The 144,179-nt window shown below is 38.2% G+C and overlaps 3 protein-coding genes across 5 annotated transcripts; 2 read left to right on the top strand and 1 right to left on the bottom strand.

Moving 5' to 3' along the window:
- Nucleotides 1-17,821: 17,821 nt before the first annotated feature.
- On the top strand, nt 17,822-24,997 carry LOC107765533 (uncharacterized). Of its 2 annotated transcripts, XM_016584196.2 has the most exons (9): nt 17,822-18,236; nt 18,892-19,096; nt 20,039-20,129; nt 20,234-20,379; nt 22,548-22,791; nt 22,880-22,984; nt 23,144-23,326; nt 23,476-23,680; nt 24,330-24,997. In XM_016584196.2, exons 1-9 carry the CDS (start codon nt 18,011-18,013, stop codon nt 24,812-24,814), a joined length of 1,890 nt encoding a protein of 629 aa, XP_016439682.1. In that variant the 5' UTR covers nt 17,822-18,010; the 3' UTR covers nt 24,815-24,997. The 2 variants fall into 2 exon arrangements, with proteins under 2 accessions (XP_016439682.1, XP_016439684.1); XM_016584198.2 differs by lacking the exons at nt 20,039-20,129; nt 20,234-20,379 and having other exon boundaries at nt 17,858-18,236.
- Nucleotides 24,998-26,803: 1,806 nt separating this feature from the next.
- Nucleotides 26,804-32,078, top strand: LOC107765532 (uncharacterized). Of its 2 annotated transcripts, none has more exons than XM_016584193.2 (10): nt 26,804-26,928; nt 27,048-27,281; nt 27,857-28,061; nt 28,147-28,237; nt 28,319-28,464; nt 29,929-30,172; nt 30,272-30,376; nt 30,470-30,652; nt 30,742-30,946; nt 31,295-32,078. In XM_016584193.2, the coding sequence occupies exons 2-10, from the start codon at nt 27,068-27,070 to the stop codon at nt 31,780-31,782; spliced, it is 1,881 nt and encodes a 626-aa protein (XP_016439679.1). In that variant the 5' UTR covers nt 26,804-26,928; nt 27,048-27,067; the 3' UTR covers nt 31,783-32,078. The 2 variants fall into 2 exon arrangements, with proteins under 2 accessions (XP_016439679.1, XP_016439680.1); XM_016584194.2 differs by having other exon boundaries at nt 26,826-26,928; nt 27,045-27,281.
- Nucleotides 32,079-33,387: 1,309 nt separating this feature from the next.
- LOC107765531 (structural maintenance of chromosomes protein 3) lies at nt 33,388-52,705 on the bottom strand. Its single transcript, XM_075245146.1, has 31 exons — nt 52,549-52,705; nt 52,350-52,385; nt 52,179-52,222; nt 51,971-52,046; nt 51,850-51,888; nt 51,682-51,749; nt 51,518-51,589; nt 49,300-49,379; nt 49,135-49,213; nt 48,953-49,070; nt 48,712-48,887; nt 47,588-47,833; nt 47,363-47,484; nt 46,761-46,905; nt 42,977-43,149; nt 42,771-42,870; nt 41,662-41,798; nt 41,330-41,531; nt 40,882-40,969; nt 40,647-40,797; nt 39,068-39,218; nt 38,797-38,988; nt 38,537-38,720; nt 38,389-38,459; nt 38,168-38,319; nt 36,253-36,421; nt 36,004-36,150; nt 34,701-34,793; nt 34,193-34,367; nt 33,926-34,115; nt 33,388-33,675 (listed from the first exon to the last, which is right to left on the bottom strand). The coding sequence occupies exons 3-30, from the start codon at nt 52,191-52,193 to the stop codon at nt 33,931-33,933; spliced, it is 3,606 nt and encodes a 1,201-aa protein (XP_075101247.1). The 5' UTR covers nt 52,194-52,222; nt 52,350-52,385; nt 52,549-52,705; the 3' UTR covers nt 33,388-33,675; nt 33,926-33,930.
- Nucleotides 52,706-144,179: the final 91,474 nt, after the last annotated feature.

The raw sequence follows: 144,179 nt of genomic DNA on the forward strand, positions 1-144,179 counted from the left end.
CTGTGCCCATTGAGATTCCAGGCCTTCAGGAGACTTTGGCCCAGATATTGATAGTTTGCACTGGCCTTGCTCAGGTGGTTTAGGCTCAGGCCGCACCTTCCACTTCACAGGTTGGGGGAGGTACTCATACCCCTGTTTCCCGTACTCCAGATCAAGTAGTACAGGGACTTCAGATACCGAGGGCACTACCAGCCCAGCCAGTTGCAGCCGCTCAAGCCCCGGTAGTCCATGTTATGGCAGATGATGAGCAAAGAAGATTTGAGAGATTTGGGAGGCTTAGACCTCCATCATTTAGCGGTGCTGAATCAAAGGATGCCCAGGGTTTTCTGGATAAGTGCCAGCGGATGCTTCGGACAACGGGTATTCTGGAGACCAGTGGGGTCTCTTTCACTACTTTTCAGTTTTCTGGGGCTGCCTTCAGATGGTGGGAGGCTTATGAGAGGTGCAGGACGGTGTGTGCAGTACCACTTACATGGCAGTAGTTCTCCGTTCTCTTTTTTAGAGAAGTTTGTGCTGCAGTTTCGTAGAGAGTAGCTGCGCAGACAGTTTGAGCAGTTACGTTAGGATGTCATGTCCGTGACGTAGTACGAGATGAGATTTTCTGAGTTGGCTCATCACGCAGTTTGGTTGGTTCCCACTGATAGGGAGAGGATTAGGAGGTTCATTGATGGCCTCACATATCAGCTGTGGTTGCTTATGACTAGGGAGAGGGTATCTGGTGCCACTTTTGATGAGGTGGTTGACATTGCTCGACAGATAGAGATGGTCCGTAACCATGAGCGTGGTGACAGAGAGGCTAAGAGGCCTCGAGGTTAGGGCGATTTTGGTGGGGTACCTTCTGGAGGGCAGTTCTACCACAACAGGGGATGTCCGGTTCACCATGGTGCATCATCCATCCATGGTTCATACATTTCTCCTCATAGTCAGTCATCTCTCAGTGCACTTCCAGCCCCGAGTACGCCCCGTGCACCATCAATTCAGGGATCATATGTACCAGGTCCTTTTGGTAGTTATTCTGGTTCCCGATGTCCACCTCAGAACTCGCCATTATTCTTCGGGGTGGTTTCAGACCATTTCTAGGCCATTCTTAATTGTTGGTTTTTGGCCACAGAGGTATGCATCGCGATCGTGGACAAATTGTTGTAATCGCGCAGAGCAATTTTTCTGTTTGGGCACTGTGAATCACGATTGTGGAAGCCTTTTCACGATCGCATAAAGGAAACTCCCGCTGCACTGACCCAAATTTAGAAGCTTATATCTCACAATTTATAAGGAATTTGGAAATGATCCAAAATAAAAGTTGTAGCCTTTGTGTCTAGTTTTCAGAAAGGTAAACCATTTGTCATCTGGAGTTGTGTACAAAAAGTTATGGTGCATACACTATAGGTTGTCTGGGAAGATTTTGGAAATCTCTATTGCACATGGCTGACTTTGGGAGCTTATATCTCGCAATCCATAAGGAACTGGAAGGTGAGTAACAAAAGAAAGTTATATCCTTTGGTGTCTAGTTTTCAAAAACTTAACCCATTTTCAATTTGGAGTTTTGTACAAAAGGTTATGCTCATTATACTAGAGGCTGTCTGGAAGAGCTGGACACTTGTTCTTCGCGATCGCGAAGCATTTTCAGTGATCGCGAAAGGCAAATTTTGGGCTGGAAAGTTTTGTGCTTTGCGAAGCATTTTCCGCGATCGCGAAGAGTAAATGACTGGAATGTACCTACGGAGCTCGTCACTACTTTCAGTGGAGAGGTTAGTCTTGTTAATTATTGAGTTAGTTGTACTCATACTACACTCTGCACCTCGTGTGCAGATCCAGGTGCTCCCGGATACGGCGGCTGCTAGATTTCGAAGTTAATTCTGTTGGGAACTATCAAGGTAGCTGCTTGATGTCCTTAGACTCGATTCCTTTTCCTGTTTAATTATTGTATTGTTCTATATTTTCAGACATTGATTTTTATCCATCAAACTTTGTATTCATATTAGATGCTCATGTACTTAGTGACACCGGGTTTTGAGAGTGTTATATTCGAAATTATGAGTTTCTTCCGTTGAATTTAATTATTTTGTTCTAAAACTTAAAATATATGGTGGTTTATTTAGATTGTTGGCTTGCCTAGTATTGAGATAGGCGTCATCACGACAAGTGAGATTTTGACTCTGAGGAGAACTGTATGAACCATGGTTGGATGATGCACAATGGTAAACTGGACGTCCTCTGTTGTGGTAGAAATACCCTCCAGAAGGTACCCAACCAAAACTGCCCGAACCTCGAGGCCTCTTAGCCTCCTTGTCACCACACTCCTGGCTACGGACTACCTCAATCTGTCGAGCAAGGTCAACCATCTCGTCAAAACTGGCACCAGATACCCTCTCCCTAGTCATAAGCAATTGTAGATGATATGTGAGGCCATCAATGAACCTCCTAATCCTCTCCCTATCAGTGGGAACCAACCAAACTGCGTGACGAGCCAACTCAGAAAATCTCATCTCGTACTGCGTCACAAACATACCATCCTGACGTAACTGCTCAAACTATCTACGCAGCTCCTCTCTGTGAGACTGCCGCACGAACTTCTCCAAAAATAGAATAGAGAACTCCTGCCATGTAAGTGGTACTGCACCGACGGCCTGCGCCTCTCATAAGCTTCCCACCATCTGAAGGCAGCCCTAGAAAACTGAAAAGTAGTGAACGAGACCCCACTGGTCTCTAGAATACCTGTTGTCCGAAGCATCTGCTGGCACTTATCCAGATAACCCTGAGCATCCTTTGATTCAGCACCACTAAATGATGGAGGTCGAAGCCTCCCAAATCTCTCAAGTCTTCTTTGTTCATCATATGCCATAACAGGGACTACCAGGGCTTGAGCGGCTGCAACTGGCTGGGCTGGTAGTACCCCCGGTATCTGAAGTCTATGTACTACCTGATTTGGAGTACGGGCAATAAGGGTATGAGTACCTCCCCCGGCCTGAGAAGTGGCAGGTGCGGCCTGAGCCGAAACAACCTGAGCAGGACCAGTGCAAACTGTCAATATCTAGGCCAAAGTTTCCTGAAGGCTTGGAATCTCAATGGGCACATCTGGTGTCTGAGTTGGTGCAACTGGTGCTACTACAGGTGCTGGTCCCACTATGGTACGAGCTAAACCTCGGCCTCTACCTCGGCCTCGGCCTCTACCATGGCGCCCGGCCTATCGCGGCCCTAACTGGTGGCACTAGTGGCTGACCGTCTGATCCGGTAGTACGTGTTCTCACCATTTGTGAGAGAATAGAATAACAAAATTTTAGTTTTTGGAATCTACAAATTCGCACGACAGAATACAAGAAAGTGAAATTTTCCTAAGGGTTCGGCAACCTCTTGAAGATAAGTACAGACGTCTCTGTACCGATCCGCAAGACTCTAATAAACTTGCTCATGACTCATGAGACCTATGTCACCTAGATCTCTGATACTAACTTGTCACGACCCAAAGTCTCACATGTCGTGATGGCGCCTATCTCAATACTAGGCAAGCCAACAATCTAAATAAACTACCATATCTTTTTAAGTTTGAGAAAAAAATAATTAAATTCAGCGGAAGAAACTCACAATTTCGAATATAACACTCCCAAAACCCGGTGTCACTGAGTACATGAGTATCTAATATGAATACAAAGTTTGACGGATAAAAATCATTGTCTGAAAATATAGAACAATACAATAATTAAACAGGAAAAGGAATCGAGTCTAAGGACATCAAGCAGCTACCTTGATAGTTCCCAATAGAATTAACTTTGAAATCTAGCAGCCGTCGTATCCGGGAGTACCTGGATCTGCACACGAGGTGCAGAGTGTAGTATGAGTACAACTAACTCAATAATTAACAAGACTAACCTCTCGACTGAAAGTAGTGACGAGCTCCGCAGGTACATTCCTGTCATTTACTCTTCGCGATCGCGGAAAATGCTTCGCAAAGCACAAAACTTTCCAGCCCAAAATTTGCCTTTCGCGATCGCGAGTAACAAGTGCCCAGCTCTTCAAGACAGCCTCTAGTATAATGGTCATAACGTTTTGTACAAAACTCCAAATTACAAATGGTTTAACTTTATTAAACCTAGACACCAAGGGCTATTTTTCATTTGTTTCTCACCTCCCAATTCCTTATAGATTGCGAGATATAAGCTCCCAAAGTCATCCCTGTGCAACAGAGATTTCCAAACTCTTCCTAGACAACCTATAATGTATCCACCATAACGTTTTGTACTCAACTATAAATTACAAATGGTTTGCCTTTCTGAAAACTAGACATAAAGGGTACAACCTTTATTTTGGATCATCTCCAAATTCCTTATAGATTGCAATATATAAGAATCCAAAGTCGGGTCAGTGCAGCAGGATTTTCCTCTATGTGATCGCGAAAAGGCTTCCGCGATCGCGATTCATAGTGCCCAAACAACAAAATTGCTCTTCACGATGACGGCCATTTGTCCGTTATCGCGATGCATACCTCTGTGGCCAAAAGTCAGCAACTAAGAATGGCCTAGAAATGGTCCAAAATTACCCTTCACCCGAGCTCCTCGGGACCTCAACCAAATATACCAACAAGTCCTAAAATATCATACGAATTTAGTCGAAGCCTCAAATCACATCAAACAATGCTAAAACCACGAATCATGCCCCAATTCGAGTTTAATGAACTTTGAAATTTCAAGTTTCCAAAAACGGCACCGGAACCTATCAAATCAAGTCTGATTGACCTCAAATTTTGCACACAAGTCATAAATGACATAACAGACCTATTAAAATTTTCAGAATCGGATTTCGATCCCGATATCAAAAAGTCACCCCCCTCCCCCGGTCAAACTTCTCAAAAATTCAACTTTCATCATTTCAAGCCTAATTCCTTTACCGACCTCCAAATAATTTTCCAGACACGCTCCTAAGTCCAAAATCACCATACAGAGCTATTGGAATCATCAAAATTTAAATCTGAGGTCGTTTACACATAAGTCCACATCCGGTCAACTTTTCTAACTTAAAATTTTCAATTATGAAACTAAGTGTTTCATTTCACTCCGAATTCCCTCCGGACCCGAACCAACTAACCCGGTAAGTCTTAAAATGACTGTAAAGCCTAAATTGAGCAGTAAATGGGGGAACGGAGCTGTAATACTCAAAACAGTCGGTCAGGTCGTTACATTTATACAATTCCCCCATGAGGTATGCTCCCGCGACCTTCCGCACCAGGTAGCAAAGTTTGCACCTCCATACCACCAACCGTACTAATTCGGTAAAGCAATCAAAAATCTGCAAATCAATACACAAAGCCTCTTTACACAGAACGTCGTTCTCAGGTGACACTAAAGAAAATGTTAGCTTACTCTGAACATCTGAATTCTCATCTGCATCATCCGAGCTCATGACATTCCTGTCAACACCGAACCACAACCTTGATCCTCCACTTTCAATTCCCATGTCGCTCACTGTACATATCATATCGTTACGCGAGAGTACAAGAATTCATCATAACCCCTGAACTACTAGTAGAATAAGCACTTCATTGGCTAGGAACCTTTCACTTAACTCATTTCAGAAGAACCATTGCAACATGCAACTGTATCCCCAATAGCAGAAAATACAAACCTCAAGTCGTGGTCTAAACCGTCATAACTTTTCCGGGATCCATTTACATATAACCAGGCCATTATAATCAAATACCTCCAAATCAATTAAATTACAGTGCCTGTCAAGCCTGCACGTATAACCACGAATCACCCACATAGCTTACATACCGAAGGAACTCATCATTACCGAAATCACGATGATTCAAACCATTACTAACTGACCCAACTTCTTCCAATTTTACTCTTGACTTGCCTTAGAAATAATAATAGCTCCATTCAAAAACATAACGAACTCGATCAACACTCATCCCGAGTGACCCGAATCACAAGACCACATCGTCTTAATACCCACTGCAAAAACTTGATCCTTAACCACACAACGGACCCAAAATTCTTAGACATCGCCCTTACATCCTTGAACCCATTAGAACCACTACTAAAAGTCACCCACTCTATCCTATTCTCGAGCATGACCAAACTCCAACGCTCTGCTAGCACATAAACACCCTCTCAAAGAAGCAACCAGCTGAATTCTCTTCCTTGTACATCACTTCCACAAGAAACATAAACTCTAAGTCTTCTCAAAACTGCACATGAATCGATAAGGCGAAGTATAGCACACATTCATCAAGTTCTTCGCTCGAATTACCCCTGATGTTTTATTTTTCTTAGTCATAATAACCCACCAATGCACCGATAACCAGAAATCGCACAAGCAGACAACCACGTGCTCCAATCGTAGACAGTGGGCTCCCCCACTTAGCTTTAAGCTACAATTACATAAACCTAGAACCCACAAAGATTCCTGCTTCTCAATCAACATGATCTCGCACCTTTAAGCCGCCAAATTTCTCAAAATCTTATGTTAACCTTTTTATAAAATATTTAGAATTATCAGCCATAATCGCACACTCAATCTCCTATTAGGTAATAAGTAGAGCTCTTCGTAGAAACTTCATCAACATCACGCAACCGCTAACCTACTCACAAGAGATAACCTACCTGTGGAATTCCATGTCGACATCTTCCAACGACGCTGCACTAGGTACAACCACCAAGAATTCAGTAAAACCTCCTGAGCCCATACTCGTCCACCAGTAGTACAAGTCTATTCATTCCCCATTGCTATCGACTAAAAGTCCGACAATATGCTCCAAACTCTAAGTCATGTTGCATCCAAAAATGATAATCAAGTTTTCACACCTCTCTTCATTTCAAGAAAACTTCTCTTTGCCATGTTCAATCTTTCTCAGTGCGGGAGTCTCTATCTCAAATAAAAATCCACCCACCACGATTCCCAGATCGTTCTAAACTTTTCTCAAGGCACGTGGGTATCCTACCATAGAATCCATATGCTAATCTGCCACTCTCACTTCGGTTAAACCATCTCCTTTAAGCAACTTCTCGACCTCTGCTTTTCATAATTGACCTGCTAGTAATTCAACTACCGCGAGACACCTCCCGTCATGTCCTTCATCATACTTCACTGCCCAATTGTTGCCTCAAATCAAATCCATACTTGTAGCACCTGAACTAATAAATCGCTACCAACTCTAACCCTCCTAAAAGATCATCTTTATCGAACCATCAACATTAAAATACCAATTCGATTCCGAAACTGCTATAATCCGCTATCTCTGACAACCGCTTCTTAGGCACCACTTCACAATACCCTGCCCCAAAGGAAAATCGAGAAGACCATAACACCGGCGAACCTTAATGCGTTCAAACACGAATGACGACACCACGTCGCAGATGAGAATTCCACCATGCTAAAAAATATCAAGTCTCGCTACTCCAATAACCAAAGCCTGAACATCCATAGACCGATTGTCTTTCCCCCTGCTAGAATTAAATGTCGAACCCCTAAACCATGCACTGAGAAATCCTCCTTTCGAGTCATTCACTGCCTCGACACATAGACAAGTACCATACCATTACACCAACACTGCGCGATAACAATGCATGAACATCATAGCAATCTGTGTGTAGCCTCAAAACCATAGGCAATACTGATACAGGGCATGAAACGACAGAACCCCCTTCCATAAGATGACAATAATAACTCGCTCGAGTACATAGGGAAAAACATCCTGCACCACATCTACAGTACTACTACAACTCTTCAATGCCCAATTGATAACAAGCGCTCCACGCCACATAAGATTGAGTAGGAAGGAAATAAAGGCATAATCCTCAAAGGAATCAAATCGCATGATGAGGAATCAAGAAGGGAAGTGCTCCTACAACCCTGTAGCCTCTCGAAGATACTCTGTGCCGATCCGCAAGACTCTACTAGACTTGCTCATGACTCGTGAGACCCAAGTGAACCTAGTGCTCTGATACCAAGCTTTCATGACCCAATTTCTACTATAGGTCATGATGGGGCCTAACGTCACCGTCAGGCAAGCCAACGGTGATTGATCAATTTGATTACTCATTTTATTACTTTCGAAATCATGAATTTTAATAAGGAAGGAAATTTATACTTTTAAATCCACGGGAAAGTACAAAATTTGTAGTTTATAAGAGAAATGAAAGGCGATGAAAATATACAGAACCATAAGCATCAACTAGTATATCCCAAACCCGATGTCACAAGTGCATGAGCATTTACTAAGGAGTACATTAATAATACAACATCTGTCTAGAATGTAAGTGAGACAGGATAAAATAAATAGTACGATGGAGACTCTGTGGACTGCGATGCATAGCCTGGAATGCAGCTCACATAAAGTCTCCTCAACAGCTGCGCCTACGCGCCAACATGATCACCAAATGAACCTGTCAGATCCTGCACATTTAGTGCAGAAGTGCAGCATTAGTATGTAAATAAATGCGTACCCAGTAAGCATCTAGCCTAACCCCGGAGAAGTAGTCATGAGGGATCAACATCGACACTTACTAGTGGTCCAATAAATCAACATGGTAAATCATAAACAGATAAGAAACACAACAATAGTAGTGAGGTAAAACTGTAACTAACACAATTTTCCAAAATTTCTTTCTAACGATATCAATTTATCAATCTCGTATTCTATCTCAACAGCTCAGAAATATCAAGTGACAATATCAAACGGATAAAGAAGTACCATATAAGATGCAATGCATCAGTGGAAGGAAGAACCTCATAAATATTTAGATTGTTAGCGATATAATGCACGATTATGCTGAGGTCATACGGCCAGATTCAGAAAGAAGATGATATTGCCGAGGCGATCGGCCCGATCCCATCATAACATGTACACTATCGTGGGTCGAGCGGCATGAACCATAGATGCATATATTATATTGTTGAGGCGAATGGCCTGCTCCCATGAGAGTGTGGTACATAATCATGCCGAGGCGTTCGGTCCACTCCATAAGAAAGGAAAGGAATTATCGAATTACGAGACACGAGCTTACGATATAGTATATGAACACAAGGTGAGTATAACTCTTATCGTTTCTCAAATTACTTGCCAATAACTCAAGGTAATAAGGCTCGGCCTAACATATATGCATGTATTTCTAAATCAACTACAATTATATTTTGAATTAATTAATCCAGCAGAATGAATTCAAATATTTCAAGTATTACATGGTAAAGTCCTAAGAGTCTACCCGGACATAAACAAATTTTAGCTACGTATGTACTCTCGTTACCTCGTGCGTACGTAGCACCCATAACTATTAGCACATAATAATTACATCACATAGGTTTTCAACGTGCCTCGATTCCAAAAATTTCCGAAGATAAACTTTACCCATAACACCACGAACTCAAATATATAATTTATTCCCAATTCCATATCTAATTTTGTGGTCAAAATCCAAAAATACCAATTTCTAGGTTTTCTACCAAAATCTTGAATTTCTACAAATTTTCATGTTTAAATCCATATAGAATCCATGAAATTAACTTACAACAAGTGGGAAATTACTTACCTTGACATAGATGATGAAAATCTTCCCTCCAAGAGCGCCAAAAATCGCCCAACCAAATAAAAATATGAGAGAAATAGGCTAAGTCTCGGATTAAAAATACCCCACTGCCCAGCGACTTTTGCACCTGCGGACGCATTTGCGCGCTTGCGAGCCCGCTGCTGCCAGAAAAATCTCGCTCCTGCGAAAGTCCACTGTCAGCAGCCCATCGCACCTACAGAAATTCCTCAGCTCCTGTGCGATCAGAGGTGCAACACTGCCTCGTGCATCTACGCATTTGCCCGCACCTGCAGCACTGGCCTCGCTTCTGCGCACACGCTGCTCGCCTCCGCTTCTGCGAATACATGCCTAGGCTGCCCAAGCCACTTCTGCGAGCTTCACCTCGCTTCTGCGAGGTCTCTTCTGTGACTAAACTTCCGCAGAAGCGATCGCACCAGTAATAGAAATTCCAGCAACTCCAACAAGGCTCAAATAGATCTGAATCACATCCGAAACTCACCTAAGGCCCCCGGGACCCTGTCCAATCATACCAACCATTCCCAAAATATGATGCAAACTTGCTCAAGGCCTCAAATCACACCAAACAACATCCAAACTACTAATCAACGATAAAAATCCTTCTTTAAACTTTCAAACTTCCAAACTTCGACGAATGCGTCCGAATCATAACAAAATATTCTGGAATAACGCCAAACTTTACGTACAAGTCACAAATCACGATACGAATCTATTCTAAGGCTCAAAACCCCAAACATACATCGATAACACCAAAGCCAACCAAACTTAGGAAATTCTTAAACCTTCAAAATGCCAACCTTCCATAATAATTGCCAAAATACTTCCGGACCACCCGATACTCAACTCGAACATACGTCCAAGTTCGAAATCATCATACGAACCTATTGGAACCTTCAAATCTTGATTCCGAGGTCGTTTAATCAAAAGTCAAATCCTGGTCAACTATTCCAACTTAAAGCTTCCGAATTTAGAATGTTTTTTTCAAATCAATTCTGGACTTCCCGAAATTAAGTTCCGACTACACATACAAGTTATAATACATGAAGTGAAACTAATCAAGGCCTCAAACTGCCGAAAGACACGCTAGAGCTCAAAACGACCGGTCGGGTCATTACAGTTAAGACGAGTAATATATAAATCTAGGATAATTTTGGTAAGTAAGTTTCAAATATTGTATAAGAACCAAAAAAATCGCTTTAAGGAGGTAGCTTTTACAGTTAAATGTAATTTGAAAAGTTGTTAAAATAATAGTAGTTCGTAGCTCTCCAGCAACATATAAAGTGAGAGAGAGGGAATGGATAAGGAAGGACCATATCTATTAGAGTGCATATTATTAGAGTAAATTTCATGGACGGTCATTCAACTTTGTGTTCATTATACAGAAGTCACTTTTCTTCTTTTTGTTACGTAAAAATCATTCAACTTTGTGTTCATTACCCAAAAGTTACTTTTCTTTCTTTTGTTACACAAAAATTATTTTGCTTTGCTCTATTTATAATAAAAGTCACCTTGACCAGATTTTATAATACTTTTACTTGAAAAGTCTATTATGTCCTTGACATTAATCCTCTCATTTATGTAATACCTTATATATTATATACTATATAATATATTTTTACCTAGGTATTTTATTTATAATTAAAATAAATTTAAATTATTTTGTTTATTATTTTTATAATCAACCAACACGAATTTGTTTAATCATATTCAAACATGAACATATTTTAAATATAAAAATGATAAAAAATAGTATTTATTTTTAAAATTTATTTAAAATAATAAAAATAGATTTGTTTAACAAATGATAATTTTTTATAGTCAATAAAAATTTTAAAAAAAAGTTTCAAAGATATTTGTGTTTAATATTAAGTTTTTAAAGCTTTATCCATTAATATTATTTTTTTGAAAGTATTAATCTGATGTGTCATTTTGCTAAATGTGGGTATTTTATTTATTAAATTAACGGGTATAGATTGGCTGATAAATCAATGAGATTTGATTTTTTAATTTTCATCAAAAATATTTCATTAAGCATGATTAAGAAAGTGGACCTGAGATTTGTTCACGGTAACGTTACTAACAAATTTAAAAATACTACTTATATATCTTGAAAATTAATATTAAGAAAACTTAAGTGTACGAATATATTATAAATAAAATAATATTAAGTTATTTTAAATATAAGTAAAATACCTAGGTAAAAGTAGAGATATAGCATATAATATAGAAGGTATTACATAAATGAGAGGATTTATAATGTGAAGGGCATAATAGACTTTTCAGATGAAAGGTTTATATAATTTGGTCAAAGTGATTATTGTGATAACTAGAGCATAATAAAATAATTTTTGTGTAACAAAAGAAAGAAAATATCATATTGGTAATTAACACAAAATTGAATAACTTTACGTAACGAAAAAAAAAGTGACTTTTGGACAACAAACACGAATTTGATCGAACAACCTCAAGTAAGCACCATAAAGAAGGACAATTTCTATACATTGATGTGATGACTCGCCATGTCATCATGCCACATAGGCGCCATTTGGCATATATTAATGCCATGTGTACGCTTACATAGGAGGAATGCTTGCATTTGTGAGAAGATTCTAGAGAAGTATGGACAAATCCTTTGGAAGATCCTAGATGCTTAAGGATTTGCTAGGAAAGTCCTTGGAATCTTCTAGGCTTGTAGAGAATTCTAGAGAAAGCCCTTATCTTGTAAATATTAAGGACTTGTGTAACAATTAATATTTACACACTAGCCCCTAGGAGACTAGTATATAAAGGGGGCCATTCATTTGTAATTCATCAAGCAAACAATTCAAGTTCTCTCTAATACAAAGCTTCCTTTAACAATTCTCTTGTGTTCTTTCTACCATTCTCTTAGCGATCTTGAGTGTAGTAAGGTTGACTTGGCATAGCAAGAACGTGAGCAAATTGTCAAGTGCTGCACGTGTACTTAGTTAACGACTAAGGACGTGACACTACCCTATAATATTTTTGACTATGAAAGAATACACAAGCACATTGAAGAGCAAAGGAAACGAAGCCAACGTCATCTAGGATGCTGCTGGTATGAGCGATCGTAACAAAAAGAGAAATACCACCAACAAGAGCCAGGAGGTGCCACCCGAGGTTGTGTCAAACGAAGGGCTTACATCCCAAGAACCATTTTCCACTGAGGGGAGCGAGGATGAAGTGGAGGTCCTGCCCGAGGACATCTCGCTCGGTAAAGAGTGGGTGAGGAAGATGAACGCGGGGATGGACGCCATGAAGATCTTTGGCCAACGCTTGGGGAAGGTGGAAGGCACCCTTAGCGTTCTTGAGGGGAACACTATTGAAGATATTGAGAGTATCCGAAATGACTTGGAGGGACGTACACAAACCGAGATGGAGCTAAGGCAAACCATCACTGCCTTAAAGTGCAGACTCATGGAGGCTTTGAGTACTATCGATGCTATGAAGACAAAGATAGAGTCACTCAAAGAGCATGTTAGTGCTGGCGTGACCGAGGCAGCCAGCAATGTTGTGGTGATGAGGGAGGCCAAGATCGAGGCTCCCAAACCCCCGATGTTCAAAGGTGTTCCTGATGCACAAGAAGTGGAAAACTTCCTTTGGCACTTAGAGAACTACTTCAAGCAAGGCAAAGTGAAGGACGACAAGGCCATGATCAACACTGCAGTGTTGTACCTCTCAGAGACTGCCATGCTATGGTGGATAAGGAAGATGGCTGACGTGGATAAAGGTATATGTACTATTCACAATTGGGATCAGTTCAAAGATGAGTTCAAGCGACAGTTCTTTCCAAACAATGTCGTGTACGAGGCAAAGCGTAAGCTTAGAGAGTTGAAGCAAACATGGAGCATACGTGTCTATGTTAAGGAGTTCACTGCCCTTATGCTTCAAATCCCTAACCTGACCAATGATGACTTGTTGTTCCACTTCATGGACGGGTTGCAAAATTGGGCCAAGCAGGAGTTACAACGCCGACAAGTCGCAAATATAGACCAAGCCATAGTGGAGGCCGAATCATTGATGGATTTTAGGCATGACAAGCACGACAAAGGGAAAGTCAAAGAATCAAAGTTTAAAAATGTCAAAGGTGGGGGGGACCGTGGCAAAGGCAAGCAGATACAACAACAATACGACAAGACTCAAGATTCCAAAATGTTGAGTGGCCGTCAGGGCTATGCCTAGAAGAAGGCACAGGCCGAGAAGAAGGGATGTTACATATGCGGAGGGTCGCACAGCTTCAAGAATTGTCCCGACCTAAAGAGCCTTAGCGCCATGGTCCATGAACGGAAGGAGCAGCCGCAAGGAGAGAGTTCGGGAACCGCACATTTAGGTATGATCGGATTATGCAGTGCTGTCACAAAGCAATCTATCCAACCTACCGAGAATGGCAATCAGTACGTGGATCTCACCATTAACAACAAGCCTGCTCGTGCAATGGTAGATACTAGAGCAAATCATAATTTCGTCACTGAGGCTGCCGCAAAGAGACTAGAATTGAAGATTGCTCCAACCAACTCTCGCGTTAAGATTGTAAATGCCGAAGTACAGAATACTCGTGGGGTAGCTAATGGAGTTGGTGTCAAATTGGGAACTTGGAAAGGTATGACAAACTTTACCGTAACCGCTATGGATATCTTTGACATCATATTGGGACAAGAGTTCTTTAGACATTGTCATACTTTGATCGACCCCTACCTCCAACATCTCTTAGTTATGGAGTGAGAAGGAGCTTGCTTGGTACCTATAGTGACTATGACACACGGACAGATCCAAGCACAACTCTCAGTTATGCAAGTTGTCAAGGGGATCAAGAAGGGGGATCCGACGTTCATGGCAATCATCACAAGTCTGGAGGAAGACAAGAGTTTTCAAGAAACACTGCCGCCTTGTATAGAGAAGTTGCTTGAGAAAAACAAAGACGTCATGCCCGAGGAGTTGCCTAAGAATTTTCTGCATAGGCGAGAGGTGGATCACAAGATTGAGTTGGAGCCAGGGGCTAAGCCACCCGCATTTGCCCCATATCATATGGCACCGCCCGAGCTAGAGAAGCTTAGGAAACAATTGAAAGAGCTGCTAGATGCTTGTCACATTCGCCCATCAAAGGCACCTTTTGGCGCACCAGTATTGTTCCAAAAGAAGAAGGATGGATCACTACGCTTGTGCATAGACTACTGAGCACTTAATAAGGTCACAGTGAAGAATAAGTACTTGATCCCGCTCATTGCTGACTTGTTCGATAGACTTGGGCAAGCCAAGTATTTTACCAAGGTGGATCTTCGCAAGGGCTACTACCAGGTTCGCATTGCAGAAGGGGATGAGCCAAAGACAGCATATGTGATGAGATATGGAGCCTTTGAGTGGTTGGTGATGCCCTTCGGCTTAACCAATGCCCTGGCCATATTTTGTACCCGTATGAACAAGATTTTTCATCCCTACCTTGATCAGTCCGTGGTAGTCTACCTAGATGACATAGTCATCTACAGCAAAACCTTGGAGGAGCGCATAGCGCACTTAAGGAAGGTTTTCCAAGTCTTGCGGGAGAACGAGCTATACATCAAGACGGATAAATGCGAGTTTGCACAATCAAAGATGCACTTCTTAGGCCATGTTATTAGCAATGGCGAGCTGCACATGGACGAGGCTAAGGTACGTGTTGTCCAGGAGTGGGAGGCACCTATAAAGGTAACTGAATTGAGATCCTTCCTTGGCCTTGTTAACTACTATCGTCGGTTCATCAGTGGTTACTCAGCAAAGGCCGCACCATTGACTGAGTTGCTAAAGAAGAACAAGCCATGGGTTTGGACGGAGCATTGTCAAAGGACGTTTGAAGACCTCAAGGCAGCTGTAATAGAGGAGCCAGTTTTGGCATTACCTAACTTTGCAAAGACATTTGAGGTGCATACAGATGCCTCAGATTTTGCCATTGGGGGTGTCTTGATGCAAGATAAGCATCCCATAGCATTTTAGAGCCGCAAGTTAAATGAGATGGAGCGGTGTTACACAGTTCAAGAGAAGGATATGACTGCTATTGTGCATTGCCTTCGTACATGGCGACATTATTTGCTTGGGTTGAGGTTCGTGGTCAAGACCGACAATGTAGCTACTAGCTACTTTTAGACGCAGAAGAAGCTCACCCCAAAACAGGCTCAGTTGCAGGATTTCTTGGCCGAATTTGATTATGTGCTGCAGTATAAGCCGGGCAAAAGTAACATTGTAGCCGATGTCTTGAGCCGGAAATCCGAGCTTGCTGCAATCACTTCAACAAGATGGGACATTCGTGAGGCTATAAAAGAAGGCATGCAACATGATCCAGCAGCCAAACAACTTATCGAGTTAGCCAACCAGGGCAATACGAGACATTTTTGGGTCGAAGACGGCCTACTACTTACCACAGGTCGGCGGGTCTACGTGCCTAAGTGTGGAGACATTAGACGGAGGATCATAAGGGAGAGTCATGACACAATGTGGGCTGGTCATCCAGGCCAACGTCGCACTAGAGCCTTGGTTGAGTCAGTCTACTATTGGCCACGCATGCGAGATGACATAGAGTGTTATATGCAGACTTGTCTTGTCTGTCAACAGGACAAGGTTGAGCAACAAAAACCCGGAGGACTTTTGGAGCCACTACCAGTTGCAGAGCGTCCATGGGAGAGCGTGACTATGGACTTTATCACTTGCCTACCGAAGTCTGACGGTTATGGTACTATTATGGTGGTCGTGGATAGATTTTTCAAATATGCCACCTTCATGCCCGCCACACCAGGTTGCACTGCCAAGGAAGCCGCCAAGCTATTCTTTAAGAATGTGGTGAAGTATTGGGGCTTACCAAGGCATATTATCAGTGATCGAGACCCCCGTTTTACTGGAAACTTTTGGAGAGAATTATTCGACATACTTGGCACAGAACTGCACTTTTCCACTAGTTTCCACCCACAAACAGATGAACAAACGGAACGGGTCAATGCCTTACTAGAATTCTACTTGAGGCATTATGTAAGCGTGCATCATAAAGATTGGTCAAGGCTCCTAGACATCGCCCAATTCTCTTATAAATTGCAGCGGAGTGAGTCCACGGGGCGGACACCATTTGAGCAAGCCATAAACTCCACATTCATTACTAGCCGCGTTCGAGGGAAAGAGTTTGGGGGCTTATCATATGGCCAAAGGATGGGAGGAGCAGCTTGACACTGCTAAGTCCTACTTGGATAAGGCATCTAAGAAGATGAAGAAGTTTGCAGATCGTAAACAGCGTCCCACGAAGTATAGAGTAGGGGACATGGTCATGGTTAAGTTTAATCCAAGACAGTTTAAGGCACTACGGGGCATGCATCAGAATCTGATTCGCAAGTATGAAGGGCCATTTAAGATAGTCGCCAAGGTAGGCAAGATCTCAACAAGCTTGACATGCCATCGTATCTTAAGATCTACCCAGTCTTTCATGCCAGCATGCTTAAGCCATATCATGAAGATAAGGATGATCCGAGTAGGGGCCAATCAAGTCGAGCGCCTATTACTATCACCTCATCGCATGATAGGGAGATTGAGGCTATCATGGATTACCAGGCCAGGCGAAAACAAGGGCAAAAAGCCACCGCTATGTTCTTCGTCCATTGGAAGGGGCAATCACTGGAGGAGGCCACATGGGAACGATATGAAGATTTATGGCAATTCAAAGATAAGATCCGAGAGTTTATGCAGCAACATTGCGCCGCGGTCGTCGCAACATTAGGTGGGGGAGAGTGTGATGACTCGCCATGTGATGCCACATAGGCGCCATTTGGCATATATTAATGTCATGTGGAATCTTACATAGGAGGAATGCTTGCATTTGTAAGAAGATTTTAGAGAAGTATGGACATTTCCTTTGGAAGATCCTAGATGCTTAAGGATTTGATAGGAAAGTCCTTGGAATCTTCTAGGCTTGTAGAGAATTCTAGAGAAAGCCCTTATCTTGTAAATATTAAGGACTTGTGTAACAATTAATATTTACACACTAGCCCCTAGGAGACTAGTATATAAAGGGGGTCATTCATTTGTAATTTATCAAGCAAACAATTCAAGTTCTCTCTAATACAAAGCTTCCTTTAACAATTCTCTTGTGTTCTTTCTACCATTCTGTTAACGATCTTGAGTATAGTAAGGCTGACTTAGCAGAACAAAAACGTGAGCAAATTATCAAGTGTAGCACATGTACTTAGTTAACGACTAAGGACGTGACATTAAGGACCGTATACATTAGGAAAGACCATTTTGTTCATTTTCCCTCTCCAACAACATATAAATTAAGAGAGAGGGAATAGATTTTTGTTTTTTCTTTTTAACTTGATGTTCTACTGAATAGAGCTGAGATAGCAGTAGCACTGAGTTCCTATCCTTAATTTTTGTTCAAGCTATTCATTTGAGTTCTTCACTTTTATATGTACTCCTAGTGGAGAGCACTCTAGCCATTAACAATGGGGAAATTTGCAATAACAACAATTATGATGGGTTTTCTGCTGTTGTTCTTGTGTGCTGGTGTTACTGAAGCAGTGTACATGAAGTACAAAGACCCAAAACAGCCATTGAATGTTAGAATAAGGGATTTGATGAACAGAATGAGTCTTGAAGAAAAAATTGGTCAGATGACCCAGATTGAGAGACATTTAGCTGCACCTAATATTATGAAGAAATACTTCATTGGTAAGCGTTTCACAAAAATCTTGAGATTTTACATTACCATTATGGAGATGTATCGTTTATTATAATTTTAAAAAATTATACATTTGAAGATTTTTTTAAATATATAAATGTGTATATATATAAAATTGCCAGTAAAAATCTCGAGATTTCTAGTAGTAATTCTTTTTTTTTTTTGTTTTTTGTATAATATTGCACCAAGATGAGTTTAAATTGAGCAACATGGTTAGTGAGTATTCACATAGCCAACCCCGCTTGCTTGGGATTGAGACATAGTACTAATAGTACTTGTTATAATTCATATATATATTGCTTGGGATTGAGAGAGAGAGAGTCTGATGGCACCGGTGGCGGAGCTAGGGTTCAATTGAATCCCCTTTTGTATAGAGTAAAAACAAAATTATTCACATATATATGAACTTTTGAATCCCGTTGACATAAGGCAGGTAGTTCAGAGATTGTTTTAGGTTGCAGGTTTGAAATTTTTGATCCCCTTGTTAAAATTTCTGGCTCCGCCACTTTGCTGCATAAGAGTACTAGGTGCAGTGCAACTCTGCATTCACAAACTTAACATTTTGGATTCGCCTTTGTCGTGGTGGTTGAATGAAAGCCTGCCCTTTTCTGGTTTAGTGAAGTGTGAATGATTTGATTGTGGCAGGGAGTGTACTGAGTCTTGGAGGAAGTGAACCAGCTCCAAAGGCTACTGCTGCGGACTGGGTAAAGATGGTTAATGAAATTCAGAAGGGTTCCCTTTCAACACGCCTCGGTATTCCCATGATCTATGGAATTGATGCAGTCCATGGGCACAACAATGTCTATAAAGCCACAATTTTTCCACACAATGTTGGCCTTGGAGTCATAAGGTAAAGGAAATGGTAGTAACAATTATTTGCTTGCAACTTATTGAGCGGCATTCTTCTTGTAAATGTTTATACTGAATGTGAAATTAGAAGAAATATACATGGTAAGTGTTTGTGATATATAGTCTATGCTTCAACTTTTGGACTTGATAGGCGTGAAAATTTGATTTTTCCTCATTACGGTTCTAAGCTATGGAATCACATTGCATAAACTTGGGAGGTGGGGCTGACTTGTTAATTTAGAAGATCTCCAAAAGTGTCTGTAATCAGGAGTCGTTTCTAGAGATTGAGTATTTGACCCCTAGTGGTGATTAGAATACTCTTGAAGAAAATTGAAATTACATCTTGTGTTGGAAGTTTGTGTCTTTGAACCTTTGATCAATTGTGCTTAACTAAATTGGGTTGATGCTGAGACTTACTCCCCTATTTCTCTTTACCAGTGGTGAGAAGAAGCATGGCTTCAAAATTCTAGCTGGAAATTTATTGTGTCGTATATTTTATTTGCAGGGAATTTGGAAATATCATAGTCAAATAATGGAAATGTGAAGAGATATTTTGTTGACCTGTTCCTTACATATAGAAGAGATTTAACCCCCTTTTTTCAGCAAAAGAAGAGATTTAACCAATTAGTTGGTTATTTTTTTTTTTTTTTGATAACCGTGGTGTCCGGGCCAACTTGCGCGCACTAATTCCACGGGATACCTGCCACCTCCCACCAGCAACAGGTACCAGGTAACTCTATCCACCAAGGCTTGGATAGATGGGAAGAAATCACCTAGTATTTGCCTCCGCTGGGATTTAAACTTGAGACCTCATGGTTCTCACCCACTTCATTGACCACTAGGCCACACCCTTGGGTGCAATTAGTTGGTTATTTTACAACTTGCTCTTGAAGCTTTTTCATCTCATTCACTGATACATGGAATAATCTCAACTTTGCAATAGAGACCCACAGCTTGTGAAGCGGATTGGGGTTGCGACTGCTCTTGAAGTCAGAGCTACAGGAATCACTTATACTTTTGCACCTTGCATCGCAGTGAGTACCATAACATCATATGTAGCCTGTACGGTATTGTCTTTATTTAATAACTTTCATCACAAGTCTGGGTGTTTATCTTTGCTTGATACCTGTTATCATAGGTGTGTAGAGATCCAAGATGGGGCCGGTGCTTCGAAAGCTACAGCGAAGATCATAGAATTGTTCAAGCAATGACTGAGATCATTCCTGGTTTACAAGGAGATATTCCAGCTAACTCCCGTAAGGGTGTTCCTTTTGTTGCAGGAAAGTACGAATCTCTAGTCTTTGATAGTCTTTTTCCTTTTTGACCCTTGTAAAGATATGGCACTTGGACCTAACTCAACCCCAAAAGCTAGCTCATGAGGGGAGGATTGCCCAAGTGCATATAAGGAGACCATCAGTCCCCAACCAATGTGGGACTCTTACCCACTCTAACACCCCCTCGCACGCCCAGACCATCAACTGAAGCGTGGACGATATAACATAGGGGACAAACGGGAATGGACCTGGCTCTGATACCATGTAAAATATAGAGTAAATGGAGGAATCTTCTTTTTTATTATTGCAAGAAGTAATAAGTATATATACAAGTACATAGAACCCTAACTATAGAAAGAATAAAAAAGGAGATCTTATAAATTTGCTATGAATCCCTATAATTCTGCTAGCTATGTACATTACATAAAAGTATGTCTACATTCATTTTGTAGTATGTCTACATTCATTCTGTAACATTCCTCTCAAGCTGGAGCATAGATATTGATCATGTCCAGCTTGTTATGAAGGTAATCAACTCGAATTCCATTCAACGCCTTTGTGAATAAATCAGCTGGTTGCGCTCTTGCCTTCACATAGCCAGTGAATATCAAGTTCTCCTGAATCTATAACAGTCAACCTCAATATGCTTAGTTCTTTCATGATATACGGGATTTGATGCAATATGGAGGGCAGCTTGATTGTCACACCAGAGTTTTGCTGGTATTGGATGCTCCAACCAAATTTCAGTCAAAAGATGATGTATCCACATAATCTCACACGTAGACTGAGACATAGCTCTGTACTTAGATTCAGCAGTGGATCGAGATACAACACTTTGCCTCTTACTTCTCCACAATAGTTCCCTCCAATAAAGACAAAATAGCCTGCAGTAGATCTTCTGTCAATTTTGGATCCAACCCAATGAACCAGAGAAGAAGTAAGAATCAAACAGAATAGAGTTCCAACTGATATAATTGAAAAGTTCCACCAAGAATTTGCTCAACTAGAACACTCAAAGTATCAAAATAATGGAAGAGGAACCAATAAAATTCCACTAAGAAGATACCCCAACAAATATCCAAAAGATCAAGTAACAGAATCACCTCCAACCCAATCACCAAAATGATCTTCAGTTGAATAAAGCTCAACAAGCCAAAGATTCACAGAGGAGAATTTTACCAAGAATATGGAGTCCTTAGATAGTAGTCTGATACCAAATCAGCAAATGGAAAGTCAAAAAAAAGATGATTTTGACCAAAGAGAACAAAATTGACAAAACCTGGAATGCTTTGAAATCTACCCAGCCGAAATCTGATGAACAAGAAACCACAAAATTCTGATCGAAAATATCGAGCCAACATCAGAAATGAAACCCCGAACTGATCCCCTCGTACCAAACCTGGTCTATGACTTCCGGCGAACTTTCTAAAGCAACACCGGCGAATCAAATGTATCTGCTCTGAATCATCAAAAGGATCACCATCATCTTTCATAAGATGCACATCAGGAACCATTGGAGTACTGCAGGATAAGGATATATTAAGGATAAAATGAGAAAAGATCGCTTAACATGGTCATGTCTTGCGTCGACCTCCAGATATCCCCGTCCGTAGATGTGAAACCATCATGAGTGAAGGTTTTAAAAGGAGACGATGTAGTCCTTAAATCACATGGAAGGAAATTATCTCGAAAGATCTAAAATCTCTTGAAATTAATGCAGACATACCGAAAGGTAGCGCACAATGGAAGAAAAAGATTTATATTGGCGACACCAGTCAGTTGGAAATTTATTTTAGTCATGCTAATTCATTTACTTTAGGCCTATGCTTTTTAGGAGTCTTTTAGCTATGCTTTTTAGGAGTCTTTTAGCCCTATTATGGATTCTTTGCCAATAGGAAATACAGGGAACTTTTAGTGCATTTCATTTTTGTATTTTATACTTTGTATAATGTTGGCTTGTGATGAATTTAAACGGAGAAATGATTGGTGAGAATTCATATAACTGACCCAACTTGTTTGGGACTGTGGCGTAATTGTATATACAAGTGTTCAAGTTTCAAGCAGAATAGCAGTAAGCTGTGCATAATACCATTGAAGATGTCTAGTATAAATTGCTTTGGAATAGTTGAGAAAAGTTCTTTTTAGTGACTTGTGCTCATTTTTGCAAATGTGCTTTAGGACTAAAGTAGCAGCCTGTGCTAAGCACTTTGTGGGCGATGGTGGCACTGTCAAGGGCATTGATGAAAATAACACTGTCATCAGTGCAAATGAGCTACTTAGCATCCACATGCCAGCCTATGTTGATTCCATTATAAAGGGTGTGTCAACAGTAATGATATCTTACTCAAGCTGGAATGGTATGAAGATGCATGCTAATCGTGATCTGATCACTGGTTTTCTCAAGGGAAAGCTCAAGTTCAGAGTAAAAAAGCAGCCCTCTTCTAAGTTATTGGTCTAACTATAGTGAGGAGATTGCTGATCGTCATATCTTATGCTGGTCTTTATTTCAGGGTTTTGTCATTTCAGATTGGAACGGTATTGACAAGATTACTGATCCACCCCATGCGAATTACTCTTACTCTATTCAGGCTGGAGTTCTCGCTGGAATTGACATGGTCAGTCTAAAGGATTAATACCAAAGTTCTGTTATAGAATATGTAATTACTCGTTATTTCCCTCTAAATTGTCACCTGACACCTTTAGCTCACCATTAGTCAACTCAAGTTGTAATCACTTTTCACTTTTCTAATGTATTTAGTAATTGATTGTCGCAGATTATGGGTCCAGAGAACGTGACTGAATTTCTTGATGATCTGGCTTTCCAAGTCAGGAACAATATCATTCCCATGAGCAGGATAGACGATGCAGTTAAGAGGATATTAAGGGTTAAATTTGTCATGGGTCTCTTTGAGAACCCATTGGCTGATCTCAGCTTAGCGAACCAATTAGGAAGCCAGGTAATTTATCATGACAGCCTTCCCCAAGAGGATGTGAGACAACCTCTGTCAAAATGACAAGTTTCCTTTCTGGAATGTGAATTTTCTTCACCTGGATCTATCTACCTTGACTTAGTTCCTTTTTTTATCAACTTAAATTCTCTGTGTAGGAACACAGAGAATTAGCAAGAGAAGCAGTGAGGAAATCACTTGTACTATTGAAGAATGGGAAAGTTATTAGCCAACCACTAATTCCCCTTCCAAAAAAAGTGGCGAAGATACTTGTGGCTGGTAGTCATGCTGACAATTTGGGTTACCAGTGCGGAGGCTGGACTAGGAGTTGGCAGGGAATTGGAGGCAACGATCTTACCACAGGTATCTCTATGTTATCTTGCAATTAGAAGTCTTCTCAGTTCTTTAAAAAAATTCTTTCATCTGGCACTTCTATTCAGTACAAATAAAACTCAAACGTTTACTCTGAGCTATTAGTAGTGCACATTATATTTGTTTCGACGTCTTAGAATTCTGTTAAAGAACAACTTTGCCTCTAATTTAGATGGCTGGTTGATTAGAGCAGAGATCCAGAAAGAATCTTAGCGCTAGTTGTTGTAGTGGAGTTAGTTAAAAATACGTTTGTTATTAGTTAAAAATGGTGAGTGCAATAGTTCGTCTAAGGGTGACGTCAAGAGTAATATAACATAGTCTTATCTTTTACTTTATTCTTAGACATGTAAAGCTTTTTCTTCAGCGAAGTTTAATGTGACTCGGGATGGAGTAAAATGGGAAGGTGAATTGAATAGGTTTGCCTGGCCACCTCTACAAACTTTAGACCAAATATTTCTACTTTTCAGACGAATTGCAAGTAATGCACTGTTTGAAGAATGATCTAAACCCTTTTTCCTCTCATGTTAATAAAGTTACTCATAAAGATTAATGTCATTTCATTGTCAAAATCTGTGAATGGGAATTATTAGTTCTTGTGGCATCAGACTGAACAAGCTCTCATATATTTGGACACAAACAGGAACTACAATTTTAACTGCTGTGAAAAACACAGTCCATCCATCTACACAAGTGGTCTACCGGGACAATCCAGATGTAAACTTTGTAACGTCCAACCACTTCTCCTATGCCATTGTTGTCGTAGGTGAAACACCCTACGCAGAGACGTTTGGCGATGGTGCAAATCTTACAATACCTGAACCTGGTCTCAGTACCATCACTAATGTCTGCAGAGTCGTGAAATGTGTCGTAGTTGTCATCTCCGGGCGTCCAGTCGTGGTTGAGCCTTATCTTGCAAATATAGACGCCCTCGTGGCTGCATGGCTTCCGGGAAGTGAAGGACAAGGTGTTGCTGATATTCTGTTTGGTGACTATGGATTCACAGGCAAACTTGCCCGCACTTGGTTCAAGTCGGTTGACCAGCTTCCCATGAATGTTGGTGATCCACATTACGATCCTTTGTTTCCTTTCGGATTTGGTCTCACAACTGAGCCTGTCAAGAGCTAAATCTCCTCTGTCGGTCTCCCACTTGCTGTTCAATCGTAATCTAGAGCTTTATTTATGCCTTGTATCGAACAATTTTAGTTTTCCCTTAAAGAATAGAATAAGGGAAACAGAGAAAAACAAAGACTATCTTGTACAATAACAAAAGGTGAAAAAATATTATGAATGAGAGAAGAGTATATCTTACACTGTTAGTGTAAACAATAATGTTTAGGAGGAAAAGGAAGTAAGAGTCAAGGAAAAGCACCATTGTATTCAATGTGGTGAAATGGAGGAAGGACTCCCGCCAGTTCATATTATCTGTTTGTTAAGATTTTTGTACATACTTTAGGAAAGACATCTAATAGCTTTAAACATAAAAATATTTGTCTAAATTGTCATTTATCTCTCCTTAAACATCTCATTTAATTAAAACAGCAAGGATCGATTTAGAAGAAAAAAGTAATAAATGACTTGTTTATTTAAAATGACAAATACTTTAAAACAAATTCAATTTATTAAAATGACAAATATTTGGAATCGGAAGTAACATAAAATAGGTTCAACTCTCTTCTAATTTGGTGTTGGTGCAATCTCAGAATCCACTCTAACTAGTTTTCATTGTATTTTTTTTTTAAACATAATGTCTATTTAAATTTCAAATTAGATACTAATACAATAGATTTTTAGTTTCATTTGCAAATAAGTAAAGTGTGGCATTCAATAGTTTGACAGTACTATGTAATACCACTTACTATTAATCATTTGGTCTTATTGACTTTTCAAGTCCCAAACTGTATAATCTAACACCTCCACTAATGAATCTTCTCTGATTTGGCAATTCTTATCTGTTCTACTTAAGACAAAAATGAGGAATAAAATTAGATAATTTACCAAAATTCATTTCAAATTCTAAAAAGAGTAAGATGGCAATTACTATGTTTCTCTTAAAAAAATCAATCAGTATATGTTAGTAACCCAAGGTGAAATCACTGAAATCCATATGCTTGATACCACAACTTTATCTGTCTTCCACGTCTTTTTTTTAGTTATTTTGTTTATAAAATCTGAAGTGGAGCCTTAGAGCAACGGTAAAGTTATTTTCGTGTAACCTATAGCAATGGTAAGCTATCTCCGGGTGACCTATAGGTTATCTGCATCACCCCTGATCCTTCCCTGAATCCAGCGTGAATGCGGGATGCGTGAACCGTACTGTCCTTTTTTTATTTATTAGATCTATTTTGTTAATAAATTTCTACAATAGTGGATTTGTGAAATGATAATTATGCATACTCATTAGTTTGTATCTAATTTTAAGATCCTAATTTGAAAAATTAGGATACATGGTTCCCTCAAGCCTTAATCCAAATATGGATCAATTTTTAAGAGGTTAAACTTTATTTAGTTGTTGACTATTCTAGTTTAGGTTACGAATGGTTCGACTGCTTGATTTGTAAAGAATATTCAATGTACAATATATGTATTGAATTATTAAATGAGGTGTCTTAGTTAAGAAACTATTTGATTTGAATAATTTTTTAAATAAAGATAATTGTAACTTATCCTTTTAATCCATGGTTACCAAATTGCAAAGATGATGTTGTTATCCAATCCACAACATTCTTTTGGTCAAAAAAATATTAATAATACAATTTCAGTAATTTAAATTACCAATTGATGAAAATCAAATCCATTAATACCCTATACCAAAACATTCTTAAACATGTCAAATAGGCCTTGTTTGTCAATTTTCCAATTCTTGGGAGCTCTGTTGCTTTTTTTGAAATTTAAAGGCCTTATTTGCAATTTTCCTATCACATGATTGTTTTTCCAAAAATAGCCGCGTACCACATGGGCCCAAATGGAATCTCCTAAAACAGAACTCCGTATCAGAACATGTTAACTCGGAAAACGTTAACCGAAATGTCCACTTTAGTACAAACAAATTTCTATTCAAAGTCCTTCTTTTGGAGAAAAAATAAGTAAGTGTACAACTTTAGAAGTCCTTCTCTTCTTAATCGCCCCACCCCCAAGCCCCACTACCCCCACTACCCCTCCCACTCAATGTGCATGTGTATATATACTTGCATCTCCCCATTGGTCTAATTCATCTCTGTTTCAAAGTAGAAGCTCAACAAGTAAGTTATCCATTTCTTGTCCATAGCTGTTTTCTTTTCCTACTCTTTTAGCAAACTTGTTTTTTGTTTGTTCACATTTTATATACTTCTCTATAAAATGGTTGTGCTCTTTTTAGCAGAAGGCCAGAAAAGAAAAACAATGGGGAGATATTCAATGGGATTATTTGTGTTATTCTGCCTCTGGGCAGTGGTTGCAGAGGCTGAATACTTAAAATATAAGGATCCAAAACAGCCATTGGGTGCAAGAATTAGGGACTTAATGAAAAGAATGAGTCTTGAGGAAAAGATTGGACAGATGACTCAGATTGAGAGAAAAGTTGCCACAGCTGATGTTATGAAGCAGTATTTCATTGGTATGTTTGATTTTTGAAATATTATTACTCTTTTGATTGACATGGCCTTTTCTTGAATGCTTGCTTTGTTTATTCATCACAGATAATACAAGAATCTTGCTCATTTGGTGTTTGAAAAATCCATTCTTTATGTGTATATTAACTACTTATGGTATATGCATACAGATTACAGAAAAGTGATTTAGATCAGATTGACTATCCTAAATTGATACTATCAACACTCTTTCCTTTTTAGTCTGTTCCGAAAAGATTAACATCTTTTTTATTTTTGAAAACTATTTAATTTTAAGATATCCCTTTTACTCTTAATGAGTAGATATGACATGTCATGTTTATGACTACACATTCTTAGGGCTCTCTTTGTATGTTATTCATTTAGCTTATGTGGCAAGTCTTTTTTTGTTAAAACTCATGCCCAATCAAACATCGTCATATCATATAAAATGAAACGGAGGTCAGAATCTTTTGTAACACATAGGCATTTAAAGGGAACATGTGGGGGGGCCGGGGCCGGGGGGGGGGGGGGTGACATGCTATTACACATTGGAGTTCATAGTTAGAATTTTTTTTGGCAGGGAGTGTATTGAGTGGTGGAGGGAGTGTTCCAGCACCTAAGGCCTCTGCTGAGGATTGGATCAAAATGGTAAATGAGCTTCAAAAGGGTGCTCTTTCGACCCGCCTTGGTATTCCCATGATTTATGGGATTGATGCAGTTCACGGCCACAATAATGTCTACAATGCTACTATCTTCCCTCACAATATTGGGCTTGGTGTCACTAGGCAAGTATCTATGAATTATAGTAAGAAATATGTATGCTTGTCTTTCACCTACTATTTGAGTTAAAATTTTGTCTTCTTGATGCAGGGATCCTAATCTTCTAAAGCGGATTGGGGCTGCAACTGCACTTGAAGTTAGAGCCACGGGAATCCAATATGCTTTTTCCCCTTGCATTGCAGTAAGTTGATATGATATGATTGAACTTTTAGTAAAGTTGCATTTCTATTTCTTTGATGTCTGAATAACTGTGTTATGGTAGGTATGTAGAGATCCTAGGTGGGGTCGTTGTTACGAAAGCTATAGCGAAGATCATAAGATTGTGCGAGCTATGACAGATATAATTCCTGGTTTACAAGGAGATCTGCCAGCTAATTCGCGCAAGGGTGTTCCTTTTGTTGCTGGAAAGTATGTATCTCTATCTGTTTTCGCATCTTCATCCTTTCCCTGGTTTAGACTAATCCCATTCTTAAGGAGAAAAACAAAAAAGCAAAGTAAAGAATACTTCATCAAGAAAAAGAAGAAAAAAACAGAATGACGATTATCTGACAAACTCCTTGATAAGCATAAAACTTTAATGAGAAGGCCACATGATAGGTGGGACCTAGTGATCTTAGAATCGATGTCATTGAATTCCTTCGCATGGAAGTTCTCTGCCAAACTGGGAAAGTTTGGATTTGATGATGTAAGAATTAATATGATTAACCCATACTTGTTGGTTACAACATATAACTGGTCCTATCATAGTCCAGCACAGTTTTTATCATGACAATGACCTTTGGCAAGTTCAGATATTGTTCATCTTTGGGTCAAATATAATTCAACCGTTCAAGTTGGTTCAATCACATTAGTGTCTTTATATGGAATAGTTTGAATCTCATAATCTTCTTCAGGATTGTGAGTTATCGCACTTAATCAGCCAAAGGTCATCACACATGGCAGGCTTTATGTATCGCCATTCTCATGGCACATTAAGCCACTTTTTTTGACATATTTTTGTAGTCAATCAATTAAGTTTCATTGGGCGAACAAGATGCAAAACATATCATAAATCTTGAATTCTAAGAAAGGAGGAGGGGGGAAGTAAAGGCCAAAGAACAAAAAACAAATAAGGTCCGCACAAGATGAAAAACCAGCGGTAGTGCTAAGGTGTGAGGGGAATGTAAAAACAACAATAGTTCCACATGAAGGTCCTTATATGGAATGTCAAAAAGATCGGTAAAAAAGATCGGTAAAGTCGAGAAGCAGAGAGATGCGTGTTTGGTAGTCTTTTGTTTTATGACAACGGGAAGGGCAATTGACTGCAACCTTTTTCGGCCTATTGGCTATTGGGTGGGGGCAACTGGAGGAAGACAGCACTGGGCAAAGCAAAGGGCAGAGCTTCAAGTGACTTGTTAGGGCTGTCGAAGAGCAAAGAAAAAAGTCGCTCGAAGCTCCTCTCCTTACAGTCAAGTGGCTTTCAGCTCTTGGTGGTTCTTTCAACTTTTAATTATAAAATATAGCCTTTCTGGTTTTCATCTTTCGGAATATATCTTTACACACTATAAACTGCTACCTTTGACGTGAATTCACATCTTTTCCTCCGGTGCCCTCAGTTGTTCATTTCATTAAAAAATGTAGAGAGTTTATTATCCGAGAGTATTTTTAGAAAAGTCTTTGGAGTACTAAAGTCTTCTCTCATTTACAAAAATTGGGCGTTATGGTGAATTCTAATCATGCTTAAGATAATGTGTATGGTATTAGAACAATTCTAGAGATTTTGATTATTCACATGACTATTCTGAATTGCTTCTAAACACCAACCCTGTTGTTTCTATTATTATCTTCCTTTTTTATGGAACATTCCTTTAATTGAACTTTCAACTGGTTAAGGTCAAAGGTAGCAGCCTGTGCCAAGCATTTTGTGGGAGATGGTGGCACGGTGAACGGGATCGATGAAAATAATACTGTAATTAACTCAAATGGTTTATTTGGCATCCACATGCCTGCATATTATGATTCAATAATAAAGGGTGTTTCAACGGTGATGGTTTCTTACTCGAGCTGGAACGGGAAAAAGATGCACGCTAACCGAGATCTTGTAACTGGATTCCTAAAGGACAAGCTCAAATTCAGGGTAAGAATGATTAACTCAGCTCATTCAGAATGATTAAGTTAAGGTCAGGTAGGGGTATATCCGTGTATAACTGCTTCTTTTTTTTTGTGTCTTTTTCAGGGTTTTGTCATTTCGGATTGGCAAGGCATTGATCGGATTACTAGCCCACCTCATGCTAACTACACTTACTCAGTTCAAGCTGGAGTTTCGGCAGGAATTGACATGGTTTGGTTTGCTAAGTTTGATCTAGGTTCTTTCTTTTTTAAATCGAAAGGACAGTTTTAGTTACTCTATATGATTGTCTCGTCTACGCTACAGATTATGGTTCCAGAGAACTACACAGAGTTTATTGATACTCTAACTCAGCTAGTGAAAGATAATATCATTCCCATGAGCAGAATTGATGATGCCGTGAAGCGGATATTGAGAGTTAAGTTTACCATGGGTCTATTTGAGAACCCATTAGCTGACCTTAGCTATGTAAACCAACTAGGTAGCCAGGTAACTTTGCTATCCAGTAACTGTTTTCAACTCTTGGGATCTAATTCTTTTTTGTGTCTAATATAACGTGCTTCACTGCTTCTCTATAGGAGCATAGAGAATTGGCAAGGGAAGCAGTAAGGAAATCGCTTGTCCTTTTGAAAAACGGAAAGAGCACTAGTCAGCCGTTACTTCCCCTTCCAAAGAAAGCGCCAAAGATACTTGTAACTGGAACTCATGCAGACAATTTGGGTTACCAATGTGGAGGCTGGACAATAGAATGGCAAGGAGTTGCAGGCAATGATTTAACAGTTGGTATGTCATCTCATAAGGAATCTGCTTTTTCGTATTAGAAGTGCCAACACGCATAGATAACTAATGAATATATATCCTTCTTTAATCAAACAGAGGTTAGCGACTTTTCTTTGTAGCACAGATTTAACTTACATACACAAACAACGTAAAAAATTTTACACTAATTTTAACCTATTGTAGCAGCAACATGACTTTTTTCTAGGTTACTAATTCCACTTTTTGAGGACGATTACTTGTAATTTCTTCTAGGTGACCTGATAGTGTAAAAGTTCTTTACATGTCCATTAAGGAGAAGTTAAACTCGTGAAGCATAATCGAGAGAAATTGATCTATTTCTAAACTTGGCAGGAACCACCATTTTAAGTGCTATCAAGAATACTGTGGATCCTGCTACACAAGTAGTGTACGAGCAGAATCCAGATTCAAACTTTGTGAAGTCCAACCAATTCTCCTACGCGATTGTTATAGTAGGTGAAGTCCCCTATGCAGAGATGTTTGGTGATAGCACAAATCTTACAATAACAGAACCTGGTCCTAGCACTATCAACAATGTGTGTGAGGCTGTGAAATGTGTTGTGGTTGTCGTCTCTGGTCGTCCAGTCGTGCTAGAACCTTATGTCGAAAAGATAGATGCACTCGTCGCTGCATGGCTTCCGGGGAGTGAAGGCCAAGGTGTTGCAGATGCTTTATTTGGTGACTATGGCTTCACAGGCAAACTTGCGCGCACTTGGTTTAAGTCAGTTGACCAGCTTCCTATGAACGTGGGAGATCGACATTATGATCCCCTCTTTCCCTTTGGATTTGGTCTCACAACTCAGCCACTGAAAAGGAATTAAAAGACATGATTGATCTAAGTGTGTTTTGTCATTCATTCAGCTTTCAGATAGAGTTTAAGAGCTGTCCCAGAATACTAGTCAACAAAAGAGAGAAGGTACAGAAGGAAATATTAAAATCTTTATAGAAGTTATTGCGAAATCATTGCTTTAGAAAACACTAAAAGGGTATAAGCTTACATCAAAAGCTAGTGATCTTCTTCTTTTATTATTCATTATTGGAAACTGGAGAAAGAGCACAAGGCAGAAAATTGAAGGATTTCCCTAACATTATATATGAAAATGGTTTCTTACTGTTATAATGTTGCTTTCAAGTTGGAAGTATAGGTGGCCTGGTCGTGTCTGTTTAAAATTAAATTGAGAGTACTTAGGACCAAAAGATACGTTAAATTATGAAAACACAAATTCCGAAAAAAAAAATGGAAAAAAGAAAAGGTGTTACAAATCAGATGTTTAAGGCCACAAAAGGGAAGAAGCCTCTTTGCTTATTTCATTTTCCTTTTTGTAATCTACTAAAAACTAATTCGTATTAGTCAAGTTGTTGAAAACTAGTTTTCCTTATAAACTTTTTAAAAATAAGAAATGCTCTTTAATTTTTTGTGAGCAAATACAGATATGAATATAGATAGACTTTACAAAATTAACTTGTTTCATATTTTGCATTTCGCATCACATTTGAAAGGAATAGATTTAACAGGTTTTAATAGAAAACGTAAAGGGAAGAAAGAGCAGTAACTTTAATCTGTCAAAAAAGTACGTTGATTCTTGAAGCTAGAATTTAGGTCGCCGCAGTTTTCAGGTGCTTTTCATGTTTGAAGGTTACCCTGATACAGAGCTTTACTTGAATCATATTCATGCTACTAATTTAAAAGGCCTTAAATTTTCGAATCAATTAGTTTTGTAACCCTTTACAAATTTATTTTTAGTTTTATGTCTCTTTTTACAAGAAATCACTATTTTCACACATAAATTTTTTTAAAATAACACAAGAAATCTTTGGAAGATCATAGGGTTACATTCAACCATTTCCTCTATATTTTATTTCGTCCATGCACAGAAATTTAAGTTCGCTAACGAAATCAACATTGCAGTCCCACCAAAGGAACTTCTAGGTAGAGATAGTGCCCATTGACACTTTTGGGCCCCATCTTTAAAAAATAGCCATGGCAAGTAAAACTTCAGGATATGTTGGCTGTACATAATCGTGACAACGTGAGTACTGAATACTGAGTACAGTCACCACGAAAGTATTACTTTCCATGGCAACTACGACGGTCACTACTAAAACACACATTTTGCACCAAAATCCTAATAATTGCGATTAATAAAGTTACCACGTAAAATTGGCACGGAAAACCTCATTTACTGTCGTGCATGACTCACTCTTATTGCTGGTAAATAGATGGTTCTGAGACCAAGACTCACTCACTTTTACAAGGTTATGTCATTTCTGTATCACTCAAAAGGAAGAAATGTATCTTCGGTTGCATCCAACAATTTCGAATAATCTTAGATGTAGCACTGTACTGTCAGTTGTGAACATACAGAACCCATCCTACATCTGCTTCCATCACCAAACTTTCCCCCGAAATCAAAGAGCCCAAAATATTGAACATAATGGCATAGATGATAAACAAAGCGTCTCTGTTTATATATTACATACATAACTGCGTTTTTATAAGAGAGAATTACATCAAAAAAGTGTAACATTTACAGAAATAGGAGGTCAATACCCATTAGCACTATGCTCTCTTTAAGTTAGCATCAGTATTCCACAAAACTAACAATATTCAGCATATCCCACAATGAAGCATCAGCTAGACAAGTAGAGGAATGGCAGAATATCTGTCCTAAGTTATGAAAAGCTTCACCTGCCATCCAGTCCTCCTGTACCACCTTACCAGAAAATAAATTAACACAAATAAGACAACCTCAATAGATTAACTAAACACAAATCAAAAATCTGTCTATCCTAAATTCTATTTTTCAATTCCCTAATACTATTTTCTTTCTATGTTCTTATTGAAAGATAGGAGGTTGGAATTGTGACGATTATGGTCGCTCCTAGCCTCCTATTGAGTATTGACTATATCCCCAAGAAGTTTTCTGGGGATACATCAACAATTTTATCATATATAATACTCACCTCAATCAGTTATGAGATTGATCATGCTCAATAAAATCTAAGGCATCGTCCCTCGAGATGACGTTGACACGGCTAACTCTATTTTTGTGTATCACACCATATATCTTATCAGCCACTTTCACAAGCTCCGGCCGGAACGTCGTCGTAATAAATTGGGTGCTGCCCCTGTCTGCCAAATCGCGAACCATATCTAGAAAATTATAGTCAAAGGATACAAGGAAATATACATGGAGACTGTTGCAGGAAATAATTTTAACTCTAGGATACTGCCCACAGCTGTTCTGTACTGGGGATCTAGTGCTGCATCTATCTCATCAAAAAGATAAAATGGGGCAGGATCACATCTTTGTATGGCAAATATAAGTGCCAGCGCTACCACAGTTTTCTGACCCCCTGATAACTGTTTCATTGACTGTGTTTCTCCTTGTCCAGTGAACGACACCTACAGCAAGAACATTGAGTTAGAGGAAAATTCAATTAAAGTACCAATTGAAAATTGCACAATCTGTAACTTTTGACACACTATCTTTGTGGTGTTCATATTTTATATAAATTTAACCCTTATCCCCCCAAAAAAGTACCAATTGAAACTTGCTCACAAGATGCATATTTCAAAGTAAATTTGTGACGGCACAAGATTTCCATGACCATAATTTTTTTGTGTGATTGTCAGAACTATTGCTCCAATATAGAAGTCAATAACGAAGAGATGGTCTCGTCGACAATACTGCATCAACAAACAGCAGATGATATAAAAAGGTAAGAAATTACATGCCTTCACTTTCACACCAATATATTTCTCAACCCTTCCCTCCATATCAGCACGAGGCTCATCATCATCAGGATCATTGTCATCATCCTCACCATCCTAGAAACAACACAAAAGACACCAATGATCCTCATCAGTCAAGAAATGTGTAAACTGCCATTTTATATATGCATCTGAATATGAAAAACAGACGGGTTAACATATGTACTCATTTATAAATTAAGGTGGAGTATTGTATCAGCATAGTATTGCTTAGTGACAGTTTTACATGCAATACTTAAAGGACACCTACAGGGTCATATCACACATGTTTCAGGGACCATCAATTGCGTGTTCTTATCTTTATCCTGTCATATTCTCAAAAGTCTCAAAGAAGCATTAAGTTTTTGAATATAAGTTCAAGAGATTTTATGTAAAATCACTCTAAAGCCTCTATTATTGAGATAAAGATTAAAAATGATCCAATAACTATTTCCTTGTTGATCAGAGATCTAAGCGACTTTATTAATTGTCATTAGAGAGGTACCAAGACACCAGAGAAGATTGCTGTTGAATGTGGCTAGTTTTTGAGTTTTTCATGTTTTTAGCTTTCAAACTAAACATGAAACGAAGAGGCAAAGAAATATTCCCATTTTAATGGTGGAACTGGACAGTTTATTGGAATCGTCCTTCGAAGTTTAAGTTCTAGCTATATGTAATCTACTGAATACTCCATATGATGAGAGATACTTCGATTTCTTAAGCCAGCTAAGCATTCAAGAAGTTCACCAACCAATATACTTTTCCTCTTTCTTATATTGCCAATCCTATTATTCTGTTGTTTTTCAAATTTTTCCTCTCAAATAATTTGTTGAGCACCATCTATTGAGTTTCTGTTTCTTTACACTTACATCAGTTAAATTCAGTGATAAGTTTCAATGACAAAGTAGCGGAAAGGAATGGTTGTCATTCTACGCACAATATAATTCATCTTCCACTGTCAAGAGGTACTTGGCCATATATAACCATATTGATTACTCTCACTAAGACATTTTTATTTCCAAAATTTATAATTTCTTATAAGTCTATGTTTGCACTTCGTTTTTACATCTCTACATGTGATGTTGATCTACATGACTTTTGGAAACACTCATTTGCGTAAATATGGTTTAATTTCCATGAGACTTATCATATAAACAAAAAGGGGATCTGTTCATTGCTAGTTTATTATAATAAGCGCTTGGAACAGAACAAGAGGAACTAAAAAAATGAGCAAGAGATAGCCCAAAGGAATAGACACACAATATTTTATGCAACAAACAAAACAAACCTTTTTCTTCATCATAACTAAGAACCCATGACCTCCTTGCACGAGTTGAGAGAATACTTCGCGGAAATGTTTAGCCACGCCCTTGAACGTGCGCTCAATTGATTCATCCTTCCTCATATCCAAAACTGATATAAGTTCCTTGATTTTCTGCCAATATTGATGCAAGGCAAATGAAAGAAGTCAAACTAAGAACTGCTGTCAATACATAAACATATAAGTCCAAATCCACAAAATACACGACTTATATACCTCATCACCAGCATCTAATTCAGCTTGCCTTCTTTGGAGTTCTTCTCTTTGCTCGGTGAAATTTACATATTGATCAAGTGCTTTTTTGTTTACATGGCTGAATTGTTTCAGCTGCTCGTTACACTTGTGCAGCATCTTATATAATTCTTTTACATTCCTTCTTTTGTACCTAGAATTTACACCCTCATTATATTTATAGCCAACTGGCAATTAAACAGTTCCCACTATTATGTCAGAAGAACAAAAGCCAATGCACCTATCTAAGGTAATATACGTATGTAACTTCCTTTTTTTGGGCCTAGTGCGAAATAAAATTTGAGAGGTCAAAAACGTATAAAATGCGCACAGATTAAACAACTGAACACTTTGAACATCACAAGAACACATGTTTATACTATAAGGCATGCTTTAGAGGATCTCTGCCTTTTCTTTTATAAACTTTTAAACCCCCCACCCGAACAAAAAATAAATAAAAGGTTGAAGAGGGAAACAAGGAAAAATAACAGGTTTAAAAGTTATTCCTTTCATGAAGCATATACATTAAAAAGGGACTAAAAAGAGAGGCAATTTTGACCAGCAGATTAAGGATGATAGCTTACTGCCTTACTCTTGAATACCAAATGCAGAAACACACAAGTATGAACAAGATCAAACCCATATGAAAAGAGATCTACACATGCTGTCCTCAAGAGCTTTAAGATAAGACAGCAATCTAGACCACAGTCTTACAGCGGTCAAATTGACGCTTCTCGCTTTCGACAACCATCAATTTTACACGATTCCCTAACTTTGTTTCATCTAGCTGACAAATGGCACCCAAATGTATCAGAAATATGTCCATCTTGAATTTCAACGTTCTGGTGCAAAAATACAAGAGATTTCACAGTTGACGCGATTTGGTGTGGCATTTCAACCAGTGTTATCAAAGGCGAAAAGCGCAAAAAAGCTCTAAGGTCCATTGGGGTTTTAAGCGCAAAGCGCAAATAAAGCGTGGGCTTTAATGAAAAAAAGCGCAACGGAAGAAAAAGTAAAAAATATGCATGTAGTCCAAGACTAATCAGTATAAGCATGAATAACAAATATATGAACAAAGAAATTGAAAAACAATTCACAATAAAGTGAAATATCAATTGTTTAAGGACGCATGTTCAGGATTACACTCATTGGCAAAGAAAAGTATGACTTAGAGCTTTGATGCAACACTAAAGCGCCCACAAAGCAAGGCGAAGCGGTCAACATATTTTGAGCCTCGCTTCAGAGCTTAAGCGCGCTTTAAGCACGCCTGTGACAACACTGATTTCAACTAGATAAAAACACTTGAAAAAGTTCAAACTGGACTCATGACAGTTTACAATGTTTTGATGAACGATGATTTGGAAGGCACACGTGACGCAAGTTAAGGCCAAATAGCCTCAACGCAGTCATACTTTGTGAGACTATACCTTCTAATAATTTATATGCCTTAAAGGTTCTTCTGCATGCAAAAAGAAGATTTTTTTTTTTTTTGTGCGAGACTGAACATGCAGAAAGAAGATATTTAAAAACGCAATTTAGTCATTAGGTCTTACTCTAATATCCCATGGAGGTTTACCAAACAAACCAAACGTATTGAACAGCTTAGACTTCACCCTTTATGTAACTTTTTTCAATATGCCCCATATGTATCACTTTTCCTTCATTGATTTAGATTTTGTAAAATCGATACCTAAAGGGCATCCTTTCAGGGAATTCACCTCTTCACCCTATAATAATAACACAGTTTATGATTATTATAGTCACTAACAGTTGTATGTACATCCGGCATGTTTTTGAAAAGATCTGTCAAAATAAACAATAAAAGAAAATAAAAGCGAAATAGAGTTCTTCATATTCAAATGCCGAAAAGGATATATGCAAATTTAGAGAAGAGCAATACGTCTCAAAGGCATCAGAAGATAAAGGACCCAGTTCCCGAATTTTCTTCGAGTACTCTTCTTGCTTGGCAAGATAGGTGTTCCGTTTACTTAGTAGCTGCTCCAATTCTCTTGCTTCATCCTGAAGTGTATTCTGATACTCATCTTCAAGAGCCTATAAAAAAATTATGTATTAGCGCAAAGCTAAACAGGCCTTTATGAAGCTGCAATATAAAATATTTACCTTCAGCTTATCCTTGTCCTGTTTGATCTTCTTGAGCCTCTTGTTTCGTTCATCTATACTTCCAGAAACCCCTGTGTAGGCCATTTTTGTATTAAGAATTTTGAACATATACAATACCAGAAGCTTCAAAATCAAATAAAGGACTCACTTGTAAGCTCTTCAGTCACATGGTCAACTAGTGACTCTGCATCCTTAAGTTCCTGATTCTTGCTCTCAACTTCACCCTGTAGCATATCAACGTCGACAGAAGAATTCATCGCCACTAACTCTTGTTTTCGTCTTTCAAGATTTGTTGACAGATTCATCTCAAGCTCCTCTTTTCTAGTTTCAGTCTACAAAAGCCGAGAAAAAATCAGCTACTGATTTATGTGTCATATATTGATTTCAGTAATCCTGACGTCAACAAACCTCTATCCGATTTGCCCTGCACGCAATCAGCTTCTCCTTCAGAGTCGTAATTTCAGGGTTCAAGCGTGACAAAGAATCTCGCTCTTCTGGTGTTAAATGATCAACAAGATCTGTTCCCATTTCATCTTGTTTCATAGCTATACTAGCTCTTAGCTGATCTATTTGACTCAAAATATTACCAAGCAGTTTCTCCTGCAAACATTGACAGTCTATAATTAAAGAAGAAATGCAGTAGCGGCAAGAGCTCCAAAAGTTTTTCAAGAGGAGGCACCTTCTTTTGAAGAGCTTTTAAGATGGATTGTCTCTGTCTGTCAGCATTACGGATATCTTGTTTAAGCTGTTCTAACTCAGACTTGTCATGAGCCAGGGCAGCATCATTTTTCTGCTGCTCAGCCACAAGTTCATTAATTTTCTGGTCTATCTGTGGGAAAGGCTAAGTGAAAGCATAAAAGGTAAACGGTCTATAATGAACATCCTTAGAACACTGGATAAATAATGCCGGTGACACCAAGAAAGGAGAATTACAAGATCTTGTATTCTTGTTGTCGCCAGTAACATTCTAATCCACACAAAAGAAGTGTTTGCAAAACTTTCTGAGTGAAAGGAAGTAACCGATGCATGTCAGTACAATAAAAAGGGATATCATTATTCCAATTAATTATTAAAAAAAATGAATGGCATATACATTACTTCTGTCCTTTTTGAAGTTTCATAAGTCTCAATGCCCATTAACTGCTTTAACACATTCCAAGCTCAAGTGAGTAGACTTATGTTCTTATAGTATTAGTCAATCGGGAGCATACAACGCATAGGTTACCTTTGACAAGTTTTTGTCATTTCACATTTTCCACCCTACCTTAACTTTCTGTGGTACCTTAAGCCAGAAGAATGACTTGATTAACATGGCAGAGCGGATGCCAACCTGAAAATATCTCCACTTTAATCCAACTTACACTAAATTAATTAATGGATTTTTGGTACGTCAAGGTCTCTACCTTTAATATAAACAGCAGCTACCATGAATTCAATTCATGAGTTGGTGTCCACCCAGACCCCGGCAAGGAGGATACTTTAAGATTATTCAAACGATTTAATTAAATACAAATGATATCCACTGGATCAAATTCGCATGAAATTGAACAGATCCTAGAGCAACAGCAGAATTGCTCCTTCGATGACCTTACAGTTGGTCCTTACACGTTCGGGGCGTGGAAACAACATCTTCGCACAAAAGGAAGGGGAAGGATTTGTACGGTATACTCCCATTCTCCCCCTACCTCACACTATCCAAGGAACACTTCGTGCACGGTAAGCCCTTTAGCAAATCAAAATGATGAGAAAAGAATGAACGTGCTTTTTTAATGATGGGGGTGTTCGAGCCAGCTTGGTGCACCTCGACTATTCCACTGGGTACCTGCTACCTCCCACCAGCACAGATACCCTATCCACCAAGGCTTAGGCAGATGGGAAGAAATCACCTAGTGTTTTTCTACCTCCGATGGGATTTGAAGCTGAAAACTCATGGTTCTACTCCCATTTCATTGACCACTAAGCCACCCTTGGGTGCAAAGAACCCACATGTAATTATAACATTACTGAGTGTTTCATAAAAAAAAGTTTCTAGTTTGAATTAAAATCATATCTCCGAGTAAAACCACTGGTCTTGTAACGTAGTCAAAGACTCAGATTTGTGATATCCAGCACAAATGAGTGAAGTGTGTGAAGAAGCCAAGGGAGTTACCTTGAGCAATAGTAGAAGCAAGGATCAAAAAGAATAATACGCTAAAATAAAAAGGTACTGAACAATATTAAAGGAAAATTTTAGTAGAGGTTGCAACCCAGTAAGGATATCTTGAAGTTTATATCTAACTTCCTCAAGTTCACGCTCCTTCAGGTTGATGGACACTATATTCTGTTTGATGGTGCTCATAAACCTCAATTTTGAGCGTCTATAGTCATAAAATCCACCGGTCATTCCCCCCTTTTTACTAACTTGGTCACCTACGTAAAGAAGTCCGGTCAGATCAGGCTAATGCAACTAAACACCAATCAAAGTAATCACAACAAGGTGTCTCAAATTCTAACCTTCCAGAGTAATGCAGTCAAGCCCATCAGCACGAGCAACCCTGGTAGCAACATCCAGATCTTTACAAATTACGGTTCTTGCAAACACCTGGCAGAGATAAATATAGAAACTCTTAACTGGAACTAGAGAAATGAGAAGTAGCAACAGCTTTACTAAATATACTAAAGTTAAAAGAATACAAATACAAAACGAATCAAGATGTTTAACAGATTAGAGAAGAAAAAGCACAGCCACAAAAAAAAAAAAAAAAAAAATACTCTTTTATGGAAAAAGTATATAAAGATCCAATAGAGAACTAAATATCTATATTGTGAACAAATATTTAAATTGTTCTGATTTTAAACAGATTAGGCAAGTGAAGATCTACCATGAAAGCCCACAGGACCAGCCACAAAAGGTTGGTTAATTCATGACTGAAGTGATGAAACTAAAAAATTCTTAACTGACCTGCTTAAATGCTTTTTCATATACATCAGAAAACGTCAATTTCTTCACAAGCGGAATCACATCAGAACTATTTGGATAATTAACATGTGGAGCCTTAACCCTGTTCAATGGAATAAATGTAACTCGTCCACCTTTTTGTGCATTGAGGTGTCTAATAATTTTAGTTGATGTTTCATCATTATCAACCACCACATGGAATAAGCTGCAAAGACAGAGAGAAGATGTCATGTGAGTATAAGCATTGAATAGATGCAAAGCAGCATTACAGCTTGGCAAGCTGCATAAGACAATAATCAGTAGCTTGTTGTTCTTGGAAGAACTTTGATCAATACCTGTTTCCAGCAGTAACTTCAACAGCTGTAAAAAACTTTTCATCACATACAAGCAACTCAAAAATCGGGCCAAATACTCCAGAAATTTCATACTCTCTGCATATCCTCCTCACAGAGTTCAGACCCCTTCTGATATCCTGAGAATTTAAAATAAATAGAATGAAAAATCTAGAATCTTTGTAGCGCAGGAATACATGGCCATTTCGGGTGAGTTGGAACAAAGAAGTGGCATAGTATTCATCCGTCCCTGTTTGTCTTCTATTCCTACTTCTCAGAACGAAGATCTAACAACTAAGGACAAGCATAGGAATGCTGTCTCAGACAATGAGAGAAATAAATGTAAGATGCTTTGAAAATCAGAAGACCTTAATTCAGAGAGTTAAGTATTAAACATCTCAAGGCTCTAAGTCTTAAGTTTACTTAAGAAGTATATAGGACGGACTTAAGAGCCTATCCACTTTCCGGGCACATTTGACCTATCACAGTTTGTATTCTTTTGTGCATTCCCTAATTTTATGTCAGTTCTTATAGTAGCTGTACATATGGTACCACCTACGTAAGTTCCATACCACCTACATCAGTTCTTTCCAGTGATCTTATCTTTTAACATAATAGACCTCATATAATACTAGACTTAGCATGTCTCTCATGAGTAGGTCTTGTAGGTTGTGACACGAAATACCTATATTTCACTGATACATCACAGTTCCTGGGATATTTGATTTCTTTTGCCCCAGAAATTTTAGTTCTTCAACTACCACAACTCGTGATACCACTCACTTCAGAACTTGTTTAGGCTCAAAAGTCGAGACCAAGGCATTCCACTGGACCATCCTCCCAGGTGAACACATAATGCCCATTACATGCATTTACGACAACACCTACTGATAACAGGAGCAATTCGAAGCACCAAACTGACCAACAAAAAGTTGGATAAACAACATCGTAAAGACTTCAAACCAGGACATTTGGCAATCGAGTGTTAAATATTAGAAGACCAGATTACTTATCATTGATGAAATAAACGGCAAAACGAAAAGTACCAAGCAAGGTTGAGACTATTTAACCCAGGAATGTTACATAGATTACATGTCAAAGCAGTTACTCACGCCAGGAGTTGCATGATCTAGGCTTTTTTCTGCCTTCACAACTTCAGCCTTGAGCCGTTCAATTTCAGTAGTGAGCTCGGTTTCCTGTGTCCACAAAGACCTGAACGAACACAAAAGTAGGAAGTTGTAGAATTCAGATATTTCTAAATAAATAATGCTGTTCAAAAACACTCATATAAACCTAACAAACTGAAATATAATCATACTTCCTCTCATCATGCATCTTGTCTCTCTCCACTTTATACTGATTATAAGCATTTCGATAGCCAGATATGAGGATTTCTTTTTTGTCCACTTCAACTCTACGATGCTTGATTATATCATCTTGATCTCTCATGTCTTTTTTGAGCTGATCAATTTCATCTCTAAGCTTTCTCTCCTGAGATAAAAAAAGGAAAAAAGACCATTAAGTATAGAATTATAATAATCACAATAAGTATTAACTTTTCCACATTATTGTGGTTAGCGTGACGCTTCTTATTTAAGGTGAACAACAGAAGACAAACTAACACTGACAAGAGAGAAAAAGGGAGCTTGCAACTAAACGATGCATATGACAGGAATAATCAAGGACACAAAAAGGACGAGATTAATAACCTCTGAGATGTATTGAGTGAGAGTGAAGAAATAAAGATAGTCAGTCAACAAAAGCAGCCTAGTTCCATGAGTATGAAAAGGATATTAGTTGATTATGAACAATTACTGTTGGCTAAATAATTTGATTTTTCCCCCTTTTAAGTTAAAGATAGGAATATTTAGATTTTTTGAAAGAAATCTAGTATGCTAAGCATAATAAGAAAGAAGACATCTAGAAAGTGGATCTGCCAGAATTTATTTGCAGGTCTAGAACCTACAGATGGTCAAACATCGCAGCTAAGAGGAACTTTCAGCTGGTTAATAGATGCTAGTCATCCCTGCAAAACTCAGGTGTTTGGGATTATGTTGAGCTCAACCTCGAGACATCAGGAGGCAGTGGAAGGTTGGAATATGTGGAAAGTTGACAAAGCCAGTAAGTACTTTTGGTGCCTTTGGCAAGAAAAGAATAGCAGATGTTTTGATGGCATATAAACTCCAAATCACACTTTAAAACCTAAATGGCTTTTGTATCTTTTTAGTTGGAATACTCTCTCCCCTGTTAATAATGCTGTCTCCCTCCTAGATTTTATCAGTTCATTTACTCTTAAGCTTAATCCCTATGCTTTTTGCTTTTTGGTTAGCTCCCTGGGCTGAGTTCCGTAACGATGTATTCGAGCTAACATCTACTTATCTTTGTAATTTTGCATCTTCTTGATGCCAGCAATGAAACACCTTATTTCATCCCCAAAAAAAAAGAACTAATCGCCAGTGGCATCTAATTTAAATTTAAGACATCTGCTTGCTCTGATCCACATTGGATATATGTCCAACTATGCCTTGTCAGAACAAGTGGTATATATACTTAATTAGAGAAAATAACCAAAATGGTCCTTAATGTATAAGGGATGGATTATTTTGGTCCTTACTGTATACCACTTAACAGATATGGCCCTCCATGTATACAAAAAGTTGACACATGTAGTCTCCAATCCTAACACTAACAGTACACCTCAAATTTCCAGTTAAATTTAACCACAAATGTCATGTGCATCTCACGTGAGGTGCCATAAACACAACCAGAACATAAAAGAAAGCTTCGGCCTGCTCATCTGAGTTGGCGACACCGATGTATGCTTCAGGCAACAAACCTTTTGCCGGAGAAAGAGATTCAGCGAGGATGTCGGGGAGTATGTTGAGATCTGATAGGATTTAAAGACTCTGTTAACACGACTCTGTTATCGAATTGACTCTGTTTCCATATCCTTCCTCATGTCCAGAACTTTTAATCCATCTTAGGAACTTGCAATGAGCTCAATTTGTCAACACTGAGTCTATAAGTTCCTTCATCAGTGATTGATTCGTATTTACAACAACAACAAACATTGAGTCTATAATTTCCTTCATCAGTGATTGATTCGTATTTAACTATGTAAATCTTCAATCACTCTTTCGCATAGCCAGAAGAAATCGTGCACTCTGCTTTGAGTTCAACAAGTGAAGAGATAGAAGAGACGTAGTAAATTAACAGCATATCCCAAGTGGTTCATACAAGGTACTCCCTCTTCAAAAGCCTACTCAGTACCCTCGTAGAACTGTAAAAGAGCATATGGAATATTGGAATTTTTCATAAAATTGATGTGTTTCATAATTTCAGTAATGGCCATGGCCACTTTACACCTAGTCATATTATTATGAAACGAACCACCTTAAGCATCTTAGTGGAATGAACTAACTCACGAACAACTCTTGCAGAATCCTTTGAGATCCTAATAGACATTAGATAATTCTTCCAAGTTGGTATATTGATGGCGTCTTGAGCTTCTGCCTTTGATCTTCCAGCAACAACCGGACAAATCAACTTCCTCCAATAGAGTGAGGGACTGCAACAATGTGTCCAGATCGAGTAGGAAGGTTTGCTCCAGCGTTTTGTGTTTATGGCAACTCGCGTGAGATGCACATGACATTTGTGGTTAAATTTAACTTGAAATTTGAGGTGTACTGTTAGTTTTAGGGTTGGAGACTACATGTGTCAACTTTTTGTATACATGGAGGACCATATCTGTTAAGTGGTATACAGTAAGGACCAAAATAATCCATCCCTTATACATTAAGGACCATTTTGGTCATTTTCTCTACTTAGTTATATCTAATTCTTCATCAGCTAAGAAGCATGCTAATTGGTTTCAAATTATATTTGGAAAATTCTTTTCAAAGCAGAAAACAGCCTTGTTTGGCTTAAAAACAAAATCAGTTTTCACAGAATCACAATACCAAATTATATTGGTTTCTGAAAACAAAAACCAACTCAAACTCAGCTCTCCTAATTAATTTTTTTGATATCTAAAAAACAAATCTATTCCAAGCAGTTACTCTCTAGAAAACCAAGATAGCCTAAACACAATCTAAAACCAAACATGGAGTAGTTTTCCAAAAATGTTCTCCAGATGTATTTTTTTTTTAAAATACTTGTAAAGGAAACATCTTTTGAAAATCAATTCTACCAAAAACTAGACCAAAATGAATCCCAAAACACTGTTAAATTAACTAACGTTTAACGGATTTAATATAGCCAACCCCAACTTGTTTGGGACTGAAGCATAATTGTTGTTGTTGTCGACCTGAGATGAGTTTAAATGGAGAAACATGATCAGTGTGGATTCATATAACCAACCCCAACTTGTTTGGGACTGATGCATAGTTGTTGCTTTTTTTAAGATACGGTAAAAGATTTGGACTATTTCTCGATTTGTGCATGTCAATTGTCATCCTGCAGGGGGTATGCTAATCTTCTCCCTGTCGTTCCAATACGTAATCACTAAATTCCTTTCCCTTCCCCATTACTTTTGGCCAATCATAAGTCTCCAAATCCTCCATAACCGTATTCCAATGATCGTTAGCAATTAATTTATTAGCAAAGCCCAACCAATAGTGTAGTGGCCCCATAACAGAAATTAGAAATTTCCACAAATCACAATACATCACATATTATCCAGCCTCAAGAACAGCTAAGTCTCCCACTTCCTTGGACTCTTTATGTCTTGGGCTGATGTCCATCCTTCATGTATCACTTTTACCGAAAAGAATTCTCCATCTTTCTGGTTGGGAACCATAAGAAATGGAACCCTAACATTGTTAATCTTTTCCCTGCACTCATATGCATCGCCTACATTCTAAACTTGGTGCCTTTACATATAATTTATTGATCGTAAGTTTTTTATCTTACTATTGGCAAATGCATTTGCATCAAGAAGGTTAAATATTGGGCATAATATTGATAAAAACCCTCCAAAGCGACAACACACTTTAAGTACACATATTCCAGAGAGTCCTCACCCAGTCATAAATCAAAGGTTTGAAGAGCAAGAAAATCACAAAATAGCTCCATGTGCTAACAATTTTAACAAGGAATATTACCTGTGTTACGTTTGAAGATAAAACTCGTTCATATTCATCAATTTCCTTCTGGAGCCATTTGTCCCTGGCAGCTTTGCTCGCAAATTGGGTGGCACGGCCTTGTTTCTGGTAAAGAATGCTAAGTTTCTTTTCACTATCCATAATCCTATTTAAGACACCAAGATTGTTAAATCTACAGTGACGACCAGCGTAAAAGGAAAACGAAACCAGGCAACAGATAAAAGGCATAGCACACAGTATGAAACAACTTGACCAATATTTTGCAATCTTGGTTCACATATAGCTATATTGCATGAACTTCAGCATTACGCCAGACGGATACAAGTAGGATTAAACTTGCACAACAAAAATCTAAGTATCGGAAGCAACCAGCAAGAAATTAGCAGACGTGCATTGATGATTTTTCTTTTTGTCCTCGATGAAATAGTTTAATGAAGCACAAGATTGATAAAACATTTGTCTTTCTTGAAACTTCAGATGCTCGAGGACCAGAACTCTTTCTGGTGGCAAGAATAAACAGTTAATGGTTTATTCTAATTTCTCAAAATTTTGGCTATCAGACTCTAGCTTGTTCAAAAAAGTGCCTCATACAATCGACATACCCCCTCGTGATGTCCTCCTCCTCTTTTACTTGTCTCTCATGCAAAGGCTTGATATCATTGAGTGCATTCTTTGTTTCCTGAATTTCTCTTTCCAGAAGTATAAGTTGTTTCTGTGCATCATCCTGAAACACAGAAAGCATAAAATGACCAGTTTATCCTCACAGCTATTTTAACACTATAATCTTGCAATTGAGAAGAACAACTAGTCATGCAATAAAAGAGTACTTTAGCTTTAATATTTGTAGACATCTTCTCTTGAAGGTCTTTGTAATCAAGATCAAGCTTAGCTCGCTTTCTGATAGCCTCTGTCCGCTGTTTCTCTACAGCTTCTTTCTCCTTGCTTAAAATTTGAATTTCTTTTGTCAGATCTTTGGACAACTTCTCCAGCTCCTTGGACTTTTCATGAGCCTCCAGGACACTATTATACTTCTCAGTAGAGTTCTCAGCAACTTTGGTCCGAGCCTCTTCTACCTGCAATTGATGAAAGTAGTCATATAGTAAGTGTGGATTCGCGTAAAGCTGTCAAACAACCTATTCATGATATCGAATAGGAATAATCATTATCAGGGGATACAGATTGCCATGCTTAAGTCAGATAATGGTAGAAAGTACATCTCCCAGAAACTGCTACATAGATAATTAAACAGATAGATCACAAACAATTGATGTCCTGCATTACCATATGAATGTTAACTAAGCAAAAATAGACCAGAAGGGTGTCATAAGACAGTCACAGCAAAGTAAAAGACCCAGATAGACAATTGCATGTATCACAACCATCTAAAATATGATCTGTTATCATTTGACAAGAACATTCACCATTAAGAGACACTCAGGTTCCCCTTTACAAGATCACAAATACAATTGGGAGCAGATATCCCCCTAAGCTACATTAAAAACATCATAATACACTGGCAACAAATCTGCGTCTTATTGAAAGGAACTTCAAAAGCATCTAACAGAAAATGATTTACAAGTTATTATGGGTGGTCTAAGAAAGGGGAAAATACTTATGAGCAGTTTCAACAACGTTCAGGTTTATGCACTTTACACCCAAAAAAAAACTAACTGGTGTAAAGCAGAAATCCATGAAATTAATGAGATTAAACCCCTTCACAGCCTTTTCTCACTCTCATCTTACGTACTAGACAATATTTAATATCTCAAGTTCTAGATGTACCATTTTTCTAAACTATGACTCACAATTTTTATTTCTTTATTTTTTTTATAGGTAAGTATGACTCACAATTAAAGCCAAGTTAAGGAGAACTCAAAGAAGGCTGATAGGTTAGAACTCCAAGAGAATGCTTTCGCATTGATCTTTCAATTCTGCTATTTGAGTACTCTACCTCATTCAATTTCTGGCGTGCGTCATGAAGTTCTTTGTCAAAAATTGTGTATTCCAGAGATTTACGCTGCTTGTCAAGCTGTTGATATTTTTTCAGTTCCTCCTTCTCTTGTTCAAGCTCGTTCAATCTCTCGTCCAAGTATTGTACAACTTGAATTATTTGCTTTCTCTTGTTACCTGATTAGCAAAAATGTTAGCAACACAACATTGATATCCAAGAAGCATAAATTTCGATAACGTGCCAGTTTCCTGCATGATTTTTAAACTTTCTCGACGCCTCTCCTCATAAACACGTGTCCCTCCAATTTCCTTCAGCAGATCAAGTCGTTCTGAATCCTTCATTAACGTCAATGATGCTATCTGCAAGAAAACATGAGGAGAATATAAAACATGAATAAGAAGTAGAAAAACAGTGTTAACATACCTTTCCCTGCTGCACAACATAATAGGGATTAGAACGAGAAAACCCAGCACTTTCCAGCAAATTCTGGACCTCTGTCTTCCTGCAACATGACAAAAGATTCTATCACGCAGCTGACAGAAGATACAATGAAAATGAGGTAATGAACAATAATTTTAAAATACTTACGTGATATGTTTTCCGTCCAAGAAATACTCATCCTTCTTGAGACCAATTGTTCTTCGCAGCCGTACTTCCTCTTTATCAACCTGTCAAAAAGTATACAATTTCAACATCCACAAAGTAGTTAAATGAAGAAATGATGACATGCCTTTCATCCCTGTTCCAGCAAAGGAAAATCACAGAAACTAAAGAGTTTCAAGATATCAGAAAAATTATCCAATATTCTCATTATTTTACATTAAATATGGGCCCATTACCGTATCAATAGTACCTCCTATTACAATAGAAGACAATCATCAAGAATGGCTCTATCAAAGGATTGCTTCCACATGCTTCCTGGTAAATTCTTTCTTCTCCCCAATAGAAAAACTATAAGTCCTATCAGAAGTTCTTTGGTAATATTCGTTGAGAATACCTTCCCCTCTGACACTCTTATCTCTATTTCTCTCCTTAAATGTTTCTCTCAATCAAATGAGTGGCCATGATATCTTTACAATTTTTATCTTCCTTTTTTTTATTGTTGACTTTAGAACTTTTATATGTTGTCGACAGATACTTTCCAAGCTTAAGTAACCCCATCTAAGGGGAGGTGGTGCTCTCTTTTTCCATCCTTAGATTCTTTTGTGCGTCTCTTACTCACGTGACATGAAAAAAGGTTAACCCAGCTTGATTACCAAATACACTGGCTTGGTGATTCGAACCTGAGCTGCAGATGCTTTATTTTCCAATTTCTTCAGCTACCATCCAAATTACCATGATTTAAAGAATTCATTTAATCTGAATAAGGGGAAAAAATTTAGCACCACGTGATTCAACTAATAGAAAAAAATTCTACACCAAAGACATGATCTTAAATTACTCAAACAGTGGAAACCAGTCCTCATTTTTTTATAGGGGAGAACAACAGAGACTTTCCAGCTAGCTCTTTTTGGGTAATTATTACTTAAAAGTATGTTTTTTATTTCAGCAGTAACTCAATTAACAAAAATTACAACTCCAGCACTAAACAACAAATTTCCGTTTCATTCTTTGTCAGGGAAGAAATAGTTTGCCGTTTTCTTTCTTCAAAAATAGCTGAAGTTTAAAGCAGATAGAAACAGCTTATGTGTTTCTCTTTTCTGATGGAACTGAATGGTGCTAGCTGTATAGTTTCTACCAGTCTTCCAAGCAATCAAGCTCCAAAACCTCCAAATCCAAGGCTATTCCAAGTATAATCATTTTATAGGCAAAAACCTAGACAATAAACTTCCAAATCCAAGGCTATTCCAAGTATAATCATCTTATAGGCAAAAACCTAGACAATAAACTTCCAAATCAAACTTCCAACTGAAATTTTAAGAGGACATAGCTCACAGCAATAGTCTGATAATAAGTGCCAAATTGTTCAGCATGGATATTATTTACAAGATAGAGCCAGTTCCAATGTCCATACAAGGCATCACTTTTTGTTTGGGCATAATATAATTTTTTTTTTAAAATATTCTCTGTTTTTTTTATTTACAAGTGTTTAATTATCTTACATGGAGGAAAATCTATAGATGAGGAAAACAAACATAGTCGTCTACGGGTATACATCAACTTCTACTCACTCGACCAATATTTACTTGTATGTGTTCCTATCAATGCCTAAACTCCTAATTAAACTTTTGGTCAGCCACATATTTATAGCTCCCCCACAACTTAACCACGAACATGCTGTCAATGTCCACCACCCATTAGAATCACAATCAAACACTAAAAATTGTTGAATAAATAAGTTCTCCTTTTCCATAAAATATATTTCAATTTAATATTTTTTGGCTAACTGTCGGAGCTTAAGTTAAAAATAGTGTTTTATTAATGTTAGAGAATTCAAGATCATCTTCATACATTGTAACTTGTAAGCAATCCTTTTCTTTTCTAATATGATAGGTAAAGCAAACTGTGAGTTTCAAAGAGAGAAATGATCAAGCAAGTAAAAATAGTTCAAGAATAGCATAAAATTATCTATGGCACAGTGGCCAGCAGAAGCTAACACATCTTAAGTTCACAGGCTATTCCTGCAAACAATTGATTTTATATACTGTAGCCAAAGGAAAGCAACAGTGAATGGCCAAGATTATACTCCATATACAAGCCAACTCCTGCAGATTAGAAACCAGTAATGGAAAATATAGGAAGGCCAGAACAGCTTGTCCAGAACAAATTGCATGAAAGTGCATGTATACTAAGTTCAACACTTTACCGGCATTCGATTGTCTGAATTATCAAATACAATTTCCACAAAAGCAGATAATACTTGGTGACCTGCTCCTTCCTGTACAGAAAAAGGGGATAGATTACAAAGATTGTAAATGTATTAAAGGACATGAACTACTGCAATTTCTAAAGATTAACTACTGAACATACATGAAGAAAAGCCTGCCTTTCTTCACTGCGCAGGTTATGAAAGAGGTCGCTTACGACAAAACGGATTGCTGTGGAACAGAATAAATAAGTAAATAAAAAGAAAGAAAAAAAAAGTAACACGGACTCATCAAAATAACAATAGGCCAGAAAAACTTCAGGGTAACCCACCATGGAAAAAGTTAGACTTGCCAGATCCATTCGCGCCAACTGCACAGAAGAAAATTTAAAATATCTCTCAGTTAAAAAAATGTGGCACACTAAAATTCACCATGGGTATAAATGACATTACCAACACAGTTAACTTTAGGACTAAAATCTTCAGTGGCTACTTGTTCCCGGTAGCTCTTAAACCCTTCGATGATGACCTACAACGGAAAAAAAATGCCCCAATACAAAAAATCACTAACAAACAATCTTCCAAAAGTCAGCATCCGAAACATGAATATTCATACAGAAAACCGTTAACACATAATTAGGGCCATAGACTTCTAATTTACCTGTTTTATATACATGTTGACAGTCCCTGACTATTCTTCTAGCTCTGCAGAAGCAAACCGCAACCAAAATAAAACATTAATTACTGTAAGAAATAAAAAAAAATAACAGTTACCAAATCAAAAAATATTAAGAGTTTCAGAAAATAATACTTAAGAAGAGCTGAAGATTACCCGAATTACACGTACGAAGAAGGCAAAATACATCACCTGACAGAGAACTAGTAATTAAGTAGTAGAAACTCGATGCGAACTAGTAATTAAGTAGAAACTCGATGCTAGGGTTTTTGAAAGGAAAATGAATTTTGAGTAATTGAAGCAAATATAGAGGAATTGAAAATGAGAAGTAAAATACTACTCCAAGAAAACTTACCGAGAGCAAGCGAGTCGGTAATGGAGCTCCTGAACTCTGTACTGTATGTTAGAGGTGGGGCCGGGGGAGGGGGGGTATAAGTGATTGGGGTGTTTGGAGGGAATGGAAATTGGGGAGAAATGTGTTTGACAAGCTTGATTATAGGAATCATTATAGTAGTAGCAATTAACAGAAGTTAACTGAATTTATTTTAGGAATTAAAACTAATTACCTTTCGTTTCTATTTGTTTTTATTTGTCTATGTTATTGACCAATAAATATACTATGCAATTAAGTTAAGAGTTTAAGTTATATGCACTGGAATTATATGAAATTTTTTACTTTAATAATGCATTTCAATAGAAGATTTTTTTTTATTTTTTATTTTATTTTTTTAAGGTTACCAATTAATATTTCAATAGAAAATTACTTGTAATTATATTGAGTGACATGTTAGTGTATAATCTATTTGTCTTATTCATGCATAAAATTTATACTCTTAAGTTTTAAACTTCGGTCCACTGATCATAATATTTACAGTTTTCAAAAATCATCAACTCATAATAATAATAATAATTACGTATATTTTTGAGAAATTTGTAAAATTAAATGAAGAAATAAATATACATTTGATGATAAACGCACTTTGCCTGCAAATTTGATCTATACTACTAAAAACCCAAAATGTTCATTAGCTTATCACTTTTGTTCTAGTCACTTCTTTTGATATAATGATTTGTTAAAATAAACGGATTAAAAATTTCCCATTGGAAGATGATCCATTAAATTGAAAAGGTTCATAATTAATTCATCAGTAGATTGTATCTTTGATTTCAATTAATCGAGGAAATTTTTAGTTACTGATATTTGACCTGGAAAAAATATAAAGCTTGAGGTAATTTGAGTTAAAATTAAATTGCGAAGGGTTTAAGTAACATTCAAATTGCAAAAAGTTTTTTCGATTCCAAAAAGCACTAGGATGCTCGGCACAAATATCAATAGCAATCTGCTCGGAAATCAATTTGATTTTTTCCTGTACTTTAGTAGAATTCAGAGTATCAAATATATTCATACTAAACATTTCTAATTGTAAAGAATCAACATATTTTTGCTTCATATCAATTAAAGCATTAATATCTCTAGTTACTGGATCTGTAACAAAAGTATAACTTATCTCTTTATCCTTATAAGTAGCAGTAAAACCTTTCGAGTCTATGCTAGTAAAAGGATAAACGGCGTTAATAAACGGTGTTCCAAGTATAATTGGAGGGTATAACTGGTTTTTTACCAAGAAAAAGAAGTGAGGAATATAGACTTTATTCTGACAAATACCCGTATTAGGAAGTTTATACTTTATATCTAAAGCATGTCCGGATGCAGATCTAACCATATGAGTAGTTTTTTGAAAATATTTCGTAGGTACTAAACCTTCTTGAATGCAGCTAACATCTGCTCCACTATCAATCATGGCAATGTTTGTAATTGAGAAACTATTATCAATGAGAATAGTACATTTGATGTACCATTTATGAGCAGTAATAATTTGCATCATTCCTAAAAACATATCATGTTTAGGATTAAAATTAATAGGTTTTTCTTCAATATCATTTTCAAAAATACCTTTGTTTTTATCATTAGATTTCTCAGCTGGAGAATTGATTTTCTCAATCTGAGTAATCCTATGATCACAAATCATTTGATTTTGTTTAAGAGATTTGTTTAAGAGAAATCTGGTAGAGAATTATCAATTCCCTTTTTATATTGTATTTCAAAATCAAAAGGGGCTAATTGAGCTTGCCATCTTGCAAATATCATTTTTGAGGCATCATGTTTAAAATCTTTATTAAACATATATTTAACAGATTGTGCGTCAGTTTTTATCAAAAACTTTTGATTGTATAAGTCGTCCTGAAATTTTAAAACACATTTTACTATGGTTAACATTTCATGTGCCACAGTAGCGTATTTTCTCTGGGCTTCAGACCATTTACCAGAGTAAAATCTAATCAGATATTCATGTTTATCATTGGGATTTATCTGTTTTAATATCCCTCCATAACCAATATTAGACGCATCAGTCTCTATAATTTTTTGCCATGTAGGATTAGCAAGGGTTAAGCAAGGTAAAGATTTAACACGTTGTTTAATATTTTTTATCAAAGTAGTGTGACTATCAGTCCAAGGGTTTTTATAATTCTTTTTTAACCTATCATATAAGGGGGCTAAATCACGTGATAGATCTTTATAAAAAGGTGAAATATAATTTAAACTTCCCAAAAATCTTTGTAACTGAGTTCTATCAGTAATAACATCGGGAAATTTTGAGGCAAAATCAATCGATCGTTGAATAGGAGTAATCTTCCCCTGACAAATATAATGTCCTAGGAATCGAATGTTAGTTTGAAATAAGCTCATTTTTTGTTTTGAGATTACCAAACCATTTTGTATAACAATTCTTTTGAAAATATCTAAATGCTTAATATGCATTTCAAGTGTTTTGGAAAATACCAAAATGTCATCGATATATACAATGACGAAGTCTAGATAAGGGTTGAAAATATCATTCATAATTTTTTGGAATTCTGAAGGGGCATTTTGAGGTATATCTACCTCTTCAAATCTAGTATTTTTCATACTAGTTTCTCCTAAATCCATATTTCAGAAACATATCTATGTCGAATATTTCATATCTATCTTATATATACCATGAAAGTACCTAGGCTCTGATACCATTTAACAGGATCAAGTGGCGGGCGGTAATCCGCCATGCCTTCTCAATTAAATTAAAACAGAAATCACCGTTTGACCGGGAACTGGACTTGTTTCACACCTCACATCTGGCTTTTATATGCCTGGAAGGTTTCCACCAGTTAAAGATTTCTATTTTAACATATTTGAGAATTCTTAATCTAGCTAATTCAGTACCCTTATATTTAAAGACTGGCGGTAATCCGCACAATCAGTAAGGATAAGAATTGAAATATACTTGAATTTTATATATAGTTTAATGACTGTATGGAAGGTTAAAAACCTTTACTCAAGCAAGGGGTCTGTCATAATATAATACATACTTTTATTGAGCCCATGTGTCTAGCAGTTCTAACCGTGAAAGAAGATGCCCTTTTAACTCCTTTATCGGGCTGAGGTTCACGGCTGGCTAGACGGAGCCACTAAGGCAAAGCCAATAAGAGTAGTGTTATATCAGACTGTACCAACCATCTTGACACCAAGTCAAAACTCTATATATAAAACTCATTTATATTTTAATAGATGCCGTCGCTTTCATAGTGTATATAGGAGAGAAGTTAGATACTCAACATAGATATGAAGTCTCTTAGCCGGACATCGTCACGGCCAGAGAGGAGAGACTAGAAGAAAATCTAAACTAAGAAAGACAGAAGTATGTACCTTGTGGCCAAGAAGCAAGGCCCTGAAGATGAAGAACTGAAAACTTTTATTTATTTGTTCTTCTATTACAATCTACAAACTTCAAACTAACTCTTTACTTACACTTAGAGAGAGAGAGAGAGTTCTAGAGAGAGGGAGTCTTAACGTCTGCCTCCTAAGAATGAACGAATGACTTCTATAAATAGAAAAAGAAAAGGAATCTATGAACAGTAAAAGTGGGTCCCCGTGGGTCCCTGTAACAGTATTTTTACTGTTGAAACAGTGTATTTACTGTTGATGAACAGTGTATCTACTGTTCGAGTGGGTCCGGCGGCTTCACTATGCTGTAGGTCCGGCGGCTTCACTGTTTGAGTGGGGTCCAGCTGTTTCACTGTGCTGGTTTCTTTTCCGCTTTTTTCAATTTGCGGATGAATTCTTCTGTATCACGTAAGTCTTCTTCAGATAATATCCTTTCTGCTTCAATGGGCTGAGAATCTTCAGCAATATCATCGTTGCTTGTTTCACTTTGCATTGACGTATCTGACTTTTCATATTGATTAATGGAAGACAGTAAATTTCTTTTAACCTCTTCCAAGTAACTGTTAATCATCTCTGTTTTATCTCCTTCTTGAAAGGAGATCCTTCTGGCAATATGCCTCACTGAACTGTCATCAATTACCTCTTTCTGAGGTTTACTGGAATATTCTTGGATCTTCATCTCGATTGAATCCAAGAGCTCTTGACCATATAAGGTCTTTGTTTTGGGATCCTTCTTCATTAACTTGTCCCAAAAATTATTGTAAAAAGTCCTATATAAGCAGGGGACTTGTTCTTCAGTGAATCCGACTTCTGGATTCCATTTGTGTATCCAAGGGATAGAAAATTCCAGAAAGAAATATATTTGGTTAATTTTTTCTGGGTAGCAGATATGATCTGCGTGATATAAATCGTTAATAAAAGGAGAAATTTTTATCCATTCTTTGTATAACATGAGAAATGGATCTGGTAAAATCTTTATTGTTGGACCGTGGTATGACCACCAGTTTAGAAACCAATTAGGAACAGTTGTTGCAAATATCTTTGCACATACTTTTATAAACCAAGTATGTTTGTGTCTATCATTATTGTAGTATAATACTTTATCAAAAGTTTGGATATAATCCCAATAAGTAAAATTCATTTTATTTTTGTTAAGGCTTATCTGCCTTTCCTTCATTGTGGATATACCCCAGTCTTCAACAGATATAATCTGTTTAATTATAATCTTCGAGAAGTTATAAACGTTCTCGTCTGTGCTATACCCAGAAAAGTGCTGAAAATCTGCACTTCCAGTACTGGTCAGTATCGTTTCATAGTAGGAACGGGTTTTGTATGACTCACCCGGATAATATAACCCATTTATCAAATACCTTTGGAATATCTTCCGTGGTTCTTCTTTTCTCTGAATGTCAGAATTCTCTAAGAGAAATATCATTTCTCTTTTTGGCACTTTCTCGTATGACTTGATATCATCATTGTCATCTTTAGTAATGGAAGCAAAAGTATTACTTTGCTTAACAGAATTATCTTTCTATTTTTGAGCAGTCAAATATGCCTGCAAATGTGCGTATAACGGACTATCTTCTGGAAAACTTTTATTTATTTGTTCTTCTATTACAATCTACAAACTTCAAACTAACTCTTTACTTACACTTAGAGAGAGAGAGAGAGTTCTAGAGAGAGGGAGTCTTAACGTCTGCCTCCTAAGAATGAACGAATGACTTCTATAAATAGAAAAAGAAAAGGAATCTATGAACAGTAAAAGTGGGTCCCCGTGGGTCCCTGTAACAGTGTTTCTACTGTTGAAACAGTGTATTTACTGTTGATGAACAGTGTATCTACTGTTCGAGTGGGTCCGGCGGCTTCACTATGCTGTAGGTCCGGCGGCTTCACTGTTTGAGTGGGGTCCAGCTGTTTCACTGTGCTGGTTTCTTTTCCGCTTTTTTCAATTTGCGGATGAATTCTTCTGTATCACGTAAGTCTTCTTCAGATAATATCCTTTCTGCTTCAATGGGCTGAGAATCTTCAGCACTATCATCGTTGCTTGTTTCACTTTGCATTGACGTATCTGACTTTTCATATTGATTAATAGAAGACAGTAAATTTCTTTTAACCTCTTCCAAGTAACTGTTAATCATCTCTGTTTTATCTCCTTCTTGAAAGGAGATCCTTCTGGCAATATGCCTCACTGAACTGTCATCAATTACCTCTTTCTGAGGTTTACTGGAATATTCTTGGATCTTCATCTCGATTGAATCCAAGAGCTCTTGACCATATAAGGTCTTTGTTTTGGGATCCTTCTTCATTAACTTGTCCCAAAAATTATTGTAAAAAGTCCTATATAAGCAGGGGACTTGTTCTTCAGTGAATCCGACTTCTGGATTCCATTTGTGTATCCAAGGGATAGAAAATTCCAGAAAGAAATATATTTGGTTAATTTTTTCTGGGTAGCAGGTATGATCTGCGTGATATAAATCGTTAATAAAAGGAGAAATTTTTATCCATTCTTTGTATAACATGAGAAATGGATCTGGTAAAATCTTTATTGTTGGACCGTGGTATGACCACCAGTTTAGAAACCAATTAGGAACAGTTGTTGCAAATATCTTTGCACATACTTTTATAAACCAAGTATGTTTGTGTCTATCATTATTGTAGTATAATACTTTATCAAAAGCTTGGATATAATCCCAATAAGTAAAATTCATTTTATTTTTGTTAAGGCTTATCTGCCTTTCCTTCATTGTGGATATACCCCAGTCTTCAACAGATATAATCTGTTTAATTATAATCTTCGAGAAGTTATAAACGTTCTCGTCTGTGCTATACCCAGAAAAGTGCTGAAAATCTGCACTTCCAGTACTGGTCAGTATCGTTTCATAGTAGGAACGGGTTTTGTATGACTCACCCGGATAATATAACCCATTTATCAAATACCTTTGGAATATCTTCCGTGGTTCTTCTTTTCTCTGAATGTCAGAATTCTCTAAGAGAAATATCATTTCTCTTTTTGGCACTTTCTCGTATGACTTGATATCATCATTGTCATCTTTAGTAATGGAAGCAAAAGTATTACTTTGCTTAACAGAATTATCTTTCTATTTTTGAGCAGTCAAATATGCCTGCAAATGTGCGTATAACGGACTATCTTCTGGAAAACTTTTATTTATTTGTTCTTCTATTACAATCTACAAACTTCAAACTAACTCTTTACTTACACTTAGAGAGAGAGAGAGAGTTCTAGAGAGAGGGAGTCTTAACGTCTGCCTCCTAAGAATGAACGAATGACTTCTATAAATAGAAAAAGAAAAGGAATCTATGAACAGTAAAAGTGGGTCCCCGTGGGTCCCTGTAACAGTGTTTCTACTGTTGAAACAGTGTATTTACTGTTGATGAACAGTGTATCTACTGTTCGAGTGGGTCCGGCGGCTTCACTATGCTGTAGGTCCGGCGGCTTCACTGTTTGAGTGGGGTCCAGCTGTTTCACTGTGCTGGTTTCTTTTCCACTTTTTTCAATTTGCGGATGAATTCTTCTGTATCACGTAAGTCTTCTTCAGATAATATCCTTTCTGCTTCAATGGGCTGAGAATCTTCAGCACTATCATCGTTGCTTGTTTCACTTTGCATTGACGTATCTGACTTTTCATATTGATTAATAGAAGACAGTAAATTTCTTTTAACCTCTTCCAAGTAACTGTTAATCATCTCTGTTTTATCTCCTTCTTGAAAGGAGATCCTTCTGGCAATATGCCTCACTGAACTGTCATCAATTACCTCTTTCTGAGGTTTACTGGAATATTCTTGGATCTTCATCTCGATTGAATCCAAGAGCTCTTGACCATATAAGGTCTTTGTTTTGGGATCCTTCTTCATTAACTTGTCCCAAAAATTATTGTAAAAAGTCCTATATAAGCAGGGGACTTGTTCTTCAGTGAATCCGACTTCTGGATTCCATTTGTGTATCCAAGGGATAGAAAATTCCAGAAAGAAATATATTTGGTTAATTTTTTCTGGGTAGCAGGTATGATCTGCGTGATATAAATCGTTAATAAAAGGAGAAATTTTTATCCATTCTTTGTATAACATGAGAAATGGATCTGGTAAAATCTTTATTGTTGGACCGTGGTATGACCACCAGTTTAGAAACCAATTAGGAACAGTTGTTGCAAATATCTTTGCACATACTTTTATAAACCAAGTATGTTTGTGTCTATCATTATTGTAGTATAATACTTTATCAAAAGCTTGGATATAATCCCAATAAGTAAAATTCATTTTATTTTTGTTAAGGCTTATCTGCATTTCCTTCATTGTGGATATACCCCAGTCTTCAACAGATATAATCTGTTTAATTATAATCTTCGAGAAGTTATAAACGTTCTCGTCTGTGCTATACCCAGAAAAGTGCTGAAAATCTGCACTTCCAGTACTGGTCAGTATCGTTTCATAGTAGGAACGGATTTTGTATGACTCACCCGGATAATATAACCCATTTATCAAATACCTTTGGAATATCTTCCATGGTTCTTCTTTTCTCTGAATGTCAGAATTTTCTAAGAGAAATATCATTTCTCTTTTTGGCACTTTCTCGTATGACTTGATATCATCATTGTCATCTTTAGTAATGGAAGCAAAAGTATTACTTTGCTTAACAGAATTATCTTTCTGTTTTTGAGCAGTCAAATATGCCTGCAAATGTGCATATAACGGACTATCTTCTAGAATATCTTCCAGATGGACGGATGGTCCAATCGATGATTCTTCTCTGAGAGATATCCTCTCATTGACTAAACTCCTTCTTCCCATTTGTATAACTGGGGAGTTTGATGAGGATCCGTATGACGATCCCAAAGGTGATGACCTTCCTTTGGACTGTGGGGATGATCTTCCCCAACCTCTACCTCTTCCCCTACCCCAGGGGGGTTCCATCCTGTAAATATTCACGAGATAAGAAATCTGGTAGAGAATTATCAATTCCCTTTTTATATTGTATTTCAAAATCAAAAGGGGCTAATTGAGCTTGCCATCTTGCAAATATCATTTTTGAGGCATCATGTTTAAAATCTTTATTAAACATATATTTAACAGATTGTGCGTCAGTTTTTATCAAAAACTTTTGATTGTATAAGTCGTCCTGAAATTTTAATTCAGTTTGACGATAATAGTTCCACTTATAGTAGACAGTCATTTTCTAATAATAGACTGTTGCCTACTATTAGTTCTAGTTATAACAGACATTCCTTTACTAGTCGTAGACTGTTGCCTGATATTCAACACATTTCTCCTGTTGAACCAGTCTATGGACCAGCTAGAAATCGTGCTGCATCTTTACACACAATTTCTACTAAAGTAGGTGATAAACCTGTTGAAAGGGTTAAGATTAATCCCAAAACAAATATTGTTCAGGATAGTGATAATATTTCTGATAAGGATATTCCTTCTGCGTCCGAAATGGATTTTGACCCCAATGATTCTTAATGATTCCACACCAAATTGATTTTAGTCCAGGGTCACAAGCTAGAGGTTATATTCAAAAAGAATTTTTTACTGATAAATGGAACCAGTTTAAAACTTGGTTTTTTGATACTTATAGTAAGGAAGATTTAAACAATATTTCACAAGAGTTTTATGAAACTTGTGCTTTACATAATCAAATTATGTATTTTGTTCCTTGGTTTATAACCACATATTTACCACTTTTTATAAAAGTTTTGGAAAGATCTTATAAAGACGGGAGTGGCAATATTACTAAAGCCATTTACCCTCCTCAATCATCTTTTGTTTTACCTAATAATACAGGTATTACTTTTACTGCATTTCAAAAATTTATTGATGAAGATGTTGCTGCAGTCAGCATCGCAGAAATTAATAAATTAATTTCTCAAAATAATTATTTGAGTTTATATGTTAAAGTTTTGGGTGAAAACGTTAGTTTTCTTAATAAAAAACTTGATGATTTAACAGTCTTGATTAAGGAGATGAATATGAAAAAGACTTTGACTGATATTGCCTCTTCTTCAGGAAGCAAATCAGAACCTCAGATTGTTGTTACTCATATTCAAAGACCTCCTGATATTCAGGATTTTAAATTTAAATCTTTTGGAGACTTAGAAGAACTTCTTGATAAAAAGTTATCCGGTTTGAATATCAAACCCATTGATTTATCAAATGATTTTGCTGATAAATTAGATTCTACTTTTGACTATAAAAAGGATGTTTTGTCAGAGTTTAATAAACTCAGAAGTTACCCCAAAAAGAATAGTAAGTTTGCAGATAGCAGATATGCTGATAAACCTAGAATGCAGACTTATTATTACAATCGTCCTACTCCTCAAGATGTTTTAATAGAGGAACGTGATTGGAATCAGACTAATACGTCTTACAGTGGTTCCGAAATTTACGAATGGAATCTTGATGGTTTGACTGATAGGCAGTTAACTATTCTAGTACATAGAATGCTTATGTATGCAACTATCTGTAAAAGTGTAAAAAATACAGATAGGAATATTTGCAGAATGATTGTTGCAGGTTTTACTGGCTAACTTCGTGGCTGGTGGGACAATTATTTGTTTGTCGACGAAAGGGCAATGGTTATTAACGCTAAAGCCGTTGACGAAGGACTTGATAACTTAGGCATGGCCCTAGTGGCAAATAGAGAAGATGCCGTTTATACCCTTATTCTTACTATATTAGAACACTTCAATGGTAGATTTACCAACCAAAATGAAATTGTTCGTACTCTCCTTAATAGCCTTAGATGTAAGACTTTAAGTGAGTTTAGGTGGTATAAAGACACCTTTATGAGTAGAGTGATGGAACTACCAGAAAATAAGTTTGAACATTGGAAAGCTAAGTTCATAGATGGCCTTCCCTCTTTATTTGCCGAAAGAGTTAGAAAGGTTTTAAGAGGTAGTTATGGAGAAATTCCTTACGCAGACTATACCTATGGTAAATTAATAGGAATTTGCACACAGGAAGGATTAAACCTGTGCAATGAATTAAGATTGTGCAGACAACTTAAGATGGATAAGCTTAAAGAAAGAAACCAGTTAGGGGACTTTTGCGCCCAGTTCGGTTTACCCGAGACTTCTACTCATAGGAAAAAGAAACATAAGTATCATAGATACCTCAACCAAGGCAGTCCTTATAGGAAAAAGAGATCTAGATATAGATCCAAAGAAGAACGAGAAGCCAAGAAAGCACATCGCAAGTCTACTAGATTTACCAAAAATAGGTCTAAGCGAGATCTTGCTGACATTAAGTGTTATAAGTGTGGTAAATTTGGCCATATAGCTCCAAATTGTAAGCTTCAAAAGCTGAAAACCTTAGGACTAGAAGATGAACTATGTGATAAGGTTTATAGTTTGTTATACACTTCTGGATCGGAATCTGATTATTATTCTGAATCAGAATCCGAAGCTGAAATTGATTTGCTTGATTTATCTGATAGTGATAAAAATATTGATAATACTTGTACAACTTGCAAAGGTGATACATGTACTTGTGATGATGAATTTTATAAATTACAATCACAATTTCAAGACCTAAACATGAAAACTATTACTTCTGATAATGTAATAGAACTTTTAAAAGAAGTTAATGATGAAAAACTTCGTGAAAAAATTATTAATTTGGCTGCTAGTTCAAGTTCTAATTCAAGTTCTGGTTTTGCAAAACCTTTTGAAAAAGAATTTGAATATTCCCCGCCTTATTCCTTACTAGAGGTTAATAACCGTTTGTTAAACAAAAATGCAACTCCAGCAAGAGATTCTTCTTTCGATCTTTTTGTTTTGGATTCAAACCGAACCTATCTAATAAAACAATTCTCCTTTTTAAATATTAGACATGTGTTGAGACGACTCGACTGGTCGGTTTACTTTTTAGATCCTCATTCCCCTAATTAAGACTCTCCGTATGTGCTTTTACTGTTTTATGACTTGCGGGGATAGTTGGTTTAGGTTTGGAAGGGTTCGAGTTGAAATTGGAACACTTAGTTCCTTAACAATGGCCTATGAATGCCAAGTTTGACTTGAGTCAACATTTTGAGTAAACGGCCTCGGAACCGGATCATTTTCCCATCGACCTATTTTCAGAATTCAATTTAATGGTTCCAATAGGTTCGCATGATGATTTTGGACTTGGGCGCGTGTTCAGATTGGGTTTCGGGCTATCCGGGAGTATTTCAGCGCTTGATGTTCGGAGTTGGTTTATTGAAGGTTTTCTAGTTCTTTAAATTTGGTTTGGAGTAGACGTTGGTGTTATCGAGGTCCGTTTGGGATTTCGAACCTGGGAGTAGGTTCGTCGTGTCACTTATGACTTGTGTGCAAAAATTGAGGTCAATCGGAGTTATTTTTGTATGATTCGGCGTTACTTTTGGAAATTGGATGTTCATAGTTTCGATAGGCTTGAATTGGGTTGCGATTCATAGAATCAATGTTGTTTGATGTGATTTTTGGCCTCGAGTAGGTCCGTTATGTGTGTTCAAAACTTGTTGGTATATTCGGACAGGGTCTGGGGGGCCCAGGTGTGAATCGGATCATTTTTGGACTTAGTTGTGTTGGCTGAAGTTGTTGTTGTTTTGGTGTCTTCGCACCTGCGAAGGGTTTGACCGCAGGTGCGCGTGGTTCATTGCGGAAGCGGAGGTGGCTAACCCATGCCTAGGTTCACAGGTGCGGACACCTGGGCGCATATAGGCATCCGTAGGCGCGAGTTTTCTTCCGCAGAAGCGGAACTGTGAGGGGCTTGTGTAGGACCACATGTGCGATCTATTTTCCATAGAAGCAGGCTCGCATAAGCGAGCATTGGTCCGCATAAGCAAAGAGAGCTGGCCTAAGTGAGGACCGCACTTGCGATGGATTTTTCCGCAGGTGCGACTGTTTGGCCGTAGAAGCGGATATCGCTAGGTAGTGAAGGGCATCTAATTCGAGACTTAGCCTATTTTTCACACTTTCACTTGGTCTTGGGCGATTTTGATAGCACTTTTGTGGGGGAGTTTCATCAACATCACAAAGTAAGTAAACTCTACCCATTTTTAAGTTAAATATGCGAATTATAGGTCAATTAAACATGGAAAATTATTGAAACTTGTGGAATTTTTTGAAGAACCTAGGGTTTAAGTAAAATTGAGATTAGATAATGGATTTGGTTGTAGAAATTCGAATGAATTATATATTTGAGTTGGGGAGGTCATGGGTAACATTTATCTTTGAAAATTTCCGAAATTTGGGCACGTGGGCCCGGGGGTAAATTTTAGGAATCTTCCAAATTATGTTGGGAATCTGCTCTAATAGTTAAATTATGAACTTTTGAGTAATTATTGATTAGTTTGTACAATCTTTGGCTAGTTTCGGATTGTTCGGCACCGACTTGAGGCTTTTAGAACGATTTGTGGACTGGAAAGTGGACTTGGGAACGAGGTAAGTCTCTTGCCTATCCTTGTAAGAGAGAATTAAGCCAATAGGTGTTTGAATTGTTATTTGCTACAAATTATGGGTGCTACGTACGCACGAAGTGACGAGAGTCCCTGCGTAGCTAAGATTCATGTTATGTCCGGGTAGACATAGGCCTTTATTATGCCACTACTTGCACTATTTGGACTCAACTTGCTAGTTTAATTGCTTGTATTTAACAAGTAAAACTTGGTTAAAGATTATGTTGAATTGAGATTCATTGCTTAGCGAGTTGGCGAAGTATTTAATTATTGATGAGAATTATATTCTTTCATAGGCTTACCTGGGAGTTGTAAATATGCAATTCAAAATCCGATGAGTTTTCTTATTCCTGTGGATCGAGCCGAACGCCTCGACAATATTTATATATATATATATATATATATATATATATATATATATATATATATATATTATGGGATGCATCCATGGATCGGGTTGTACGACCTCTGTAGTGTATGTACACGATTATTATGGATCGAACCGTACGACCTCGATATAACTCGTGCGTGTTATCACTCGGAGTCAGATTACACTTGATATATCTTTCATGACATGAGGATTTATAAATACATGTTGAGCCCTTACTTGTTGAGTTTAATATGTTATATTGGGGACTTTTAATTGTTACTTTGATAAATGGCCATTTAATTATTGCCTTTTATTCCATCATTGATGTTGTATTTCATGCCTATTAAATAATCTTGTACATTATGTATATTGCCCACTAGTAAATGTCAAAGTCGACCTCTCGTCACTACTTCTTCGAGGTTAGACTAGATACTTACTGGGTACATGTTTATGTACTCACGATATACTTCTGCACATATTGTGCATGTTCTGAGGCAGGTGCATCTGGAGTTCGTCCGGGCGCGAATCCGCATTACCCGGAGGCTTAGTGGTGAGCTGTTTTCCCATGCTCCGTTCTGCAACACCCGGAGTCTCCTCTTGTTAAGTTTTATCATTTATGTCTATTTTTGTTCCATATAGTAGTTCTTATAGAGTTTTGTATATTTTACTAGATACTCGTGCACTTGTAACACTGGGTTTTGGAGATTCTAGTAGACATTCATGAGTTTTAATTACTTAATTCACTATCTTACTTTCCCCTTTAGTTTATGCTTTACACTACTACGCTCACTTACTATTTGTTTCTGCATTAAATAAAAATCAAAGACTTTAAAAATATTAAAATAAAAAATTAAATGGGTAGTTCACCGTTGGCTTGCCTAGCAGCGATGTTGGGTGCCATCACGACATATAGTGTAAATTGAGTCATGACAGCTTGGTATCAGAGCTCTAGATTCACATAGGTTTCATAAGTCATGAGCGGTCCTAATAGAGTCTTGCGGATCGGTGCGGAGACGTCCGTACTTATCTTCGAAAAGCTATAGGGCATTAGGAAACTTCTCTTTATTCATCTTCTATCGTGCAGTTGATGTTGTGATAAGTATCTTTCCCTTATTCTCTCGCAGATGGTGAGTACGTGCGCGACAGATGTATCCATCAGTGGAAGAGTTGTTCCCCATGTTGCTAGAGGGTGGGGGAGAGCTCCAACTCCTGATAGAGGACGAGGTCATCCTAGAGTTGCTCTCGTCGCGCCACCAGCAGATCCAGTGGAGGATCGTGTCATTGAGAAGGAGGGCGAGGTGCCTGCAGCTGAGCCAGCCCCGACATATTTCATGTCCGCATCGGGATTTTAGGAGGTCATGGGCCGTATACTCCCGTTCATGGATTCTATGATGCATATTGGTTTATTTCCAGCGGACCCAGCCACATCTTAGGTGGGAGCGGGAATACAGGCCCATACCACTCAGGCTCCAGGGCACGCTGTTGTCGTATATTAAATCCTAGGTGCATTACCTATGGGTGGAGCCCTACCAGTTGCAGCGGCTGTACCAGAGCCCAGACCAGATGCGACCGTCGAGCCGCATAAGATATTGGATAGATGGACCAGACTGCATCCTCCTTCCTTTGGCAGTGAGCGACATGAGGACCCCCAGGATTTTATTGACCGTTGCAGGGACAGACTCCACAACAAGAGAGTATTGGAGTCCAACAGGGTGGACTTTACCACATTTCAGTTGGAGGGCAGATCCTATAGATGGTGGCAGTCCTATCTCCTTAACAGGCCAGTGGGTTCACCTCTCTTGACTTGGGATCAGTTCACACGTCTCTTTCTGTAGAGATATATTCCACTCTCTCAGAGGGAAGAGCTACGGGGTCAGTTCGAGCGACTCCAACAGGGTTAGATGTATGTGACCGATTATGAGGCAAGATTCTCTGAGTTGTCCCGCCATGCACTTATGATACTCCTCACTGATACAGAGAGAGTGCAGAGGTTTATTGCGGGATTGCATTATGGTATTCGGGTTACTATGGCCCGAGATGTGGAGATAGCTCGGCGAATTGAGGGTGTCCGCAACCAGGGACGATTGTATATGATGGGGGAGAAGATGCCTTGACATTATGGAGGATTTAGCGGTGCCCCGTCTGGGGGTAGATGTCAGTTCGTGAGGGGTCAGTACAATAGACCCACTTATTCAGCACCGCCGCCTTCTCGGGGTACACCCGTGCGGTTCTATTTTAGTGACATTCTAAAGAGCTCATACCGCCCACCGGTTATTCAGAGTTCTTACAGCGGGTATTTAAGTCCTTAGGGTCAGACTCAGGGTCAGTCATCTTCCGCACCGAGAGGTTGCTATGAGTGCAGGGAGCTTGGTCACATGAGGAGAACTTGCCCCAGGTTTCGGGGCAAGGCAGTACAACAGGGCCAGCAGGGCCATCAACCCATGATTACCGCATCGGCCATCCGCCCTGCCAGAGGCGGAGGGCAGGTGGGTGGGGTCACCCTAGAGGTGGAGGCCAGACAGGTGGCGCTCCAGCTAGGTTCTATGCTTTTCTAGCTAGACCAGATGCGGTAGCCTCAGATGCCGTGATCAGAGATATTATTTCTGTCTGTATTAGGGATGTTTTAGTATTATTTGATCCACGGTCTACATATTCATATGTTTATTCTCTATTTGCTCATTATTTAGATGTCTCTTATGAGTCCTTGGGTGCTCCCGTATATGTGTCCACTCCCGTAGGCGATTCTGTTGTTATGGATCGGGTCTACTGGTCCTGTATTGTGACTTCTGTGGGTATGAGACCATAGCAAATCTTCTGTTGCTCGACATAATTGACTTTGAGGTCATCTTGGGCATGGACTTTGGTCATTTTTTGTTGCGTATCATGCCATTCTCGATTGTGATGTCAAGACTGTTACCTTGGCAATGCCGGAGTTGCCTATATTGGAGTGGAGGGGTTCATCTATCAGTGCATCTAGTCTGGTTATCTCTTTCCTGAAGGCTCGACACATGGTCGAGAAGGGTTGTTAGCTTTTGTTCGGGAGTTCTCCGATGTGTTTCCTTCTGATTTACCAAGCATGCCACCAGATCGTGATATCGATTTCTGTATTGATTTGGCACCAGGTACCCAGCCTATCTCTATTCCACTGTACCGCATGGCTCCGAAGGAGTTGAAGGAGTTGAAGGAGCAGTTTGAGGAGTTGCTAACACAAGGGTTCGTCAGGCCAGAGTGTGTTGCCTTGGGGTGCACCTGTGTTATTCATGAAAAAGAAGGGTGGAAGTATGCGGGTGTGCATTGATTACTATATTTGAACAAAGTTACCATTAAGAACAAGTACTTGCTGCCGCGTATTGATGATTTGTTCGAATAGTTGCAGGATGCCAGGGTGTTCTCTAAGATCAACTTGAGATCTAGGTATCATCAACTGAAGATTCGTGCTTAAAGACGGCTTTCCGGACTAGGTATGCCACTATGAGTTTATATTGATGTCTTTTGGCTTGACCAACACCCCAACGACGTTTATGGATTTGATGAACAGGGTGTTTTGGTCATATCTTGACTCATTCGTCATTGTCTTCATTGATGACATTTGATCTACTCGCGTAGTATGGAAGAGCACGAGCAACATTTGAGAGTTGTGCTTCAGACCTTGCGGGAACATAAGTTATATGCTAAGTTCTCCAAGTGCTAGTTCTGATTAGATTATGTGGCATTCTTAGGGCATGTTGTATCAGGTAAGGGTATTAAAGTAGACCCCAGGAAGATTGAGGCAGTCCAGAGTTGGCCTCGGTCTACCACAGCGATCGAGATCATGAGTTTCTTGGGGTTAGCATGTTATTATCGTCGGTTTGTGGAGGGTTTCTCATCTATTGCAACACCTTTGACTATATTGACCCATAAGGGTACTTCGTTTCGATGGTCCGATGATTGTAAGGCGAGCTTTCAGAAGATCAAGACAACATTGACTACAACACTGGTGTTAGTATTGCCTTTCGGTTCAGGGATGTATATTGTGTACTGCGTGCACGAGTTATGTATTGATGTAGGAGGGGCGAGTTATTGCATATGCTTCATGTCAGCTGAAGCCCCACGAGAAGAATTACCCCGTACATGATTTGAAGTTGGCTACAATAGTTCATGCTCTCAAGATCTGGATGCATTATCTTTATGGGGTGTCCTGTGAAGTTTACACCTATCATCGTAGTTTGCAGCATTTGTTTAAGCAGATGGATATTAATTCGAGGCAGCGCTGGTGGCTTGAGTTACTGAAGGACTATAAAAGTACCATCCTTTACCATTCGGGCAAGGCGAATGTGGTTGCGGATGCCTTGAGAAGAAAGGCTGAGAGTATGGGTAGTTTGGCATTTATTTCAGTAGAGGAGAGGCCATTGGCTTTGGACATTTAGTCCTTAGCTAACAGACTTTGTGAGGTTGGATATTGCAGAGCCCAGTCGAGTTCTTGCATGTGTTGTGGCTCAATCTTCATTATTTGAGCAGATCAAGGCTCGTTAGTATGATGATATGTACCTTCTGGTTCTTATAGAGACGGTACTACCGGTAGCGCCAAGGAGGTTACTATCGGCGATGATGGGGTTCTGCGACTCCAGGGTCGCTTATATGTTCCTAATGTTGATGACTTAAGGGAGAAGATTCTAGAGGAGGCATACAGTTCTTGGTATTCTATTCATCCCGGTGTTACAAAGATGTATCGCGACCTGAGGTAGCATTATTGATGGCGGCGGATATATAAGGACATAGTTGAGTATGTAGCGAGTTGTCTAAACTGCCAGCAAGTTAAGTATGGGCACCAGAGATCAGTTGGCCTACTCCACCAGATGGTTATACCGAAGTGGAAATAGGAGTGAATCACTATGGACTTTGTAGTTGGGTTGCCGCGGACGATGAGGAGAAGAGTTACGCAGATCAGAAGGCGTGTGATTTATCATTTATGGTTGGCGAGAAGGTTCTATGAAAAGTCTCGCCGATGAAGGGTATCGTGCGGTTCGGGAAGAAGAGCAAGTTGAGCCCAAGGTTTATTGGCCCATTTGAGGTGTTGAGGCGAGTTGGGGAGGTTGCTAATGAGCTTGCTTTGCCTCCCAGTCTATCGGGAGTTCATTCGGTCTTCCATGTGTCTATGCTCCGGAAGTACCATGTCGACAGGTCGCATATGTTAGATTACATCACGGTTCTGCTAAATGAGAGTTTGAATTATGAGGAAGAGCCAATTGCTATTGTTGACAGGCAGGTTCGCTAGTTGAGGTCCAAGAAGATTTATGCGATAAAGGTCCAGTGGAGGGGTCAACCAGTTGAGGAAGTGACTTGGGAGGTTGATGAAGACATAAGGAACAGATATCCACATTTATTCAGCACTCCATGTATGATTCTAGACCCCTTCGAGGACGAACGTTTGTTTAAGAGGTAGAGAATGTAACAACCCGACCGATCATTTTACTTTATAGATCTCAGTTCTCCTAATTAAGACTCCACGTATATGATTTTACCGTTTTATGACTTGCGGGGTTGGTTGGTTTAGGTTTGGAAGTATTCGGGTTGAAATCAGAACACTTAGTTCCTTAATAGTGGCCTATGATCGCCAAGTTTGACTTGAGTCAACGTTTCGAGTAAACGACCTCGGAACGAGAATTTGATGGTTCCAATAAGTTCGTATGATGATATTGGACTTGGGCTATGTTTCGATCGGGTTTCAGGCGATCCAGGAATATTGTATATATCTCGATTTTAATTGCTGTTACATATAATTTTTAATTGCTTCTCCAGGTTCACATACATGGTTCGTAAAATATAGCAAACAAATAGCAAAGTCAGTCATTCCAAGATGGTTCTATGACTGGTGGAAAACATTTGGAGGAACAGAGCAATCAATGCCCAGGAGCTTCCATATTCATTATGAGAGATTCCAAAAAGAAGAGGAAATTTCTACCCTACCAGATCACATTAAAATCTGCAAATATTATTTTGCAAAAAGGATTTTATTCATAATCAGTTGGACGTTCGAAATAGAACAGATCGAACGAATTCAATATTTAGTCAAGATACCAAAAATCAAAGGATGGGTTCCTGAATAAAGAGAGATCAAAAAACCCAAACCATCCAGCAGAAGTGGATCTACCAGTTCACAAGCAGAATTAAAAAAGAGACTCTTAAAAGTCTTAGCAAACATTGAAACAGCAAGCCCATGTACTGTTTTTGTCTTTTTGTGGTTGTCGTTGTGAGGTGACTCTTTCTTTTTTGAAGAGTCGTTTGTCTTTGTCTAGAGAGTTATTGTATTCAGATGCTATTCTTCTCCTGTGTAGGCCCGGTAGGCTTCGGCTATTCCGTGTGGGTTCTCCATGTCCCTATTGTCTTATTTTTCGTAGAGGAGGATGCTAATACTGTGTCTAACATAACATGTATTTCTACCAGGCTTGCTGTTTCAATGTTTGCTAAGACTTCTAAGAGTCTCTTTTTTAATTCTGCTTGTGAACTGGTAGATCCACTTCTGCTGGCTGGTTTGGGTTTTTTGATCTCTCTTGATTCAGGAACCCATCCTTTGATTTTTGGTATCTTGACTAAAAATTGAATTCGTTCGATTTGTTCTATTTCGAACGTCCAACTGATTATGAATGAAATCCTTTTTGCAAAATAATATTTGCAGATTTTACTGTGATCTGGTAGGGTAGAGATTTCATGTTCTTTCTGGAATCTCTCATAATGAATATGGAAGCTCCTGGGCATTGATTACTTTGTTCCTCCAAATGTTTTCCACCAGTCATAGAACCATCTTGGAATGACTGACTTTGCTATTTGTTCGCTATATTTTACGAACCATGTATGTGAACCTGAACGTAGATAAATAAAATTGTACCATGCATCCATGTAGTCTTTGAAATTATAAGTTTGGGGTCAGAATTGTACAGAAAGCACAATCGGAGTGTGCAATTGATCCATTCCCCATTCAAAAGGGCTAATAATTTTGTTAATGGTAAATCTAGAATACCTAATACTGTCAGGGTCTTTGTCATCTCTAAGGGTATGCTCAAAAGTGACTGATCCTGTATCAGTAAGAATAAATTCGTAATACCTCCTTGATTTTAGGGGGCACTGGTTTCGACATAGTTTCTGTTGGTGTAACAAGGTCTGATCAAGTCTTGTTTGTCAAAGTTTTAATATCCTTTGTCTAGTGCTACCACTTTAATTGGTGCTTTGGAAATTATTTCGAATGTTTCTTTTTCCTGAGAAACAGGGTTTTTACCTTCTTTCTTGGATGGTGTCTCTAGCTTGACTGCTTGTGCGAATGACTCTGGGGTCTTCATTTCGTAATATGAACTGGTTAGTATCTTACCGGTTTAGCTTGTTGAAGCTTTCGAAGAAGCTTGCTGGAATGGTCCTTCTGTCTTTGGAATAGTATCAAGGACTGTCATTGTTGCTGGTTTATTTGTGGTGGGAACTCTCGGAGGGGTTACCATTATATTTAGAGGTGGTCTCACGGGTAAGGGGGGATAAAAATCTGCTAGTGCAGAATACCTATTTTCTCTCTTTGGTGAGGCCCTGAAGGGACCCTTCTGGTTCAGTCTCATTTTTTCCCTGTAGGAATTCTCTGGTTAGAAAGTCGGGTAAAGAATTTTCTTCACCCTTGATAAAGTCAATTTGAAAATCAAAACTAGATAATAGTGCTTGCCATCTGGCAAAAATCTGTTTTGAAATGAGGTTTTTAACATCTTTTTGTAAAATCTCTTTGGCCGATTTACAATCAACCCTTAATAAAAATTCTTTATTTATTAAATCATCTTGAAATTTTGTAATACATAGTACTATTGACAAAATCTCTTTTTTGACTGTACTATAATTTTTCTGGGCCGAATTCCATATTCCGGAAGTAAAATGAACTAACTGTTCTAGAAAGTTTGAAGAGATTCGTTGTTTGAGAATACCACCGTAACCTTCATCAGAAGCGTCAGTTTCAACTATCATGAATGCCTCAGGATTAGGAATACCTAGATAAGGAAGTTTTTGAATAATAGATTTGACTCTTTTGACAGTGTCAGTTTGTTCTTGACTCCATGGAACTGGATTCTTTCTGAGATGTATGTATAGTGGTTCGCAGATTTTCCTAATATCAGGAATGAAGTCTGCTACATAATTAAGGCTTCCTAAGAACCTTTGTAATTATGTTTTATCTAAGATTTCATCAGGGAATTTTGAAGAGAACTCAATGGCTCTACAGATTGGTTTATAGGTACCTTGGTATAGATCGTGTCCTAAGAATCTAATAGTTGTTTGGAACAACTTAATCTTCTTAGCACTTACCACTAATCCATTATGTTTTACAACTTTAAAGAATGTATTTAAATGTTTAAAGTGAGAGTCTATTTCCTCAGAGAATATTAAAACATCATCAATATAAACAATTGACATATTACTGTATGGATTAAATATGTTATTCATAATGTTTTGAAATTCTGATGGGGTATTTTTTTAACCCGAAAGGCATAACGTTCCATTCATATTGTCCAAAGGGGACATTGAAGGCAATTTTGTATTTATCTTTTTCGCTAATTTGAATTTGCCAAAATCCTGACTTCATATCAAATTTGCTATAGATATTAGCCTTATAAGTTCTTTTTAATAAGTCTCTTTTATTAGGTATCAGGTACCTAATCCATTGTAAAACCTTGTTTAATAGTTTATAATTAATAACAAGTCTGGGAGCTTCTCTTTCCTTTTCTGCGCTTTTGTTAACATAAAAGGCTGCACAACTCCAAGGCGATTTAGAAGGTCTAATAATATTCTTTTAAGGAGATCGTTTATTTTATTTTTACAAACTTCCATGAGTTCATGATTCATCTGAATAGGCCTAGCCTTGGTGGGTATGGCTTGTTCGGTAAATTCATTAATATAAGGAAGTTCGACTACATGCCTTTTCCTTTCCCAAAAGGCATTGGGTAATTCTGAACAAACTTCAAGTTCGAGTTTTTCTTGAAAATTTTTAATCCTTTCCTCCATTCCCGGGGTTTTTAAAGTTTGTTCAATTTTGTAAACTTTTATATTATTTTTTAAAATAATTTACCTAATTTGAAAGCAGGTTTATTTTAAAAATAGTCTTTGATTTGAGGAAGTCACTTTCCTCTTTGGAGATAGAATTAAGATAAGGGAATTTTATTTCCTTTCCTAATATAGTGGTACAAATAGCTTCTAAATTATCATGATATGGCTTAATCTGAGTTATAAAAGGTATACCTAGGATAATTTCTTCATTTATATCCTTAGTTACCGCAAAATCATTTATAAAGCAGATTCCATCATTACAAATGTGGGCTTTTGATAGTTTATAATCTATCTTTAATTTTTCTCCTGTGGCGGAATATAATTTTGTAGTACTTTTTTCAAAGTATTTGATTGGTATTATTCCTTCCATTATGCAGTTTCTATCTGCACCTGAGTCTAATAATGCTAATTTATTAATTGTAATGTCTTTTACCTTTAAGGTAATAGGAATATGATAACTATGGGCTCTTACTTTAGTAATCTTTGCCACTGCTGTACCGCTGATTGATTCTTCATCATTTTTTGAATTATCATCTTCTGTGAAGTATTCACCAATCGTTTCTTTCTTATTAGCTGCTTGTAATACTTCTCTACTAAGACTTTCCATTTCTATTTTGTCAAGTCTAAGCTTGACCATTTTTATTTCATCTTTTACATATTTTAATTCTGTTTAGAGATGTTGAATAGTAGGTTTATCATCTTTAACTGAAAATCTATTCATAACCTCTTTCATATTAAAGGGTTCTATTTTATGATGATTTCATTTCTGATTAATGATGATATTTTTTAACTCTTTTAAGTATTTTGTTTTAATATCTTCATCATCTATGTGATTAATGATATCAAATAAGACTTCTTTAGAGTCATTAGTAAGGACTTTAATAGAATTTTGTCCGCACACACATATTGCACCAGTGCAGCTACAGTTATCTTTTTTAGAACTACTGCTACTGTCTGAGCTATATGCCATGTTTATCATTTCATCGTCACTGTCAGAATAATTTTTATCTGATAATAACGATGATGTGCTGTTTTCATTTTGTTCTAGAACAGCAAATAGTTTTTCTTTAATGTTTTCATCAATTTCTAAGGTATTAACCTTTTTCTTTTTCTTGTTGGTGACTGGGCATTCATTCGCTTTATGCCCTATCTTACCACATGACCAACATTTATCACCATGTTTCTTTTTAGAACGTCTTCTGAATCTTCTCTTTTTAGGAGTTCCTTCCCTTTTTTCTTTATGCTTATGGCGTCTTTTGGATTTTTCAGAAGATTTTTTTATGTTGTTTTGCTCTTTTGGATGGAGCAACAATAGTTTTAAAACCGAAGTCTTGACAGAAGCTTCCTAATTCTATTTTGGACTGAAGTCTGTCTTTTTAATAAGACTTTTAAGTTTTAGGTCTGTACATAAGTCAAGGCCTATTACATTAATAAAACTGATTAAATCTCCATATGTAAGATTGTCATAAGGGATTAGACCATTGAATCTATCTTTGATTTTGGTTCTTACCTTTTCGGCAAATAATCTTGGTAAACCGCTGATAAATCTTTCTTTCCAGTAAGCACTACCGCAGTCTTCTCTAATCATTACCTTTTCTATAAATATATCTTTATACCATCTGAAATCTATTAATTTTGGACAGTTAAGATTGTTAAGAAATTCTAAACTCCTATTTCTGAAAAGTTTAGGTTCTCCAATGAAGTGTTTAGCAATATAGTAGATTAGGGTTGCAGAAGCATCTTCTCTAGCTTTTTGTTCTGCAACTTGCATTCCTGATTCAGTTTTTATTATAGTTGCAATTGTAGTAGCTCCTAGAATTTGATTTCTATTTTCTTTTGTAAGATAATTATCCCACCAATTTTTTAACATTCCAGTAAATCCTGAAATAATTAAAGTTGCTGCATATTTATCCGAAGCTCTTTTTATTTTATAGGTAGTTACTGCAATACCAATCTCATGCAATTTTTTATAGATTTGACTTTCTGCCAATCCATCTATGTTCCATTCTGTGATACCAGTTCCTTCATGACTAGAACTAGTTAAATAGATATCTTCTTCGAATTGAGCATCTAGGAAAGATGCTCTTCCATAGTAATTCTTTTTATTAGAATGTCTTGGATCATTAGTAATTCTATTGATTTCAGAATCAATGGATTTGATTGTGGAGACTGTTTCTATTTTATTAATATCTTCAGAAGTTCTTTTGGAACATTGTATTAAATACTCAAGTTTTTCCTTTTTAGCAGGAAAATCTTCTTTTGCTCTTAAATCATTATATTCCTTTTCAATAGAGCTTAATTTTTTTTTATTAAATTATGAAGTTCTATGGTTTTATTATTTTTGCTAGTACTAGGCTGATTTAAAGTTGTCTCTGGTTTAGAGATTGTTAACTTTGTTTTAAGTTTTTCTTCAATTTGTTCGAGAAGCTTATCAGTAAAATCGAACTTTTCTTCTAATTCAGGAAACTTCTCTTTGGAATATTCAGGAAGTTTTATTATTGGATGTGTTTTAATTTTAGAAGTTGTTATGGATTTTGTAGGGATTCCTAATTTATTAGTACCCTTTAATTGATTTGAAACTACATGTAATAAATTATTAGTATAATTATTTTGCACAATTATTTTATTAATATCTTTGTTAGTAGGTCCACTATCAGTATGAACACTTTCTCTTTTAAAAGGAAAAGCTGTGATAACTTCGCTTTGAACTGGTATTAGAATTTCTTCTAAGGGTGGATTAACGGTCTCTATTATATCTTTGTTTTTGGTATACCATTTATTAACTAACATTTGAAGAGATTCTTTTTTATTAGGAATCTGTCCTGTTATTTCAAACTATTTAAAGAATTCAATATCACATTTGATTCTTTTTAAATCCTTAATCCATTTATCTTTAAAAGATAATCTTTATTTTAAAGAATAGGTGTTTACATACCATTTTCTATTAATGATGTTGTTGGGATGTAACCACTGAGCATCTAGACTTTTCCAATCTATTTCAAAGTCATCGGCTCGGATTACTGTTAATTGATCAACTGTTTCAGCAGTTGGGCTTCTTGGAGTAGTAACAAAGGGCTTATTCTGATAAATAATTTGGGAACAGTTCTATTAAAGTCTACTCCCCTAAGTTTTGTATCAATTTCTTCAATTAATTCTTCGTCACTTTTTTTCCTTAGAAGAAGCAGGTTTAGTAAAGGTCATTCTTCTACTGGAAGAAACTTCACTAGCTGAACCTGGACTTAAGAACTTTAAGTCTATGGCTCCAGAAGGATATTGAATGACTTGTTCAATGTATGAACTCTCAGGTTCATATTTTGGTTGGGTGATGGCGTTAAAACTCCATTCATCTTTCGAAAGAATTTCATCCCACTGAATCATTCTAGGGACGAAGGTATTACTATGTTCTTGGTTTGCTTCCATGAGCATAGTAACTTCTTTATTACTTTCGATCTTAGCTTTTGGGGCTAAAGTTGTTTTCATAAGTCTGTAATAAACTTTATATATTATAGCTATTTCTCTTGTATTAACTTTGATGTTCATATTTTTAGTTCTTATATTAAGAGTTAAAGTATCTGAAATATTCTGGTCATTAATGTCAACTGAAAAGTTTGGATAACAATTAAAGTATACTGGGCCTTGAGCTAGGTTACTTTGCAGAACTCCTAATAATGAATCATCAAAGTTAAGAAGTCAGTCATCTCTTAGTAAGAGACAGAGAGGGGTGTCTAAACCTAATCTGTATAAAGGTTTGACTGCCACTTGTACTAATCCGATGTGAAGGAAATTGAATTTCTTTCTATACTGTTGAATATCTTATGCAGCTAATAACTTGATTGTTTCTATTGAGTTATTGATGGCAATAGTAGATTCGCAAGTTTTGATATTATAATTTTTTATAAAATCAAACTTACCAGTATGGTAGATAGTACTCTAGGAATACTCCAATTTTGTAAATCATTTTCTATTTTGGCAATATTCGTTACTGCTAGAGATTGGTTTATGTCATTCAGAATTTTGCTTTTATCTGAATTACTCATTATTTTAAAAAAGGGTTGTGCACCTTCTAATGCAAATATTTATTGCTTTTAAATCAAGCAAAATATAAAATCTTCAACTTTTATAATCATACAACTTTTGTACTAAAGTTTTTATTATTTCTGAGATTTCTTCTAAACTTTGTTTTCTTGGTTCAATAAAAACAAGTTCTTTGTAAATCTGAATATTGTAATCAGCACGGAAAATTTTATTATTAATTTTTCTTAATCCTTTTAGGATTTTCCATTTGCCTTGATTTAATAATCTTATTCTATTAAAAGTAGGATGATTTTTCATTTAAAAAACTTTTCAAAATTTTATCGTATTTGAGAGTTATACTATCTTTAAGGTGTAAGTCTATTATCAATGTTATCAAAATCATGTAATAATAATCTTAATAATTCTATAATGTTTTTAACTGTATAGTGTCTACTATTTATCTTCTTCTTCCCTTCAGCTTATCAATGAAGTGAACTTAGTTCTAAGTTATCTTGGGGGTTGGGGATTAAACATGTTGACTGTGTCCTATTGTGTCCTGTCTCTCGCGGCACTCCCTAGCCTATGGACGACGGCAACTGACGGCAGTTTAATAAGGTTTAATCGACATCCTACAAGGATCCCTCACACTATGAACATAGAACATTCAAAGGATAAAATCTGAAGCTTTAAAGAAGATGAACAGTAAGCCTATGCAGAAATGAACAGTATAGAAGTATCTAAGAATTATAACATGAACATGATAACAAGATTTCGACGAACCTTAAAGACAGTATAAGAGGTTTAGTCTAACATACTCAACATGGCTCTGATACCATTAAAAGGATCTGACATTTTATCTTTAAAATAGATAAAATAAATACAGAATTAAAACAATAAAGACAGAAACACTTACTTGTTAAAAGCTTTATTCAAACATAAGAGAACATTTTTACAGAGGGGAGAGAAAAGATAGGGAAAATCTTGGAAAATTTTCGGATGCCTTCTATTACAATTGTGGAAGTCTTATATAGACTTCAGATTTTTGTTGAGTTAATCTTAACCGTCTGAATGGACGATCTCAGTTTGATGTCTGTTGCTTTACTGAAGAGGCAGGTACTGTTTTTGTCTTTTTGTGGTTGTCGTTGTCAGGTGACTCTTTCTTTTTTGAAGAGTCGTTTGTCTTTGTCTGGAGAGTTATTATCTTCAGATGCTATTCTTCTCCTGCGTAGGCCCGGTAGGCTTGGGCTATTCCGTGTGGGTCCTCCATGTCCCCATTGTCTTGATTTTTCGTAGAGGAGGATGCTGATACTGTGTCTAACATAGCCTGTACTTCTACTGGGCTTGCTGTTTCAATGTTTGCTAAGACTTCTAAGAGTCTCTTTTTTAATTCTGCTTGTGAACTGGTAGATCCACCTCTGCTGGCTGGTTTGGGTTTTTTGATCTCTCTTGATTTAGGAACCCATCCTTTGATTTTTGGTATCTTGACTAAATATTAAATTCGTTCGATCTGTTCTATTTCGAACGTCCAACTGATTATGAATGAAATCCTTTTTGCAAAATAATATTTGCAGATTTTAATGTGATCTGGTAGGGTAGAGATTTTCTGTTCTTTCTGGAATCTCTCATAATGAATATGGAAGCTCCTGGGCATTGATTGCTATGTTCCTCCAAATATTTTCCACCAGTCATAGAACCATCTTGGAATGACTGACTTTGTTATTTGTTCGCTATATTTTATGAACCATGTATGTGAACCTGGACGTAGCAATAATAAATTATATGTAATAGCAATTAAAATCGAGATACATACAATATTTCTTTATTGAAAATAATTAGTTTAGTCTATCAATATTTTTCTAATAATATAGACAAATAGATATACATATAAACTCCTATTTTACGAACCATGTATGTGAACCTGGAGAAGCAATAATAAATTATATGTAATAGCAATTAAAATCGAGATACATACAATATTTCTTTATTGAAAATAATTAGTTTAGTCTATCAATATTTTTCTAATAATATAGACAAATAGATATACATATAAACTCCTTTTCCACGACCTGAAATCCCAACCTCGAGGTCATGATTGCGCCTAACATCTATTTGCTAGGAAAACCTACGTGAACAAAGAATTTACTAATTTTTAACAATTTATGACAATTTATTAATAATGAAAACGATATAAGTCAGAAGTGTAGTATAATAATACTGAATACCGAGTCTAAACATAAACCAGAAACTGGTGTCACGAGTACATGAACATCTAGAGTGCTATAAACATAGTCTGAATAAAATACACTATTTTGGAACTCGAAAAAAACCTAGTAAAGATAGGAGGGAAGGGGACTTTAGGGCTGCGAACGCTGTGCAGTTGTACCTCAAGTGTCCTTCGACAACTAGATCCGAGCAAATCTACCGAACGCCACTAAGACCAACCCGATCCCACCATATCATCATAACCAATGTCATAACCATCCCTTATTACACCATATCATCATTTATCAATATCAAGCAATACGTATACAAACGTTGCGATGCGCAACCCAATCCCACCATATCATTGTTTATCAATATCATAATCCTCCCTTATTCAACCATTTCAATTTATTATCCTTCCATTCCCGTTGCGGCGTGCAACCCAATCCACAAACAATTTCAATAAACATAAACAATCTAGTAATTCAATTTACAAGTATTTTTACAATCAAAGAGTATGAGTACAAGGAAATAAATGAACCACACAATAATCAAAAGAGTGCAACAAATATTACAAAACAACGAGAGAAGTAAAGCACGTGACAATTAAGGTGTGTAAGTAAAATAACTAAGGCAAGTAACAATTAATCACGAAGTCATGGAAGGGACAAACAATTCAATACAAGAATAATTAATGACAAATAACAAATTACGGCATAGAAAAAAATTAAAGCATGCAACAATTAAGGCATGGAATGAGATAATTCATGAAATACGAGAAAACATGGTAACAATTAATTTGACGGCGTATATACACTCATCACCTCGCATATACGCCGTTTCACACATAATTCACCTATTATGTAGTTCAAGGGTTCCTAATTCCTTCAAATCAAGGTTAGACCCAACACTTACCTCACTCCACAACCCAAGCGATAAATAAACCATGACCTTGCCTTTTGAACAAGCCTCCAATCTAACCAAATTTAGTAAATTATTGACCAAATGATTCAAAATAAGCTTTAGAAACTACCCACAAACGAAAGAGGTTCAATTTGGATCATCTTTGAAAAAGTCAACAAAAGTCAACCCCGATCTCGCTTGGTCAAAGTCGATATTCGGACCAAAACCCGATTACCCATTCACCCCCAGCCCGGTTATGTGTTTTGTTTCGAAATCCGACTTCAATTTGAGGTTTAAATCTTAATTTTACAAAAATTCTCAATTCTACCAAAATCCCTAATATCTACCATGAAAATCCTAAATTTGATGTTGAAATATCATGAAATATAATGGGTAATTGAAAATAAATAGATTAAAGTCACTTACCAATTAATTTGGAAAGAAATGTCTCTTTAAAATCGCCTCTAGGGTGTTTAGGGTTGAGAAATTGTGAGAAATGAGCTAAGTCCCGCTTTCCCCCTATTTTACCCAGCTGCGGATGTCACAATTGCGATGTTTTTTTCACAATTGCGAATATCGCAAATGCGAGACAAGGTTCGCAGATGTGAACCCTGTCACAAAATAGCAAAAGTTGCAAATGCGACATTTTGGTCGCAGATGCGCATCAGTACTCTAGTGGTCAGTGATCACAATTGCGACCACTTCCTTCGCAATGATAAGGTCCACAGTTCGCAAATGCGAACAATTCCTCGCAAATGCGAGTTCACCCAGTCCAAGCCCTTACTCGGAAATGTGATATCTTGATAGCAAAAGCGAGGCTCGCATTTGCGAGTCAGACCTCGCAAATGCGAGATCTGCAGACCAAACCAACAACAGAGAAATTACCAATTATCTCCAAAGTCCAAAAATTAATTCGTAGCCTATCAGAAACTCACCCAAACCCCTCGGGCTCCAAACCAAATATGCACACAAGTGTAATAATATCATACGAACTAGCTCACGCAATCAATTCACCAAAATAATATCTAAATCTACGAATCAATCCTCAAAACAAATGAAATTTTCAAAGTGGATCATAAGAACACTAGAATCGCATTTAAGCGTCCGAATCATGTCAAATCAATTCCGAATTGAACCAAATTTTGCAAACAAGTTTCAAAAAGCAATACAGAACTATTACAAGTTTCAACATCAAAATCCGAACCCGTTAGCTAAGAAGTCATCTTTCGGTCAAACCTTGTAATTCTTCAACTTTCAAAATGCTAATTTTCGGCAAAATGAGTCAAAACAAGTTAGGGACTTCCGAATTCAATTTCGGGCATACGCCCAAGTCCCAAATCACGATACAGACCCATCAGGACCATTAAAACACTGATTTGGGTCCATTTTAATAAAATATTAATCATAGTAAACTCAAATCATTTTAAAGGAAAAATTTTACATTATTTTCAATTTTTCACATAAAAATTTTTCAGAATAAGACACGGACTGTGCACGTAACTCGAGAAATGTTAAACGGAGCTAATCGAGGTCTCAAAATATGAAAATAGATGCTAAATCGCAAAATGACCTATCAGATCATCATATTCTTTACCTCTAAAACAAACATCCGTCCTCGAACGAACATAAAAAAGTACCTGAACTGGTGAAAATGTGTGGGTATCTACTTCGCATATTGGACTCGGACTCCCACATAACTGCTTTGATCGGTTGACCTCTCCACTGCACTCGAATTGAAGGGTAAGTCTTACACCTCAACTTTCGGACTTGCCGTGCTAAAATGGCCATCGACTCCTCGTAAGTCAAATCCTTGTCCAATTGGACTGAGCTGAAATCTAACACATGAGACGGATCACCGTGATACTTCCGGAGCATGGAGACATAGAACATCGGGTGTATTGCTGAAAACTAGGTTGCAATGCAAGCTTGTAGGCCACCTCATCCACTATCTCAAGAATCTCAAAGGGTCCCATATACCTAGGGCTCAACTTGACCTTCTTTCCGAACCTCATCACACCCTTCATAGGTGAAACCGAAAGCACTACCCTATCTCCAACCATGAATGCAACATCACAAACTTTCCGATCGAATAACTCTTCTGCATAGACTGAGCTGTGCAAGATCGATCCTAAATCATATTGACCTTTTCCAAGGCATCCTGAACCAAATCGGTACCCAACAACCGAGCCTCTCCCAGCTCAAACCAACTAACTGGCTAATGGAACCATCTACCGTATAATGCCTAATAGAGATCTATCTGAATACTCAATTTGTAGCTATTGTTGTAAGCAAACTCCGCAAGCGGCAATAACTGATCCCAAGAACCCCTGATATCCATAACGCAAGAGCGAAGCATATCTTCCAATATATGAATGTTGTTCGGACTATCCATCCACATGGGGATGAAATGATGTACTCAACTTAATCCTTGTGCCTAACTCACCCTTTTCTTACTGCGACTTTATTTATTCTACGTGTGACGTGGAAAGTACGATTTAAAGAATTTGACATGTTTAGAAATTTATTTTACATGCCATATATATTGTACTTCAATTATACATTATGTATATAAGCCCAAACATGTCGTATTAGAAAAATCGGCTTGAGTTGCCACAATTTTGGTTAAGATACGACATGTAACTAGATCAGTTTGCGACCAGCTTTTCTCCTAGCATATAGAGCCTTTTGGGGATAAATAATATATGAAATCGAAATGTATGTAGTTTCCATTGCTTCAGAACGTACATCAATACTACGTCAGAGTAAAAAGTTATGAGCGTTCGAAGTAGGGCTGCCACAACATCACTAGAGTATTACGACAAAAGCAGGCAGGTTACTAGGCCAACTTACATGCAAGTTTTCTCCCAATCCATAAGGAATTTGAGGATGATTAAAACATAAAAGTTGGAGTTTGTTGAATATAGTTTCCAGAACATTAAACCGTTTGTTGATACAACATTAGAGTAGGGAGAAACGAGGGTTCAAAGCAGGGTCACCTAAGCTGCCAAAAATCAGTTTAGTCACCTACTAGCTTAGTGAGGCGATGGCTTTTTATATTTAGTTTGTTCTCCAGGTTTTCAGAACATATCCAGCACATCTTGAGGTAAAATAAGTCCCCAAATATTCTCTCATGTTCTCCTTGTAGATTGTCTAAAAATCCAGTAACTTTGGGTAGATTAATTCACGCAAGACTTGAGAGGCATGAGGGTGTTCATGTTGTATCTCCTACTTGAGTTTTAAGGTGTTTTTCTTGTTGAAGCCAACCTTAATTTGAAGGAAACCTTGCTGTAATATTTCAAGAATTACTTTTGATAAGGATTTGAAGCAAAGAAAGGCTAAGGTATGTGAGGTTTAACTTCTTTCTTCATAGGCATGAGTTTGGTCAAGTTACAATTCATTTGCTTCATACGATTCTTGAAAACATATTGTTCAAGTATGAATATTTCCTTGTTATTATTAAGATATGAGCCTTGAAATTCAGCCACAATCCATTTTGAAATCTCAACTTTAAGAGTTTGTTGTATGTAAGGTTCACCTTTCTTCTTTGGAGGCATAAACTTGCCAAATACGGTAAAATTGATCCATATGAGACTATGAGTCCGATTGTGAGTTTTCCTTGTTTCTTGCCGAGTTGTGATCTTTGAAACTTAGTTATAATCTATTTGAGAAGTTCAATTTCATGTCTTGGTTGTGTTATAATGGCCTATACTTTGTTGTAAGCTTATACCCAGTTAACTAGAAATTCCCCGTACTCGAGCTCTGAGGTTCGCAATTGTGTGAGTGCTGGCCATTGCTTGAGGCATGCAACCCATTGTGGTATATAATGGAATCTTTGAGGTCCGCAATTCTCTCTGGCCAGGAGTTAGTTTGAGGTTCGAAAAGGTCTGTTTATGTACTATGATCAACCCACAAGTGTATGTATGTATGTATGTATGTATGTATGTATGTATGTATGTATAAGTCCACGACAATTCCATTAAGCGACGATTATGTATATATATGTGTGCATACATAGTATGGATTTATAAGTGTTGAGACACATGTAGATGATGAATGTAGCATGTTTCGTATATTGGTTTAGCACTCTATAGTTATACATGAGATAGACATTTAGAATTTTAGATGCATATAAATATATATAGTAACCATTCAGACAGTAGCGTTCAGATGCATGAGCATTCAGACACATAGCGTTTAGATGCATTGAGACCGTTCAGATGGATATACATGTTTGGGCGTGCATACATCATTAAGTGAGATAGCGTTTAGGCACTTATATGGATTATGATAGTATGTATACAGATATGAGAGACACCACATATATAGATCTGGTATTACTAGTATGATAACCGATTTAAAAGTAAGCGATGCACTTCAGTTATATTTCGAGTTTCTTTTATGTTACTCTTTATTTTAGTAAGGATGACAGTTCCAAATATGCCATATGTTTCATATGCATTCTCGGGCCTTCTAACATACTTCAATTACCTTCTTGTTTCTTGTAATGTCTTTCTAAGCTAACATATAGACAGTTCAGATAAGTGCTTGTATTCGAGTTACATTATTATTGTCCATGATATTACTTAGTTTCTTTATGATTGTATTTCTACCTTACATACACAGTACATCAGTCGTACTGACGTCCCTTTCTCTTGGGGGATGGTGCGTTTTCATGCCCGCAGGTATAGCTAGTCCGAGAAAAGGCAGACATCAGTAAGACAATAAGTAGCAAACTCGAAGGCACTCCTTTGTTCCGGAGTTGCGAGTACAGGGGTATGTTTAGTTTTATATATGGATATGGCGGGGCCTTGTCCCGTTCTTATGTTCAGTTAAGCAGTTATTCTTAGAAGGCTTGTAGACATGAATCCTGTGATTTAGATATAGTCTGTATAGCAGTCATGTTAGGTCTTATCGGCCATCCAGTTGTATGAAATCCCTGTATATAGTGTATTTCCCATTTAAAGCTTTATTTATGATTTTAGTAGTTTATGTATGAGTATGATATAGCAGGTTAGTCGTAATCAGTGGTTAGATCCAGTTGCCCGTTGCGGCCCTAGGATGGGGTCGTGATAGAAATGATGGACACTGGCACACCGTGAAGATGAACGTTTTCTTAGCTATTTCTGGAGAAGTTCATTCCTTTCACTCTGAGAGAGGAGTATCACAAGCAGTTTGAGCGCCTTCAGCAGGGTGGCATGACCATCACCCAGTATGAGATTCGATTTGTGGACCTAGCTCGACATGCCATTGTTTTACTCCCTACTAAGAGGGAGCGAGTGAGAAGATTCATTGATGGGATCACCTTCAGTATCAGGCAATAGATGGCCAAGGATGCTGGGGATGATATTTCTTTCCATAGTGCCGTAGATATTGCTAGACGGATCGAGATGATTCGTGGTCAGGAGAGGGGTCGGTGTCTGATAAGAGGCCTTGTCATTCCAGTGGTTTCAGTGGTGCCTCATTTGGAGGCAGGGATACTTTTGGTAGATGCCATCCTCCTGGGCTATTTCAGTTAGCACTTCAGGCATCCCACAGTGCCTCGGGTAGTCGTGGTCCTTATGTATCTCATCCTGGGCAGGCAGCCTACACTACACCATCAACTCCTATTAGTGCGCCTCTGATCCAGAGCTACCAATGTGGTTATCTTGCCCGTTCGGGTCAGCTTCAACTTAAGTAGTCACAACGGCAAGGTAGGTGTTTTGAGTATGGGGGTACAAATCATATCAAGAGGTACAGTCCTAGATTGTTGAGCAGAATGCCACAACAGAGTTCTCGTGTCATGGTTCCGACGTCAGTTATTTCATCGCCCATTTAGCTACCCAGAGGTAAAGGTCAGGCCATTAGAGGTGGAGATCAGGCCATTAGAGGTGGAGGTCAGCCAGCTAGAGGCCGTCCGAGAGGCGGAGGTCAGGGTGGTGTGGACCAACCTCATTTTTACACATTCCCAAGTAGACCTGAGGCCGAGTCATCTAACACCGTTATCATAGGTATTGTTTAAGTTTTCCATAGAGATGCTTCAGTTCTATTTGATCCGGGCGCTACTTATTCCTAAGTGTCATCCTATTTTGCTTCACATCTGGTTGTGCCTCATGATTCCTTGAGTACTCTTGTGTATGTATCCACATCGGTGGGAGATTCTATTATTGTAGATTGTGTTTATCGCTCGTGTGTGATTAATATTGGGAGTCTTGATACTAGTGTAGATCTCCTACTTCTTCATATGGTAGACTTTGATGTTATTTTGGGCATAGATTGCATGTCACCTTATCATGCTATATTGGATTGTCACGCTAATATGGTGACCTTATCCATGCCGGGGTTGTCTCGATTAGAGTGGAGAGAGACCCCTGGTCATTCTATCAGCAGGTTCATTTCTTATGTGCAGGCTCGGCGTATGGTCGAGAAGGGATGTCTAGCTTATTTGGCCTATATTCCCAATTATAGTGCAGAGGTTCTTTCCATGGATTCGGTACCAGTTGTACGTGAGTTTCCAGAGGTGTTTCCTGCAGATTTGTCGGGGATGCCACCTGATAGGGATATTGACTTCTGTATTGATTTGGCTCCAGGCACTCAGCCCATTTTAATTCCATCATAATGTATGGCCTCGCCTGAGTTGAAGGAACTGAAGGAGCGGTTGCAAGATTTAATTTATAAAGGATTCATTAGACCAAGTGTCTCGCTTTGGGGTGTACCCGTATTGTTCGTGAAGAAGAAAGATGGTTCGATGAGTATGTGTATAGACTATTGACAGTTGAATAAGATCAATATCAAGAACAATTATCTGTTGCCGAGGATTGATGACTTATTTAACTAGCTTCAGGGTGCTAAAGTATTTTCGAAGATTGATTTGAGGTCTGGCTACCATTAGTTGAATATTAGGGCATCAAACGTCATTAAGACAACTTTTTGGACTCGGTATGGGCATTATGAGTTCCTAGTGATGTCATTTGGATTGACAAATGCCCCAACAATATTTATGGATTTGATGAACCGGGTGTGTAAGCCCTTTTTGGATTCTTTTGTGATCGTATTCATTGATGATATCTTGACCTACTCCCGCAGTAGGGAGGAGCATGAGTAACATCTTTGAGTTGTACTTCAAACTCTGAGAGATAGTCAGTTATATGCCAAGTTTTCAAAGTGTGAGTTTTGATTGGACTCGGTCGCCTCTTTTGGACATGTTGTATCGGTCGAGGGCATAAAATTGGATCCTAAGAAGATTGAGGCGGTTCAGAAATGGCCTAGACCTAATTCAGCTACACATATTCGGAGTTTTCTAGGTTTGGGAGGATATTATCGCCGATTCGTGGAGGGATTTTCATCTATAGCAACCACATTGACTAGATTGAACCAGAATGGTGCTTTATTCAGGTGTTCGAATGAGTGTGAGTTGAGCTTTAGAAGCTCAAGACTGCCATGACTATAACGCCAGTGTTGGTATTGCCCATAGGTTCAGGATCCTAAATGGTGTATTGTGATGCATCGCGTATTGGGCTCGGTGCAGTATTGATGCAGGATGGCAGGGTGATTGTATACGCATTGCGGCAGTTGAAGGTGCATGAGAAGAATTACCATGTTCATGACTTAGAGTTGGTAGCCATTGTTCATGCACTGAAGATTTGGAGGCATTACCTCTACGGCATGTGGTGTGAGGTGTTCACGGATCATCGGAGTCTACAATATTTGTTCGAGCAAAAGGATCTCAACTTGAGGCAGCAGAGGTTGTTGGAGCTGTTGAAAGACTATGATATCACCATTTTGTATCATCCCAGTAAGGCCAATGTGGTGGCCGACGCCTTGAGTAGAAAGGTTGTGAGTATGGGTAGCCTTGCATATATTCCAGTTTGTGAGCGACTGCTAGCATCAGATGTTCAGGTTTTGGCCAATCAATTCGTGAGGTTAGATGTTTTAGAGCCCAGTCGTGTCCTAGCTTGCACGGTATCTCGGTATTCTTTTTGCGAGCGCATCAAAGAGCGTCAGTATGATGACCCCTATTTGTTTGTCCTTAAGGACACGGTGCAGCACGGTGGTGCCAAGAAGGTTACTATTGGAGATGATGGGGTGTTGCGGATGTAGGGTCAGATTTGTGTGCCCAATGTGGATGGGCTTCGTGAGTTAATTCTTGAGAAGGCCCACAGTTCGTGTTATTCCATTCATATGAGTGCCGCCAATATGTATCAATACTTGAGGCAGCATTATTGGTGGAGAAGAATGAAGAAGGATATAGTTGCATATGTGGCTCAGTGTCTGAATTGTCAGCATGTAAAGTACGAGAATCAGAGGCCTGGCGGTTTGCTTCAGAAGCTTGATATTCCTGAGTGGAAGTGGGAGCGTATTACCATGGATTTTGTTGTTGGGCTCAATCTCTACATTATCTCTTGGCAGAACCGGTCATCTGGAGTACTACAAAGTCGACCCCATTGGTCTCACCAATACCCGTGTTGCGCAAAACCTCGTGGTAACGATCCAAGTAATCTGGTGGGTCCTTAGAAGGTGCACCGTTGAAATGGACAGAAAGAGCTTGGTAAACTTATCTAGCCACAACAAGGCCTTAGAAGACATATCGGCTTATCCCTAGCCTGTGCCACAACAACTGACTGAACTACCCCAACTAGTTATGCTGCTGGAATCTGATACAGGGGAGCCACCTGCTCCAGGGTGTGAGTAATGGGAGTCTAGGATTCTTCCCCAGCCTGGTGACACCAGAAATGCACAAATTTGGGCCATACTCTCCATAAGGCCCACCAAGCAGACTAGAGCATCCTGAAGTAGTGGAATGTCTATGAATCCCTCCGGGACCTGAGGTGGTCCGACGGGTATGGTCTGAGCTGGGACTTCCTCTTCATTATCAATCTGAGGCTGCACTGTGGGTTCTCCTGCTCAAGCTCTAGGTCGAGCTCTACCTCTGCCTCGGTCTCTGGCTCGACCTCAGCCTCTTCCCCTGGTAGTAGCTGCCACAAGGGGCTCCGAGTCCTGTCCTAGTGAAGATGTTATGCGTGTGCTCACCATCTGCGAATGAATAAAATGGTTCAATCATCAACGATAGAATGAAATCGCACGATATAGAAAGAAATAAGTGAAATTTTTCCTAAAACTCCATATCCTCTAGAAGATAAGTACAGACATCTCCGTACCGATCCTCTAGACACTACTACGCGTTCTCATAACTCGTGAGACTTGGGCAACCTAGTGCTCTGATACCAACTTATCACGACCCAAAATCCTAACCTCATGGTCATGATGTCGCCTAACATCTACTTGCTAGGAAAGCCGATGTGAACAAAATATTTATTGATTTTTAACAATTTATTAACAATGGAAACGATATAAGTTAGAAGTATAGTATAATAATACTGAATAGTGAGTCTAAACATGTCACGACCCAAAATCCATTAAAAGTCGTGATGTCGTCGGACACCACTGTCAGGCAAGCCAACACCAAATAGTTAATTTAATTCTCATTTTAATATTTTTGAAATCATAAATGTCCTTCAATTTAACTACTAAAAGAAGAACTTTACAGAAAAATAACAATGTTTTTCAATTTCAATACTGAATATCCCATAATCCTCCCACGACCCGGTGTCACAAGTGCATGAGCGTTTACTAAAGAATAAAATAAAATACAATAACTGTCTGGAATATAAATTTGGACAGAAAGGAAAATATCAATACTTTGAAGGAGACTCTACTGGCTGCGGATCGCACATAAGATGCAGCTCGCCTCAAATCCCCGTATCAACCATGCCCTGCATTGACAAGACCACGAAATGTATATATATGCTTGTACAACAAAATATACAACAAGTGTAGTATGGGTATGAAAACAACGTGTACCCAGTAAGTATCCAGTCTAACCTTGAAGAAGTAGTGACGAGAGGTCAACTTCGACACTTACTAGTGGTCCGAATATAATAATGTGAGAGTCTAATTAAGCATGATTTATAGAGATAACATAAAAACTCGGAAAAAGAAACAACTGGACAATTCTTTCATCATATTAATGAACCCCAAGCACTTCCTTCATTAAAAACATTTGATTTTTCAAACAACGTATTTATACGAATTATAAAAGGGTTTCCAGTTCTATTATCACACATAAATTCCACCGAGGACGTTCGACCCGATCCAACATGAATGTAAATTATGTACTGCCGATGGTCGAACGACATAAACCATAGATGCATCTATAAATTTTCCCACTCGCGAATCATACATGCGATGCGGTCCACGCTCGCGAATCATATATGTGACGCGGTCAAATATAAATTTAAAGAAATACCCCGCCCGTGAATCATACCTGCGACGCGGCCAAATATAAGCTTAACATTTAAATCATATCTCTTTATTGATTCTTTTTAAAATAAAGACAATTCGACTTGAAGCTTTTACCCCGCTCGCAGATCATACATGCGACGCGGTCAAATGTAAATTTATCAAGGTATTATAATATTCCTAAATTTCTTTTCAAAAATACGAATTCCAAATGAAAACTTTTTTGAAAACTTAATTTCCTCAATTTAAATTCTTCTCAAGACAATTAATACGCAAACCTCAATCTTGCTTCTTTTCAAGGCAAACAGTAACCACAAATCAAATAACAATATCAACAAGGCATGATGTAAACCTAAAACTACCCGGACATAGGCATAGCTAGTAGCTACGTACTGACTCTCATCACTTCGTGTGTACGTAGCCCTTGCAAGTAGAAGCACATATTTAATCAATTCACCTATGGGGTTTATTCCCTCTTACAAGGTTAGAAAGGAGACTTACCTCGCTCTGAAGTTCCATAACCAGCTCCCAAGCCATTAAATCAACTCAAATCGATGCCCAATGCTCCAAAACTAGTCAATAAATGAGCAAATTCATAAATATATACTCTATACTCATTATAATCCAATTTATAACAATTTCTATTTCCGCTCGAAAAGTCGATAAAGCAACCCTCGGGCCCACGTGCCCGGATTCCGAATTTTGTTTTGAAGATAACCATTACCCATAACCTCACGAACTCAAATGTATGATTTATTTCCAATTCCATGCCCAAATTCGTGGTCAAAATTCAAAAATACCAATTTCTAGGTTTTATTTCAAAATCCCAAATTTCTACCAAATTTCCATGCTTGAATCCACATAAAAACCATGTATTTGACTCAAAATAGGTGGGAGTTACTTACCTCAAAATAGATGATGAAATTCTCTCTTCAAAAGCTCCAAAAATCGCCCAACCAAAATGAAACAATGGGTGAAATGATCCCAAACCCCACTTAAAAGCATTATGCCCAGCCCGACTTTCGCACCTACGGCCTCTTCGGCGCATTTACGGTCTCGCAGGTACGGCCCAAACCTCGCACCTGCACATTCCCTGTGCCTAGCACGACTCCGCACCTGCGCCTTTCCTTCTGCATCTGCGCCTTCGCAGGTGTGAACATACCCTCGCACCTGCACTCCTAGACTCTTCTCTCACTCTCGCACCTGCGACCTCGCAGGTGCGGACAACCCTTCGCATCTACGGTCATGCCCAGCTTCGCCCAAACTGCACCTGCGACCATGGGCTCGCACCTGCGGCCCTTTTTGCGCAGGTGCGATCACACCAGATATAAACCGCCTCATCTTTTCTTCCAAGTCCAAACTCGATCCGTTAACCATCCGGAATCCACCCGAGGCCCTCGGGACCTCAACCAATTATACCAACACGTCCCAAAACACATTACGAACTTACTCGAGCCTTTAAATCACATCCAACAATATCGAAACTACGAATCACCCTCCAATTCAAACTCAATGAACTTTAGAACTTCAAACTTTTACATTCGATGCTGAAACCTACAAATCACGTTCGCTTGATCTCAATTTTTGCACACAAGTCACATTCGACATTACGGACCTACTCCAACTTCCGGAATCGGAATCTGACTCCGATATCAAAAAGTCCATTCCTGGTCAAACTCTCCAAAAACCTTCAAATTTCTAACTTTCGCCAAATGACCCCGAAATGACCTACGGACCTACAAATCCACTTCCGGATGTATTCCCAATACCGGAATCACCATACAGAGCTATTCCCAGACTCGAAATTACAACGGACATTGATAACATTGAAATTCACTTCAACTCAAATTAATGAAATTCTTCCAAAATGCCAACTTCCATAATAGGCGCCGAAACACTCCCGGGTCATCCAAAACCCGATCCGAACATACGCCCAAGTCTAAAATCATCATACGAACCTATTCGAACCTTTAAATCTCAATTCCGAGATCATTTACTCAAAAATCACACCTTAGTCACTCTTTCCAAAATGAGAGTTTTCTTTCCAAATCAAACTCTGAACTTCCCGAAATTAAATTCCGACCATGCGTACAAGTCGTAATACCTGAAGTGAAGCTGCTCAGGGCCTCAAGCTGCCGAACGACATGCTAGACCTCAAAACGACCGGTCGGGTCATTACATTCTCTCCCACTTAAACATACGTTTGTCCTCTAGCGTGCTAAGAACTGTTCTAGAGTTGTCTGAAATCACCGTTTAACACCTCGTGCACCTACCCGTGCTACCACAACCCAGCTGAGCACATTAGCTTGAGCCAATCTGAAGATTCTCCCTTTTATTTGATCAAATAAGCCTTAGAGCCAAATTCCAACATCCAGAACTCTCCACCGGGCCTGCTTTCAACATATGAACACCGTTTCAATCACCACACGATGTACTAATACATGAGGGTACACTCTCACTGAATTCTTACCATGCACCATGTAACTCATTTGCCCAGGGCAGTCTTTCCAAAGCACATCAGCTAAAATTTCCACCGACCGAAGCCCGTTATGTACCTCATGACCAATTAAGCCTTGCTTAAACTCTCGCAATACTTCCATGACAGAGAAGATGTGTAGAACTAATAGCCACCTGCCGAATTACAATTTATGATGTCTCTCCTCCCGACAAGAACCATTACCTCATTATGGACTGAATAACAATATTTACTCTTTAATATGCTTCATATAAACTTTGATCGCACTGACCCCAAGTCCAATAATATCTTCTCACCCCAGTACTAGCTGTTCAGGCAAAAAGCCACCTCAGACACTGCAAAAGCCTCATATGATGCCACAATGTGCTAACAAGCTACGTACTCGAATGCGATACATAAGGAAACGAACCCTGGAAAGATCTACTCAACCCACGTAACTAATTTAAACAACCAAAAAGATGCTATGAACCTTCCTCAGGAAACGAGAAGCAAAACACATAATAATAGCTATGGGAAACTATACTCAATATCATACTGTTGCGGCATGCAACCCGATCCAACCATGATACCCGTGGCGGCGTGCCACCCGATCCAAACAACATAATAATCTAAAGAAAACACATATCGAGTCGTAACGCTTATACTCACGAAATGCCCGAATATCAACCATAAGCACGCCAAGTGCATAATACAAATCCTGGGGAGACGGGTAGCGTCATATGCTATAAAACTCAAGCATAACTAAGATGCGATATATGATCTACATCATGATAGCCATCCTTCTCACATAATACCACAAACTATACGGGATCTCAATACGAGTGCGAATATTCAAACCGTCTCACAACCCACATGGCATAATAGAGTATTACATGAAATAGTTGACAACAAAAATAACATCCAAGGACCGAAGACCCTTCCGAAAACAATGCTATGCTGAGATGAGCACATCCGGCCTAATATAGAGCCCACATTCACATTTAGATCCATCCACGTACCTCAAACCGATTTTGATAACACCATGCTTGGCTAAGTAGCCTCTCAAGGACCCACACAGACCTATTCACGACACATAAGAACAATCGTCATAACTGAAACAACCTTCCATAGTCTACAATCAAATTAACCGAGCGCCCTTCATGCATAAATTCTCAAATTAGCAATATTACCACAATCTCCATACTTGGTTTCAGTCTTCACTCAAGCGAGTGACTACAAGTCAAACTTATATAATCTTCCCGTGGGACACGCTCCCACGACTTTCTGCACCAGATAACAAGTCTACACATCCATACCACCGGCCATACTAATATTGTAAAGCAAATCAAGAATCCGCAATCAGTACGCAAAGCCTCATACACAGAACACCGATCTCAGGTGACGCTAAAGACAATACCAGCTTACTCTAACCATCTTAATTCCTTTTTCCTGCTTATCCGAGCTTGTGGCATTCTTGTCAACATCTAACCGCAACCTGGATCCTCAACTTCAATTCCCATGCTACTTACTGCACCTAATCATACCAATGCGTAAGAGTACAAGAATTTCATCATAACTCCTGAACCACTAATAAAGTACACACTTCATCATATAAGAACCTTTTACTTAGCTCATTTCAGAAGATCCAATGCAACGCGCAACTAAATTCCCAAACCGCAGCAAAATACAAACCTCGAGTAGTGGTCTAAACCATCATAATTCTTTCAGGTTCCAACTACACATAACATGCCATAATACTCGAATACCCCCGAATAAAATCAATTACGGCGGTCGTCAAGCCTCGCACATACCACCACAAATCACACGTACAACTCAACATGCTGAAGAAGCTGATCATTGCCATCATCATGCCAATTCAACCATTGCTAACTGAACCCGACTTCTCCTAATTTACTCTGGATCTTTCTTAGAAATAACAACAACTCCTTTATCAATATAACGAAATCAATCTGCACTCATCCTGAGTGACCCCATTTCATGAGACAACATTTTCCCCAAAACCCATGAACCATCTCACACCCTCCTTGTGCGCATAGTCGCATCTTCAACTTGTACACCCATTCTGAAAACCCCTCTATGAATTCGAAGTCATTTTCTCCCATTCTTCCAATGCCACACCACAGATCGAAGATAACGTAGAACACTCCAAGCCACTTTTCATAATTCACTGCAAAGGCTCAATACTTAACCATACTACTGGCGCGAAATCCTTAGGCACCACACTTAAATTTTGAACCTACTAGGACCATTGTTGAGAGTCACCCACTCTGACTTGGTCCCGAACATAATCAAACTCCAAGGCTCCACTCGCACATGAATGCCCACTTAAAGAAGCACCCAGCAAAATCATTTTCCTTATACACCACTTCCACACGAAGCCTAGACTCTGAGTCTTCCCCAAACCTGAACACGAATTGATAAGGCCAAATATAGCACACATTCCTCAAATCCTTTGCTCAAATTACCGCTGATGTTCTCTTCCCGTAGGCATGGCGACCCATCAATACACTGATAACCAGAAACCGCATTAGTTGACAATTACACAATCCAATCATAGACGGTGGGGCTCTCCCACTTAGCCTGAAGCTACCATTGCATAACCCTGGAACCCACCAAGATTTCTTATCTCCTATTGACATGATCTTGCACAATCAACCCGCCAAATTTCCTCAAAATTTATGTTGAATATTTCTTGAAGATTTTGAATCACTAGCCATATTCACATATTCGACCTCTTACTGGATAACCAGTAAAATTCTTCATAGATGCTTCATCAACACCACGCAACCGCTAACCTACTCACAGGAGATATCCCACATGTGGAAATTCCATGCCAACATCCTCCAACAACGCTGCACCGAGTACAATTACCACGAAGCCAATAAACCATCATGAGCATGTGCTCATTTATCAGCTATACAAGTCCGTTCACTCCTCATGGACATCAACTAAAGGTGCGACAATACCTTCCATGTCACGACCCAAAATCCTTGAAAGGTCGTGATGGCGTCGGACACTACTGTCACGCAAGCCAACACCAACAATTAGTAAATTCTCATTTTAATATTTTTGAAATCGTAAATTTCCTTTAATTAAATAATAAATGATGAACTTCACAGAGTAAATAATAATGTTTTTCGCAAATTTCAATACTCAATAATCCTATAATCATCCCAGAACCCGGTGTCACAAGAGCATGAGAATTTACTGGAGAACAAAGTAAAATACAGTAATTGTCCGGAATACAAATTTAGACAGAAAAGAAAATAAAAATACTCTGAAGGAGACTCTGATGGATGCGGACCGTTTCACAAGACGCATCATTCCTAAGTCCCCGTATCAACCACGCTGCTACGCTCACAAGGCCACTAGCCATACATATACCTGTACAACAAAATGTATAGCAAGCGTAGTATGAGTACAAAAATAATGCGTACCCAATAAGCATCCCGCCTAACCTCGAAGAAGTAGTGATGAGAGGTCAACTTCGACACTTATTAGTGGCCCAATAATATCAGGTACAGTAAAGAATTGCATAAATATGAAACCGAGTGAATGTATGAAATAAACATGTATAAAATACGTGGTATAATTCCCCTCTTTACAATTTTACTCAATCTCCCAACTAGCAAGTTCCCTTCGTAACCGGAGCATATATATAGGGATAATGGATCTCATCAAAGAGGTTGTCATAATTCAAATCAGGGAAAAACCTTAGATACATTGGCCTCTTGCCAAATATTATGCACGATTTCATGAGGATAATATATATAGGAAATGCCGAGGCGTACGGACCGATCCAACATAAAAGTAAACTGTGCACTACCAAGGGTCGAACGACGCGAATCATAGATGCATTTATTAACCTACCGAGGCGAACGACCTGCTCCCATGAGAGTGTGGTACATAAATCATGTCAAGGCAAACGACCCGCTCCCATGAGAGTGTGGTACATACATTCTGCTGAGGCGAACGACCCGATCCCATAAGAGTAGTAGGAAATACCTCGCTCGCGAATCATACATACAACGCGGGCAAACATAAATTTAAGGAATCACCCCGCTCGCGGATTATACTTGCGACGCGGTCAAATAAAAATTTAACATTAAAATCACATCTCTTTCTTGGTTCTTTTCAAAACAAGGGAAATTCATCTTGTAGCTTTTTAAGGAAATTACACCGCTCGCGAAACATTTAATAAGAAGACTCAATCTCGCTTCAAAACAAGGGAAATTCAAATGAAACCTTTTAAATCTTAAGTTCTTCAATTTCAACTCCTTTCAAAACATTTAATAAGAAGACTCAATCTCGCTCCCTCTCAAGGCAAACAATAAACATAAATCAATAACAATATCAACAAGTCATGATGTGAGCCTAAAGCTACCCGGACGTAGGCATAGCTAGTAGCTACGTATGGACTCTCGTCACCTCGTGCGTATGTAGCCCCCACAAATAGAAGCACACAATAATTTAGTTCACATACGAGGTTAATTCCCTCTTACAACTTACAAGGTTAGAAAGGAGACTTACCTCACTCTATAGTTCCATAACCGGCTCCCAAGGCCTTCCGACAATTCAAACCGACGTCCAACGCTCCGAAACTTGTCAAAATTGAGGAATTCCATAAATATATACTCAAATACTCATTATAATCCTATTTACAACAATTCCCAATTCCGTTCGAAAGGTCGATAAAAACCACCACGTGCCCGGATTCCGAAAAGTTTTGAAGATAAACTTTACCCTTAGCCCCACAAACTCAAATATATAATTTATTCTCAATTCTATGCCCAATTTTGTGGTCAAAATCCAAAATAGCAAATTCTAGGTTTTCTACCAAAACCCCACAATTTATACTAATTTCCATGTTCCAATCCATTTATAATTCATGTATTTAACTCACAAATGGGAAGAAACCACTTACGTAGAATCGCTTGAAGAAACTCTCCCTTGAAGATCTCCAAAATCGTCCAAACTAAATGAAAATGGGAGAAAAATGGGCCAAGTCCCGTTTTTAAAGAGCATATTGCCTAGTCCCATCCTTCCCACCTGTGGTCAAGTAGCCGCACCTGCGGCTTCGCAGGTGCAAGAAACCTTCCGCTTCTGTGCCTGCTTCCGCTTCTGTGCTTGTGCGGATGTGGCCAAAAGCTCCGCACCTACGGTCCTTCACCTGGCCAACCTGCTCTGCTTCTGCGACTCTAATGTCGCTTCTGCACCCTCTGCACCTGCGGTCAAAACCTCGCAGGTGCGGGTACATCAGATATTAGCTGCCTCAACTCTTCTTCAAATTCCAAATTTGATCCGTTAGCCACTCGGAATCCACCCGGGACCCTTGGGACCTTAACCAATTATACCAACACATCCCAAAACACATTACGAACTTAGTAGAGCCTTCAAATCACGTAAAACAACGTCGAATTCATGAATCGCACCCCATTCCAAGCTTAATGAACTTTGAAACTTCTACTTCTACAATCGATGCCGAAACCTATCAGATCACGTCCGATTGACCTCAACTTTTACGCACAAGTCATAATTGACATTAAGGACCTATTCCAACTTCCAGAATCGGAATCCGACCCTGATATTTCCGGTCAAACTTCTCAAAAACCTTCAAATTTCCAACTTTCGCCAAATGACTCCAAAATGACCTACGGACCTCCAAATCCACTTCCGGATGCGCTCCTGATACCAGAATAACCCCACGAAGTCAGACTCAGAATCCCAAACGGATATCGATAACATAAAAATGCACTTCAACCCAAATTTATGAAATCCTTCTAAAAATGCTATTTTCCACAATAGGCGCTGAAACGCTCCCGAGTCACCCAAAACCCGATCCAGACTTACGCCAAGTCCTAAATCATCATACAAACTAGCTGGAACCTTCAAATCCCAATTTTGAGGTTGTTTATTCAAAAATCCAATCTTAGTCAATTCTTTCAACTTAAGGCTTTCGAAATGAGGATTTTCTTTCCAAATCAACTCCAACTTCCCGAAATTAAATTCCGACCACGCGTACAAGTTATGATACCTGAAGTGAAGCTGCTTAGGGTCTCAAACAGTTGAATGACGCGCTACATCTCAAAACGACCGGTCAAGTCGTTACATTCTCTCCCACTTAAACATACGTTCGTCCGTGAACATGCTAAGAACTGCGCTGGAGTTGCCTGAAATCATTGTTCAACACCTCGTGCACCTACCCGTGCTACCGCAACTCAGTTGAGCACACTAGCTCGAGCTAATATGAAGATCTTCCCTTTTACTCAACCAAATAGGCCTTAGAGCTCTATTCCAACTCCCAGAATTCTCTGCCAGGCCTGCTTCCACCATACGAACACCGTATAAATCTCTATGTGATGCACCAATACATGATTGCATACCTTTGCTGAATCCACACTATGCACTGCATAACTTACATAACCATAATAACATCCTCTGACAACAATAGCTAATATTTCACGAATTTGATGCTCACAATGTACCTCATGACATATATAAATCTTGTTCTGATTCCTGCAATACCGCCACGACGGAAAAGATGTATAGAAATTCGTAACCAACTGTCGAGTCAACAAATCATCGAGTCTCTCCTCTTGACTAGGATCATCATCTCATTATGAACCAAATAATGATATTTGCTCTTTAATATACTGCATACAATCTGATTGCACTGATACCGGATCTGCTAATCTCGTCTCACCTAGTATAAGATGCTCAGGCCATAAGCCATCAGACAAGACCAAAATTTCATATGATGCCATAAGCTGCCAGCTCGAATGGGATACATAAGGAAAACCAGCTCTGGAAAGGACTACTCAACCCACGTAACTAATTAAACTACCGCGATGGCATTATGAACCTTCCTCAGAAAATGAGAAACAAAATACACAAGAATAGATATAGGGGAAACTGTACTCAACATCACACTGTTGCGGTGTGCAACTCGATCCAAACAACATACCCGTGGCGGCGTGCCACCCGATCCACATAAAAATCTATATAGGGAGATACTTACCAAGCTAGAATGCTCATCACTACAAAATACCTAAATATCTGCCATTAGCACGCTAAGTGCATAATACCATCCATGGGGAGACAGATAGCGCCATACGCTACAAACTCAAGCATGGCTAAGGTGCGATATATGATCTGCATCTCGAGAGCCATCCTGCTCACATAACACCACAAACTATACGGGATCTCAATACGAGTGTGAATAATCAACCACCTCACAACCCACCTGGTATAATATAGATTGCATGGAATAGTTGACGACAGAAATGACATCCAAGACCCGAAGACCCTTCCAAAAATAACGCTATGCTGAGATGAGCACATCCGGCCTGATATAGAGCCCACATTCACATTTAGATCCATCCACGGACCTTAAACCGATTCTGATCACACCATGCTTGGCTAAATAGCCTCTCAAGGACTCACAATGACCTATTCACGACACATAAGAATAATTGTCAAATCTGGAACAAACTTCCACAGTCCACAATCAAACGAACCGAGCGCCCTTCAGGCATAAATTCTCACATTTGCGATAGTACCACAATCTTCATACTTGGTTTTAAATATTTAATCAATCCAGTGACTACATGTCACACATATACAATCTTCCCGTGGGATACACCCCCCAACCTTCCACACCAGGTAACAAATCTGCACCTCCATACTGCTGGCCACTCTAATGTTGTAAAGCAAATCAAGAATCCGCAACTCAGTACACAGAGCCTCTTACACAAGACACCGATCTCAGGTAACGCTAAAAACAATACTAGCTTACTCTAAACATCTGAATTCTTCCCTGCTCATCCAAGCCCTTGACATTCTTGTCGACCTCAACTGAAACCTTGATCCTCAACCTTCATTTCCCATGCCGCTCATTGCACCTAACATACCAGTACGCAAGAGTACAAGAATTTCATCATAACTCCCGAACCACTAATAAGGTACACATTTCATCATATAGAAACGTTCTAGATAGCTCATTCCAGAAGAACGAATGCAACACGCAACTAAATTCTCAAACCGCAGCAAAATACAAACCTCGAGTAGTGGTCTAAACCATCATAATTCTTCCAGGTTCCATCTACACATAACATGCCATAATAATTGAATGCCCCCAAATAAAATCACTTACGGCGGTCGTCAAGCCTCGCACGTACCGCCACAAATCACATGTACAACTCAATATGCTGAAGGAGCTGATCATTGCCATTATCATGCCAATTCAACCATTGCTAACCGAACCCGACTTCTCCTAATTTACTATAGATCTTCCTTAGAAATAACAACTCCTTTATCAATATAACGAACTCAATCCGCACTTATCCTGAGTGACCCCATTTCATGAGACCACATTGTCCCCAAACCCACGAACCATCTCATACTCTCCTTGTGCGCATATTCGCGTATTCAATTGGTACACCTATTCTGAAAACCCCTCTATGAACCCGAAGTTATTTTCTCCCATTCCTTAAATGTCACACCGCAAACCGACAATAACATAGAACATTCCAAGTCCCCCTTTCCATAATCAGCTACGAAATTCGGTACTTAACCATGCCACGGGCTCGAAATCCTTAGGCAGCACACCTTAAATTTTGAACCTACTATGACCATTGTTGCGAGTCACCCACTCTGACTTGGTCCCCAATATAATCAAACTCCAAGGCTCCACTAGCACATGAACGCCCTCTCAAAGAAGCACCCAACTGAATCATTTTCCTTATACGCCACTTCCACACGAAGCCTAGACTCCGAGTCTTCCCCAAACTTGAACATAAATCATTTAAGGCCGAATATAGCACATATTTTCCCAGATCCTTTGCTCAAATTACCACTGATATTTTCTTTCTGTAGTTGTAATAACCCTCCAATATGCCAATAACCAGAAATCTCGCAAATAGACGACCATGTGATCCCATCGTAGGCGGTGGGGGCTCTCCCACTTAGCTTGAAGCTACCATTGCAAAATTCTAAAATCCACTAAGACTCTTTATCCCCCATTGACATGATCTTGCACAATTAACCCGCCAAATTGCCTCAAAATCTTTCTGTTAACCATTTCATGAACACTCTGAATCACTAGCCACGTTTACATGTCCGACCTCTTACTGGTTAGCCAATAGAATTCTTCATAGAAGCTTCGTCAACACCACGCGACCGCTAACCCGCTGACAAGAAATAACCCATACGTGGAAATTAAATGCCGACATCTTCCAACGTCGCTGTACTGGGTGCAATTACTACAAAATCGGTGATCCATCCTGAGCCCGTGCTCATTCATCAGTTGTACAAGTCCGTTAACTTCCCATTGAAATTTCAAAATTTGCGACAACATATTCCAAATACAAAGTCATGTTGTACCCTTCTTCATGTCAAGCAACTCCTTTCTGTTGTATCCCATCTCCCGCCGAATAATAGCCAATATTTCAAATTAAGCCCGTAGATCTAGTCACCGTTCACCATGAATCCCAAATCACTCCATACTTTCCTCAAGGCGTGTAGCTATCCTATCACAGAACCCACATGCTACTCTGCCACTCTCCCATTTTGGTCAAACTAACTCCTTTAAGCAACTACTCGACTTTTTCTTCTTACACATGGCCTTCTAGAAAATTTAACCACCGCATGACACCTCCCACATGTCCTTCCTCAGCCTTCGCTGCCCAATTGTTGCTTAAATTCAAGAATCCATCTTTGTAGCACTCGAACTAATAGATCGCTAACCACCTTAAACCCCTTCGACGATTATCTTTCTCGGGCCATCAACACCAAGAACACCGACTCAATCTTGAACCACCGCACACTGCGATCTCTGACTACCGCTTCCCCAGCACTATTTCACAATACCCTACCCTGAAGGCAAATTGATGATGACCATAACACCGGCGAACTTAACACATTCAATCAAGGGCGACGACACCACATTATTGATGAAAATTCTACCATGCTCGAAAATACCAAATCTCGTTATTCCATCAACCCAAATCTAAACATTCCTAGTCCGATTGCCTTTCCTTCGCCATAAATATAATACTGGATCTCTGAACTATACATTGAGTAAACCTCCTTCCAAGTCATTTACTGCTTCGATGCATAGACAAACATCCTTCCATTACACAAACACGGTGCGGTAGCAACGCACGAATCATCATACCAATTGGCGCATAGACCCAAAACCATCAGAAAAATAGCTGCTGAGCTGAGATAACAGAACATCCTTCCACAAGGCGGCGACGTTAGCCCAATCGAATACGCAGGGAGAAACATCCTGCTCTACATCAGTAGTGCCATTAAAATTCCTCGATTCCAAATTATAATAAGCGTTTCGCGTCGCGTAAGATTGAATAGGAAGGAAATAAAGGCATGAGCCTCAAAGGAATCGAATCGCACGATGAGGAATAAAGAAGGGAATTGCTCCAATCCACAAGACTCTACTAGACCCGCTCATAACTCGTGAGACCTAAGTGAACCTAGTGCTATGATACCATGTTGTCACAACCCAAAATCCTTGAAAGGTCGTGATGGCGCCGGACATTACTGTCAGGCTAGCCAACACCAATAATTAGTAAATTCTCATTTTAATATTTCTGCAATCGTAAATTTCCTTCAATTAAATAATAAATTATGAACTTCACAGAGTAAATAATAATATTTTTCGCAAATTTCAATACTGAATAATCCCATAATCATCCCAGAACCCGGTGTCACAAGAGCATGAGCATTTACTAGGGAACAAAGTAAAATACAGTAATTGTCTGAAATACAAATTTGGACAGAAAAGAAAATACAAATACTCCGAAGGAGACTCTGCTGGTTGTGGATCGTCTCACAAGATGCAGCGCACCTAAGTCCCCGTATCAACCACGTTGCTACCCTCACAAGGCCACTAGCCATACATGTACATGTACAATAAAATTTACATCAAGCGTAGTATGAGTACGATAACAATGCGTACCCAGTAAGTATTCCGCCTAACTTCGAAGAAATAGTGACGAGAGGCCGACTTCGACACTTACTAGTGGCCCAATAATATCAGGTACAGTAAAGAAGTGAATAAATATGAAACCGAGTGAAAGTATGAAATAAACATGTATAAAATACGTGGTATAATTCCCCTCTTCACAATTTTACTCAAGCTCCCAACTAGCAAGTTTCCTCTGTAACCAGAGCATATATATAGGGATAGTGGATCTCATCAAAGAGGTTGTCAAAATTCAAATCAGGGAAAAACTTCAGATACACTGGCCTCTTGCCAAATAATACGCACGATTACATGAGGATAATATATATAGAAAATGCCGAGGCATACGACCCGACATAACAGTAAATTTTGCATTGCCGAGGGTCGAACGATACGAACCATAGATGCATCTATTAACCTGCCGAGGCGAATGGCTCGCTCCCATGAAAGTGTGGTACATAAATCCTGCCGAGGCTAACGACCCGATCCCATAAGAGTAGTAGAAAATACCCCGCTCGCGAATCATACATGCGACGCGGGCAAACATAAATTTAAGGAATCACCCCGCTCGCGGATCATACTTGCAACGCGGTCAAATAAATATTTAACATTAAAATCACATCTCTTTCTTGGTTCTTTTCAAAATAAGAGAAATTTATCTTGTAGCTTTTTAAGGAAATTACCCTGCTTGCGAAACATACATGCGACGCGGTTACACGTAGGTTTCTTCAGCTTTTATGATATTCCTCAATTCTTTTTGAAATTTCGAAGTTCAAATGAAACATTTTAAATCTTAAGTTCTTCAATTTCAACTCCTTTCAAAATATTTAATAAGCAGACTCAATCTCTCTCCCTCTCAAGGCAAACAATAAACATAAATCAATAACAATATCAACAAGGTATGATGTGAGACTAAAATTACCCGGACATAGGCATAACTAGTAGCTACATACGGACTCTCGTCACCTCGTGCATACGTAGCCCCCACAAATAGAAGCACTCAATAATTTAGTTCACATATGGAGTTAATTCCCTCTTACAAGGTTATAAAGGAGACTTACCTCACTCTGTAGTTCCATAACCGGCTCCCAAGGCCTTCCGACAACTCAAACCGACGCCCAACGCTCCGAAACTAGTCAAAAATTGAGGAATTCCATAAATATATACTCAAATACTCATTATAATCCTATTTATAACAATTCCCAACTCCGTTCGAAAGGTCGATAAAAACCACCCTCGGGTCCACGTGCCCGGATTCTAAAACTTTTCGAAGATAAACTTTACCCATAACCCCATGAACTCAAATATATAATTTATTCTCAATTCTATGCCCAATTTCGTGGTCAAAATAAAAAAATACCAAATTCTAGGTTTTCTACCAAACCCCCACAATTTATACTAATTTCCATATTTCAATCCATTTATAATTCATGTATTTAACTCACAAATGGGAAGAAACCACTTACCTAGAATCGCTTGATGAAAATCTCCCTTGAAGATCTCCAAAATCGTCCAAACCAAATGAAAATGGGAGAAAAATGTGCCAAGTCCCGTTTTTAAAGAGCATATTGCCCAGCCCCGTCCTTCCCACCTGCGGTCAAGTAGTCGCACCTGCGGCTTCGTAGGTGCGAGAAACCTTACGCTTCTGCGCCTGCTTCCTCTTCTGTGAGGCACTTTCCGCTTCAGTGCTTGCGCGGATGCGGCCAAAAGCTCTGCACCTGCGGTCCTTCACCTGGCCATCCTGCTCCGCTTCTATGACTCTAATGTCGCTTCTGCGCCCTCCGCACCTGCGATCAAAATCTCGCAGGTGCGGGTACACCAGATATTAGCTGCCTCAACTTTTCTTCAAATTCCAAATTTTATCTGTTAGCCACCCGGAATCCACCCGAGACCCTCCGGACCTTAACCAATTATACCAACACATCCCAAAACACATTACGAACTTAGTCGAGCCTTCAAATCACGTCAAACAACGTCGAATTCATGAATCGCACCCCATTCCAAGCTTAATGAACTTTGAAACTTCAACTTCTACAATCGATGCCGAAACCTATCATATCACGTCTGATTGACCACAACTTTTACGCACAAGTCATAATTGACATTACGGACCTACTCCAACTTCCGGAATCGGAATCCGACCCTGATATCAAAAAGTCCACTTCCGGTCAAACTTCTGAAAAACCTTCAAATTTCTAACTTTTGCCAAATGACTCCAAAATGACCTACGGACCTCCTAATCCACTTACGGACGCACTCCCAATACCAGAATCACCCTACAGAGCTATTGTCTGACTCGAAATCCCAAACGGACATCAATAACATAAAAATACACTTCAACCCAAATTTAAGAAATCCTTCTAAAAATGCTATTTTCCACGATAGGCGCTGAAACGCTCTCGGGTCACCCAAAATCCGATCCAGACATACGCCCAAGTCCTAAATCATCATACCAACCTGTTGGAACCTTCAAATCCCGATTCCGAGGTCGTTTACTCAAAAATCCAATCTTAGTCAATTCTTTCAACTTAAGGCTTTTGAAATGAGGATTTTCTTTCCAAATCAGCTCCGAACTTCCCGAAATTAAATTCCGACCACGCGTACAAGTCATGATACCTGAAGTGAACCTGCTCAAGGTGTCAAACCGTTGAATGACGAGCTAGAGCTCAAAACGACCGGTCGGGTCGTTACATTCCAATCCAAGGTCATGTTGTATCCTGCTTCATATTAAGCAACCCCCTTATGTCACACCCAATCTTACTCAATATAGCAGCCAATATTCCAAATTAAGCATGTAGTCCTAGTCACTGTCCACCATGAATCCCTATCACTCTAAACTTCCCCCAAGGCGTGTGGCTCTCCTACCACATAACCCATATGATACTTTGACACTCTCCCACTTTGGTCAAACCCTTTTCTTTAAGCAACTCCTCGACTTCTACTTTTCACACTTGACCTCCTAACAATTCAACCACTGCAAGACATCTATCACATGTCCTTCCTTATCCTTTGCTGCCTAGTTTTTTCCTTAACTCAAAATTCATCTCTGTAGCACCCGAACCAACAGATCACCGCCAACTCTAAAACTTCCCAAAGATCATCTTTCTTGATCCATCAACATTAGGATTAGCGATTCGATTCTGAACCACAGCACACTGCGACATCTGACAGCCGCTTCCCCGACACCATTCACAATACTCTGCCCTAAAAGCGATTTGAAGAGGGCCATAATACCGGCAAACTTAACACATTCAATCAAGGACGACGACACCACATCTCGGATGAGGATTCCACCACACTTGAAAATACCAAGTCTCGTTACTCCATCAATTCAATCCGAACATTCTTAGTCCAATTTCCTTTCCCTTCGCTGGGGATAAAACACTGAACCTCTGAATCACGCATTGAGAAAACCTCCTTTCAATTCATTCACTGCCCCTACACGTAGACAAGTATCGTACCATTACTTTAATATTGTGTGATAACAACTCATGAACATCATAGCAATTAGTGCATAGCCCCAAACCATCAGAAATACAACTACTGAGCTGAGATGACAGAACATTCTTCCACAAGGAGATGACATAGCCCAATAAAATATGCAGGGAGAAACATCCCGCACCATATCCGCAGTACCATTAAAATTCCTTGATTTCCAAATTTATAACCAACGCTTCACGTCGCATAAGATTGAATGGGAAAAAAATGAAGGCGTAAGCCTCAAACGAATCAAATCGCACGATGAGGAATCAAGAAGGGAAGTGCACCTAACAGCCCTGTAGCCTCTCGAAGATAAGTACAGACGTCTCCGTACCGATCCGCCAGACTCTACTAGACTCGCTCATGACTCGTGAGACCTAAGTGAACCTAGTGCTCTGACACCATATTGTCATGACCCAAAATCCGTTAAAGGCCGTGATGACGCCGGACACCATTGTTAGGCAAGCCAACACCAAATAGTTAATTTAATTCTCATTTTTATATTTTTGAAATCATAAATGTCCTTCAATTTAACTACTAAAAGATGAACTTTATAGAAAAATAACAATGTTTTTCAATTTCAATACTAAATATCACATAATCCTCCTAGGACCCAGTGTCACAAGTGCATGAGCGTTTATTAAAGAATAAAATAAAATACAATAATTGTCCAGAATATAAATTTGGATAGAAAGGAAAATACTAATACTTTGAAGGAGACTCTGTTGGCTGCAGATCGCACATAAGATGCAACTCGCCTCAAATCCCCATATCAACCACGTCACTGCATTGACAAGACCACGAAATGTATATATATATATGCTTGTACAATAAAATGTACAACAAGTGTAGTATGAGTATGAAAACAACGCGTCCCTAGTAAGTATCCAGTCTAACATCGAAGAAGTAGTGACGAGAGATCGACTTCGACACTTACTAGTGGTCCGAATATAATAATGTGAGATTCTAATTAAGCATGATTTATAGAGATAACATAAAAACTCGGAACAAGAATTAACCAGACAAGTCTTTCATCATATTAAAGAACCCCAATCACTTCCTTCATTTAAAAAATTTGATTTCTCAAACAACGTATTTATACAAATTATAAAAGGGTTTCCAGTTATATTATCACATATAAATTCCACCGAGGACGTTCGGCCCGATCCAATATGAATGTAAATTGTGCACTGCCGAGAGTCGAACGATACGAACCATAGATGTATTTATAAATTTCCCCGCTCGCGAATTACACATGCGACGCAGTCAAATATAAATTTAAGAAAATACCCCGCTCGTGAATCATGCGTGCAACACGGCCAAATGTAAGTTTAACATTTAAATTATATCTCTTTCTTGATTCTTTTTAAAATAAATACAATTCGACTTGAAGCTTTTACCCCGCTCGCGGATCATACATGGGACACGGTCAAATATAAATTTATCAATTTATTATAATATTCCTAAATTTTTTTTCGAAAATACGAAGTCCAAATGAAAACTTTTTTGAAAACTTAATTTCCTCAATTTAAATTCTTTTCAAGACCATTAATACGCAAACCTCAATCTTGCTTCTTTTCAAGGCAAACAGTAACCACAAATCATATAACAATATCAACTAGACACGATGTAAACCTAAAATTACCCTAACATAGGCATTGCTAGTAGTTACGTACGGACTCTCGTCACTTCGTGCGTACGTAGCCCCCGCAAGTAGAAGCACATATTTAATCAATTCACCTATGGGGTTTATTCCCTCTTACAAGGTTAGAAAGGAGACTTACCTCGCTCTGAAGTTCCATAACCGGCTCCCAAGCCATTAAATCAACTCAAATCGATGCCCAACACTCCAAAACTAGTCAATAAATGAGCAAATTCATAAATATATACTCTATACTCATTATAATCCAATTTATAACAATTTCTAATTCCGCTCGAAAAGTCGATAAAGCAACCCTCGGGCCCACGTGCCCGGATTCCGAATTTTGTTTTGAAGATAACCATTACCCTTAACCTCACGAACTCAAATTTATGATTTATTTCCAATTCCATGCCCAAATTCGTGGTCAAAATTCAAAAATACCAATTTCTAGGTTTTACTTCAAAATCCCAAATTTCTACCAAATTTCCATTCTTGAATCCACATAAAAACCATGTATTTGACTCAAAATAGGTGGGAGTTACTTACCTCAAAATAGATGATGAAATTCCCTCTTCAAAAGCTCCAAATATCGCCCAACCAAAATGAAAAAATGGGTGAAATGAGCCCAAACCCCGCTTAAAAGCATACTGCCCAGCCTGACTTTCGCACATGCGGACTCTTCGTTGCATCTGCGGTCTCGTAGGTGCGGCCAAAACCTCGCACCTACGCATTTCCTCTGCCTAGAACGACTTCTCACTTGCGCATTTCCTTCCGCATCTGCCTTAGCAGGTGCGGACATACCCTCGCACCTGCGACACACCTCTGCATCTGTGACTATGGGCTCGCACCTGCGAACAACCCTTCGCACCTGCGTTCATGCCCAGCTTCGCCCAGACCGCATCTGCGACTATGGGCTTGCACCTGCGGCCCTTTTTGCGCAGGTGCGATCACCCTAGATATCATCTGCCTCATCTTTCCTTCCAAGTCCAAACTCGATCCGTTAACCATCCGGAATCCACTCAAGGCCCTCAGGCCCTCAACCAATTATACCAACACATCCCAAAACATATTACGAACTTAGTCGAGCCTTTAAATCACATCCAAAAACATCGAAACTACAAATCACGCTCCAATTCAAACTCAATGAACTTTAGAACTTCAAACTTTTACATTCGATGCCGAAACCCATCAAATCAAACAAGTTACATTCGACATTACGGACTTACTCCAACTTCCGGAATCAGAATCCAACCCTGATATCAAAAAGTCCACTCCCGGTCAAACTCTCCAAAAACCTTTAAATTTCTAACTTTTACCAAATGACCCCGAAATGACCTACGGACCTCCATATCCACTTTTGGACGCGCTCCCAATATCGGAATCACCGTACGGAACTATTCCCAGACTCGGAATCCCAAACGGACATTGATAACATTGAAATGCACTTCAACTCAAATTAATGAAATTCTTCCAAAATGCCAACTTCCATAATAGACGTCGAAATGCTCCTGGGTCACCCAAGTCTAAAATCCTCATACGAACCTGTTGGAACCTTTAAATCCCGATTCCGAGGTCATTTACTCAAAAATCACACCTTAGTCACTCTTTCCAACTTAAAGCATCCAAAATGAGAATTTTCTTTTCAAATCAAACTCCGAACTTCCCGAAATTAATTCTGACCACGCGTACAAGTCGTAATACCTGAAGTGAAGTTGTTTAAGGCCTCAAACTGTCGAACAATGCGCTAGAACTCAAAACAACCGGTCGGATCGTTACAAAACATAACCTAGAAACTGGTGTCACGAGTACATGAACATCTAGTGTGCTACAAACATAGTCTGAATAAAATACACTATATTGGAACTCAAACAAAATAGTAAAGATCATAGGGAAGGGGACTTCAAGGCTGCAAACATTGTGCAGTTGTACCTGAAGTCTCCATCAACAACTGGATCTGAGCAAATCTACCGAACGCCGCTAGGACCAACTCCGATATTTGAACAAGAAGTGCTGAGTATAGTATGAGTACAACCGACCCCATGTACTTTGTATGTGTTGAGCCTAAACTCGACGAAGTAGTGATGAGGCTAGAGCAGGCTACTTATAATAGCTTGAACGTAGTAAAAATAATAATAATAACATGGAAGGAAAAGAGGAAATGAAAGTAAGGCAGTTAATTTATGAAAGATGAACTCAAACCTCACAATCATATTGCCCAGAATAATAGACCTCGTAATTTCATATAAAAATGCTGAAACTAACACAATAACAACAACGAGTACAAACACACACAATCCGTTGCGGCGCGCAATCCGATCCCACCGTGCACACACAATCCTTCCTTATTTAACCATAACATCACTTATTAGTATCAATAATCACGTATACAATCCGTTGCGGCACGCAACCCGATCCCACCATATCATCATAATCAATGTCATAATCCTCCTTTATTACACCATATCATCATTTATCAATATCAAACATTACGTACACAACCGTTAAGGTGCGCAACCCGATCCCACCATATCATTATTTATCAATATCATAATCCTCCCTTATTCCACCATTTCAATTTATTATCCTTCAATTCCCATTGCGGTGTGCAACTCGATCCACAAACAATTTCAATAAACATAAACAATCCTATAATTCAATTTACAAGAATTTCTACAATCAAAGAGTATGAGTACAAGGCAATAAATAAACCACGCAATGATTAAAGGAATGCAACAAATATTACCAAACTATGAGACAAGTAAATCACATGACAATTAAGGTGTGTAAGTAAAACAACTAAGGCAAGTAGAAATTAATCACAAAATCATGGAAGGGACGAACAATTCAGTATAAGAATAATTAATGACAAATAACAAATTACAATATAGAACAAAATTAAAGCATGTAACAATTAAGGCATGGAATGAGATAATTCATGAAATACGTGAAAACGTAGAAATAATTAATTTGACGACGTATATACACTTGTCACCTCGTATATACGACGTTTCGCATGTAATTCACATAAAATGTAGTCCAAGGATTCCTAATTCTCTCAAATCAAGGTTAGACCCAACACTTACCTTACTCCACAACCCAAGTGATCAATCAAGCACAACCTATTCTTTTGGACAAGCCTCCAAACCAACCAAATTTAGTAAATTATTGACCAAATAATTAAAAATAAGTTTTAGAAACTACCCACAAATGAAAGAGTTTCAATTTAGATCATCTTTGAAAAAGTCAACAAAAGTCAACCTCGGGCTCTCTTGGTCAAAATCGAGATTCAGACCAAAACCCGATTACCCATTCACCCCTGAGCCCGCTTATGTGCTTTGTTTCGAAATGCGACCTCAATTCGAGTTCTAAATCTCAATTTTACAAAATCCCTAATTCTACCCAAATTTCTAATTTTTACCATGAAAACCCTAAATTTGATGTTGAAATCTCATCAAATGTAATGGGTAATTGAAAGGAAATGGATTAAAGTCACTTACCAATAAATTTGGGAAGAAAAGTCTCTTGAAACATCGCCTGTAACGACCCGACCGGTCATTTTGAGCTCTATCGCGTCGTTAAGTGGTTTGAGGCCTTGAGTAGCTTCACTTCATATATTATGATTTGTACGCGTGGTCAGAATTGAATTTTAGGAACTTCTGAGTGGTTTCGGAAGGAGAATTCCAAATTCGGAAGCTTTAAGTTGGAAGAGTTGACTAAGGTTTGAATTTTAAGTAAACAACCTTGGAATTGGGATTTGAAGGTTCTAATAGGTTCGTATGATGATTTCGAACTTGGGCGTATGTTCGAGTTGAGTATCGGGTGGTCTGGGAGCATTTCAACGTCTATTATGGAAGGTTGGCATTTTGGAAGTTTAAGAATTTCTTGAGTTTGATTTGAAATGAATTTTGATGTTATCAATGTTCGTTTGAAGTTCCGAGCCTTGGAATAGGTTCGTATTGTGATTTGTGACTTGTGCGTAAAGTTTGGCATCATTCCGGAATGTTTAAGTATAATTTGAACGCGTTCGGCGAAGTTTGAATGTTCGAAGGATTAAAGAAAGGTTTCGTTTGTCGATTCTTAATTTTGATGTTGTTCGACGTGATTTGAGGCTTTGACTAAGTTCGTATCGTGATTTGGGATGTGTTGGTATGTTTGTATGGAGTCCCGGGGGCCTCGGGTTTGAAACGGATTGAAATCAGATTGAAATTTCTATTTGAGGAAATGCTGAAGACTGCTGAAGTCTGGTTTCATCGCACCTGCGATAGGTTTGGTCACAGGTGCGGACACACACGTGTGAAGGAGGTCGTAGCATAAGCGAAAGAGGCCAGCTAAGAGAAGGGCCGCATGTGCGGAGTATGGGCGCGCAGATCCGGATCTGCTTATACAAAATATTGAACGTAGTCAACTCAAACCATTTTAAGGCAAAATTTGATATTTTCATCAATTTTCCACATATAAACTTTCCAGAATAAAACACTGACTGCGCACACAACTTGAGAAACGCTAAACGGAGCTAATCGAGGTCTCAGAACATAGAAATAAAGGCTAAATATCAAAATGACCTATCGGGTTATCACATCCTTAAATTAATTTTTTACAACTATAATTTATAGTCTTTATGCATGTACATTGCATCACATTTTGAGTTATTATAAGATTCAAAAGTATAATGTTGAAAGATATATATTCCCCATTTTAAAGAGAAATTATTTTATACTTTCTATGTCACGACCCGAAATTCCCACATTCGGACCGTGATGGCGCCTAACATTTCACTTGCTAGGCAAGCCAACGTTAGAATAACATTATCTATTTTTAAAATAATTTTTAAATTTATTAATAATCAAAGAACAAATTGCAGAAGTAAAGTGTAAATACCATCCCAGAATTGGTGTCACAAGTGCACGAGCTTCTAGAATAATACAAATAAAGGTCTGAATAAAATAAAGTTGTCTGGAAATAAACACACAACTAAAGTAAAATAGACGGGGACTTCAGAACTGCGGACGCCATGCATTTATACCTCAAATCTCCTCCGAGCAGCTGAAATCCGAGCAAGTCTATAGCACGCCGCTGGGACCAACTCCGAAATCTGCATAAGAAGTGCAGAGTGTAGTATCAGTACAACCGACCCCATGTACTGATAAGTGCTGAGCCTAACCTCGACGAAGTAGTGACGAGGCTAAGGCGGGTCACTTACATTACCTGTACGCAATATTAATAACAACAACAATAATAGAAATAAATCAGGTAACTCATTTATAATAATTGAAGCCAACTCAGCAGCCATAACCAATTATCATTTTCATCAATTCTGTTGCAACGTGCAACCCGCTCTCACAATATATTCACATTCAATTCTGTTGCAACGTGCAACCCGCTCTCCCAATATATTCATTTTAATCAAGTCTGTAGTATATTTATTTCAATCAAGTGTGTGTGTGTATATATATATATATATATATATATATATATTCCTTTTAATCAAGTCTGTCATATATTTATTTCAATCAAGTATATATATAGACTTTTAAATAAGTCTGTTGCGGCGTGCAATCCGATCCCCCAATATTGACTTTTAAATAAGTCTATTGCGGCGTGCAATCCGATCCCCCAATATAGATATATTTACTTTCATTTCCGTTGCGGCGTGCAACCCGTTCCCCCAATATATATAACTTTAAACAGCTCATAATGTAAATAAAAATTACTCCAAAAACTACCACGTCCAATGAGAAACTATTAAGCATCAAGGCACACAATAATTGTAATTTATTTATGAACAAACAATGGCAATACCAATTTATTTTGGAAATCATGGAGAAAATAGACAGTTTAATATTTAATATGCTAAATGTCAAGTAGCAATTAGTGCACATAATTCAAATAAGTATGTAGCAATTAGTACAGGAATTTAAAAATTAATATTTGGCCAAGAATAAGTGAGAAATAATTATTATAATAATTAATTCATGATTTAAAACAATTTATGATTTTTCAAGTAAGCAGGCAAATACTTAATTTGACGATGTATAGATACTCGTCACCTCGCCTATACGTCGTTCACATGCAATTCACATAAAAAATAATTTAAGGGTTCTATTCCGTCAAGTCAAGGTTAACCACGACACTTAACTCGCTTTGCTAATTCCAATCAATTACTCGACCACAATTTTTCCTTTTAAATTTGTCTCAAAAAGCTTCAAATCTATTCATAAACAATTCAATATACTCAATACGAATCATAGGAATTAATTCCATATGAATTTACTAATTTTTCGGATAAAAATCCAAAATTCATTAAAATATTCGACAGTGGGACCCACATCTCAAATCCCGAAAAAACTTGCAAAATCCGAACACTCGTTCCACTACGAGTTCAACCATACAAAAATTATCCAATTCCGATATCAAATGGACCTTCAAATCTAAATTTTTCATTTTTGGAAGATTTTAGAAAAATCTGATTTTTCTTCCATAAATTCACGGATTCATGATATAAACGAACATGGAATCATGAAATATAATCAATATAGGATAATGAACTCCCACCCCAATGTTTTCCGTAAAAATCACCCAAAATTCCGCCTTAACCGAGCTCAAAACGACCAAAATGTGAAAATAATATCGGACTCTTCGATATATACACTGCCGAGGCATTTCCGCACCTGCGGTGACTGGGCTCGCACATGCGAGCTCGCATCTTCGAAATGGGGCTGCCCGGCGAGGCCTCACACCTGCGCTGCGTTCCGCTTATGCGATTGCCAAGTATGCTTATGCGGACGCGCGGGTGCGTGGAAGTTTCCGCACCTGCGGACCTTTGCCAAGCTTGCCCAGGTCGCTTCTGCGATGGAAGGCTCGCTTTTGCGACCTCGCACCTGCGATCAAAAATCCGCAGGTGCGATTACAACAGAAGGCAAAATTTCAGATTTTGCTTAAGTCAAATTCTTGTTCTGATTTTGATTCGAATCACACTCGGGGTACTCGGGACCCCGTCCGAATATTCCAACAAGTCCAGAAATATAATACGGACTTACTCGGGGTAAAAAATTACGTCAAACAATGCTGAAATTATAATTCACACCCCGATTCGAACTTTGAGTTTTAAACTTTTCCATTTGCAAATCTCGTGCCAAACCATATTAAATGAATCCGGAATGACTTCAAATTTGGCACACAAGTCCTAAATGACATAACGGGGCTATTCAAATTTCCAGAATCGGATTCTGGCTCCGATATCAAAAAGTCAACCCCGTGGTCAAACTTGAAAATCTTTAGCCTTTAAATTGATAGTTCCGTTAAATGGTCATAACTTGAGTTAGGGACCTCTAAATTAAATTTTGGGCATACGCCCAAGTACCAAATCACGATACAGAGCTACCAAAACTATCAAAATACCGATCCAGGTCTGTTTGCTAAAAATGTTGACCAAAGTCAACTCAATTGAGTTTTAAAGCTCCATTTCATATTTTAATCTATTTTTCACATAAAAACTTTTCGGAAAATTGTATGGACTGTGCACGCAAGTCGAGAAATAATAAATGATATTTTTCGAGGTCTTAGAACACAGAATTACTTATTAAATTTAAAGATGACATTTTGGGTCATCACATTCTCCACCTCTAAAACAAACGTTCGTCCTCGAACGGAGTTAGAAAAAGTACCTGAGCTGGAGAAAAGGTGTGGATATTTACTCCGCATGTCCGACTCGAACTCCCAGGTAGATGCTTCTACCGGCTGACCTCTCCATTGCACCCGAACTGAAGGATAACTCTTATACCTCAACTGTCGGACCTGCCGGGCTAGAATAGCCACCAGCTCCTCCTCGTAAGTCAAATCTTTGTCCAATTGGACTGATCTGAAATCTAACACATGGGACGGATCACCATGATATTTCCGGAGCATAGACACATGGAACACCGGATGAACCGTTGATAAACTAGGTGGTAATGCAAGCCTGTAGGCTACTTCACCCACCCTTTCAAGAATTTCAAAGGGTCCGATATACCTAGAGCTCAACTTGCACTTCTTTCCGAACCTCATTACACCTTTCATAGGTGAAACCCAGAGCAATATTCTTTCTCCAACCATGAATGCAATATCACGAACTTTACGGTCGGCATAACTCTTTTGCCTAGACTGAGCTGTGCGAAGCTGATCCTGAATAATCTTGACCTTATCCAATGCATCCTGTACCAAATCGGTACCCAATAACCAAGCCTCTCCCGGTTCAAACCAACCAACTGGTGATCGGCATCGCCTTCCATATAATGCCTTATATGGATCCATCTGAATGCTCGACTAGTAGCTATTATTATAAGCAAACTCTGTAAGTGGCAAGAAATGATCCCAAGAACCTCCAAAGTCTATAACACAAGCGCATAGCATAACTTCCAATATCTGAATAGTGTGCTATGACTATCCGTCTATCTGTGGATTAAATGTTATACTCAACTCCACCCGCGTGCCTAACTCACGTTGTATACCCCTCCAGAAATATGAGATAAATTACATACCTCGATCTAAAATAATAGACACGGGCACACCGTGAAGGCGGACAATCTCACGAATGTAAATTTTAGCTAACCTCTCTGAAGAATATGTAACTGCCACTGGAATGAAATGTGCTGATTTGGTCAACCTGTACACAATGACCCAAACTGCGTCAAATTTTCTCTGAGTCTGTGGGAGCCCAACAACAAAATCCATAGTGATATGCTCCCACTTCCACTCAGGAATTTCTAACTTCTGAAGCAAACCACCAGGTCTCTGATGCTCGTACTTAACTTGCTGACAATTCAGACACCGAGCTACATATGTAACTATATCCTTTTTCATTCTCCTCCACCAATAATTTTGCCGCAAATCTTGATACATTTTGGCGGTACCTGGATGAATTGAATACCTGGAACTGTGTGCCTCTTTAAGAATTAATTCACGAAGCCCATCCACATTAGGCACATAAATACAACCCTACATTCGTAGAACCCTATTTTCCCCCACAGCAACCTGTTTGGCATCACCGTGTCGCACTGTGTCCTTATGGACAAGTAAATGAGGATCATCATACTGCCTCTCTCTAATACCAACTGTCACGGCCCGAAATTCCCACCTTCGGACCGTGATGGCGCCTAACATTTCACTTGCTAGGCAAGCCAACGTTAGAATAATATTATCTATTTTTAAAATAATTTTTAAATTTATTAATAATCAAAGAACAATTGCGGAAGTAAAGTCTAAATACCATCCCAGAATTGGTATCACAAGTGCACGAGCTTCTAGAATAATACAAGGTCTGAATAAAATAAAGTTGTCTGGAAATAAACACACAGCTAAAGTAAAATAGACGGGGACTTCAGAACTGTGGATGCCAGGCAGTTATACCTCAGGTCTCCTTCGAGCAGCTGAAATCCGAGCAAGTCTATGGCACACCACTGGGACCAACTCCGAAATCTGCACAAGAAGTGCAGAGTGTAGTATCAGTACAACCGACCCCATGTACTGGTAAGTGCTGAGCCTAACCTCGACGAAGTAGTGACGAGGCTAAGGCGGGTCACTTACATTACCTGTACGCAATATTAGTAACAACAACAATAATAGAAATAAATCAGGTAACTCATTTATAATAATTGAAGCCAACTCAGCAGTCATAACCAATTATCATTTCCATCAATTCTGTTGCAGCGTGCAACCCGCTCTCACAATATATTCACATTCAATTCTGTTGCAGCGTGCAACCCGCTCTCACAATATATTCACATTCAATTCTGTTGCAGCGTGCTACCCGCTCTCCCAATATATTCCTTTTAATCAAGTCTATCATATATTTATTTCAATCAAGTGTATATATATATATATATATATATATATATATATATATATATATATATATATATATATACACTTTCAAAATAGTGCTGTTGCAGCGTGTAATCTGATCTTCCAATATTGACTTTTAAATAAGTCTATTGCGGCATGAAATCCGATCCCCCAATATTGACTTTTAAATAAGTCTATTGCAGCGTGCAATCCGATCCCCCAAAATAGATATATTTACTTTCATTTTCATTGCGGCGTGCAACCCGTTCCCCCAATATATATAACTTTAAATAGCTCATAATATAAATAAAAATTACTCCAAAAACTACCACGTCCAATGAAAAACTATTAAGCATCAAGGCACACAATAATTATAATTTATTTATGAACAAACAATGGCAATAACAATTTATTTTGGAAATCAGGGAGAAAATAGACAGTTTAATATTTAATATGCTAAATGTCAAGTAGCAATTAGTGCACATAATTCAAATAAGCATGTAGCAATTATTACAGGAATTTAAGAATTAATATTTGGCAAAGAATAGGAGAGGAGCAATTATTATAGCAATTAATTCATAATTTAAAATAATTTATGATTTTTCAAGTAAGCAGGCAAACAATTAGTTTGAGGTCTTAGTTTGAGGCAAACAAGTCGAGAAATGATAAATGGTGCTTTTCAAGGTCTTAGAACACAAAATTATTTATTAAATTTAAAGATGACATTTTGGGTTATCACATTCTAATAAATAAAATCATTTTGTAAATTAAAGCTTAAGTAAGATATAATTATATAATAGAATAAATTATAGTTGAATCTTTTAGGAGCAAACTCACAAGAACTTTTATAAAGGAGCAATAGCGGTTCGTTTTTATTTGATATACTTGGAAGTCATTTAGAATATTTTAAAAACAAAATAGTTTTTATTTGTGTTTATGAAAATATGTAATTATATTGTACATAGAAGATAAGTAAGACTGCATTGTGTAAAATAAAAGATTAATTAATTTTTATATTTAGAGGCAACTTCACGGCATATAAATCTATAAGGAAATAAAGAAGATATGTTTGGAGGCTAGCACCCTTATGTTTATTTTCAATGATTTTGAGAGAGCTGATACGCTAGACTCTATTAATATTTTGTATAGAGCTAATCACTTGAAATACCACACAAGTCCAGAAATTCAAGAGAAGAAATTTAGATTGACTTATAATTTTAATAAATTCTATTATTAGTTAACTTTAAATTTTTAAGTATTAGGTAAAGTTCTACAAATTAGTAAAGTTCTACAAATTACTACAACGTAATTTTATTCAACTTGAATTTTTGTAGAGAATTAATTTACTATTTAATGTAAAATATAAACACATTCCCACAAGATATTCTGAACGAGGTACTTCCCACAAAATTTCAACTTTTGTTCTTTCTATATCGCAACATTTATAATATTGATGAAGAATCGTTAGTTTTATCTTTTTAAACCTTTTTTGTTGTCAAGCTGATAAATAAAGTAGCACGGTATTGCCCATTTGAATTGTCACGACCCAATTTCACATGTAGGTCGTGATGGCGCCCAACACTACAGCTAGACAAGTCAACTAATAAATTAAGCATACATTGATTAAACTTTTATTCCAAGAAAATAATAAAATACCAACTTCTACCAATGTGTGTGCCAAGACCCGGTTGAGCATCTAGTAGATTATACAAAATTCTAAATACTGTCTGAAATAAAATAGACAGAATATAAATATCAGAAGAGACACTGGTAGCTGCAGAACGGTATCAGAAAGGCAGCTCACCACTATGCCTCTGGATGACGTGGGTATGTAATGATAGGTCCTCCACTAGTACCTGTCTCAGAACCTGCACAAAAAATGCAGCAAGTATAGTATGAGTACGTAAACAACGTGTACCCAGTAAGTATCAAGCCTAATCTCAAAGTGGTAGAGACGAGATGGTCGACTTTGACACTCACTATAGGTCAATAACAATTGAAATACAACTAGGATATTTAAATCAATGTGATTTACAGAATTTATTTAATCAGCGGAAATAATCAAATTCCTTCAAATGTATCAATTTTCAATATATTAATTAAATTCCTTTAATTCAAATAAATTCTAATTTATCAATTAAATCTCATTTACAGGAGTAACAATTAATTCCTTAACAAGCAAGAATAGTAATTCATTAGATTCCAAAGATTTTTCAATTTACTAATTAGCTTTACAAGGTGAAATAAATTATTAAAGCATCGTATAATTATTATTATTATTAAGCACGATTTCTGCCGAGGACGTACGGCCCGATCCAGGGTGTCGTGTACACTGCCGAGGGACGTGCGGCGCGATCCATAGATGCATCTATCCTGCCGAGGCGTTCGGCCCGCTCCACAAGAAAGGAGGACATTTTCTTATGTGCCTCCGGAAGTACAGTATATTTGTTATAAGATAAATTTGGGAGGAGAACAATTTCTTTTGACAATTAATTGATTAAAACAGACAATCAAGCCTGTGAGATTTCCATCCTTTAATATCTTTATCTAACAATTCACAATATATATTCATATAGATATCAATTAATATTAATTAATCAAAGAATACAATTTACACAAATAATACATGCTTTGAGTCCTAAACTACCCGGACTTTAGCATTAATAGTAGCTACGCACGGACTCTCGTCACCTCGTGCGTACGTAGCCCCCACAATTTGCAAAAATTATTTAATCTTAATCACCTATGAGGTAATTTCTCCCTCACAAGATTAGACAAGAGACTTACCTCGTCTTGCTCTAATTTAATCCAAGATTTTGCCTTTTCCACGATTATCCAACTCTATCTGGCTCGAATCTAGCCAAAATAATTCAGTACAATCACTAAAGATTGTAGGAAATAACTTCTATAAGGAAATACTATATTTTAAATAAAAATCCCGAAATTAATTAAAAATTTGCCCGCGGGGCCCACATCTCGGAATCCGACGAAAGTTATGAAATCCGATAACTCATTCAATTACGAGTCCAACCATACCAATTTCACTCAAATCCGACTCCGAATCGATACCGAAATCTAAAAATTTCGTTTCTATGAGATTTCTAAATTTTTCCAAATTTAAATCTCAAAATACTAATTAGATTGTGAAAACAATGATATATTTATGTTCATAAGCCAAATCCAAGTTAGAATCACTTACCCCAATGTTTTTCCCTTGAAGATTTGCCAAAAATCGCCTCTGCTCAAGCTCAAGTTCGCCAAAAATGGCAAATGGGACAAAAGTCCTCTGTTTTTATAACTGCCCAGCAGTTCGAAACTGGGCCTCGAACAGGGCCTCGAACTGGGCCTCGATCGCGACATCGAGCTTGTGCCTTCAATCAGGGCGTCGAGGGTTGTCTTCGATCCCAGGCTCGAGCATGGTCCTTCGATAGTGACCCTCAAGCCTTACTCTCGATCATGGAATCGAACTGGACCTTCGATCCTGGCCGTCGTACTGGACTTCGATCAACCAGCTCGAGCCTGGACCTCGGTCATGGCCTCGATTATGGCATCAAGTTGAGTCTAAGGTTACGACCCTCGATCTTGGGTCTCGATCCTATCCTTCGAGCTTTGCCTTCGATCATGGCCCTCGAGATGGGCCTTCGATCATGGCTTCGATACCTAAGCTCGAGCCTGAGCCTCGTCAACTCTGGCTTGATGCCTGGGTTCGATGCCTGGGCTCGATGACAGTCCAGAATGCCCAACAGAAGAGGAAAAATTGCAGCAGCTTTTTAAGTCAAAATTCTGATCCGTTAACCATCTAAAACTCACCCGAGACCCTCGGGACCTCAACCAAATATACCAACAAGTCCTAAAACATCATACGAACTTAGTCGAACCTCTAAATCACATCAAACAACGCTAAAACCATGAATCATACCCCAATTCAAGCTTAATGAAACTAAGAGTTTTCTACTTCTACGTTCAATGTCGGAACCTATCAAATCAACTCCGATTGACCTCAAATTTTATACACAAGTCATAAATTACATAACGGAGCTATGAAAATTTTTGGAATTGGATTCCGACTCCGATATCAAAAAGTCAACCCCCCGGTCAAACTTTCAAACTTTAAATTCCTATTTTAGCCATTTCAAGCCTAATTTCACTACAGACTTTCAAATAAAATTCCGATCACGCTCCTAAGTCCAAAATCACCATACGAAACTGTTGGAATCATAAAAATTCTATTCCGGGGTCGTTTTCTCAAAAATATTGACCGAAGTCAAACTTAACACTTTAAGGCCAACTTAAGGAATCAAGTGTTCTGGTTTCACCTCAAACACTTCCAAATCCCGAACCAACCATCCCCGCAAGTCATAAATCATTACAAGCACCTACGGAAAGTTTTATTTTAGGGAACGGGGTTCTAAAAGTTAAAAATGGCCTGTTGGGTCATTACATTCTCCACCTCTTAAACAAACGTTCGTCCTCGAACGGGTTTAGAATTGTACTTGGAGTGCTGAATAAGTGGGGATATCTGCTCCGCATGTCTTCCTCGGCCTCCCAAGTCGCTTCCTCAACTGGTTGGCCCCTCCACTGGACTTTTATTGCAGAAATCCTCTTGGACCTCAACTGGCGAACCTGTTTATCAACAATGGCAATTGGCTCCTCTTCATAACCCAAGCTATCATCTAGCTGAACTGTGCTGAAGTCTAACACATGTGATAGGTCGGCATGATACTTCCGGAGCATAGATACGTGAAAAATCGGATGAACTCCCGATAGGCTGGGAGGCAAGGCAAGCTCATAAGCAACCTCCCCAACTCGTTTCAACACCTCAAATGGGCCTATAAACCTTGGGCTCAACTTGCCCTTCTTCCCGAATCTCATAATTCCCTTCATCGGCGAAACCTTCAAGAGAACTTTTTCACCTACCATAAATGATATATCACGCGCTTTCTGATCCGCGTAACTCTTTTGTCTGGACTGTGCTGTACGAAGTTGCTCCTGAATCAACTTTACCTTTTCTAAGGCATCCCTTATTAAATCAGTACCATATAACTTAGCCTCACCTGGCTCAAACCATCCGATAGGTGAACGACATCGCCGACCATATAAAGCCTTAAATGGAGCCATCTCGATGCTGGATTGGTAACTGTTATTATAAGCAAACTCGGCCAAAGGCAGGAAACGATCCCACTGACCTCCAAAGTCAATCACACATGCCCTGAGCATATCCTCCAAAATCTGAATTGTCCTCTCTGACTGTCCATCGGTCTGCGGATGAAAGGCTGTGCTGAGCTCTACACGGGTCCCCAACTCACTCTGTACTGCTCTCCAGAAATGTGAAGTAAACTGAGGGCCTCTATCTGATATGATGGAAATTGGCACACCGTGCAACCGAACTATCTCCTGAATATAAATCTGGGCCAACCTCTCTGAAGTATACGTAGTCACAACAGGAATAAAATGTGCCGACTTGGTCAACCTGTCAACAATCACCCAAACTGCATCAAACTTCCTCAAGGTCCGCGGCAACCTAACTACAAAATCCATAGTAATTCGTTCCCATTTCCACTCCGGTATGGTCATCTGCTAGAGTAGGCCACCTGGCCTTTGATGCTCATATTTAACTTGCTGGCAATTTAGACACCGAGCTACATACTCAACTATGTCCTTTTTCATTCGTCGCCACCAATAATGCTGCCTCAAGTCACGATACATCTTCGTAGCACCTGGATGAATAGAATATCGAGAACTGTGTGCCTCCTCCAGGATCTTTTTCCTCAGTTCATCCACATTAGGAACACACAGACGATCCTGGAGTCGTAGAACACCATCTGCACCAATAGTGACTTCCTTGGCACCACCTCGTAGTACTGTTTCACGAAGAACCACCAGGTGTGGGTCATCATACTGGCGAGCCTTGATCTGCTCAAATAGTGAAGATTGGGCCACAATACATGCAAGAACTCGACTGGGCTCTGAAATATCCAGCCTCACAAGTCTGTTAGCCAAAGACTAAATATCTGAGGCTAATGGTCTTTCCTCTGCTGAAATGAAAGCCAAACTACCCATACTCTCCGCCTTTCTGCTCAAGGCATCTGCAACCACATTTGCTTTGCCCGGATGATACAAGATAGTAATATCATAATCTTTTAGTAACTCCAGCCATCTGCGCTGCCTCAAATTTAGGTCCCTCTGCTTGAACAAATGCTGCAAACTGCGATGATCAGTGTAAACTTTGCAAGACACCCCATAAAGATAATGCCTCCAAATTTTAAGAGCGTGAACAATCGCAGCTAACTCCAAATCATGTACCGGATAATTCTTTTCATGGGGCTTCAGCTGACGTGAAGCATATGCAATAACTTGCCCTTCCTGCATCAATACACAACCCAAGCCAACGCGCGAAGCATCACAATACATTGTATACATCCCCGAACCAGAAGGCAACACTTGTAGTCAATGATGCCTTGAGCTTCTGAAAGCTCACCTCACAATCATCGGACCATCGGAATGGAGCACCCTTCTGGGTTAATTTGGTCAAAGGTGCTGCAATAGATGAAAAACCTTCCACGAACCGACGATAATAACCTGCCAAACCCAGAAAACTCCTGATCTCCGTCACCGAAGTGGGACGATGCCAACTCTGAACTGCCTCAATCTTTTTGGGATCAACTTTAATACCTTCGCCCGATACGATATGTCCCAAAAATGCTACAGACTCTAGCCAAAACTCACATTTAGAGAACTTAGCATATAGCTTTTGTTCCCTCAATGTCTGAAGCACTACTCTCATATGCTGCTCATGCTCCTCCTTACTACGAGAGTAGATCAAAATATCATCAATGAAGACAATGACAAATGAGTCAATATATGGCCTGAATACCTTGTTCATCAGATCCATAAATGTTGCCGGTGCATTGGTTAAACCAAAAGACATTACCAGAAACTCATAATGACCATATCTAGTACGGAAAGCAGTCTTCGGAATATCCGAATCCCGAATCTTCAACTGATGGTACCCCGACCTCAAGTCGATCTTAGAGAATACCCTAGCACCCTACAACTGGTCAAATATATCATCAATACGCGGCAACGGGTACTTGTTCTTAATAGTGACTTTGTTCAATTGGCGATAATCAATACACATCCGCATTGTTCCATCCTTCTTTTTCACAAACAATACTGGTGCACCCCAAGGCGATACACTCGGTCTGACAAACCCTTTGGCTAGTAACTCTTCAAGCTGTTCTTTCAACTCTTTCAATTCTTTCGGAGCCATACGATACGGTGGGATAGATATAGGCTGGGTATCTGAAGCCAAGTCAATACAGAAATCAATATCACGATCAGGTGGCATACCTGGAAGATCTGACGGAAATACATCGGGAAACTCCCGAACTACAGGCACTGAATCAATAGCAGGAGTCTCTGCAGTAGTATCCCGAACATAGGCTAGATAAGCCAAACAACCCTTCTCAACCATGTGTTGAGCCTTTATAAAAGAAATAACTCGATTAAATGAACTAACCGGCGAACCCTTCCACTCCACCTTAGGAAATGCTGGAATAGCCAAGGTAACAGTCTTCGCATGACAATCTAGAATAGCATGATATGGAGATAACCAGTCCATACCCAGAATAATTTCAAAATCGGTCATCTCAAGCAATAAGAGATCTGCTCTAGTTTCATAACCACAGAATGTAATAATATAGGACCGGTAGATCCGGTTCACCATAACAGAATCGCCCACAGGAGTGGACACATAAACAAGAGTACTCAAGGACTCACGAGAAACACCCAGGAATGGAGCAAATAGAGATGACACATATGAATACGTAGATCCTAGATCAAATAATACTGAGGCATCTTTGCCACAAACAGAAATAATACCTGTAATCACGGCATCTGAGGCCTCTACATCTGGTCTAGCCGGAAAAGCATAGAACCGAGCTGGAGCACCAACTGTCTGGCCTCCGCCTGGCTGACCTCCACCTCTAGGACGACCCCTACCCACCTGTCCTCCACCTCTGGGTGGTCGGACTACTGGTGGAGCAACTGGTCCGGTAAGCATAGGCTGCTGACCCTGCTGTACAGGTCTACCTCGAAGCCTGGGGCAAAACCTCCGCATGTGACTGGGATCCCCGCACTCATAACAACTCTTCGGTGCGATGGGCTACTGACTAAGTGACTGGCCCTGGGGACCTGAATACCCAATGGGAGGACCCTAAATAGCTGGTGGGCGGTAAGAACTCTCTGGGATAGCACTGAGATAAGGTCGCACTGGAGCACCTCGAGGAGGTGGTGGTGCTGGATATGGGGGTCTGCTGGACTGTCCCCTTACGAACTGACCTCTGCCCCCGGACGGAGCACCTCCGAACTCTCCAGAGTACCTGAACCGCTTATCTCTCATAATCTGCTCTCGGCTCCGCTGACGTACACCCTCAATCCTCCGGGCTATCTCCACAACTCGCTTATAAGAAGTACCCATCTCAACCTCTCGAGCCATAGTAGCCTGAATACCAGTATGTAAACCGGCTACAAACCTTCGCACTCTCTCTGCCTCAGTAGGGAGTATCATTAGTGCATGGCGAGATAATTCAGAAAACCTCGCCTCATAATCGGTCACTGACATCTGACCCTGCTGGAGCTGCTCAAACTGAAACCGCAACTCTTCCCTCTGGGAGGGTGGAATATACCTGTCCAAGAAGATGCGGGTGAACCTGTCCCAAGTCATGGGAGGAGAATCTGCTGGTCTGCCAAGAGCATAAGACTGCCACCATCTACGGGCTCTACCCTCTAGCTGAAAAGTAGCGAAATCAACCCCATGGGATTCCAATATCCTCATGTTGTACAGTCTATCCTTGCAACGATCAATGAAATCCTGTGGATCCTCATGTCGCTCACCTCCGAAGACAGGAGGATGTAGTCTAGTCCATCTGTCCAATAGTTTCTGAGGATCGGTGGCTACAGCCGACCTGGGCTCAGGTGTAGCTGCTGCCACTGGCTGGACTCCACCCACGGGTAATGCACCCTAGGTCTGATATACAGCAACTGCCTGTCTATGAGCCTGCGTAGTAGGGGTCTGTGCTCCCCCGCCCGCCTGAGATGTGGCTGGGTCTGCCGGAAATAAACCGGCCTGAGTCATATTATCCATGAATCGCAGTATACGACCCATAACATCCTGAAATCCCAGTGCAGATGTGAAGTCCACCGGAGCTGGCTCTGCCACAGGCACCTCACCCTGCTCCTCAATAATGGTATTCTCTACTGGATCCACTGGCGGCATGACCGGAATAGTCCTGGGACGTCCTCGCCCTCTACCACGGGTTGGAGCCCTCCCTCGGCCTCTGCCTCTAGCAACTAGGGGAGTAGCTCTTCCCTAGTCTGGAATATCATTAGAGCGTGTTCTCACCATCTGTGAGAGAATAAGAGAAGGATATTTAGTACTACATCAGTTGCACGATAGAATATGAAGAAAGGTAGCTTCCTAACACCATATAGCCTCTCGAAGATAAGTACAGACGTTTCCGTACCGATCCGCAAGACTCTATTAGGTCTGCTCATAACTTGTGAGACCTATGTGAACCTAGTGCTCTGATACCATGTTGTCACGACCCAATTTCACATGTAGGTCGTGATGGCGCCCAACACTACAGCTAGGCAAGCCAACTAATAAATTAAGCATACATTGATTAAACTTTTATTCCAAGAAAATAATAAAATACCAACTTCTACCAATGTGTGTGCCAAGACCCGGTGTCACAAGTGAATGAACATCTAGTAGATTATACAAAACTCTAAATACTGTCTGAAATACAATAGATAGAATATAAATATCATAAGAGACACTGATAGCTGCAGAACGGCATCAGAAAGGCAGCTCACCACTATGCCTCTGGATGACGTGGGTATGTGATGATAGGTCCTCCACTAGTACCTGTCTCAGATCCTGCACAAAAAGTGCAGCAAGTGTAGTATGAGTACGTAAACAACGTGTATCCAGTAAGTATCAAGCCTAACCTCAAAGTGGTAGAGACGAGATGGCTGACTTTGACACTCACTATAGGTCAATAACAATTGAAATAAAACTAGGATATTTAAATCAATGTGATTTACAGAATTTATTTAATCAGCGGAAATAATTAAATTCCTTCAAATGTATCAATTTTTAATATATTAATTAAATTTCTTTAATTCAAATAAATTCCAATTTATCAATTAATCTCATTTACAGGAGTAACAATTAATTCCTTAACAAGCAAGAATAGTAATTCATTAGATTCCAAAGATTTTCCAATTTACTAATTAGCTTTACAAGCTGAAATAAATTATTAAAGCATCGTATAATAATTATTATTATTAAGCACGATTTCTGCCGAGGACGTACGGCCCGATCCAGAGTGTCGTGTACACTGCCGAGGGACGTGCGTCGCGATCTATAGATGCATCTATCCTGCCAAGGCATTCGGCCCGCTCCACAAGAAAGGAGGACATTTTCTTATGTGCCTCCGGAAGTACAGTATATTTGTTATAAGATAAATTTGGGAGGAGAACAATTTCTTTTGACAATTAATTGATTAAAACAGACAATCAAGCCTGTGAGATTTCCATCCTTTAATATCTTTATCTAACAATTCACAATATATATTCATATAGATATCAATTAATATTAATTAATCAAAGAATACAATTTATATAAGTAATACATGCTTTGAGTCCTAAACTACCCGGACTTTAGCATTAATAGTAGCTACGCACGGACTCTCGTCACCTCGTGCGTACGTAGCCCCCACAATTTGCAACAATTATTTAATCTTAATCACCTATGAGGTAATTTTCCCCTCACAAGATTAGACAAGAGACTTACCTCGTCTTGCTCCAATTTTCACGATTATCCAACTCTGTCTGGCTCGAATCTAGCCAAAATAATTCAGTACAATCACTAAAGATTGTAGGAAATAACTTCTATAAGGAAATACTACATTTTTAATAAAAATCTCGAAATTAATTAAAAATTCGCCCGCGGGGCCCATATCTCGGAATCCGGCGAAAGTTATGAAATCCGATAACCCATTCAATTATGAGTCCAACCATACCAATTTCACTCAAATCCGACTCCGAATCGATACCGAAATCTAAAAATTTCGTTTCTATGAGATTTCTAAATTTTTCCAAATTTAAATCTCAAAACACTAATTAGATTGTGAAAACAATGATATATTTATGTTCATAAGCCAAATCCAAGTTATATTCACTTACCCCAATATTTTTCCCTTGAAGATCTGCCAAAAATCGCTTCTGCTCAAGCTCAAGTTCGCCAAAAATGGCAAATGGGACGAAAGTCCTCTGTTTTTATAACTGCCCAGCAGTTCGGAACTGGGCCTCGAATAGGGCCTCGAACTGGGCCTCGATCGCGACATCAAGCTTGTGCCTTCGATCAGGGCGTCGAGGGTTGTCTTCGATCCCAGGCTCGAGCATGGTCCTTCGATAGTGACCCTCGAGCCTTGATCTCGATCATGGAATCGAACTGGACCTTCGATCCTGGCCCTCGTACTGGACTTCGATCAACCAGCTCGAGCCTGGACCTCGGTCATGGTCTCGATCATGGCATCGAGTTGAGTCTAAGGTTGCGACCCTCGATCTTGGGTCTCGATCCTATCCCTCGAGCTTTGCCTTCGATCATGGCCCTCGAGATGGGCCTTCGATCATGGCTTCGATACCTAAGCTCGAGCCTGAGCCTCGTCAACTCTGGCTTGATGCCTGGGTTCGATGCCTGGGCTCGATGACAGTCCAGAATGCCCAACAGAAGAGGAAAAATTGCAGCAGCTTTTTAAGTCAAAATTCTGATCCGTTAACCATCTGAAACTCACCCGAGACCCTCGGGACCTCAACCAAATATACCAACAAGTCCTAAAACATCATACGAACTTAGTCGAACCTCTAAATCATATCAAACAACGCTAAAACCATGAATCATACTCCAAATTCAAGCTTAATGAAACTAAGAGTTTTCTACTTCTACGTTCAATGTCGGAACCTATCAAATCAACTCCGATTGACCTCAAATTTTACACACAAGTCATAAATTACATAACGGAGCTATGAAAATTTTCAGAATTGGATTCCGACTCCGATATCAAAAAGTCAACCCCCCGGTCAAACTTTCAAACTTTAAATTCCTATTTTAGCCATTTCAAGCCTAATTTCACTACGGACTTCCAAATAAAATTCCGATCACGCTCCTAAGTCCAAAATCACCATACGAAACTGTTGGAATCATAAAAATTCTATTCCGGGGTCGTTTTCTCAAAAATGTTGACCGAAGTCAAACTTAACACTTTAAGGCCAACTTAAGGAACCAAGTGTTCCGATTTCACTTCAAACACTTCCAAATCCTGAACCAACCATCCCCGCAAGTCATAAATCATTACAAGTACCTACAAAAAGTTTTATTTTAGGAAACGGGGTTCTAAAAGTTAAAAATGACCGGTTGGGTCATTACATGAATAAACTTTAAAAATTCAAAATAAGAAAAGAGATTTTTAAATACAAAAATAATTTATATAGTTACTTACACAATTAAAATAATAAAATAATTTATGTTGGTAAAATTTTGTTTAATTTTAAATTCTTAAATATTAGAAGTTTCTATATAGTTCAAATAAGAATAAATTTAATAAATTAAAAGTTTAAGTTGATTTATAAGTTCTTAATATTAGGAAAATAATAAAATTATAATTTTTTCTAATATGAAATCGATTTTTAAAAGAAATATATATATATATATATATATATATATATATATATATATATATATATATATATATATATATATATATATATTCTCTTTATTCATGAAAAAAAAGCTCTTTTTATTATTTAAAAAACTCAAATAGCTACGAAAAACTTGAAAGAAGCAAATATTCTCATAAGCAACCCGTGCACGCATCGTACAATGAAATAAAAAATTATTTATTAATTAAAAAAGGTCATAGAATTTAAGAAACCTCATAAAATTTCGGAGAGAGTGAAAAATTCATAGTTGAATTCAAAATTCAACCTATTAGCTCATTCTAAATTGAATTCTTTTTTAATTCTAAGTGCAACATTTAAAATATTGATGGCATATCCAACATAGAATGTATATTTATGTTAATATATTTATTGTTTATAATCAAATTTAGGCTAAAATATTTAATTAACTCTAATGGAAAAAACAAATACTAAAAATTTGAAGAAGCAACTTCCCTCACTGCATATTTGTATCATATTTAATAAAGTCATCGTATAAGGAGATAGAGTCCTCTTTTAATTAGTTTAAATATTAGACATCTAGAGAAAACTTGAAAAAAAAGCAATATTATCACTACATTCCTAACGTGTACTATAAAGTTTCCATAAATTGATGTAGTAATGGGATTTTCCTTTGTCAAAAATTAATGTGATTTTTTTGTTATATAAAATTTAGTTGATTTCGAAATTCTAAATATTAAAAATAATAATTAAATATTTATATTCTTAAATATTATGAAAATAATTAAAGACTGTTTTGTCAAGTGTGAAATTACTTTTTAAAGGGTAAAAAAGACTTATTTTGTTGTTATTATTATTTATTTCAATTTATATTTATATTATTGTACAATAATTATGTTAAAGGAATATTGTCATACTAAAAGGTAAAATTGTCAAATCAAATATTATAAGAATATTTTAGACTTTTTGATTCCATACTTTTAAAATAAAATAGTAATAAACCAAATAATTATACAAAAATAATAATATTAATCCATATAAAATAACATGTTAGCTCCAAAAAATATATAAAAACAGGAAACATCAACTTAAGAAAAACCTAAGCGACATGGATGCATTAACTGTTGCAGCTTATTGGTGTTCTAATTTGATTTTTGGCCTTTTACAAACTTATTTTTAGTTTTATGACCCTACCTTTTTTTTTATACATGGGAGATTTACTTTTATACGTAAGAGATCTTTCTTTTATACGTAAGAGATCTAAAAAAGATATTTTCTTAAACTCAACATTGTAAAAGGCCAAGAAGGCCTAAAACCTCTTCTTATTGTCCATGTAATTTTGATGGAAAACATTACATTATAGACCTCTGGATACAAAAAGCATACCCGCGACTGGTCAATATTAAATTGTTGACTGACTGAAATTTCTTTCAAACAACCTCAACTGAAATATTTGCACAAGATTGTTTTGTGTGATCCCTTCCCTCTTTTAAGTTCCTTTTGCGAGTTGAAGAGCTCTTTTGCTTTAGCACAAGTGCTTCAAACCTAATTTGTCGAATACCAGCAGTCACCTAATCAATTCCTGCACCAAAAGAATTAGCAAATTATAACAAAATAACTTGTATAAAATATACAGACTTCCTCTCTCCAATTTAATATACAAGTCTTGTCATTTAAACTTTTCCCTAATGTTTAGGAGATCTAAATCAATTAAATTTTGTACATTAAATTCTTCCTTATTTGAAATAGGTAAAAAGTTCTAATATTAAATGGACTCAAGGAACAACCTGTTTTTAGTTGTATTCTCTATGCTTCTTATGCGAAACTCCAAATAGTGAGAGACTTTTGCCTCTAGAAAAATCTATTTACATAAACCTAAAAAGTCTTCTAAAATCTCATGACTTTAGACTAGAGTAAACGTGAACAAATATCTTCCCTGGATAAAGTTGTATAAGTATTGATTATTCTTTTATTTTTTTGGTTAACGGGATGATTATATATATATATATATATATATATATATATATATATATATATATATATATATATATATATATATATATATATATATTATATATATATATTAGCAACTATAGTTGAACAGATACGTTGTTTCACGGGGGTGTGAATTAATCCCTAGGTTTTGATCAAGAGTGTCACGACCCCAAATTTCCCTCCGTAGGATATCGTGATGGCACCTAGTCTCTAAGACTAGGTAAGCCTATCAATATGCGGAATAATCAAAATAACAATTAAAAACTTTTAAAATCTCAACCTCTCTGTACATAAAGAAATTCCCAAAACCCGGTGAAATACAAGTCACAAGCTCTAAAGAAGTAGTACGAATATCTTCATACATCAGAGTCTAACGTGAATAGGGAAAACAACATAATAAGGATAGAAGGGGACTCCGAAGTCTGCAGACGCTGGCAGATATACCTTGAAGTCTCCGTGTTCAGCTAGCTCACTGATACCTGGTCTGATAGGAAGCACCTGGATCTGCACAAAAAGATGTGCAGAAGCGTAGTATGAGTACACCACAGCGGTACCCAATAAGTGCCAAGCCTAACCTCGATAGAGTAGTGACGAGGTCAGGTCAGGCCCTACTAGAATAATAAAAGACACGGTGACATGTTTAACAATATAATAACAATAAATGACAATGGAAGTGAATCAAGTAAGTAGTATGTCACCATTAAATTGCACAGAATAAGGGCAAATAATACCTCGTGGAAAGACAACAGAAATTTACAACTTAAAAAAGGAAAATCACGACAATAATTAAAGGCAAATGCAGCCATAAATAAATATCAACAAGGGCACTCCCGAGGTACCGCCTCGTAGTCCTAAATAATAAATAATTTCACAATGTCTCATTTCCTTATATCACCGCGGGATCATTCACATTTAATTTTAAAGAAAATATTTTTCCCGAAATAGCATCCCGCGTCTTAGCCACCCTTATCACACCGCATGACTTCTAGTAGTTCCCCTACTAGTCACGCGTATCAAGCAACCCTTATCCCACCGCATGCGTTTCAACACCCAGACCTTATACCACCACATGCGTATCAATATCACAATATATCATAATTTGCACCTCAAGTGCCCAAATATTTCAACTTGCCAAAATAAATCAACAACAATAATATGTTTTCGCAATAAAGAGCTCACGACTCAATCACAGTAAGTACAAAGTCTCACAAAATATTCAGCAAAGTAATATCCGTTATTTTCATAATACGGAGCTCACAACTCACTCATAATGAATACAAAAATCTTCACAAAGTATTCAGCAAAAATAATAATTTCACAAATTTAACATCTTCACTTAACTTCAAAATTTTTAAATGTAAAATGCTTCATCTTTAATAATATTTACTTTAAAGAAACTCAACCTTCAAATAATGTACAGAATAAAAGAAACCAAGTTTCAACTAAACATGTAAAACAATTAGCAGAAAAAGGTCAAGCAAATTTAAAGTATAAAAATCAGATCAATGATGAAGAATACACCAAAATAAAATAATTTAATTAATATGCAACAATGATCTGTAAAATTTAAAAATATAATCTTTCACATTTAGCCAGTGTACACACTCGTCACCTCGTGTACACGACCTTCAACACATTACAATTATCACATCAATACCAATCCTAGGGGAAATTTCCCCCACACAAGATTAGACAAGTCACTTACCTCGACTTGCTCCTATTTAATCCACTAGTAGGCCTTTTCCTCGATTATACAACCTTGAATGACTCGAATCTAGTCAAAATAATTCGATACAGTCAACCAAAGTTATAGGAATCAATTTCATAAGAAAATACTATATTTTTCAATAAAAATATGAAATTAACTCAGAAAGCGCTCGTGGGGCCCACATCTCGAAATCCGATAAAACTCACAAAATCCGATAACCCATTCAATTACGAGTCCAACCATACCAATTTCACTCAAATCCGACTCCGAATCGACACCGAAATCTCAAAAATTCATTTCTATGAGATTTCTAAATTTTTTCCAAATTTCAATCTCAAAACACTAACTAAATGGTGAAAACAATGATATATCCGTGTATATTGACCACATACGAGTTGGAATCACTTACCCCAATATTTTTCCTTGAAAATCTCTCAAACATCGCCTCTCCCCAAGCTTCAAATTTGTCAAAAATAGAAAATGGGACGAAGTCCCCTACTTTATAACTTAAAGTGCTGTCCAGGATGCCCTCGATCCTGGCCCTCGATCCTGGTTTCAATCATGGATTCGATTATGGCCCTCGATCCTGGCTTCGATCATGGCCCTTCATCCTGGCCCTCGAATTTCCAGCAGAAATATTGCAGCAGCTGTTTAAGTCTAACTTTTGATCCGTTAACCATCCGAAACTCACCCGAGGCCCTCGGGACCTCAACCAAATACACCAACAAGTTCTAAAACATCATACACACTTATTTGAAACCTCAAATCACATAAAATGACTCTAAAACCACGAATCATACCCCAATTCAAGCTTAAGGATCTTAAGAATTTCCAAGTTCTACATTCGATTTCGAAACCTATCAAATCAAGTCCGATTGATCTCAAATTTTGCACACAAGTCATAAATGACATAACAGAGCTATGAAAATTTTCGGAACTGGATTCCGACCTCGATATCAAAAAGTCAACTCCCCGGTCAAACTTCCAAACTTAAATTCCTATTTTAGCCATTTCAAGCCTAATTTAACTACGGACTTCCAAATAAAATTCCGATCACGCTCCTAAGTCCAAAATCACCATACGAAGCTGTTGGAATCATCAAAATTCTATTCCGGGATCGTTTACATATAGGTCGACATCCAGCCAACCTTTTCAACTTAAGTTTTAAACTTTGGAACTAAGTGTTCCAATTCATTCTAAAATCTCTCCGAACCTGAACCAACTACCCCAGCAAGTCACATAACATTTATAAAGCACAGAATGAGCAGTAAATAGGGGAATGGGGCTACAAATTTTAAAACGACTGGCCGGGTCGTTACATCCTCCCCCTTTTAAAACAATCGTTCGTCCTCGAACGAGCATAGAGACATACCTGAAGTGATAAAAAGATGAGGATAATGGCTGCGCATATCCTGCTCGGTCTCCCAAGTCGCCTCCTCGACCGGATGACCCCTCCACTGAACCTTCACAGAAGCAATATTCTTTGACCTCAACTTTCGAACCTGCCTGTCCAAAATAGCCACTGGTTCCTCAACATAAGATAGATCCTTGTCCAACTGAACTGAACTGAAGCCTAACACATCAGACGGATCGCCGTGATACTTCCGGAGCATAGTACCAGATGAACCGCAGAGAGACTAGGTGGTAGTGCAAGTCATAAGCCACCTCTCCAACTCTTTCAAGAATCTCAAAAGGCCCAATATACCTAGGGCTCAACTTGCCCTTCTTCTCGAACCTCATCACACCCTTCATAGGCGAAACCCGGAGCAAGACTAGCTCACCAACCATGAATGCAACATCACGAACCTTCTAATCCGCATAACTCTTCTGTGTAGATTGGGCTGTACGAAGTCGATCCTGAATCAATTTAACCTTTTCCAAGGCATCCTGAACCAAGTTTGTGCCCAATAGCCTAGTCTCGCCCGGTTCAAACCAACCCACTGGAGACCGCCACTACCTACCATACAAGGCCTCATACCGAGCCATCTGAATGCTCGATTGGTAGCTATTGTTGTAAGCAAACTCCGCAAGTGGTAAGAACTGATCCCAAGCACCCCCAAAATCTATCACACAAGCGCAGAGCATATCCTCCAGTATCTGAATAGTGCGCTTGGACTGTCCGTCCGTCTGAGGGTGAAATACTATTATTATTTAATTAAAAATAATAATTAAATATTCATAGTGCGCTTGGACTGTCCGTCCGTCTGAGGGTGAAATACTATTATTATTTAATTAAAAATAATAATTAAATATTTATATTCTTAAATATTATGAAAATAATTAAAGACTGTTTTGTCAAGTGTGAAATTACTTTTTAAAGGGTAAAAAAGACTTATTTTGTTGTTATTATTATTTATTTCAATTTATATTTATATTATTGTACAATAATTATGTTAAAGGAATATTGTCATACTAAAAGGTAAAATTGTCAAATCAAATATTATAAGAATATTTTAGACTTTTTGATTCCATACTTTTAAAATAAAATAGTAATAAACCAAATAATTATACAAAAATAATAATATTAATCCATATAAAATAACATGTTAGCTCCAAAAAATATATAAAAAAGGAAACATCAACTTAAAAAAACCTAAGCGACATGGATGCATTACCTGTTGCAGCGTATTGGTGTTCTTATTGTCCATATAATTTTGATGGAAAACATTACATTATGGACCTCTGGATACAAAAAGCATATTCGCGACTGGTCAATATTAAATTGTTGACTGACTGGAATTTCTTTCAAACAACCTGAACTGAAATATTTGCATAAGATTGCTTTGTGTGATCCCTTCCCTCTTTTAAGTTCCTTTTGCGAGTTGAAGAGCTCTTTTGCTTTAGCACAAGTGCTTCGAACCTAATTTGCCGAATACCAGCAGTCACCTAATCAATTCCTGCACCAAAAGAATTAGCAAATTATAACAAAATAACTTGTATAAAATATACAGACTTCCTCTTTCCAATTTAATATACAAGTCTTGTCATTTAAACTTTTCCCTAATGTTTAGGAGTTCTAAATCAATTAAATTTTGTACATTAAATTCTTCCTTATTTGAAATAGGTAAAAAGTTCTAATATTAAATGGACTCAAGGAACAACCTATTTTAGGCGTATTCTCGCTATGCTTCTTATGGGAACTCCAAATAGTGAGAGACTTTTGCCTCAAGAAAACTCTATTTACATAAACCTAAAAAGTCTTCTAAAATCTTATGACTTTAGACTAGAGTAAACGTGAACAAATATCTTCCCTGGATAACGTACAGGTACTGATTATTCTTTTATTTTTTTGGTTAACGGGATGATTATATTATATTATATTATATATATATATATATATATATATATATATATATATATATATATATATATATATATATATATATATATATATATATATATATATAATATAACGCAAACATTGGTGAGAATCCATCTCGATCGGAAAAGAATCAAGAGAAAAAGAAAGAATCGGAATTGATCGATAGATTTATATATATATATATATATATATATATATATATATATATATATATATATATATATATATATATATATTAGCAACTATAGTTGAACAGATACGTTGTTTCACGGGGGTGTGAATTAATCCCTAGGTTGTGATCAAGAATGTCACGACCCCAAATTTCCCTCAGTAGGATGTCGTGATGGCACCTAGTCTCTAAGACTAGGTAAGCCTATCAATATGCGGAATAATCAAAATAACAATTAAAAACTTTTAAAATCTCAACCTCTCTGTACATAAAGAAATTCCCCAAACCCGGTGAAATACAAGTCACAATCTCTAAAGAAGTAGTACGAATATCTTCATACATCAGAGTCTATCGTGAATAGGGAAAATAACATAATAAGGATAGAAGGGGACTCCAAGGTGTGCAGACGCTGGCAGATATACCTTGAAGTCTCCGCGTTCAGCTAGCTCACTGATACCTGGTCTGATAGGAAGCACCTGGATCTGCACAAAAAGATGTGCAGAAGCGTTGTATGAGTACACCACAGCGGTACCCAGTAAGTGCCAAGCCTAACCTCGGTATAGTAGTGACAGGGTCAGGTCAGGCTCTACTGGAATAATAAAAGACACGGTGACATGTTTAACAATATAATAACAATAAATGACAATGGAAGTGAATCAAGTAAGTAGTATGTCACCATTAAATTGCATAGAATAAGGGCAAATAATACCACGTGGAAAGAGAACAGAAATTTACAACTTTAAGGAAAATCACGACAATAATTAAAGGCAAATGCAGCCATAAATAAATATCAATAAGGCACTCCCGAGGTACCTCTTCGTAGTCCCAAATAATAAATAATTTCACAATATCTCATTTCCTTATATCACTGCGGGATCCTTCACATTTAATTTTAAAGAAAATATTTTTCCCGAAATAGCATCCCGCGTCTTAGCCACCCTTATCACACCGCATGACTTCTATTAGTTCCCCTACTAGCCACACGTATCAAGCCACCCTTATCCCACCGCATGCGTTTTCACACCCAGACCTTATACCACTACATGCGTATCAATATCACAATATATCATAATTTGCACCTCAAGTGTTCAAATATTTCAACTTGCCAAAATAAATCAACAACAATAATATGTTTTCGCAATAAGGAGCTCACGACTCAATCACAATAAATACAAAGTCTCACAAAATATTCAGCAAAGTAATATCCGTTATTTTCACAATACGGAGCTCACAACTCACTCACAATGAATACAAAAATCTTCACAAAGTATTCAGCAAAAATAATAATTCCACAAATTTAACATCTTCACTTAACATCAAAATTTTTAAATGTAAAAAACTTCATCTTTAATAATATTTACTTTAAAGAAATTCAACCTTCAAATAATATACAGAATAAAAGAAACCAAGTTTCAACTAAACATGTAAAATAATTAGCAGGAAAAGGTCAAGCAAATTTAAAGTATAAAAATCAGATCAATGATGAAGAATACAACAAAATAAATTAATTTAATTAATATGCAATAATGATCTGCAAAATTTAAAAATATAATCTTTCACATTTAGCCCATGTACACACTCGTCACCTCGTGTACACGACCTTCAACACATTATAATTATCACATCAATACCAATCCTAGGAAAAATTTCCCCCACACAAGATTAGACAAGTCACTTACCTCGACTTGCTCCTATTTAATCCACTAGTAGGCCTTTTCCTCGATTATACAACTCTGAATGGCTCGAATCTAATCAAAATAATTGGATACAGTCAACCAAAATTATAGGAATCAATTTCATAAGAAAATACTACATTTTCCAATAAAAATATGAAATTAACTCAAAAATCGCTTGTGGGGCCCATATCTCGGAATCCGGTGAAACTTACAAAATCCGATAACCCATTCAATTACGAGTCCAACCATACCAGTTTCACTCAAATTCGACTCCGAATCGACACCGAAATCTCTAAAATTCATTTCTATGAGATTTCTAAATTTTTTCCAAATTTCAATCTCAAAATACTAACTAAATGGTGAAAACAATGATATATCCGTGTATATTGACCAAATACGTGTTAGAATCACTTACCCCAATATTTTTCCTTGAAAATCTCTCAAACATCGCTTCTCCCCAAGCTTCAAATTTGTCAAAAATGGAAAATGGGACGAAGTCCCCTGTTTTATAACTTAAAGTTTTGTCCAGGCTGCCCTCGATCTTGGCCCTAGATCCTGGCCCTCAATCCTGGCTTCGATCATGGACCTCGATCCTGGCCCTCGAATTTCCAGTAGAAAAATTGCAGCAGCTGTTTAAGTCCAACTTTTGATTCGTTAACCATCCGAAACTCACCCGAGGCCCTCGAGACCTCAACTAAATACACCAACAAGTCCTAAAACATCATACGAACTTATTTGAAACCTCAAATCACATAAAATAATGCTAAAACCACGAATCATACCCCAATTCAAACTTAAGAAACTTAAAAATTTTCAACTTCTACATTCGAGGTCAAAACCTCTCAAATCAAGTCCGATTGACCTCACATTTTGCACACAAGTCATAAATGATATAACGGAGCTATGAAAATTTTCAGAACTGGATTCCGACCCCGATATCAAAAAGTCAACTCCTCGGTCAAACTTCCAAACTTAAATTCCTATTTTAGCCATTTCAAGCCTAATTTAACTACGGACTTCCAAATAAAATTTCGATCATGCTCCTAAGTCCAAAATCACCATACAGAGCTGTTAGAATCATCAAAATTCTATTCCGGGATTGTTTACACATAGGTCGACATCCAGCCAACCTTTTCAACTTAAGTTTTAAACTTTAGAACTAAGTGTTCCAATTCATTCTAAAATCTCTCCGAACCTGAACCGACTACCCCGGCAAGTCACATAACAGTTATAAAGCACAGAATAAGCAGTAAATAGGGGAATGGGGCTACAAATTTTAAAACGACTGGCCGGGTCGTTATATCCTCCCCCTTTTAAAACAATCATTCGTCCTCGAACGAGCATAGAGACATACCTAAAGTGGTAAAAAGATGAGGATAACGGTTGCGCATATCCTGTTCGGTCTCCCAAGTCGCCTCCTCGACCGGATGACCCCTCCACTGAACCTTCACGGAATCAATATTCTTTGACCTCAGCTTTCGAACCTGCCTGTCCAAAATAGTCACTAGTTCCTCAACATAAGATAGATCCTTATCCAACTGAACTGAACTGAAGTCTAACACATCAGACGGATCGCCGTGATACTTCCAGAGCATAGAAACATGGAATACCAGATGAACTGCAGAGAGACTAGGTGGTAGTGCAAGTCGTAAGCCACCTCTCCAACTCTTTCAAGAATCTCAAAAGGCCCAATATACGTAGGGCTCAACTTGCCCTTCTTCACGAACCTCATCACACCCTTCATAGACGAAACCGGAGCAAGACCCGCTCACCAACCATGAATGCAACATCATGAACCTTCCGATCCGCATAACTCTTCTGTCTAGATTGGGCTGTACGAAGTCGATCCTGAATCAATTTAACCTTTTCCAAGGCATCCTGAACCAAGTCTGTGCCCAATAGCCTAGCCTCGCCCGGTTCGAACCAACCCACTAGAGACCGCCACTACCTACCATACAAGGCCTCATACGGATCC

This window comes from Nicotiana tabacum, chromosome 22 (assembly GCF_000715075.1).
Source record: "Nicotiana tabacum cultivar K326 chromosome 22, ASM71507v2, whole genome shotgun sequence".
NCBI lineage: Eukaryota > Viridiplantae > Streptophyta > Magnoliopsida > Solanales > Solanaceae > Nicotiana > Nicotiana tabacum.

What these genes read in the sequence shown, in the direction of transcription:
- LOC107765533 (XM_016584196.2), top strand. Translation starts at nt 18,011, where the DNA reads ATGGGGAAATTTGCAATAACAACAATTATGATGGGTTTTCTGCTGTTG. An exon ending in TATGAAGAAATACTTCATTG is followed by an intron (nt 18,237 to 18,891) that starts GTAAGCGTTTCA and finishes TGATTGTGGCAG; the next exon opens with GGAGTGTACTGAGTCTTGGA. An exon ending in GTTGGCCTTGGAGTCATAAG is followed by an intron (nt 19,097 to 20,038) that starts GTAAAGGAAATG and finishes ACTTTGCAATAG; the next exon opens with AGACCCACAGCTTGTGAAGC.
- LOC107765532 (XM_016584193.2), top strand. Translation starts at nt 27,068, where the DNA reads ATGGGGAGATATTCAATGGGATTATTTGTGTTATTCTGCCTCTGGGCA. An exon ending in TATGAAGCAGTATTTCATTG is followed by an intron (nt 27,282 to 27,856) that starts GTATGTTTGATT and finishes TTTTTTTGGCAG; the next exon opens with GGAGTGTATTGAGTGGTGGA. An exon ending in TAAACCAACTAGGTAGCCAG is followed by an intron (nt 30,653 to 30,741) that starts GTAACTTTGCTA and finishes GCTTCTCTATAG; the next exon opens with GAGCATAGAGAATTGGCAAG.
- LOC107765531 (XM_075245146.1), bottom strand. An exon ending in TCCTAAAGTTAACTGTGTTG is followed by an intron (nt 51,889 to 51,970) that starts GTAATGTCATTT and finishes TCTTCTGTGCAG; the next exon opens with TTGGCGCGAATGGATCTGGC. An exon ending in ATTCAGACAATCGAATGCCG is followed by an intron (nt 49,380 to 51,517) that starts GTAAAGTGTTGA and finishes ACTTTTTGACAG; the next exon opens with GTTGATAAAGAGGAAGTACG.